The sequence below is a fragment of the Mus caroli genome, unplaced genomic scaffold, assembly GCF_978045245.1.
Source record: "Mus caroli unplaced genomic scaffold, Mus_caroli_1 scaffold_11, whole genome shotgun sequence".
NCBI lineage: Eukaryota > Metazoa > Chordata > Mammalia > Rodentia > Muridae > Mus > Mus caroli.
The window spans coordinates 98,026,329-98,152,440 of record NW_028227266.1 but is presented as its reverse complement, the minus strand read 5'-3'; the positions used below and the strand labels follow the sequence as shown (position 1 = coordinate 98,152,440).

The window sequence follows — 126,112 nt, the reverse complement described above, 5'->3', positions numbered from 1 at the left end:
AAGGAGAGACAAGTTGAGTGCGTGTAGTTGTGCTTGCCTGGAGTCCCAGCTACTCAGGTACCTGAGGCAGGAGGATGTCTTAAATCCAGGAGTTTTAGGCAGCCTGGGCTATATATAGTCAAACCCCATATCAAAACACAAAACAGGGTATCAGGGATGTCTGGACACACAGTACTGTATGAATGAACTCTAAACTAACCAAAACAAGACAGTCACAGGAGAAATCATGCACTGTGTGGCTGCTGACCCAATGAGAATCCTAAAGACAGAGAGTGCCTAACACCAGGAGCTGGCCAAGGGGCTAGATGAGGATTCATATTTATAATGGGTATAAAGTTTTAGGTTTGCAAGATAAAGTGATGGTGGAGATTGGATGCTGCTTATGACTGTACCATAGCACAAATGCCCTGCACACCAGGTAAAGCCATGTAAAGGCTGAGGCTGAGGCTGAGGGTCTCGCACACACAGGCCTAGGTTTGACGCCCACTGCCCCCCTCCCACAAGCACAGCATATGCTGATTGTGGTGGTGCACTCCTGTAATCTGGCCATTGGAGGCAGAAGTGAGAGGATCAGGAATTCAAATTCATCTTCAGCCGCAAGGGACGTTTAAGGTCGGACAGAGAGCTGCAGAAAACTATCTCAAAGAAAACAGGCAAAAATGGTTAAATGGGGAAATATTGTATTTTGTGCACTTTAACTCAATTGAAAACTTGTGAAATTTGTGCACAAATGCATTCCTGTTTTAAAATCAAATAATACACACAAAGGGAAATCTCCCCCTGGCACCTTGCTCAGCTGGGCCGGAACACTGAGTGTGCCTTACATACGGCGTGGCTGACTCGTCCCACACAGCCACCCGATGAGTCAGGCCTTCTAATAATTTCCATCTTAAGGATGTGGAAGTGGAACGGCCAAGAATCACAGATCCTTTCTGCAGTCCCAGAGTCCAGAAGTGCCTGAGCTTTGATTTGACCCTTCAAGTGCAGACTTCATCTCCAGCCCGCTCCAGAGTCAAACTGGTACCCTAGCGTGACTGAGACATGAAGGTGTGTGACACTCAGGTCTGACAGTGAGGTAGGCCACATGTGGAATGCAAAGCTAATGACATGTACCTAACAGTGAATATTTATCTTTGTGTCCAAAGGAGAGATGATTTGAGGGTTTTAGAATGGTAGAATTGTGTGTGCGTGTTTACTCATCTTTTGTATTTAATGCTCAACTCAAATCCCAGCTCCAAGAGGAACCATTTCCGTGTCACGCTGGCTGAAGCAGTCTCTGCTGCTGCTTGTCTATCTTACACCACGGGCCTTGCTGTCCTTTTCCTTGCCCACCTTTACCGAGGGTCATCTGTTAGAGACAGCATCTTCTCCATCCTGTTCATTTAGTCTTTCCCATGCCTGGACCAGTCCCTGGCAGTTGGTAACTGGCTGTGCACTTTTCAGAGGACCATGTTACAAAGTTACACAATTTAGGCCTCTACATATTGTTTTAAGACCCTGGTAGCCTGAAACCAGAGCCTCTTTCTTTGATTTTTCTTATCTTCTGCTGGCTGCCAGCATCCATCCCTTGGTTTGTAGCTACATCAGTCCAGTTCCTACTTTAGTCTTTACATAGCTTCCCTTTTATCATTTCCTCTGTATCTCTATGCACAGATTTCCTGTGTGTGTGTGTGTGTGTTTAGTGTGTGGTGTGTAATTGTTTGTTTGTGTGCATGTGTGTAGTGTGTAGTTGTTTGTGTGAGTGTGTATGTGCCGGTGCATCTGTCTGTCTGTCTGTCTGTCTGTCTGTCTCTATGTCTGTGGAAGCAAAAGGTCCAGTTTGGTTGTTTTCCTTCATGAATTTGCATCTTTCTTATATAGTATGTTTGTATGTATGTATGTATGTATAGGGTCCTGATGTGTCTCTCTGCTGGTTCAGAACTCACTGTACAAATCAGGAGTGCTACCTTACCCTGCACTTTCACTGTATTTTATTTATTTGTTTTTTTGATTTTTTAAAAAAAAATTATTTTAGACAGGTTCTCTTGATGAACCTGAAACATGATTTTGGCTAGGCTGGCTGTACTTACCTGTGTCTGCCCACCCCCAACAGTGGGGTTATAGATATTTGCTGCTTATGCCCAGGTTTTTACATAAATTCTGTGAATCTAAACTCAGGTCCTTATGCCTATACAGTGGATACTTTACTGACTGAGTCTTTTCCCACCCACAAACTCCCCTTTCATTAAAAGGGCACTAATCATTGGGTTTAGAGTTCGCCATGTTCTGGCATGATTTTGACTCGATTTCACATGTAATGGCTATTTCCAAGCAGGAGCATTTTCCCTCAACAAGGCTTAGGACTTTAGCCCCTAGGAGGTTGTGGTTCAAGTGTGACAGTAGCCAGTCACCATTGAAGCTGCTGTTCTCTGCAGAGCAGATGTGTGGTGTGATGATCTCTCGAATGAGTGCAGCACAAGCCCTGGAAGGCAGGCTTCTCCCTGGAGTGTGCTGCAGTCATCCCCAGAAAGCCTTCATGGAATATTGTAACTAGATCCTGGTGAGGAGAAGGGATAGCAGCTACATTCTCAGCTCAAACATGACCTCATGTGTGTGTGTGTGTGTGTGTAAGATTTTAATGCCATATTCTCAATAGTCTCTTACAGTTAACTTAGGAAAGCAGTTTGTTGTTATAAACAGGGTTTGGTAGAATGGAAAACATCGAGTTCATCCTCACCTCTAATGTACTCTATGGAAGACTAAGGAGGGGGCCATTCTGCAGAGAGGAACCTGAAAGCTTTGATGTTGAATGAACTTGGTGTGTCTGGGAACAGAGAGAACAATCCCGCTGGGGCAGTAAAGTCCCAAAGGATGTCACGGTTCTCACGTTGGACATTAGACATTGCACTCACAGCCAGCCACTGTCTTTGCAACTCTCCCTCACATGTGCATCTTTCACACTCTGTGCAAATACATTGAGTCAGGTGGTAAGGAGGTGTGGGCCTGTGAGCACGAAAGACAAAGGGATGGCCTCTCCCCCGGAGCTTGGCAGTCTAACCAGGACCTGTTCCTTCAGGGCTGCACACTGGTGGGAAGGGACAGCATTCTACAGGTAATATCTCGATCTGTGTATCCCAAGTGTTCCTTCTGCCTTGCCTTGCTAGAGATAGCTCTGGGTCCCTGACACATAGCCTCATGTTAGCTTCTGTTGAGCTGCGCCGATCAAGAGAGAAGTGTCTTGAGGAGTGGGTTCCGTAGGAAATCATTAGAGAAACATAGGGTTAAATTCTGTTTACCAGCCTTTGTCTGTAGGACTTTTCAGAAACTTTAATAAGATTTGAATGCAGCTGACTCTTCAAAGGCACTGGAAGGAGGGGCTTTGTGGTTGATATCCCAGGGTACCCTGAGAAGAAGAAGACTGCGAGCAGAGGAAGGAGATTCAGGTATTCTGACCTCCGGGAACATTCCCATTGTTGTAAAACCTTACTCTGACAGATAAGTTTTTGGAGATTTATTCTTAATTTAAAATTATATGTATGAGTGTGGTATCCAAGACCATCCCCTGGAGCTGGAGTTATTTGAACTTGGTGAGCCTCTTGTACGTGCTGAGACCTGAATTAGTGTCCTCTGCTTGAGCAGTAAGAGTTCTAACCGAGGAGCCATCTTTCCAACCCCTTGCAGCAAGTAATTTTATCCAGAGGGAAGGAGGAAGAGACGGGAAGTGGGGAAGGGTGCGAGAAAGAGAACGCACTCATCTTTTGATTGTTCATGGGGCTAAGCCTTTCAACGATTGTGGAAAGAGAATGAAATTACTCCAAATCATGCCTGTTCTCCTCTTGACCCTGTCTCACCATCTAGCCATTTCTGAGATCCCCTGTCTAGGCGCCTACAATCTGTGCTATCCGCAAGGTGAGTCACTATCTGAATTTACGGAGCCGTGCTTCTCTTGGTCTGATCATTCAGCCTGGGCGACACGAAAGCAGAAGGCTCATAGATTCCGAAGCACCTCAAGGCTGGCTTCCCCTTTCTTTTTCCATTCGCAGGTCGCTTGCCCTCTCTGGGCGCACCAAGAGAGAGTAAATGACTATGAGTGAAGATCACTGGTCTCCTGGAAGCTCCCAGTCCCGGAAAGGAAAGGCACTGACCAACTCCCCTACAGACAGGGTTTTAAAAATGACGCTGAGGATGGGAGTGGGGGTGGGGTAGAGAAGGGTCCCTAAGCTCAGTTTGACTGTGCTGGGGGCTGGGTCCAGATGGCTTAAGTAATAAATAGTTTAGAAGGGAAAAGCAAGGCTTTAAGGACCAGCTGGGAGTGGTCCCAGACTTTGGGTCAGATCCAACCCAGTGCTGGCCTAGGACTCCCCTCAAAAAGTCCAGATGATACTGTGTATAAGGAACAGGTTTTAGGTGACGTTTATCAGTGTTGGGTTGATGTGAAGAGTAACGCTTAGCTCACCCCAAATGACAACTGCACCCCTTCTGTTGACATTTATGCCAGACAGTGGGATCCCAGGATGCCCTCAAGGCCTCATCGGGTTGACCCCGCCCCTTTTCACCTGGGCACGCCCCTGGTGGCGGAGACTTCCGGCTTTCCCTGCCTGCCAGAGCTCCACCCCTCTGGCCTTAAGCCCAGACTCTGCAGTCCCGAGCTGGTAGAACCCGAGCTCAGACCTTGGAGAGGCTGGCGGAGCAGGAGCTGCGCGGCTGCGGAGTCCTCGTGCCTTGAGGACAGATGTGCGCAGGCATAGGGGGTGCTCCAACCTGAGCTGGGGTGAAGCTTCTGGAGAGGACAAGCCGGTGACAGCGAGATGCAGCCGGAGGAGACCTGCGCCCGGGGCGCGCCCGGCGGTCCTGGCGGTCCTGGCGGTCCTGGCGGTCCCGGCGGTCCCGGAGATCCCGACGTCCCGGAGAGAGGCCAGCGCTCGCGGGACCCCGGACCGCGCCTGTCGGGCCAGCTACTGCCCGAGCTCTACAGCTTCGTGGCGCGCGTCCTCTTCTACCTGGCACCGGTCTACCTGGCGGGCTACCTGGGGCTCAGCGTCACCTGGCTGCTGCTTGGCGCCCTGCTCTGGATGTGGTGGCGCCGGAACCGCCGCGGGAAGCTGGGGCGCCTGGAGGCTGCCTTCGAATTCCTGGAGCACGAGCGCGAGTTCATCAGCCGCGAGCTGCGGGGCCAGCATTTGCCAGCCTGGGTAAGCCTGGCCGGGCGGAGGGCTGTGGGTTTCCGAGGGGGGAGCTGGGGCGTACTCCTGGGTCTTCACGTAAGGGCCGGGCTTTAGAGAAGAGTCGGAGGTGGGACACACCCAGGATCAAAACTGGGCGTCTAGGACTCCGCAAAGTTGCTCGCGTAGGAAACAGAGGGCGCTTCTTCCACCCGCCTGTTGATTTAAGAACTAGCGAAGGGCGTGACACGTATATAGACACATACAGCAGTGACAGGAGCACAGGGCTCTGGTCGCCTTCAGCCCGAGAGCTGGCAGGAGTGCCCCGCAGAGCAAGCCGGGATACTGCGTGGACCACTGTCCTCTCCCTTCTTATGCCATGGGCTTGAGCGGGCCGTGTGCACACTCGTAGTCCAGGGACAAACCCGCTTCCTGGTGGCGGTTGGCATGGCTATGGTTTCTCAAATGCATCTAGTCCTGAGAACCCCACCTGGTTCACGTAAAAAACAAAATCTGTACCCCCAGTTTAATTTCCTTGGGTGGGGAACAAGAACGTTTAGGATTGGATGTTTCGCAAACATTGACCAAAGGAGTCCGTTTCAGAGGGTTAGTGTGTGACAGACCTGCCCCCTGGAGCTGGAGGCTTCTGCTTGGAGGCTTCTGCTTCCCTGAGTATCTTTTATCTCAGACTCCCAGGGGAGATATGCGGAGGCCCCCCTCCTAATTTCAGCTGGCTTGAATGTTTTGCGTGTGGCCTGAACTCTAAAACGCAGCTGAATCTAAGAGCATCACACCTGTCTGTGACTGAGAAGAAAACGTTAGCATGGCTTATTAATCTCATTTGGAAATTACGTCTTGCCTGTATCTAGTTTGTTAAGGCCATTGCAGCAAAAAGTACCACAGATGTGGTGGTTTGGACAACCGAAACTTAGTATCCTGTAGGTGATTAGTTCAAGATCACCATATCTAGGGGTCCATTCTGAGTCTGCTCTCTCTCTCTCTCTTCTGCCCGTGGCTGACTTCTGACTTCCCTCTGTGTACCTGTGCCCAAGTGTTTATTTTGCATACAAGGGCATCATGGCATTCAAATCCATTCTAATGAGCTTATTTAAACTTAATTAGATCTGTCAAGATGTTCTCTAAATGCAGTCACATTCTGGGGTACTGGGACACAGAACACGTGCATTTTGGGAGAGAAGGTTCAGTTTATCCCATAGCACTAATGTGTCACGAAAGCTTTGTAGACAGGAGTATATGTATTTGGGTCGAGGGGGCCAACCGCTTGTGGATAAGGATACACACGGTGGAACTTTAGTGGGTACTGTTCCTAGAGTAGAAGCGATGGGAACAGGTCTGATCCAGCTGGCCATGGAACACACAGGAGGACGGTATCTCTCAGGGATGCCAGCCTCAGGTGGGAGAAGTGTGCATGATTGGTAATTGTCATGGAGGTCCTGAGGAAATTAGAACCAGGAACTTGCTTAGGTTCTAATCAGGGGGTCAGAGGCTTACAGTGGACACCTTACTGATTTTCACATCTGGGCCACAGTCATCTGCCCTCAAGAGGGTCTTACCTCAGCCTAGGTTTTCCAGACTCTTAGCTGCTGCGGTTGCTGACTCTGAGGGCCAGATCCTAAGTAAGCTTTGGGATTAAGGTGGTGATGCTAGGCCAGGCTCTGTGGACCTAGAGAGGCTTGTGAACACAGCCAAGAGGAATGGACTGGGAACTCTGGGACGTGGTGTGTGCTTAGCCTGTCTGACATGGTCAGGGTTGATGGCCAGGGCAGAGAGAGGGCAAGCACTGGGGAGACGGGGCAGACTCTGAAGGCCGAGGCCGGTGCAAGATTTTGAAAGACCCCACAGAAGGGGAGGAGCTGGGAATGAAAGGGGTGGAGAACCCAGCTGAGAAAATTACTGAACCTGGCAGCAGTGGGCGTGGCAGGAGGAGATGAGCGGCTGGAGAGGGATTATAGCTGCCTGTGGCCTGCAGAGTGAGGGCGGAGCCTAGGGGTCTTCTAGGGGACTTCCTGGTGTAGAGAGCTGACTGACAGAATGCCTGGGCCTCCTCAGAAACAAATCTAGAGAGGTTACTTTCCCATGAACCCTTGGGAAGGATGCACGGCTTGGTGCAAATGTGGCCTTTGGACCAGTCTCAAGCAGGATGAGGTAGGAAAGCTGGGGCACTCGTGGTTGAATGTTCTGCTCACTGCTCACTTCCTCTCTGTTCCTACCTCTGAGTAGGAACACATAGGACTAACAAACCCAAGGAGTGAGGGAGTCCTGCCTGCAGTGTGGAGGTTAACACGAAAAGGAGAGAGCCCTTGACACGATTGGCTTAGCCCTGAAGCCCTGCTTTCACGTGCTGGCTGTAATGTGTCGGATATCTGAAAATACCAAGTTCAGAGTGAGACAATGCCTGTAAGAGTTTGAGCGTTCTAGAAATAGAGGCAAAAGGATCAGGAGTTTGAGGCCAGCTTTAACTACACAGGAAATTTGAGGCCATACTAGGACACATGAGACCCTATCTTAACAAAAAGAACAAACCAAAACCAACAAACCAAAGCACTTGTTCAGAGCCAATCACCAGTGGGTGTCCAGTAAAAGTTGTTGCTTTATGATCTTCAGTTTTCTAAGCCTCCTGAGGACCTTTTCCCAGTGTTAAACTAATGAACAAGTGTCCCAGTAGCACACGTATCTTTCTGGAGCTGGTTGACCATGGAGAGCAGAGCAGGTGGGAGAGGTGCACAGAGAGCCTCTGGGAAACCTCATTCCCGCCTGGCTCTTGCAGGGCTTGCTCTGTGGTTTCCGGGATGCTGGCGGGATGCTGGCTTCAGAATCATAGTGAGTATTCACCTCCTGGCTGTCAGAGTGGGACCTTCTTGCTCTGACTTTGAGACTGTCCATGGGGTCAGCATCTGTTGCATCCCTGCCCCAGCCACCTCCTTTGCATAGGTGTGGGCCTTCACCGGTCTGCCCATTTCCAGGACATCCAGTGAGCCATTCATTGATGATAATAATACCCTATTTATCCAGGTGTTTACTTTGGCTCTGCCTTGGTGAAGAGTGAAGACTGGTGACTGCCTTCCCTGGCTCCTGATCTGATGAGGAGTATGAGGGATGAGAGCCAGTTGGTAGGCAAATAGCTGGAGGCAGGGTAGATGGTGGAAAGAACTGTGGGAGACATTGGCAGTCTGTCTGCCTGTGGTTCTGAGCCTAGCCCAGCATGTTACTGCCAGCTGATAGCAATCAACTGGCAGCCTCGTTGGGGACAGTTAACCCTTGGGGAACTGCTGGAGGGTGGTGCTGATGAGAAGAGGTATACAGGAGCATCCCTGAGCATTTGCCAGGGTAGACCAGGTTCAGGGCTTCTGAACCTCTCTGAAAATAATGAATTGGTGGGGGAAGCTCATCTGGAGAATCCTTTTAGCCATGAACCAACCCTAAGTTGGCTTTTCTCTGCTTTTACCCTACCCCACTCAAGATATATTCCCTAACCTTTCTTTTTTACTCTCCACGTGACTGGGGATGCCGACATAAGAGCCAGGGAGGTGACCCACTCACTCAAAATGATAGCTATGTGGAGGCCTGGATTGTCCCTAGTCCTCATCCCTGCTAGCCGTTCTTACTGTGGGAGGACACAGCAGCCCTTCTAGAACCCACGACTCCTGGTCTGTCCTCACTGATGGTTCTGTTAATTAGAGCAAGTTAATGCAGTGAGCCTGCCCACTCTCAAATGAGTTCACAAAGCTTGATGCTGGACCATCAAAGCAGTTGATGGCCATGTGGGACCAAGGAGAATTTCATATCTTGAGGTGCTCTCAGCTCTAAGTGTCATACAAGTCCATTTGGAGGTGAGCCTAGCCTCAGGAAAGAAGAGGAGGCTAAGCCACGTCCTCTGTGTTTCGGTCCCATGTCTTGGTGATGCTTCATGGACTTACAGTGTTCTAGAACTGGGTTGGGCAATAAGTATGACAGAGCGTAGGTGTCCTTTTCCTCCAAGCCCAGCACAGGGATTTTAGGCATCTGTGTGTTCATCCTCTGCTCAGTCACCAAACATTTATAGAGGGCTTGCAATGCGTGAGGCACGGTTCTGCAGGATGAGCCACAGACATGAGTGTCCCATGGTCTCTGCCCTCGAGGAACCATGGAGCAGAGTGGGCACAAAGGCCCGAGAGAACAGTCTCTTCCAAGACATGTCAGAGGTCCAAGATATTGCGCAGCTTCTGGGTGGGATCTAAAGCAGACAGCAGCCCAGGAAACCTTCCTAGAAGCAGAGGTACTATGACGTTGAAGTTGAGGACTCTGGGAAGGATGGGAGACTTGACCCAAAACTTCCCACTGGTTTGGTAAGTGATGCGGATTCTAGAACAATATCTCACAAAATTCAAATTCACCCGAGATTGCCTGTGGTTTCATTTAGAAGTTCTGATTCACGCTTAGGAGTATTTGGAGCAACCTCTCCTGTAAGCGAAGGCCTGAGTGACCTGGAGGTCACGTGGTAGATGCAGATTAGTATTGTGGGTGGGGACAAGCACTGCCCTCCTGTATTGTAGGCCCCTCCCCGCTGGACAGAAAGGAATGAAGCCAATTGCTAGCTAGCTTCCTCTTGTTGAGCACCTCAGAAGCAAGCAGAGGTGGCACTTCTGTGGCAATGTCCCTGGTAACTTAGGAAGGTATGAGCGTCCTCGTGAAGAATTGTTAAGGGTCACAACATGAGGATCACAATCTAACTGTATTGGTTGGTGAACAGGGGCTGGGGACCCTAGCCTGCCTTTCTGTGATAGTTTTAACACTTTGACAAATACCTTTAGAGGAACAGTTTCTAGAGGAAAGATTGATTGATTTGTCTCACTAGCCCAGTGATTTCTGGCCAAAGTTGGCCAGATCCACAAAATTCAGGCTAAAGGTTAGGGAGTCCATTTTGGCAGTGTGAGCGTGAGTGTGACATAGACTATGCACGTGGAGAGGAAGGGGTGGGACAATACATAAGCTTCAACGCATGCCTCCAGTGATCTGTTTCCTCCAGCCAGGTCCCACTTCCTCATGTTTCCCTCATCTCCCAGCAATGTCACTGAGCTGTGACTCTACCAGGGACTAATCGGTTCATGATGTCAGAGCCCTGGTGATCCAGCCACTTCCTCAAAGCTCCGCCTCTGAACGCAGCCACACTGGAGACTAAGCCTTTTTGGGGGACACTTCATATCCAAACTCTAGCATCTTCCTTCTCCCCACTGAGCCCCAGGGCTTCCTATCTCTGGGAACATAGAGTCTCAGTACAGAGCTGCTCATAGGTACTGGAAGCAGGACTTCCTTTTCTCCCTCCTCCTTGATAAATACCGAGGCAGGTTGTCCCATCCTGCACCCCAATGCGACCTGTTATAGGGACAAAGCAACATTTTTGACACACCCTGTGCTCCAACTGACTATATGAGACTTGACTCTCTCTAGTCTCACAGGTCTTACACACTCTGCAGGAAGACAAGGCCACTCCTACCCTACTTATAACTATGTGTCATGTGTCCTTGAAACCAAGGAACTGCTCTGGACCATTTCAAAATCCCACAATCTGCCACCTGTCCCTTTGCATGCATTTATTTTTAATTAAAAAAATTCCCCTTCAAATTTTTAATTTTTTCAAAATGTCAAGGTTAGAATACTGTCTTAGTCGGGGTTTCTTTTCCTGCACAAACATCATGACCAAGAAGCACTTGGGGAGGAAAGGGTTTATTCAGCTTACACTTCCATACTGCTGTTCATCACCAAAGAAAGTTAGGACTGGAACTCAAGCAGGTCTGGAAGCAGGAGCTGATGCAGAGGCCATAGAGGGATGTTACTTATTGGCTTGCTTCCCCTGGCTTGCTCAGCCTGCTCTCTTATAGAACCAAGACTACCAGTTCAGAGACGGCACCACCCACAAGGGGACCTCCCCCCTTGATCACTAATTGAGAAAATGCCTTAACAGCTGGATCTTATGGAGGCATTTCCCCAACTGAAGCTCCTTTCTCTGTGATAACTCCAGCCTGTGTCAAGTTGACACACAAAACTAGCCAGTACAAATACATTGTGGCCTTCTCATATATGTATGCCATTATACTTTATTCTCATCGTCCCCCCCCCTACTGCCCCTCTCCCTCTCTGATCCCCCCACACACTGCTGCCCCACCCCTTGGTGTCCTACTCCCCTCTCATTGGTTCCCTTACCTCCCCTGGTACCCCTTTCTTCATATCACGTGTATTCATATTACCCACCTCTTTTCTCCTTCCAAAACCCTACCAACTCCCTTTATGTCCCTCCCCCCGCTCCCACGATCCCCTTTCTGGTTTCATGACTACATATGCAAATCCATACGTGTACATATGCCCTATGTGTAATTTTAAGTCTAGACCGCACATGTGAAGGAAGCCGTGGTAGCTGTCTGTTTCTGGCTTGTTTCACGTAGCACAGTGCTTTCCAGTATTTTCCTGCAAAGGCCTTGATTTTGTCTGTCTTTATGGCTGTGCATACACATTTGGACCACGTTTTTGCTGTCTGTTCTTCTTGCTAATTCCAGTTCCCAGCTGTTGTGAACAGTGCAGCAGTAAACAGATGTGCAAAGGGTTTCTGGGTCTGCCAACTTGGAGTCCTTGTGGTGTAGGCCAAAGAGAGGTACAGGTGCCTCACATCACTAGAAATCCTCCCGCCACCACACAGGTTTCCATAGTAGCTGCACAAGTTTACATCAGCAGCGAATAAGGTTTCCTCTTTCCCCACATCCTCCTGTGCCAGCATTTGTCACTTGTTTTCTTGATGACAGTCATCTCAACTGAAGTAGCTTTAATTTGCCTTTCCCAGTGGCTAAGGACGTTGAACACCTTTTAGAATATTCCCTCGCCATTTGTTATTGTTGGTTTTTTTTTAAATATATGGTTATAAACTAGTTCAAAACCTGCCTCTCTGATCTATGAATGTAGATGTATCCCCCTTGGACAGAAGGTACAAAAGTAGACTTGGAAGGCCCACAGGTCCTCCACACAGGGTTCTATTTGAGGACGCTTCTGTGCACGGACTGTATGTGAAAGTTAAAAGCCAAATGAACTCATTACTGTTCCTTAATTTTTAATATTCTTTTAAAAGAAGATTCACTTCTATTTTATGGGCATGAATGTTTGCTTGCATGTATGTGTGCGCATCATATGCATGCCTGATGATGCCCTTGGAGACCAGAGAGTGTGTTGGATCCCCTGGTACTACAGCTATAGTAGTTGTGGCCACCATGTGGGTTCTCCGCAAGCGCAACCAGTGCTCTTAACTGCAAAGCCACCTCTCCAGCATCATCATTGTTTGTATAGTCTTAGCCTACTAAAACGTTCTCTGAGAACACTAGTAAAAGCTTTCTATGATATAACTATACGGTCAGTTACTTGACTGTTTCTTTACTACTGACGGTGTATTTTCATAGTTTCCCTATAAGGCCAGCTAAGGTTCCTAGGTCTGCCTGGAGTTTCTCCCTCTGATCTACCAGTCTGAGTCTCCTACATCTTACCCTCAGAGCAGCTCCTTGGGCTCAGGCTCCTGCAGAGCACTTATGCTCCTGAGCTGACTTGTACTGTGCATCTGACTTTCCTCCAGATGGAATGCTCTCCCAAGGCAAGGCTGCTGCTGCATTTCTGTCCTCTCTGCTCCTGGCTCGGGGGCTCAGCGCTCAGCAGCCCTCAGTTAAAAACCTGTTGGGCTGGAGAGATGGCTCAGCAGTTAAGAGCACTGGCTGCTCTTCCACAACACCTGGGTTCAATTCCCAGCACCGACATATCAGCTCACAGTTGTCTGTAACTCCAGTTTCAGGGACTTTAATTCCCTCTTTCAACTCTGAAGGCACCAGACACACACATGATGCACAGACATACTTGCATGTAAAACACACATAAAATTTAAAAATCTGGAAACACAATAGTAGATAAAAAATAAAAGTCCTCTGATCTAATGACACTATAACTGCTGTATAGACCTTAGTCACTTTTCCTCAATTCCCTAGTGTAGACTCCTATCAAAGCTTGTGATCATTGATCATTTTAAACACATATTTTTACTTGTTATTTTGAGAATTTCCTACATATGAACAATATATTTTCTCGTATCGCCTTCCGACTTTAACTCCTCCCTGACCAGCTTCTGCCAACATGCACCTCTCCCAACTGGATGGTTGTTTTTATTTGATGACTTTAAAATCACACTGTATTTTGCATTTTTTTCCATCCCTTTTCTTTCCCCATTCAACTCCTCCCATGTCTCCCTCCACTCAACACCTCCTCTTGAATGCATAACGTCTTTGTCTATATTTATTTTTGTTATACACACATATCCTACGAGTCCAGTTAATATTGCCCTTATTTGCGTGTGTTTAAGGCTAACACCTTGGGATTGGGATATCATTCTTAAAAAAAGGAATACCACAAAACTGCCTCTCCCTTCCTTGGCGGCCATTGACTGCCTCTACCTCTCCATCTGAGGTTGGGGCCTTGTTAACTTGTTCTGCATCCATGTTTGCTTGTCAAGTGGTAGAGTCTTTGTGATTCTTGGGCAGGTAGCCGTGTTTCTGAGAATGTGGGAACAACATTCCTGTCCTGACCAGAAGAAACGGTCATGAAGCAGTCCTTGTCCCTAGGCTCTTCCAGTCTTTCTGGCCCACCTTTTACAGTGTTTCCTGAACCTTGGGTGTGAGGTTGTGTTACAGATGTCCCATGATCATCCCATAGGTACCCCATGGGCACCTATCCTCTGCATTTGACTGGCTGTGGGTCCTGCTTGTAGTCTAGTGCAAGAAGAAGGTTCTTTGATATGATGTGAGTGCCATGCTGGTGCCGCCTGTATGTGCCTGGTTGTAGGACCATCCCCTGGTAGAGCATGGCTTTAGGACCATCCCCTGGTAGAGCATGGCTGCACTCTGAAACAAACTAACGGCCTATTCCAGCAGCTTTCAGCTACCGGTAGCTCCTCAGCTAGGGGTGGGATTTGTGACCACTTCCCCGTCCATGCTGAAGCTTTGACTGGCTTGATCTTGCGCAGGTCTTAATCAGGCAACCGCAGGGGCTCCACATTCACGAGGGCAATGGTTCTGTCAGGCCCCAAAGACCCTGTTTTGCAGCAGGTTCTCTGCAACTGCAGACTCGTATGATCTTCTTGCCCCTTCTTCTGTGATGTTCCCTGATCTTGGGAGCGTGGATGGCCCACTTAAGGTCCACTTACTCTCGGCACTCGGACCAGTCGTGAGTCTCTGCCCTTTAACTGCTCTTCACTGCAAGAAGTTTCTCTGATGAGGGTTGAGAGTCTTACTAATGTACGGGTAGAAAGGTAAATATGTAGAAGAAAGTTTGACACTAGCTCTCCTTCAAGCTTACAAACATTTAAGGAGACATTTGTCCAGGTCATTGTCCACTCACCAGCCTCAGTGGCTATTATTTTCAGGCCTTTATTAGTCTGATGAGCAAGAAGATAATGATTTTAACCTCTAGGTATTGTCAAACCTGTCTAGCTCACCGACCTTTCTGGCAGCTTACACTATCACTGAGGGCTCCTGGAATACCCGCTCAGGGGCTGGGGAGATGGCCCAGTGGTTAGTGCTTCCTTTGCAAGCATGAGAACCTGAACTCAGACCCACATAAAAACTGAGTGTGGCCACTCGTCTGTCTGTTACCTCATTGCTGGGGTATAGAACGGTAGACCTCTGAAACTCACTGGGTAGCCAGGCTTGTCAAATGGTGAGCCCCAGGTCGAGTGAGAGACCTTGCCTCAGAAAATAAGGTGGGGGCTAGAGAGATGGCTCAGTGGTTAAGAGTACTGACTGCTCTTGAAGAAGACCTTAATTTGGTGACCAGCACACACATGGCAGCGCACTCCATCTGCAACTCTAGTTCCAAGGGACTCAATGCCTCGTCTGACCTCCATTGGTGCCTGCTGCACACTTTGTACATATATGCATTTAGGCATGCATGTGCACGCACGCACACACACACACACACACACACACTTTAATGCACATAAATTAAATACTAAAAACCAAAAAGGTTTTAAAAAATAGGGTAGGCACCCAGTGTTGATTTCTGGTTCACATACATATGCACATATACCCACGCACACACATGCACAAGCGTAACACGTGCACATCACATCTGAGAAAACCTACTTTGTGGACAGTTCTGAGTCCTTATCCTTAGCAGGCTGCTGGGCATCGATCAGGTCATTGATGGCCACTATTGGAGTTCCAGCTGATCTTTCTGTTCAGTTCCAGCTGGTTTAGACCAGTTTGCTAGCTGGGTGTGTTATTAAGAGCTTGCGGATTACAGGATAGGGCCAGACAGGTTGGCAGAGCAATTATTTTTCTGAGAGCATGTTTAGCAGGGTAATTTAAAGCAGAAAGGGGTCAATTTAAAAGTAGTTGTCAGCCAGGTGTGTCACACGCCTGCAGTCTCCAGATTCAAGAGGGTGAGGAGGGAGGGCAGCAAGTTTGAGTCTAGCCTGGATTGTTTAATGAGATCTGTCTCAAAACGAAAAGTAAAAATGGGAGTTTTCATGACTAAATATTTGCCTCCTGGTAACAAAAAGGGGGAAAGTTAGGGGCCGTGCCTCCCCCTGAGAAAAGTGAGGGAAATCGGGGGACTGATCTCCCAAAAAAGCTCTGGATCAGCCCCTGCTGTGTGGTCTCCAGTCCCAGTCGCAGCAGCATGAGGACCAGTGGCTAGCTTTTGCAAAACGTCTCTGCATAGTACCCAAAATGGTACTACCCAAGGTCTCATCTGACCTTGAGATGCGGATAGCAGCATTGGTTTGAGCCAGCAAGCAAGTAAGTGTGTGTGTGTGTGTGTGTGTGCATGTGCATGCATGCGCACACGCGCGCACATGTGCATGCATGTGCATGCATGCCTAGACCTATCTATACTGTTTCATAGAAGGAGTTATCAACCCTATGAGAGGAAGGAAGCAGAATCCACCTAGAGACAGGAAGACTCTTTAAGTGATGCCTCATCCAGCATCCTGCCTCCTCCTGAGAAGGTCCAGTGGTCCAAGCCTCCATAGAGACTCAGACACTCAAACCAGACCCTTCAAGATGAGACTTTATAGTCACTCTGGGCTCTATTTCCTCACTGCTTTGGAATCACTGTCCCCAAAGGTTGTATTAAGTAGGTTTTAGACATCTCCACCTAAAGATGGGTACAGTGTCTAAGACAGACTCTGTCTGCTTGAGGATTTGACTTGAATCTGAGCTTGCTCAGGTTTTCCTCCTCAAACTCTCATTACCTCTAGTCAACTGTCATTGGTAAAATTATCAGCATGAATTTGATTCCCAGGACTCATATGTTGGAGAGAACTGGCTCCCCCAAGTTGTCCTCTGACTTTCTGGCTTCTCCATGCACCCCAGGGATGGCCCTGGGAGTTGGGCCATGTACCAGGCCTGTTTTGAAAGACACAGTCTTGTCTGTGGTGCATGGTTTGGGATAGTGTACAAGTTTCTTTGGGAATGAAGCTGGCCAGAGCCCTAACACACTTAGAGGTAGCCTTACTTCCTGTATCCCTGGACCATGTATATGAGCAGAGCAGAAATTAATCTGAGGCCAAAGACCATTGGCTACACTCTCCATTGCAGAGGCAGGTCTGGTAGGGCAAGCAAAGTCACAGCAATCATACCCAGAGTTTGCCTTCCAGCTCTTCCTAGAAGGGCCCTGTAAAGGAAGAGCTAAGACCCAGAGGGCAAACATTTAGTGACTGCTATGTCACCCAGGAGAGCTGACATCCAGGCACTGACTTTGGAAGCAAGGCCAGAGGCCAAAGAGGAACTGCCTCCTCCTCAGTCTGAGAAGACTCCCCCAACACCCTCAATCAGGAAAGCATGGCCTCCTTGTTCTTCCCCACCCACCACCAAGATCAGAACCATGCCTGGGGCGTGCTTGGGCGTGTGGAGGCCAGCCTTCTGGAATCAGAACCCCTGAGGGCCTAAGAGAAAGCCCCCAGCTTACAGAACATCCCCGGAGGTTTCCTGCTTTGATTTTCTGTAAATGTCTGAGAACCACTTCCAGAAAGATCCCAGAGACTCCTCTTCCTGGAGCACTGGAACAGAAGCTCTGTGGTCGAGGGTCTCTGTCCCGTGTTGAGCCACCCTCTATCTTCCTTTGCTGCCCTCTCTGCTCCTCCGAAACTTGGGAATTTTATGTGAGTGTAACAGAAAGATAATACATGTTATCATTTCTCTGTGGTTTCATAGGCTCATGAGCACACACACACACACAGTTAGATAAGGATGAAAACTAAAGCCCCATGTCTCTTCAGACTATCCTGGTGCTTCAGCAACTCAGGGGAGATGCCAATCAAACCCTTGCTGTGAAAAGGCCCCAGGTAAGGGATGTTTTCCTGTTAGGTTCTGCTGCCTCTAAATGCTGCAAGAGTATGCTCAATGGCTCTTAAGCTTGGGCTATGGCTCCCTGCTTTCTGTTTCCATGGTGACCCAAGCACTCAGGCTGGTAGTGCTCCACTTCCTGGCTAGCCCGCCTCCATCAGCTCTGTAGGCATCTTGCCATCAGCTGCCTAGGAGAGCCAGCTTTACGATGGCTGATCACAACTGGGTTGGTTCAAAGTCTCCTCCATCTGGGGAACCCTGATCTTGCCCACATTCCAGGTCAGTCCTGCTGACCCAGGCTTAGAGCTCGGTCCTATCTTTAGTCTAATGGGTTTCTGGCAGGAGAGAGCTGAGTCTGTCTTCTGGTGAAGGAACTCTACTTAGGAAACGCCAGAGAGCCATCAGCTGCAAGTACCATGCCAAGCATGTACACTATGCACACACATATGCAGGTAACTTACATGTATGCACACTATGTACACACACATGCAGGCAAATTCATGTAGAATAAAATGAATAAATCTAAAAATTAAGAAAGCATACACTGGGGGGGAAAGGAGAGTGTATTCAACAAATATGCAGGGATGCTGGATAGCCAACCAGCATCTCACACGATGCTCAAAATCAACCAAAGACGCAGCAGAGACTTAAAAAAAAAAAAAAAAAAAAAAAAAAAACCCAAACTCTGAAACTGCTAGAGGAGAACAAAGGGATTACAAGTGGAAGAAGTTGTAGGTCTAGGCAAGAACTTTCTGCATGAGACTCCTAACAGCACAAGAAGCAACAAATGTAACCACTCAAAGTTAAAATGTTTCTGCACAGCAAGAGTAAGTAGCAGCAGGGGAAACAGCCCACAGAATGGGTGAAGTCTGTGCCAGCTAATACCCCAGGCAGGATTGATAACCTATCATAGGTAAGGAACTGCAAAAGTTCATCAAAAACATAAAACTGCCAGTTAATATTCAGGCTAATGAAATGAACAGATCGTTCCCGAGAGAAGAAACACAAAAAGGCCAGTGAATATGTTCAGCATCCTTAGTCATCAGGGAAATGCAAATCAAAACCATTTTGAGATTCCATCTTACCCTAGTCAGAATGGCTATGATCACAAAAACAAATAGCAAATGCTGACCAGCGTGTAGGATATGGGCCTCATTATCTACTGCTGGCAGGAGTATACTCTAGTGTGGAGTATACACTAGGGAAATCGGGGAGCTTCCTCCAAAACTTAAGACTAGAACAACCATCTGACCCAGTTACACTGCTCCTTGGTGGATACCCAGAGGGTCTGTGTGCCACCATAGACACAGCTGCACATCCCAGTTATTGCTGCAGTATTCACAGTAGCGAAGGAATGGACCCAGCCTCGACGTCTAGCCTATGACAGATGGATAATAACATAACAGTGGTGTATATACACAGTGGGATTTTACTCTGCTATTAAGAAAAATTGAATTGTAATAATTTCAGGAAAATAGGTGGGACTGGAAGGTATTAAATAAGGTGACCAAGTCTTAGACAAAAATCACATGCTCTCTGGTGAGTGGATCCTAACACTTAGTGTTTCTGTTTATGCAAACAAAGAGATGTGAGCATGGCTGCAGACTATGGAACTCAACAGGAGACTGTGAGAGAGGAGCAGGAGGGTTAAGAAAGGGGCGAGGCATAAAAGCTGTACAAGACATGAGAGTGGAAAGGAGGTTCTCGGGGGTGGGGGTGAGAGCACAGGGGAGGAGGGGGCATGGGGGAAGGAGGGACGGGAAGAAGCAGGGAGAGAGTTAAGGGCAGTTTAAAATATCATAATGGGACCTGGTTGGTTTGTAAAGACTCTAAACTTCCTATTTTATTTTCTTATTTTTGTGCTGTCTTTCTGTCTATCTGTATGTCTGTCTCTCTCTGTCTCTCTGTCTCTGTCTCTGTCTGTCTCTGTCTCTGTCTCTCTCTCTCTCTCTGTGTGTGTGTGTGTGTGTGTGTGTGTGTGTGTGTGTGTGTGTGTGTGTAAACAAGTGGAAACAAAAGATAACTCGGGAGGGTTGGCTCTCTCCTTCTACCATGAGTTTTAGGGAATGAATTCAGATCATCAGGCCTTAGCAGCAGGTGTCTTTACCAACTGCCATCGCCAACCAGTCCCAAATCTAATTTTTTTCATAAACTAATAAAAGGAAAACTTATGAAAACCAAACTGTTGAGGGCAGGAGAGAGGGTCCCACAGTTAAGAGAAGTTACTGTTTATGCAGAGGCCCTGAGCTCAGCTCCCAGCATCCGTGTTGAATGCCCACAACATGGGCCTGTACCCACAGCTCTCTTCTGGCCTCCTCAGACTCTGCACTTAGGTATACCTATTCCATATGCACACACACACACACACACACACACACACACGATTCAAAATCATTTTTAAAAAATGTTGAAAATGGCATAGAAAAAGCCACAACTGAGCAACCTGGCAACGAGAAAAGACTTAACTTAGCAGCTGTCACATTAGACAACATGGAGTTTAACACAAGTCTGAAGGCCGTAAAGGGTGATGCATGCTCGCACAGGGTGCTAATTAGATGCCATCACCGGCAAATGGATTTCACAATACAAACCTGAAGTCCAAGCTGGCAACGGCCATGGGGAAGTGAATGGGCTTGGAAATCCTTCCCTGTCCCTCTCTGAGAACAGCTGATCAAGCAACAAATAACACAATGCAGAACATATTAGTAAGACATAATTAACAAATCACCTTTGGAGCGGTCACAGAAGTTACTTGTGTACCAGCCCACTGAAGAATTATCAATAGATTCCGTCTTGGTTCACACCATAAAGAAATAATATTAAACAGCAGTAGAGAGCTATAGAAATCTTAAAAATCTATGCATTTTTTCTTACTAGGTTTATTCATTTTATTTCGTGTGTGTTTTGTCAACACATGTGTATGCACACCATGTGTGTGCTTGGTGCCCAGGGAGGTCAGAAGAGGGCATCAGATTCCCTAGAACTGGAGTTAGGGACGATTGTGAGCCACTGTGTGGGTGCTGGGAACAGAACCCATGATCTAGCTGAACTGGTGAGCTTCAGGTTCAATGAGAGACCCCATCTTGAAATTTAAGATGGAGCATGACTGAGGAATACTCCAGGTATTGGCCTCTGGCTTCTACATGAATGTACACACACACACACACACACACACACACACACACACACACACACGGGTGGGGTGGGATGGGCTTTGATCCTCTGACTGTTACTGTCTGTCCCTGCTCCCTCTTCTGCAAATGGCCCCAGAGCCTTAGGTGCAGGGGTTGTTTTGTAGCTGTATCTGTTGGCTGCTTGTACTCTCCTGTAATGGTCTCCATCTGTGGTGGAGAGAAGTTTCCTTGATAAAGGGTAAGGACTACACTTTCCTGTGGGTATCGGGACAAATATTTAGAATGTAGTTAAGGTTTATGCTGGTTTAGTTAAGTCACAGTTACTGGTTCTCCTCCAAGATCCAGGACTTCACAGTCCTGGGTAGATGGCTAGGTTTCCAGCATCATGCACGGTCCCCTCTTGTTGAGTGAGAGCCGGCTCTGTTTAAAACACATGGCCACTTTAGCGGAGACGCTCATGGGGTAACTATGAAAGGTCAAGGTTATCTCAGTAGACAATAGACACTGTTAGGATATCCTAAATGCCCTTGTGTAATGAAAGCACACAGGAGATTGGGAGAGCTCTCCCCTACTTTGACACGAGCTGACCCGAGAGCCTTTCCTTGAACCCAGGCAGAGACACTAGATTTTTTTTTTCCCCCCACTGCTGCTTATCAAAGGTAGGCGCTGGCTGATAAGGTAAAGCCCAGGAAATGTGGAAGGCACGGGCAGCTAGAAAGGAAGATAAGGATTGTTACTGGGGATGGAAATGAGAGAAAGCTTGTATCTGTATCCCGGCCTGTGAGGGCAGAAGTGGGAGGCTCAGGAACTGAAAGCCAGCCTTAGCTATGTAGCAACTTTGGAGCCTCATAAGGCCCTGCCTAAAAGAAATAAATACATGACTAAAATCCAATAAATAACCTAGGAAAACCAAGAAACAATTAGAACTATTAATTTTTAGCAAAGTTTCTCAGACAGTAAAACGCTGACTTTTTTTTTTTTTTTTTTTTTAAATAACTGCAAGAAAATGTTATCTGACCAGTATTCCTGTGGGGGAACAAATACTTTCTACAATGGACTAATCTGGAAGGAAGTTAGTACATTGTGGGTGTTCTCTGATGGGATCCTGGGGCTTGGGGAGCTGAGGTAAACCTTTCCTTCCTTATAATCTGATTGCCTCAGGTGTTTTATCACAGCAATGCCTCTAACGCTGGTGCCACTATCTAAGTTTGGAAAACAAAAAGTGAGGATCTCTCTGCCCCAGGTCATTTTGAGAAGATGGTAACTGAAAGTGTGAAGAGGCAAACCCACCAGTGGGGTTGAAGCTTGACTAGAGATGCACTCCAGACCATGCAGGAAGGGTGTGCGCACCCAGCTTTGTTGTATGGTGGTCAAGACTGCCTTAGGTAAAGTGAGACAGAGACATAAAATTATATCCTTAACCTTATCCCATTAAAAAAATTCCAGGGAGAGTATGGTTTTTTTTAAAAATTTATTTGTTAATTATATGTAAGTACACTGTAGTTGTCTTCAGACACACCAGAAGAGGGCATCTGATCTCATTACAGATGGTTGTAAGCCATCACGCGGTTTCTGGTATTTGAACTCAGGACCTCTGCAAGAGCAGTCAGTGCTCTTAATCACTGAGCCATCTCACCAGCCCAGGAGAGTAAGTTCTGAATATACAAGCCACAGACAAAAACTTAGGGTAGCCTTGAGAATTTGGCATGGGGAGAGGCTTCTTCAGAAAGATGGAAAAAGACCAGTTCTCATGGGAAAGAGGCTGACGGCCTTTCCACACCAGAGCCTGCTAACGTCAGGCTTCTGTCTCTGGTCCACTGGGTGCAGAGGATTGGCTCCTGTGTGCCCACTCACCAGGCTGAAGATGGGTGCTGAGATCCCGGCTGAGGGAGCACCCCCAGCCCCTGGAGTATGCACCAGAGTGGATGCATTAGCCGTCTTGTATTGTAAGATGGAATTGCTGTCCAGGGGCCACCTGTGAATGGCCTTTTGGTAAAGAGCTTGGAAGGCAGGTTTGGTAAGCCAAGAGAGGGACCATGGCAACTTCAGGAATGTGAGTGTGATCGTTTTGTTGCTCCCACACTCTCGGGTGTGGGTCACCATAACACAAGGCGTGGGCTGTTCCTTGATATCTCAGAGCCAGCCCCGACTGAGCTCTGGAATCACTGCAGAAGCTTGTTAAAAATAAGTCAGAGGGCCCCACCCCAGTGCACTCTGATTCAGGCGGTGCCGGGCGGTTTAGGAATCTACTCTTGGGCAGCTCCCGTGGGTGGCCATCATTAGACCTGCCAGGCTGGATCAACCTCCAGGGTCCAGACACAGGACAACTCAGCTCCCAAGGATGTAGAACTACCTGGGTAGGGAATGTGGAAGGATCCACACCCACTGTGTGCCAGAGCAGGAATTATGGCAGGCTTTGGATGGAGAGCAAATGGTCCAGCAAAAAAAATCAATTGTGCCAGTAAGGGCTGGGTTGAAGGACCCCTCCTGACCTTTCATTCTGTCTCTATCTTGCCCTGTGCTCAGCTGGTCTGTTCTCTGCATACTGTTTCCCTCACAGCCCTGAGTACTCTTTGAGAGCAAGAGTCTTACCTTCATGCCTGCATGTATCCATTCAACGTTCATTCATGTTCCTTCATCCCACAAGTGTTTATTAGGACATTCTATGATAGGGGAAGGTTGCAGCCGGGAGCTACGCATTTCCAGACTGGTGGGGAGAGGGTGTGAGACCAATACTCAATAAAGTGTACTGAATTTTACAACGGAAAGCCATCAGACACCCAAGAGGGACATCTGTTCTCTACTTGGGGAACCCAGAAGTGAAGTGTGGGACAAATAGTGACAAACAGCAGTCCCAGAAAACAGGGAAGGTTGAGTGAGGGTGACTGTTTGACACCCCAGAAACGAGCATGTGCAGGACCTTGGTGGGTGGTTGGACTAAGAGGCCCAGAGGATATCACAGGGTTAAGGCAAGTCATGTGGAGGTGAATTTGCATCCTGGGACCCCACCAGGAGCAGGAAGAGTGGCTGGGAGCTAGAGGAAGCTAAGTGGCTATGTGACAAGGCCCGTGGGTCCTCTTTGCTGGAGACAGGGGCATGGGTGGGGACTCCCGAGAGTAAAGAGAAGGATAGTAGGTACTTTATGGCCACACACCACCCCCTAGTGGCTATGAAAATGGCACCCTATTGAAGATGGCTGTCAAGGAGTGGTGACATTTCCTGATAAAATTCTGAATTTCTTTTTTGTTTAGCTAAGTTTTGTATTTGCTGGGTGGTGTTGTTGTGGACATAAAATATATCGCTTGCCTCCTTGAAATGAATAAATAAAATTTGTGAGGTGCAAACTTGCTTATTGACCAGGAGGAGTGGCAGTGAGGGGTGGGGTGTATAGCGCATGAGCAAAGGAGCGGTCTCCAGTGTGCCTTACCATAGGTGGACTGGAGACCAAGGGGAAAGAGAAATTCCCAGAGTCTTCCTCCGGCCTAGAAGGCACTTCTGTGAAATCAAAGCAGAGTTAGAGAAAACTGGCTGTGAAGTGCCTGGGCCAGTTGTGTGGTGGATACTGAGGGCATCCGTGTGACCTCTGCAGAGGGAGGAGCCCAGACATAGGCAAGGGGTGGGAACTCACAGAGCCACCTACCTTCCAGGCAGCAGGACCCGACTTTACCAGGCCTCTTGCTAGGGGCATGTGGCTCTTGCCTAAATTCCTCTTGGGGTTTCTCTTTTCTAGATACATTTCCCAGATGTGGAGCGTGTGGAGTGGGCCAATAAGGTAAGGCTGTGGGTGGGCAGGGATGGGGGGCAGACAGGGATGGGGGCAGACAGGGCAGCTGGAGTCCTTGCAGGCCTGGGCATCCCCACTGCAGCCCTTCAGTTACTCACCATTGGAGTCCCTGAGCAATGCTGGTGGAATCGCTATGCAGACCCAAACCTCAGACAGTACTTCTCCTGTAAGGGATGGACAGAGAGGCCCCTTCACTGCCCAGCTTGAGTGACAGGTTGAGCTTGGGTGACAGGCTCCTCTACTATGGAGCCTGAGTGGTAGTCTCCTCCACTGCTCAGCTTGAGTGACAGGCCCTTCTATGCAGAGCTTGAGTGACAGGTGTCCCCCATTGGTTCATTCACAGAAAAATCTTCCTCCCTTTCCTCCTCCTGCCACCCCTTTTAATCAGTTTTTAATTAATATCTGAACTGAGGGGAAAGAGCTAAAAAAAAAAAAAAGTAGAGAAAATTTATAGAGAAAAGTACAATCCTTATTTCCCTCCCCTTGAGACCATTAAGTAAAGGACCATGCCAATTAGACACGGCATCTGGATTCCATGTGGCTCCTAGCCCAGCTGTAAAACCACTGCTGTGAAACCTTGGACAGTTTGCCCAACCTCTCTGAGCCAGTTTCCTTCTCTGTGAAATGGAAGTGATTCTGATCCCTGCCTAGGCCCGGGGTGAGTATGGGTCACTGGCAGAAGGCCACCTAAGGGAACTCCGCCTTGTTAGCCATAACTGCTCCATGTCCTGCCTCTGACCCATGTGCATCAGGAACCCTGACTTTCCAGATGAGCAACCTGAGTCCCATGCCCCTGGCATGACCTGTGAGGGCTCCCCTGCAGCCTGTTCCTGTAGACTCCTGACTCTCAGACTCTCCTTAACCCTGGAGGAGACTTGGACCACAGCAGCACTCACTTAGGTCAGGTACTAGCCAACACTCCTTACGGTTGTTAAGCTAAGGTTGAGAACCTCACATTCCTGGAAATCTCATTTCCAAGTGCATCAGAAACTGCCCCCAGCCTCCAGGAAGAGTTTAGAGGAAATGGCTCCCTGCTATAGGAGTGACCTGGGTTCTATGGTGAATAGCTGGGTACCAGGCTTCTAGGATGCCCTCTGCAGGGCCCTTCCTGTGCATGCCAGCTAGGTCATGGTCACTGCAAAGCCTGCGTTGACACTGAATGCTGTGTGGCCCTGGAGGCAGCTGTGGATGTGAACTTCGTATGAGGGTGTGTGCCAGAAGCTCTGGAGAACACAGGGAGATGGCATGGGAGAGGCCTCTGAGAAAGTGGGCAGATGAGCCCCAGGTCCTATAACTTCAGGCTCTGCTGTGATCATGTGAAGGAACACAGTGGGGGAGGGGCACCTTTATACTGAAGCCTAAAGCCTGCACTCCTACTGTCACTTGCCCCTGTGACCCAACATCTTCACTTCACATCTGCTAAAATAGAAAATGTCCATGACTGCTAAAAAAGGAAATGGAGAGAATCTATAGGTCAGTTAAAAACACTGTGCCTTGATAGTGCAATAGCCCAGTGGGTAAAGAGGCTTGGCCACCCCTGTAACGCACATGGTTGGGGAGAACAGACTCTTTGACCTCATATGAGTGCTATGGTGCAAGTACACACACACGCATGCACACACGCACACACGCACATAAACACATGTACACACACATGATTTAAAAAATTAAAAACATTGTGGCAATATCATTTTGGGAAAATATGATCATTGTATAGCCGTGTCTGCACGACATCATTTTTTGTCGACAATGAACCAAAACACTGTAGTGGTCCCATTGATTGTAATGGCGCTGAGCATTTCCTGCCTAGTGTTTCAGCCATGTCTTTTCTAGGCTCGGCTCTGTTTACAAACACTTCCTCTGTGTAGACCTATGACTACAGGTGACCTGTAGTATTCGTTCACCTCAGTAACTTGATGGGCAGGTTCATAGGAGCCATAGGCTGTACCAACCAGTTGGGTGTGTAGCATGCTAGACTATCTGGGTTTATATAAGTACACTTGATATTTGCATAGGGACTAGAGCAAGGGTACAGGTGGCCCTTGTATCAGAAGGAACTTGGTCCCAAAAGTGGCTCTCAGACCAGCCCTGTGACTCATCCTGGTGCAGCAATGGACCAAAGGCCACCTTTGCTGGCTTTTAGAAATTATACCCACCGGAAACAATTCATCAGTCTCCTCTGTCACTGTTTTTTTTTTTTTTTTTCCTTAAACCCTTCACATCTGTTACTCTGTATATCAGCTACAATGCAAGAGGAAGGATGTGGTTTAGCTCAAATCTAATGTCTTTGTATTACTGAATTAAATGGAAGTGTGTTTCCATGGTACCCTGCAAAGTGCACCTCAGCCTCTGCCTGGCAGTGGGACCTGCTGCTGACCTTGGGTGTTTGCAGAATGGATTGATGGCTATGTGGGAGTCTAGTGGGCAGGCAACATGAGGGCTGTGGACTCTACCCATGGGGCCAGGCTGCAGAGGATCTGCAGTCTGCAGCACGGGTCTGACCCTCCAAGGGCTTCTGTCCTTCCCTGCAGATCATCATACAGATCTGGCCCTACCTAAGCATGATCATGGAGAACAAGGTCCGGGAGAAGCTGGAGCCCAAGATCCGGGAGAAGAGCATCCACCTCAGAACCTTCACCTTCACCAAGCTCTACTTTGGGCAGAAGGTTGGTACTGCCCCATTGAGGTCAGCCTGGACTTGCAGGGCAGTCTTTTCTCCATCCTTACTTCCCAGTTCTTCCCAGACCAGGTCAGCCACTTGATTACAAGGATCCCTCTGGGCCCCAGAGAGCCATAGCCCCTGCCTGTCAGCCTCAGTGCACAGTCCTCCCCTCCTGTCCTCCTACCCAACTTCCTAGGTTCCATGGAAACCAGGGCCAGAGAGCAGAAAGAAGCTGAGGGAAATAGCTCCTCTTTCTCGAAATTGTGGGAGGCAGCTCGACATAAAGATGGGCAGGTGATCACTGCAAACCTCAGTGCCTGCTGGGATCACCTCTTGTCTAGTGGTTTGTGACAGGCCCACAAGGAAGGTCAGGGTCTTAGGACATCATGCCCATCTCCTCTCCGTTCCTCATCCCCCCCCCCCATTTCCCCTCTTTCCACTGACTATGGCGTTATCCCAGGTTGCCCCTGAGCATTTGTCCTATCCCGTCTTTCATATCTGCCAATATCTCTAGCATTCCCCGTGCTTGAGTTAGCTTGGGTCAGTGACCTACCTTCTCTAAGCTCCAGTTGCCTACCATATAAAAGGAAAGGACCCGCTTCTAAGGGCTGCTGTGGGGCATGAACAACAGGCCTGACCTCTGAAGGGAAGTGAGCAATGTCCCATGTGTGGAAGCCACAATCTAGCCTGCTGCCCTTGTCCACCTGTGAGCCTGGGCCAGGGCTGTCCTGCCTGACATAGAATGTGTGCCCTAAGTGTGTCCCTGAACATCCGAGGTGCTCAGCAATTCTCTGCTCCCAGCAGGCACTGAGAGGCGGTGACAGAGCATAGTGCCCCTCCCCGGCCCATGCCTCCAGTGAGGCCAGGGCAGAGCCAGGCTGTGCAAGCTTTTTACCATTCTGGGGAGTCCAAGAGAACACTAATATAAAATTAAAAGTTGCTTAGCACGTGGAAGGTCTTGGGTTCAATTTCAGGTACCACAAAGAGTTTAAAACTGAACATACCAAGTAAATATGAAATAAATGTGAGAAAACTAGTCACAGATAGGGTAAACATTTTGTTCATAATGAACTCCTGGACATATCCTTCTAATACATTTTTCTGTATTTATGCTTCATGCTCTGAGAACCTAGTCAGAGGTTAATACATTTTTAGATTTTACATAGGTGTGTGTGCCTGAGTGAGTTTATGGGCGCCATGTGTGTGCCAGAGGCTCCCAGAGAAAGGACTGGGGAGGAGGGAAGGGTGGCCTCTGTGTGAGGTTCTGGGGATCAAACCCTGGTCTCCTAGAACAGCAAGCGCTCTTAACCACGGAGCCATCTCTCCAACACCAATAATTTATTTTAAAAGGACACTTTCTGTGGGGTGGATAGAAATGTAATGGAATCCTTCCTTGTGTGACTGATTTTTTTCCCCAATTATTACCAATTTTTCCAAACATTTAAAATTTTAATGGATTTTTCAATGACATCTAAACTGTACAGATGTTACTCTCTTGCGGTGTTTAATTTAAATAGATCCTTGTACCTGTCTTTATACTCCTCTTTCTCTGAAGAGCTAAACAGATCAGTGAACTTTCCCCTCAGCACTGTGGCATGCATATTACTAATTCAGGTGCAAATGAAATGTAGTTTTTACTGATTAGTCTTAACCAGAGTACCTGAGAGAACAGTGAGCAGAGGCGGAAGGGGAGATGGAAACAGAAAGGATTGCGTCCCTCAGGCAGTGACCCGGCCCTCCTCAGGCCCATGTGGGGCCAGCTCCTACCTGCCTGAGCCACACTCAGGTTAAACTCTCTTCAGGAGACCTTGCTATCTTCCCCTGAAGTCCCACCCTTGGGGGTGAGGGCAGAGTGACTGGTCTCTCTCTCTCTCTCTCTCTCTCTCTGTCTCTCTCTCTCTCTCTCTCTCTCTTTCTCTTTCTCTCTCTCTTTCTAATTTACATCCCAAACACCGCCCTTCTTCCAGTTCCCCTCACATAGCCCCTCCCCTTTGCTTCTGAGAGGGTGAAGCCCCCCCATCCCCAGTATCCCCCAACCCTGGCGTATCAAGTCTCTGCAGGATGAAGCACATCCTATCCCACAGAGGCAGGACAAGGCAGTCCTCTGCTACATATGTGCCAGGGATCTTGGTCCAACTCATTCATGTATGCTCTTTGGTTGGTAGCTCAGTCTCTGAGAGTTCACAGGGGTCCAGGTTAGAAGACACTATTGGTCTTCCTATGGGGTTCCTATCCCCTTCAGAGCCTTCAGTTCTTCCTCCAACTCTTCCATAAGGATCCCCAACCTCCATCCAATGTTTGGCTGTGGGTATCTGAATCTGTTTCAGTCAGCTGCTGGGTAGAGCCTCTCAGAGGACAGTTATGCTAGGCTCCTGTCTGTAAGCATAGTGGCGTATCATTAATAGTGTTGGGTTGATGCTTGCCCATGGGATGGATCTCAAGTTGGACCGGTTATCAGTTGCCCGACCATTCCTTCAGTCTTTGCTCCATCTTTGTCCCTGCACTTATTTTATTTTTTTATTTTTTATTTTTTGGACAGGACAAATTTGGCATCCAAAGTTTGTGGGTGGGTTTGAGTCTTTACCCCTCCACTGGGGGTCCCGCCTGGCTATAGGAGGTGGTTTCTTCAGGTTCCATATCCCCATTGTTAGGCATCTTGGCTAAGGTCACCCATGTTGGAGCCTCCTAACCCCAGGTCTCAGGGACTGCCTTGAGATTCCGCCCACCCTCCCACCCCCAGCAATTGCAGATTTCCATTCTCTCTCCTGACCTTCTGGGCCTCTCTCCTGTCTCTTTCCACACCTGATTCTTCACCCCTATTCCCCCACCCTCTCCCACCCAAACCCCTCCCTTCCTCTGCTTCCATGACTATTTTGTTCTCCAATCTACGTGGGATTCAAGCATATTTACTTGGGTTTTCCTTCTTGTTTAACTGCTTTGGGTCTGTGGGGTGTATCATGGGTATTCTGTACTTTATGGCTAATATCCAGTTATCGGTAAGAACATACTTCTTTATTTGACTCCTCTCATTCCATTGCTGTCTGGGGCTGAGCTGTGGGCATATGAGGCCAACCTAGGACCCTACTGTTCCTTGGTGGCTTCTCCAGGTCAAGGCCTCACAGAGCACTGGTAAATAGCTATGGCAGGAAGGGAAAGCAGGGAGGGGACCCATAGCCCTTCTGTCATCTTTTCCAGTGTCCCAAGGTGAACGGCGTCAAGGTACACACGGACAAACGCAACCGGAGGAAAGTGACCCTGGACCTGCAGATCTGGTGAGTCCTGGTTGTCTTGGGACATGTAGGCAAGGTAGCTCTAGACAGCAGCGTGGAGACCGAGTGGATTGTGTGCACACAGCTGTGGGGTATGAAAGCCTTCCTAGGACCACAGCCACCTCCAGGCTGGTACCCAAGTCTTTGTAAAGGGTTGGGTGTAGAAAAGAGGATGGGCAGATGACTATCCCTAAATAGCCAACTCTGGCTCACTCTGTAGCCTTAGCCTGGCTTCTTGCCCCCCACCCCCCCACACACAGTAGCTCTGTGTAACACAGCCAGGTAGTAGAGCTTTCTTGCAGGCTGGGCTTACCTGGAGGGTCTGAGCAGCCTCTGTGGAGGAGGTGGCCAAAGGGAACAGGCATGACAAGAGAAGAACAGATTTGTGCTGAGGCCAGGGAACTTTAAGCACAGAGATGAGAGGCTGCCCTCTGACATATCAGGGAAACTAAAGGGTCAACTCTTAGTAGTGACTGTTCAGTGGGCAGTGTACTGCGCTGGCCGTGGGCATCTTTCATGTGAGGCTCACGATGGCCTTGGGGTCAGGAAGGGAGATTCAAGCAGTAAGTCTGTCTGGAGGTGTGCTAAGAGGACAGAACCTAGCCCCCGTGGCTGCCATTCCTTCTCAGAGTTTCGTATTCCTTGGCCTTGGCCAGACACAGAAGTGTAGTGTTCCCGGGTTCACACAACCTGTGTCCCCATGGTCAGGGACCCAGAAGTGTTAGAGGGACAGTGTGTTTACCAGAAGTCCCTTCTTCTCATCCATGGGTGCCCTGGGGCTAGGAGTATCTCAGGACACTGTTGTCACAGACAAAGGTGGGGGTATGCCTAAGCTGTCAGGTTCAGGAGTCTGGGAGGGGCCAAGAAAGTCTGAGGCTATGGTATGAGTGACATGCTGGGTGATAACTGGGACTTGATGGCCAGCAACAAGGACTGTGGCTGTGGGGCACTGGGTAAGTGTCCTGCCTGCTGTTCCCTCTCCTGCCTTCACTCTTTCTGTTTCAGCTACATCGGGGACTGTGAGATCAGCGTGGAACTTCAGAAGATCCGTGGCGGTGTGAGTGGCGTCCAGGTGAGCGAGGAGGCTCGACTGCCGCAGCCCCCACAGTGGGCTCTGGGAAGTGGAAACAGCTCACCCTGGAACAGGGCTGGGAAGGACATGATGGTACCAGACATGGATGGGTTGGTGACATCCTGGGAGCAGCTATGAGGTCACATAGCCAGCAAGTGGCCCTGGGCTTCACTAACCTTACTGTTCCTTGGGCTCAGGAACCACCTGTCAAGTCTCCAAAGGCTTTGGATGCCTAGGGAAGTGAGGGAGAGCCATCGCTGAGATCCAGGTAGTCTGGGAGGTGGAAATGTCCCTCACCAGAATCCATGACAAGATTTGGAAGTCACGTCAGTGTCCCAGCCACCCCAGCTGCCTACATAATTAGTTCGTGGCTCTTGGTGGCCAGCAGCAGGGTCATAGCTATGTACAGGCCCCTGAACATAAGCTATGGGCCTTTCAGTGACAGTACATGGCCCAGGTGGCCTTGACAGTGGCATTGGCATGGGTGATAATGAGGTCTCATGAACTGAGTGGCAGGTATGAGAAGAAAGGAGGTCTGGTCCCTCACAGCTCTCTGTGCCTTTCAGTTGCAGGGGACCCTGCGTGTCATTCTGGAGCCCCTGCTGGTGGACAAGCCTTTCATAGGAGCTGTGACTATGTTCTTCCTTCAAAAGCCGGTGAGCTCAAAGCCTAGGAACAGGCCTGATACTCCCCATGAGGGGGCATTGGACCTCATATATTGGTATTTAGCCTGAGAGTGGACATTACTGTAACCACCACTGCTGGGCACCTATGCCCCAAACCTATTTGGTCCATAAGGCAACCTCAAGGAGTTTCGTTCAGCTCTGCCCACGCTGAGGAGACTGAGCTGAAAGACAGCCACAAAGTCTCAGAAGGTGGAGCCTGAGACAAACGTGGGCTCTGGAGTCCAGATCAACCTGGCTGTATGGCACAGCCCCCTTCTGTAGTGGTCCTTGCATGAAGCAGCAGCCTAAACTAAGGCCTGGAGCCTCATACTAGTCTCTTTCTACTGTTGTGTTTGAACACTGATCAGAGGCAATTAAGGAGAGGAATCAGTTTATTTCAGCTCACAGTCCTTCCCTGAGGGAAGCTGGAATTCAAGCAGATGCGCAAAGCAGAAACCACAGAGGAAACTGCTTGCTAGCTTACTTAGTCTCTTGCTTACCCAGCTTTCTTCTACAGGCCAAGACCACCACCTGCCAAGGGAATAGTGTCGCCCACAGTGGGCGGGCCCTTCTATATCAATTAACAATCAAGACACACTCCTATAGACATACACATAGGCCAGTGTGATCTGAGCAGTCCCTCAATTGAGGCTTCTCAGGTGGCCCTAAATTGTGTCAAGTTGATAATTATAGCTAGGACACACCTCCATATCCCAGGATAGGTTTGGCAGGCTGAGAGTCATCCTTTCTACCTCACTCCTACTGAGGGTGGACCCCAGCAGGTAGGGTTCTCCCTTCTGGGTGTATGAAGAGTTTGGGAGAAGGTATGAGCCCTGGGTACCCAGCTCTTTGAGCCTAATAGCTTTCCTCTGCCCTGCAGCACCTGCAGATTAACTGGACAGGCTTGACCAACCTGCTGGACATGCCGGGTATCAAGTAAGTGCCTGGGGCTGGTGGGGGGCTCTGCTAGCAGTGCTGTGAGCTGAAGAAGCTGTACCCTACATATGCACGCTCTGCATAAGGAGTGGACAAAAGGGGCAAGCACCAGGAGATATGCGTGAGTGAGCCTGTGTGCTTGTGTGTGCTCATGTGTGGTTGGAGGGGGCTAACAGATGGACAGTGCAAACAGTCCTGCTGAGAGCTGTGCTCAGCTCTAGACGGAGAGACCAGGCTTTTCTGTGGTGAGGTTCCGAGCGCATGCACGTATGTATGGTAGAATCACACTGTGATTGTCTATCTTCTCACTCTCCACCTTTCCCTACCCCTGGTGTACTAAGTTAAGGCCCAAGTGGCTTCCGTGACCATGGGGGAGGGGAAGATATACCCAGAGCAGGGCCAGCACACAGTAGGTGCTCAAAAAGTCCTTTTTGAATAATAGTGCTTAATTGCTTAAATGTGACATCGTTATCAGCCCCCTTTGCCAAAGTTCAGGGACTATGATGGAGGAGGAGGTGGGAAGAATTGTAGGAGCCAGAGGAAAGGGAGAAGTTAAACGCCAGCTTCTACCCATGACACGGCCATCACGCTGGGGAACTTAGTGCAGCTGTGGGTACCTGTACAGGACATGCATAAGATCAAGCCAGCCAAAATTCCAGCTCTCAAGACCTCCCTGATAACAGACTCTATTAGCAGTGGACAGCTGCTGATGGAGGGATTGTTTATGAGGGTGCAGGCACTGGAAGATTTCTCATGCTTCAGTGGATGGACCCACACTCATGCACATATAGGCAACATTAATTGGACATTGGGTTATTTAAAATAAAAATGAAAAAGAAGACATGAAGTCCGCAGGAGGATTTAGGGGGACTAGGGAACGTTAGAGGGGAAAGTGGATGATGGATACAGGATGGTGGATTTCATTGTACGCATGTATGAATCTTCAAAGACTGGAAGAAAAGCTGCATGCCTGGATTCTCTCCATTTAGATCAGACGAGACATCCCAGGGAGCATCCCCAGGGAAACAGCTGATAGCCTTCTTGGCCAGTCCAGCTGACCCTGCTTCCTGGGGAGCCAAATCCAATGATGCTGGCGCCCTCCTCTGTTCCTTGAAAGATGCCTGGTTTCAGAAGGGTGCCTGCACCTGGCCTGAGGAGGAGAGAGCTCCTAGCCCTGCCCTTTCTCTCTGGCCTCTGCTGGGAAATGTGCCTTCCCATCTCTGTGAAGCTGAGCCAAGGCATAACGAATGCCACCAGGGTCAAGGAAGAAAGAGACTTCAGTGGCCAGCGCTCAGGTCATTTTCCTGTGTCCTCAAGAGCTGTTCTCAGTGCTGTACCCACCACTCCCTTCACACCGTTAGCAGCCCTGTGTCAGGTCACCGAGGTCAAGGGAGGGGGGATATCCGTCTGAGGCAGGGCAGCTAGGGAGTATGAATGGGAGTCTTGTTCCTGTTCCTGGGACCAGTTCTTAAGGTGTTCCGTGTTGCCTGCGAACAAAGCCAGGCCTTTGAGGGTGGGGTGCAAGCAGGATGCTGCTCTTTGGCTCGGTATGTCTAGGTGTCAGAATGTAAATCCACGTCACACCCAGCCTCTGGGCAGGAGGGGGTCAGTGTTACCTGGAGTGGAGCCTTCTGAGTGTCAGCACTGAGGATGGGTACAGGGGCAGGTGGCCCAGGGGAGGCAATGTCACCCCTCCACAGCCAGTCAATGTCGCTTTCAGTGAGTTATCAGACAGCCTGCTGGAGGACCTCATTGCTGCCCACCTGGTGCTGCCCAACCGTGTCACTGTGCCTGTGAAGAAGGGGCTCGATGTAACCAACCTGCGCGTCCCTCTCCCCTGTGTGAGTACCGGGAGCTAGCTCCAGAGCCTCAGGCTAGGGAGGAGGGACGCTGGCCAAGGCTGGGTTCTGAACAGTGCTCATTGGTGGGAATCTTCATGCTCCTTTTGAGGACATGGCAACCAGTTTCACAGGGTGCCGCTGAGTCTGGGAGGGTATGTGACTTGCCCAAAGTCACCATCTGGGAAAGATCTGCTCTGCCCTTACTCTGCTCCTGTCCCCAGTGTAGCTTGCAGTTGGAGCTATAGTAGACAAACTGTGTGCCATCTGAGGTTCCCCTTCCTCCCTAGGGAAGCTCCGTTGTCTTGGTGCAGTGGTGGAAAGGACCTTCGCATCTACAGAGTAGGAAGGTTCTTGGTTAAAGCAGGACTGGGAGTTCTTTGGGTTCTGTGTCCATTTCCCCCCAATTTCCTGGGGCCCACACATGAGGCCCTGGTTTCTCTGTGGCTGCCCTACAAAAAGCAGCATTGGCTAAGGACCTGCAGTTGGGGGCCACTGAAGAGGAAAACATACCCATGTCACTGTCTGCCAGGCGAAAAGTCTTAGGCCTTCTGTTTATGCTCACCCTGACACATACTGTAGTGCACACACTAAGTTCAAGGGCAAGAGCTAGCTAGGGAGGCAGCATGGATGTCCCCAGTCTTCCCATGGTAGCTCATTGGCTTTCACCCACATGACATATGCAGCAGTCCTGTCACATTGTAAGCATTGGCTCACCCCACCTGTGTAAGAATCCCCCAAAACATTTTATTCTCCAAGTGAGTGTATTCCACTGGGAATGTATTGCCAATTTGCCACATTTGAAACTCTTCAGTCGTAGCTTCTGTGTTTCTGGCAACCGGCCATGAATATATTTACATTGATTTCATTATGTCCTCTGTATTCACGCTTTACTTTTTAATTTTCTTTACAATTACATAAAGCAGCTGTATGTTTCTCAAGGTTAATATCCAATCCCTGCCCCCACCCCCCCCACCTAAGTAGTGTCTTCTTTCCATTGTATTTGAGCATCAGTAAATGTGGACATACACATGGTCATATGTGTATGTCTTTGTTTATCTTTATAGTCCTCATTTCTTTTGTTATATTTTGATTAGGGTTGGGTTTTTTTTGTTTGTTTTTTGTTTTTTTCTGAGACAGGGTTTCTCTGTGTAGCCCTGGCTGTCCTAGAACTCAGTCTGTAGACCAGGCTGGCCTCAAACTCAGAAATCCGCCTGCCTCTGATATCAACATCTTTCTACTTCCTCTTCTACACTGATCCCCGAGCTTTGGGAGGAGGGGCTGGGATACAGATGTTCTGTTTAGGGCTGAGTATTCTAGTCTTCATTGTCTGTGTTAATCAGCATCTGCTGCAAAGGGAAAGTTCTCTGATGAGGGCTGAGAGACTCACTAATGTATCTAAGAAGTCGTTGGGAGTTGGTTTAAATACAGTTGGTTGCTATAGTAGAACAACAGTGGAATCTAGCTATAGATGCTTGAAAACAGGAATAGTCCCAGGTCTTTTCATCTCGAGGAGTGGACTGACTCTAAGTCCAGTCAGAAAGTGGCTGTGCACCGCCGTGATATGCCCACTGTTGCACCCGTGGACATGTGTTACCAACCCGGTCATTACTGGAGCTTTTAGGGTTCACAGCTGGGTACGGTTGATTACTCTCCCAGCCCCTAATAACATGTCGAGCTCTATGAAAGTTAGCCAGCAGGAAATGAAGCTTCCCGGGCAGTACCAGCCTGATTGCTCCATGTTCTATGACTCAAGTGTATGGTATCTTCAGCAACAGACTTTTACCATCAAGTTCTGGAGGATAGCCAAGACAGTGGCCTAGACCATTTGGGGGTCTGTGGGACCAACAGTTCCAATAGAGGTATCCCACCCCTGGCGATTGGATTTTTTTTTAATTTTTATTTATTTTTTATTTATTTTTTTTTATTAGGTATTTTCCTCGTTTACATTTTCAATGCTATCCCAAAAGTCCCCCATACCCACCCCACCAATCCCCTACCCACCCACTCCCCCTTTTTGGCCCTGGGGTTCCCCTGTACTGGGGCATATAAAGTTTGCAAGTCCAATGGGCCTCTCTTTCCAGTGATGGCCGACTAGGCCATCTTTTGATACATATGCAGCTAGAGACAAGAGCTCCGAGGTACTGGTTAGTTCATATTGTTGTTCCACCTATAGGGTTGCAGTTCCCTTTAGCTCCTTGGGTAATTTCTCTAGCTCCTCCATTGGGGGCCGTGTGATCCATCCAATAGCTGACTGTGAGCATCCACTTCTGTGTTTGCTAGGCCCCGGGGTGATTGGATTTTTGATAGCCTATGAAGTCTAGCAGGGCATATCCACCCTACTGTTATAGGATGATACTATGTGTATATATGTGTGTTAGGAAGATTCTACAATAGAAAGGGCCTTCCTTAAGTGGTATTTATCATGGTCTCCACCTCTGATAAATGTTTGTATTTCTCTTCCTCGATGTTATCACTACATTTATCACAGAGCCCTGCTTCCACAGTACAGATAGAACCTTCCACATTTCTGTTGATGGCACAGAGTGCTTCACTGTGGAAATTACAGTCACCACACACCAGCTCTGCTGACGGACAGTCAGGTTGTGTCTGGACTTCGGCTGCTACAAACACTGGTGCAATCAATGAGCAGCCTGAGTGCAGCTGGCCTTTTTATGTTTTTGCCAGTGTGCCCATGGATAGATCCTCAAAGAAGTTTTGTAGATCAAAGAAACTGTGCATCTGATTTACTGATATCTTAAAAGTATTGTTCCAGGAAAGAGTGCCAGGAAAGAACTGTGACTTTCCAAGTTGAGATTTGCATTTCTTTTGAACAGTGGTAGTGTGTGCAAAGGGTCTTCCCTGAGTGGGTGATACTTCGGCGGCTCTTGTGCATACAGGGATCCTCCACCAGTGCAGGCAGGACCAGGGTTAGGGTTGGGTGTGCTGCCTGGAGAATCGTAGTATTCAGTTGATGTACAAGTTCCACAGCGGCGCTGAGGAAAGGAGGAACAGACCGCCTCAGCTGAGCCAGCTGTTCACACCAAGTCTGCAGAAGAGTGGGTGGGACGACCAGAGCCTTGGATAGAGCACTGGGCCCTGCCACCAGGTGCTATGTGGCCTTGGCTAGGTCACAGTTCTCTCTGGTTGCCATCTCTATCCAGACTTTGGAAGGGGGCAGCAGTGATCTCTGGTGGTTTGGGCCCCAGTATCCTGGACTTAAGGCTGGTATGTCAAGGCAGCACCTGTGAACCAGTGCTTGCGTGTTTCCCAGGGTGTGATCAGAGTCCATTTGCTGGAGGCCAAGAAGCTGGCCCAGAAGGACAACTTCCTAGGGCTTGGAGGCAAGTCAGACCCCTACGCCAAGGTGAGCATTGGCTTGCAGCACTGCCGGAGCAGAACCATCTACAAGAACCTGAACCCCACCTGGAATGAAGTATTTGAGGTAAGGTTCTCTTCAACCTCCCTCAGAAGTCCTGGTGTCTGCAGGCTTCACTCTGGGCTGTGACAGGCACAGTGGCTCTCATGGCCCCACAGAGAAGCCATAGTCAGGGTGAACGGCTTGTTAATGGGCGGGTAGGTCTGGGTAACTCTAGCTCCCTGTCTAGCAGGCTCTCTAGTAAGCTATTCTGACCCCATTTTCTGTGCCTCTTCTTCAGAATCAGCTGTTGAATGTTTTCAATGAAAGGAAAAGAATACTGCATAGACAGTTATATCCAAGTCCTCAGCCTTCTCTGCTACCGCATGGGTGGGACTCATAGCCTGGCAGTCATGTGTCAGGGTCACCACCTAGCTGCCACCTTTCCTTAGAACTATCTCCGCGCTCTGTTACATCCGATCCCAGGCAATGAAAGCAGGCTGAGACAGGGCAGCTTAGTTTCCTAATGTTCCACAGTCCCCACGTGAAGAGAGAGTGACAGCCTAAGGCAGAGCAGATGGCAGCCAGTCTCCTCTGGGCACCATGCTATGGAGTGCTTGTGATGTCTCTGGTCCCCTCTGCTTCCCTCCAGGGAGGCCCTAAGCTGGGCTTTGGCAGTCTGTGGGTTGTAAGTTCTGATTCAGCAGTCAAGACCTGCAGGGCAAGATGCGTCTCTGTCCTTGCAGTTCATGGTGTACGAGGTACCTGGGCAGGACCTGGAGGTGGACCTGTATGATGAGGATACTGACAAGGATGACTTCCTGGGCAGGTGAGGAGTCAGGATCTGGGCTTTGGAGCTTCTTCCACGCTTAGGATACAAGGCTGGGACTTAGGGCATTTAGAAAGGACAGGCCCTCACTGCTCAATGACCTGCAACCCCCTGTGACAACAGCCACTGTAACGGGAGTGAGTGTACCAGACAGTCTGCCACAGCCCTGTTACCAACCTCCCTAGATGTTTCTAGCCCTGACACAGGCCCTGGAGGAGTTATCACACAGAGAAGCACAGAGAGGAGGACCCCCGGGCCTGTGTCCCCGCTAAGAATCTACCCAGAGTCCCTTTCAGAACAGTGAGCAAGGTGCTCAACTCCAAGGAGCCTTGGTCATTCCCTGTGTGCTGATACCCAGAACTTGAGGCTACAGGTGGACTGAGTGACCCCTGTGGGGCTGATGCGCAAACTCGGACCTACCTGCAGTCTAGGCCAGTTCCACCTACTGTGGCCACAGAACACCCTCCCTTGGAAGATGCTCGATGAGTGTTTGAATATATTTGCCTTTCTGTACAAAAAGCTCAGTGCTGAGCTTGGGTGGTGACTTTGGCCATTGTGGTTTTCTACCAAGGGAAGGGTACAGTGCAGCTGGATCCAGCCTCCCAGGAGAGGACCGAGGAGCAAGGGGGGGGGGGGGTGACATAGATGTTTATTTCTCAGGACAGGAGGCAGGAGCAGAAGGGACTCAAATCTTAGGCCCTTGTAGTATGCAGCTTGTTTCCCCGAGTATGGAGTTCTAACAAGTAGAGACATGACCAAGGAAATAGAAGGCACGGCTCCCGCATGGTGCTGCTGCTCATTCTAGAGTCTTCATGGTCGCGGAGACTGCAGTTTGTAGTGTTGCAGGTGGAGGGTACGGCTTGTGATACTTCTTCCAGGGCTGAGTTCAGGTACATGCCAATGCGTACATACTTCTGAGTCACACAGGAACTGTATCCTCCCTTTGGCTGGCAGGACCTGCTACAGGTTGAATTTGGCTTGAGATAGGCTAGGGGAACACTGATATGGGACTTCCTGGCTTTCTCACACACATGTCGTCTGTTATTGACGCCTACGTGACACTGGTACCACTTATTGCCACTTACTGTGCACTGGAACCAGTTTTCAAGTTAGAGGGGCATCTGACTATTAAATTGCCTCTGGCATTTAGAGGGAACGGGTGCAGCCAGGAAGGCAAATTCCTGCGATGCATGAACAGTTTTGCACAATGAAGAATTACCCCACTCAAAATGCCAGCCACGGTATTGTGGAAAACCCAGGGGGGATGTAGCCAGACCTCTGCTTGTCCCTACTGGGGCCAGAAGCTACTTCCTCCCTTACAGCATAGGCCCAGTAGAGTAACCCTGGAGGTTACTCAGCCCTTCCTTCTCCCCAGCTGCAATTGGTCTCCCACTGTTTACCTGGGATGACAGAGGCCACTGTCACAGTGGCCACACCCAGTCATTTGAGAACAGAGGCCACTGTGGGCCCCCGAGGCCTGCTCTGGACACTGTGGTCCTTACTCTCGGTCTTCCAGCCTGCAGATCTGCCTTGGAGATGTCATGAAGAACAGAGTGGTGGATGAGGTAGAGATGGCACACCCAGCCCCGGGGTTTCCAGGGATACCCCTCTCAGTGTACCGCTCTAGCAAGTCACTTCAGCCATCTGGCCCTGGACTGCACACATGTCCATTCCCAGGGATGAGAGTTGGGTGAGGCCAGTTTGGCTCTGGGGAGCCCCCTCTGGCTGGAGTTAGACGTTTCCCTGGGAAATACCTGTAGAATAAAGGCAACTCAGCAAGGGAGTCACGTAATAAGGAAGGTAGGCTGGAGCTGATGTACAATCCCAAAGTGTAGGACTTTTCCCCAACACCTGCCAGTCCCTCTGACTGCTGGGCTTTCTCTGGGTTGGCTAACCTTTCCCCTTAGTCTTGAAACTCCAGCCCCCACAGCAGCCCATCTCCATCTTTGAGCTTGCCTTTCCTTTCCCCAACCACAGTGGTTTGCCCTGAATGACACGACCAGTGGGCGGCTGCACCTGCGGCTGGAGTGGCTCTCACTACTCACTGACCAGGAAGCGCTGATGGAGGTGAGCGGGTGTCACTGGCTCCCTAGCAGACAGGATTGTCAGGCGAGGAGCCTCAGGTGGAGGAGGAGAAGGAAGAGAGTCCATTTTTGCCTCATGGTTCAAACAGAGACAGGAAAGGAGATATCCCCACATTTCTACCTATTGTATGCAGGTAGAGGCAAGAAGGGAAGGGCCCCCATTTGTTGCTGTCTGTTAGAGAACATGTCACGCCAGGCTTTTCTCTGCCAAGGCATCTCCTCCCTCAGTAAACAGCCTCTGAACTTTAGTCAATAATTTTTAGCAAACATGGGGTCCTTGGAGCTCTGTGCCATGGCCCCTCACCCGATTTCCTAGGGACATCTACTTTTGTTTACCTTGAACCTATCCTGCTGCAGAAGTGTTCTCGGACAATATAAAGCTGGTGGTTAGCATGGCACGGGCTGTCTGCCTTCTGTTCTGAGTAGACTTCTCCAACCCTCCCTGTCTCCTGATTCTGGGTGTATTTAGTGAGGGCTTTGTCTATTTGCAGAATGATAGTGGCCTCTCCACTGCCATCCTCGTGGTCTTCTTAGAGAATGCCTGCAACCTGCCGGTGAGTCTTGGTGGGCATCTGCCTTACATTCTGCACTGTCAAATGCCCCTGTGTTGCTTTAACCCCAATTCTTGTGCTGCAGAGAAACCCTTTTGACTATCTGAATGGTGAATATCGAGCCAAAAAACTCTCCAGGTTTGTCAAAGTAAGTGAATGTGACTCTTTCTCTGAAGTGACTGTAGCCTGGGCCTGTCTGTCACCCAGCCCCTGCTCACGGGGTCTACTGGGCAAGGTCCTAGGCTTGGCACTGTTCTCAGTCATTACCCTGGAGTTCCAGAGTAACAGATTCCAGGTTTTCTTGTTGTCTGGGGCAAGAGTGGTTGCTATTTTATAAAAGGGATCCAGAGGGTGGAGGGCCTGGGCCTGGGCCCAGGCATGGCGGTAGGTGGAACAGGACATTTCCACCAGTTGCTCCAGTTCTGGCCTCTGGTCTGCAGCTTGGGGTTCCTACTCGGGGCAGTCTTGCAGTGTCCATGCCATAGTGCAGCCCTTGATGCCCGGAAGCTTCTTCCCCAACAGGAGACACTGGCTACCCTACAGTCTACTGATATGCCTGGGGGCGGAGGGAGAGGGAGAGGATGGAGAGGGATGGGCTGTCTTGGGCCCACCCTGAAACGTTGTGGGTTGCCCCTTACAGAATAAGGCCAGCAGAGATCCTTCTTCATACGTCAAGCTCACTGTAGGCAAGAAGACCTTTACAAGTAAGGTAAGACGGTTACCATGGAGACCAGAGAGAAGAAAATGGAGCTCCTACCCCTTTCAAGGAGAGATGAAATAAAGGGAATTTTCTCATGCTGAATGCTTAAAAAGCCTTTGGAATCCCCTTCCTTATGTGGCAAGTGAGTCCACCAAGAACACACCAACAGAATTAGGGCTTACCTTGGAGCACTGTCTGAAGCCATGCCTTTCCACTACACTGACTGTCCCTAGGTTCCTAGGGCAGCTGGTGGCCACCTGGCATGCTCAGATGATCTCTCCCTTCTCTGTTCTCAGACTTGTCCCCACAGCAAGGACCCTGTGTGGAGCCAGGTGTTCTCCTTCTTTGTTCACAACGTGGCAGCCGAGCAGCTCTGCCTGAAGGTTTGCTTGAAGCTGGGCTCTGCAGACAGTTGGGAGATTTCTAGGCCAAGGACAGGAGAGAGTTTTCTGTGTACCGTGGGCAGTTCTAGTAGTCAGCCCCATAGTGTGTGGGAGGGCATGAGGCCCTCAGTCCCTTGAGGCTGGTGAGGTCACCACATAGGAGACTATGGGAAGACAAACGGTTGTTTCAGTCCCTTAGTTCCTTCAGTACAGATGATCTTTAATAGCCTCACAGTACTGGGGTCCTGTGCTAGACTCTTAATATTTACAAAAGATCTGCAGAAGAATTACCTTTTTCACAGGAGCAAATAGAGGCTAAAGCAATGATCCTACCACCACCCAGCAGTACAAAAGCCCCACTGGTCCTGGGTGTAGGCCAGACTAGCCTCATGCAGACCATCATCACCTCTGCTCTGAGTCACTCTCTGCCCCAGATTCTCAGCAGGTACAAGGTCTGGCCCATTTCCATTCCTGCCAGATGCTAATTGCTCCACAGTGCATACTTCCTGGAGGAAGCCCAGACTCAGCAGGACCAGCTAGCAGGGGCAGCAGAGTGGGCTGAGCTCTCCCCTGAGTCTGTAACTGCCCCCTGCCCAGGTGCTGGATGATGAGCTAGAGTGTGCTCTGGGAGTGCTGGAGTTCCCCCTGTGCCGGATCCTCCCCTGTGCTGACCTCACCCTCGAACAGTGCTTCCAGCTGGATCACTCAGGCCTGGACAGCCTCATCTCCATGAGGCTGGTGCTTCGGGTAAGTATCGACTGTCTTGGTAGGTGGGGCTGGGGTGGAACAGGTCCCAGCACTGAGCATCTGTTGAATGCAGAAGCCAGGAGAGAGGTTTATGTCTTCATCTACTCACCGAGTCAGTACATCAAAGATAACCTCTGAGAGTCCCTTCCTTGACGGTGTATTAAGGAGGGAAAACGTAACAGGCTAAGTACAGTCTTAAATAACCTCAAGGGTATTATCAGCTTTGCTGTGAGTGAGGTCTTCGGAAAGATAGGACTCATTGGGGCCAGGAGATGTTTCCATAGAGATGTATCCGCCGTCAGCTCTTGTTGTTTCAAATACTGCCTCTCCCACTCATTTCATCCCTCCTCCTAGAACCTCCACGCTCATCTTTCTTCTGTCCTTGGTCCATGCGGCCACACTGACTGACCCCTGGCTCTCCCTGCTCCAGACCTTCCTTTCCATTCCCGGCTAATTTCCTCAGAACCATCAATCTAATCACTGTTCGCCATACTAACTTTCAGTGTGGTTTTTATTTCAACAGTGAGTTTCTTTTTGTCTTAATTTCACCCCTTCCAAATCCACCTGGTCTTTTTCACGTCTACCTTCCCATAAGCCTTTAGTCATTTCAAATGTTTACATTGTACTCCATTCATTCTCCTGTCTGAAGATCTTGGGGGTCTGGGAGTAAATTTTCTCCCACAGTGGATGGATATGATCGTAAAAAGGTTTGAGGGAGGCACATGCTATGCACCCACAATACCCAGTCTTCACACTATGACCCACAAAGGGGATTGGGAATAAATCTTGCTCCTTAGCTTGTCTGTGTTCTCGGGGTGACTATTCTGCGGCTGCTGTGAATGTATTCAGTGTTTCTTGGTGGTGTAGATGAAGGCTGTTCTCTGCTGGAGAGGGTTAGCTTTTGCTCCAGCAGAACAGAGCACCACACAACATTAGAGACCTAGATGCATTGTTATGTTAATTTTAGTGATTTTTAAAACCCATGGCAAGTCTGAATAGGAACTGGGAACTTGTGAGGACAGAAAGGCCTATCAGATGATATGTTTGGGGTGGACTTTTCCCTTATAAACAACCTTCTCATCTGCCACCAGTTCCTACGTGTGGAGGGACGCGAGCTGGGAAGCCCATACACTGGACCCGACGCTCTAAAGAAAGGTCCTCTGTTCATCAAGAAGGTGGCCACCAACCAGGGTTGTAAAGCCCCACCCCTAAACGAAGGCCTTGCAGATGTGACAAGCACCTCGAACCCTGCCTCTTACATCAAAGGAGCCTCCAAGAGCATTGACAATATCAACGCAGCCACCACAGACCCTGAACCTATGCCTGAGCCCCAGGGGCCAGGCCTGGAGCCCAAAGGCAAGGACAGTGCCAGAGGGCTCTGTGAGTCCCCCGGAAAGAAGAAGAACCCAGCTACCACCTTCCTGACTGTCCCAGGTCTCCACTCTCCAGGGCCCATCAAGTCACCCAGACCCATGAGCCGCCCTGCCTTCCCATTTGCATGGCCACTCACGAGGGTGGCTCCCAGCATGTCCTCACTCAACTCCCTGGCCTCTTCCTGCTTTGACCTGACAGATGTCAGCCTCAACACTGAGTATGCATCTCTCTGCTTGAACTTGCCTAAAATAACTTGCATGAAAATTAGATAGGAATGTGCAGACCTGCTCACGTTCAAGGTTCTCCCAAAATGGGTTTACAGGAGGCAGCCTGGACTAATAGGAGGAACACAGGACGAGGGGGAGAGGTCTAATGTTGGCTATGGCTCTGGCTACATAGACTTCAGTTGTTACGGTCCCTTCCATAGAAGCATTTCCTGGATTCTAGGTATAGAGGGCTAACATGAACAGTTGAGAATATGAACTTGCATGATAAGTGGCTGCCATGTATTTATTATGTGCTTCCTGTGGGCTTAGCATGTTATCTGATCTAACTCAATCTTCTGAATAACCCTACAAGACAGAAGAGACCATTGTAAAATCCCAAGTCCCAAAGGACATAAGGGCCTCCGGGGTCGGTGGTGCTTTCTGCGGAGAATTAGGGTAATTATGCTGGGTGGAATGCTGGGAGGAACCCTGGAGAGAATTATTGACTCAGATGAGTCTGTGTTCCTCACATAGGACATTCTTCGCTGACTTCAGGTGTCGGGAGGAGGGTCAGTTCTGACAGTAACAAGACCCTTTTTTTCACAGAGCTGGGGATTCCAGACAGGGACGGCTGGGTGAGATTCAGCTCACAGTGCGCTATGTGTGTCTCCGACACTGTCTCAGAGTGCTGGTCAACGGCTGCAGGTAAAGAGGTTCTGGGCTCAGGGAGGTCCTTTGGAAGGATCAGGTGACCACATAGCAGGAGTGCTTAGGGTGATGGCAGGAGCATGTCCTCCTAAGTGACACAGGAGGACCCATAGGCCATGGGTGGCAAAAACCCTCCAAGGGGCGTGCTGAGTGGCCCTTCTGTGTGGGTGCTGATGGGGTCAAAGGGACTTTGCTCAGACACCTCTGAACTACTATCTTGAGGTGTCCTTCCTTAGGTACAAAGTACTTGGCTACATCCTAGATAGCACAAAATGTGTGTTCAAAACCACAGCTAGTATCCTGGTCCTTTAACCTTGCATTTGTCTAGAGTATAGAGGATTTTAGTCCCCAGTGGTTGATCCAGCCTCCTCCCAAATGAGTACTTTGTATATATAAGAACCAGGGACTCCTTTTCTCTACATTAGAAACTTAACACCATGCACCAGCAGTGGAGCTGACCCCTACGTCCGCATCTACCTGCTGCCAGAGAGAAGATGGGCAAGTCGGAAGAAGACCTCAGTAAAACAGAAGACCCTGGAGCCCCTATTCGATGAGACGTGAGTAGGACAGCACTTAGCAAACCCCAGCCATTTACACAGTACCTAGTCTCATGTGACATGTTGGAGCTTGCTGGATATGGGGGGAGGGGAGGACACAAGCTGAGTGACTTCATGAAGCCCCTGTATACTTTTTAGTGGGAGAAAGGGCCGCTAGGGCAACTTACCCAAAAATGTGATCAAGGCTGCTCACATTTGCTGTCCTTAGAGGATAAAATGTTTCCAGTGGTGGATAGTACATATTCTTTCTCTCGGTTCTCTGGCTTGTCTTCCCTCCCACAACATAACCAAAGTTGGCAGGTGAAAGACATCCTTTCTATCGGTCCAGTGTCTTTGAGGACATACCTGATAGGCAGGCTGTAAGCACATTTCTTGCTTTTGTTAAGAGTCCAGTTGAAGCAAGTCCTTTAAAAAAATGTTTATGTGTATGTGTGTATTCCACATGTACAGTAGTGCCTTCCAAGTCCAGGAGAGGGTGTTGGTAACTGCATCCGGAGCTGCAGTTACAGATGGCCTTGAGCCGCCTGATGTGGGTGCTGAGCTGCAATCCTCTTGACCACAGAGCCATTGCATCCTCCTCTGCTTTGCAGCCAGGTTGGGCACATGATTTTTTTTTTTTTTAAAGATTTATTTTACATATTGATTATATGTAAGTACACTGTAGCTGTCTTCAGACACTCCAGAAGAGGGCGCCAGATCTCGTTACGGATGGTTGTGAGGCACCATGTGGTTGCTGGGATTTGAACTCTGGACCTTCGGAAGAGCAGTCGGGTGCTCTTACCCACTGAGCCATCTCACCAGCCCTAATGTTTTGACTTTTAAAGGTTTGAGTTTTTTGTCCCCATGGGAGAAGTGCAGAAGAGATCACTGGATGTCGCAGTGAAAAACAGCAGGCCTCTCGGCTCACACAGAAGGAAGGAGTTGGGGAAAGTGAGTAGCCCACAGTTCCCTCTGTCCTAACGCCTGATGGGATCGTTCTGGCTCTTGCTAGGAGGGACAGCCTCCTTGAACGGATGCTTTGTTTTCATATTCTTCAGACCTAATGGAGAAATACAACTTAGTTGAGAATATCCAAATTCAATATTCCATAAGTATGTGGCACCTACTCCAGTATTACCTATTGTTTTTTATAAATAGATCATTAAGTGAAACTTGGGTTGCATTAGGCCAAGGTTTCTATGTTACCAGAATGTTACCTAGAAGTAGAGGAACTGTAATCCCAGGCGTTGCCGAGAGAGAGGACCCTCCATGGCACTCATTTAGTACCGCAGTTCTGTTTTTAACGGTGACCATCTGTGCTCATCTCTGCAATGCCTACATCTATGCAACTGACAGCAAACATCAAAGTTAAAATACCTGTAATTCTTGAAGGTGGTCTTTGAATATCTTAAATTCATGTTCCAAACAGGAACAGCTTTTGTGTTGTTTTTGAGACAGGGTCTCGCTATGCAGCTTTGGCTGGCCTAGAACTCAGTATGTAGACCAGGCTGGCCTCAGACTTAGAACTCCACCTGCCACTGCCTCCCACGTGCTGGATATGGAATAGTTTTAAAACACTGAGGCCATTGTCTTCACTCTGTCTGGAAAGGCTCCACAGGGACGGAAACACTGGGATGGATAGATGGGGAAGACCTCCATTCACAACTGCTGGGGGAGGGAGACTCATTCTCTCAGAGCATGGCCATTGGTAGGCTGCCATACTCTGCACACATGAACAACACTAAGTGGATTTAGTGGGTTATTAACAGCAGAGACATGAAGTTGGCATGTGGACATACTGCAGTACTGGGGGGGGGGAGCTGGGGGAGGGGCATGACATGTGTAGATACAATTATATTTATTTGTATGTGTGTATACAATTCTCAAAGAATAATTAAACAAAATAAAATACCGTGCTGGAAACTGAAACCTTCCCGCTCAGCCCACTTGCCCCAGAGCTCCGTGGAAAGCACTAACTGTTTGTCATTGTTTAGGTGCTGATTGACTTATCAAAGCAAGATCTGATTAAGGGCTTCTCACAGTGGTGAGTGTGCCTTGCCCTTTATCACCAGCTCAGACAGCTGCCCTGCTCCCCAGAGTGCTTCAGTATCCTTCCTCAGATGGTGTTACTTCCGTGTTGCTGACTGGAGGTCTGCCTGCAGCCCTCTGTGACTGTAGCGTTCTCCCTGGCCAGAGACTCCCAGACAGTTGGCTTCCACTGTCTCCACAGAGGCATGTTGTGTTGCTTGTCTTGTTGCAGCCCCAGATCCTCATTACTAACATACTCCAAACCCGTGTCTTACAGGTATGAACTGACTGCAGATGGACAGCCCAGAAGCTGACGATGAGCTCCAGTGTTACACTGTATGAACTCTTCACTACATGGATAGTAGAAGAAGGTCATGTAAAAGCAGGGACTGTTTCTGTTAATTTGGATTAATTCAAATCCACAGAGAAACTGTGGTATTTGTATCTCTAATGAGGCTCCAAAACCTCAGTGGTGACTTTTCACTTTGTAATTGTTCACATCAGTGCCCTGTCCCCAGCACGGGGATGTGGGGGAGGGAGCCTGTTTAGAGTAACTCCTGGGTAGTTACTGAGCACAGGAGAGCACTCTTGTGGAGATAAAAAGCATCCAAAGTCAAAACCACCCAGAGCTAATATTGCCTGCCAAAGCCCTTCTGGTTGCTTGTAAGCCTACATTTGCCCCAGGTTCTGACTTGGAGCTACAGTGTGAAGAGTTAAATGCTCTGGGAAAGCCTAGGGGACAAACCTCTGGTATGTGGCGTTATTTCCATAGGAAATTTTGAGCCCAGCCCCAAACCAAGGTCTACGTCTGAACTCTAGGTTCAGGAGGCTGCAAAACAGTCACTTCCTAGGAGGAAACGGGGCCTTTTATATTTCTGTTAGGCAAGTGTGAGACAAAGTCCTGCTGTTCTAAGAAATGGACAGTTCGCCCAAGGACATGTTAAGAGGAAAATATGTACATTATGTATTCAAACAAGTGCCTTTTACACATTTCAGTTTGTAAGAGCAGATAGACTTGTGTTCTGTTTCTAGGGTAAAGCCACCCATTCAGACAATGCTCCCTGCTATGTTCCTGTTGTCTTCAATGACGCTTTTCCTATTTATTATTATTATTCTGTGTAGGATGTGAGCAGCACACGTGGGCATCAAACACTTCGGGGCAGGCTTGTGCATCAGATGACCTCTGCCCACTGAGCCAGCCAGCCCTGATGCTCTGTGAAAGAATGCAACAGAGTGGTTATGGCAGCAAATGTCTTTAGTCCCAGCCCTGGGAGGCTGAGGCAGGTAGTCTCTGTGAGTTCAGGCCAGATGATGCTACAAAGTATGTATGACTGAGTCTCAACAACAAAAATGGCAATGTTCTGTCTGGGCCTGGTGGTTCACGCCTGAAATTCCAGAACTTGGGAGGCTGAGGCTGGCCTGCCTCAGCAACACAATAGTGTTCACTCTGACTTGTAGGTTATGTGTTATTTATTATAGACTGTAATATTCATAGTTCCAACTCCCCTATCAAGTGTGAGATGTGGTTTCTGCTACTGTATTCTTGCGCAGATGTGTGTTCATTCAGCAGCACCCTGAGGACACAGAACAGTCCAGATACTGTGCCTTTCCAATGGCCAGTCCATACTGAAATGGTCTCTTCCTGTGTAGCACTGTCCATTTTAACAATTCTCGGTGTAGGCAGGTGGATCTCTGAGTTTGAGGCCAGCCAAGGCTACATAGAGAAACCCTGTTTCCCCAAAAAAACCAAAACCAATTCTTAGTGTTGTGACATTAATTTTTTAATGTTTACAAGCTCTGTACTTGGTTACATACTAAGCAACTACACTACTTTGATAAATGTTTTAGAGTATATCCCAATTGAACCACAGACTACTTGGTGCATAATAAAAGTTTTGTAAATATTTCTACTTGTGTGTGTATATTTCTATTTGTGTGTGGAGAGAGAAAGAGACTGAAGGGTCCCCTCCCCCTTTTTTCTTTGCGCTAGGACCTCTTGCTGGCCAGTGAATCCTAGGCATCCAAATCCACCTTCCCCAGGTTGGGGAATACAAGATGCACCACCACCATACCTAATTATTAATGTAAGTTCTGGGACTCAGACCCTTCTATTTGCAAGACACATACTTTTTTGACTGAGCCAACAATTCCTCAGCCTGACAAGATTCTTAAAATTTTACAATAAAATATGGCAGTTGACACCCACCTTACCTAATGATGACACTGTAATTTTCCCCTGAATAGACAAGTATCATGAAAGTGGAAACACAAAGAGAATGGACTGTATCACATAATTATTAGCCACAGACGGGAAAACCTGCCACTCCTCAAAACACACAAAGAACGCGTATATTACCTTTCTGTTGCTCAAACAAAACATCACAGCCAAAGCACCTTTCAGAAGAATTCACTTCACCCAATGGTTCTAGAGAGTTCCACAATGACAGGGTGCAGCATGGCTGCAGGCAGCAGGTATGGTGGCAGGAACAGGAGGCTAAGAGTTCGAATCTTATGCTGAAAGCACAAACCACGAATGACAAGTAGGGTGAGGCCTTAAGCTTTCAAATCTGGATCCCAGTGAAGCACTTCCTTTAACAAGGCCACCAAGTGGTGACCAAGCCTTTAAACAGCTAAGGCTATGTGGAACATTCTCATTCAAGCAATTACACCTAGTTAAACAATGGACATGGTCAATGTAAAAGTATCCCAGGTGAAGTTTCTAGTGATGATATCAAGACAAAGCCTAGAGCAGCGTACAGGAGTTAAAGGAGATTACAGCATGGAGACCAAATTGTTAGCATACACCTGAGGACGGGTATCACATGAGGACAAGGACCACTTAGCAGTAGCATAGAGAACAGCAACTCTCTGCTATTGGAGTGTAGAGTCTGACAGTATACATAGTCAAGCTGGTGTAATAATACACCCAAACTACAAAACTGGTCTTGAACCTGGAACCCTGTAGAGCCTTGATAGCCAAGCACAAAGCTCACACTTATGACACTTAGGGAGGTATCAGCAAGAAGAAAAACAAGAAAATTGGGCTGACATCTTAAAAGTATTCAAGTCTTCATGGGAAAAAAAAAACAAACCAGAAACAATAAAACTTCAATATAGCCAGGCATGATGGCATACACTTTTAATCCCAGAACTTGGGAGACAGACGCTGACAGATCTCTTGAGTTTAAAGACAGACTAGTCTACAAAGCAAGTTCTGGGATAGACAGGGCTACACAGAGAAATCTTGTCTCAAAAAGGAAAACAAAAGAACCAAAAATATAAAACTAGGGCTGCAGAGATGGTTCAGCAGTCAGAGCCCATGATGAGTGATTTGCAACCACCTATCAGCTCTAGAGCAGCAGTTCTCAATCAGTGGGTCTCGACCCCCTTTGAGGTCCAACGAGCCTCAAAGTTTCACAGGGGTCACTTAAAACCACCAGAACTCAGATATTTGCATTACAATTCATAGCAAAATTACAAGTATGAAGTAGCAACAAACATAATTTTGTGGTTGGGGGAACTGTAGTAAAGGGTCACAGCGTGAGGAAGGTTGAGAGCCACTGCTATAGATGATCTCCACGAGCGCCTGCACGCACAGACGCACACACCTGCCCCCATGTATACAATCAGAAATGCATCTTAAAAACACACATCTACATGGATATATGGCATGACCTAGAGGGCCATGGCTGTGGTAGCAGAACCTGAGAGCATGAGCTCTCAACACGAGGAAGGCCAGTTACTTGTACCTTAAGCTGCAGATCACATCTCTGAAGTAGGATCGATGCGGGCTTTGACAACAGAGGACAATGGAGGGCTACTGCGAGGAGAAAGATGACAGCTTTTCTTCTGATGAGCAGTTTCTTTAGCCGAATGGTTTATGGGCAGTTCATAGTAACTTACACTCTCAGGCTCTGCCAGCACAGCCCTGGCCTTCTGTGTTAGCAGCAGTCCACCATCTTAAGTTGCTCAGCTAAGTGGACTGAGGATTCCTGTACCAGCACCTGAGGTCCGATTCAGCACAGCACAGGTGCTTAGCTATGTTTCTAAGCTCATTTCTTGCCTGCTGCCCCTTAGCTCTTGGAGGTAGTATACGTTTCCTCAAGTTACAGCAAGGACCTGTAAGAGTCTTCTTCGCCACTTCCCTTTTAGTGGCCAACCACCTTTTATTAGTTAGAAATTCCTATATTAATCTTTCATGTTTACTTACAAGAAACAGTGTGGCTTCTGCCTACTGGGTGACAAAGTATATATTCAGAATTTTATGATGATCAGCAAAATCAACAAAAAAAGACAACTGAAGTATGAAACTTTCAAGTCAGTAGTGGAGAAGATATTATAAAGAAAAATGAACCATTTCCCAATGAGGAGATAGGGGTATAAAGAAAAACAATACAAAATACAAAGAGGATGGTCAAAAGACCTCATTCATAACACAAAAAAGCATACTGAAATATCTAGACTAGCAACTAACAGTTTGAAATAAAGCACAGCAGTGCACATTGCTTCAAAGAGGACCACTTAAAAGACAATGCAACGAAAAGGATATACCCAAGAACACATTCAACTCTGTTTATATGAATGGTAGCGAACATGTTAAGAAGAGACTGCCTCTACTCAACCCCACAACGCAGCCCATGTTGTGTGGCAAAAAAAAGAAGCAAGAGTGTCTAAAACCAACCACTTTTATAGTTAATGTTCCTACCTCAAAAAAATCACTGAGAATTCTCCATTCACATCGTTAGCCAAATAATCAGTATTGCCCAAGCTGCACAGTATGTAGTCACGTGATGTCACACAGCACCTTCCTCTTAAAACTGGACGCTTTCATTTTGAATATATACATATATATATATATATATATAGAGAGAGAGAGAGAGAGAGAGAGAGAGAGAGTCTAGAAAACTTGTACACAAATGCAGAGGACGTCATGCATGCAAAATCTAAAATAATCTAAAGGTAAGTCATGTGAATTGACCAGAATGCTTTTTAGCAAGATTGCTGAGTAGAAGTAGATTTTAAAGTCGATTGTAGCTCTGAGCAATTAGGAAATGAAATCAGAATTGCAAAGGTAATTTCTAAGTGAAGGCAGGCAGAGCCAAGGGATCTGCTTACATTACCCCTGGCCTCAGGCTCAAGTACAGGACATGTTAGGGTTAACCAAATCTATTCAACATCCGAACTTGTATCAGTGACATAAAAACTACAAAAAGAAGAGTTTCTACTGCTGTGATGAAACACCATGGCCAAAAGCCAGCTGAGGGGAAAAGGGTTTATTCAGCTTCGACTTCCATACTGCTGGTCATCACTGAAGAAAGTCAGGACAGGAACTCAAAAGGGGCAGGAAGCTGGAGGCTGCCGCTTACTGGTTTGCTCCCCAGGACCACCAGTCCATGGATGGCAACACCCACAATGAGCTGGGCCCTCCCGCACTGATCACTAATTGAGAAAATGCCTTACAGCTGGATCTCAAGGAGGCATTTCCTCACCTGAGGCTCCTTCCTCTCTGCTGACTCTAGCTTGGGTCAAGTTGACACAGAACCACCCAGTACAAACACCCTTCTAGAAATAGGCACATTAGAGCTTTCATTTCAGGACTAATGGGACTTGCTGCCTCAAATGGCACTCTGGTCGTAAGTACATACAGACCGCACAGGACCAAGTCATGGCCTCCAAGCAGTCCAAGATTCACAGAGGTGAGAATGCAGATCAGAGAGAGGCATGATCAGCAGAAGAGTCAGGAGTAGACGAGATCTCTTAAGAGAATGACGCTGAGTAGAGTACCAGGAGGATGGGAACACCTTTTTTTTTTTTTTTTTTTTTTTTAATTTCCACTCCATCTGTTTATAGCTGCCGTGGAACCCTGAAAGCCTTCCTTCTGAGAAGCTCTTCCAGCAATGTTTGCCCTCATGTTGCTCAAGCCCGTGGGAAGATGAAGGGTTGGAGGTACTTCTGAAACTCCCATGATTTTATTTTCACATGTCTAGTAGAAACTGCTTCAGAGAACAGAGTTACCACTTTCCATCCAAGGATACATAGGAGTAAAGACATGGACATCTTAGGTTCTGGTTTGACACCAGCTAGGCTGAAAACCAAATCAGGCAGCTAAGGGCAGAGGCCTTGGGATGTGGGAAGCATGAGGAATTGTGTCAGCATGGACAGAGAGGTGTCAGGTGATCATATTAGGTATGTGCATATGCATGAAGCTGAAAGGCTTTTTCTGACTTTCAGCAAGGGTCTAGGACATGGCACCTGAGCAGCTGGACCTACATGATATTCCAACTTCTGAACAATAACTTACTACGGGGCAAGGCTACTCACCCATTTTCTGCTCCTGCCTCTGATTCTCTTTTTGGGGTGGTCTATAGTTCAGTTGGTGGTTTCTGGTGGGATGGACTGACTAGTTAGGCGGTTTCTGGTGGGATGGACTGACTAGTTAGGCGGTTTCTGGTGGGATGGACTGACTAGTTAGGTGGTTTCTGGTGGGATGGACTGACTAGTTAGGTGGTTTCTGGTGGGATGGACTGACTAGTTAGGTGGTTTCTGGTAGGATGGACTGACTAGTTAGGTGGTTTCTGGTGGGATGGACTGACTAGTTAGGCGGTTTCTGGTGGGATGGACTGACTAGTTAGGCTGGACTCTTCAGCCCTGCAGCATTGCTGAACTCTGCAGAGAGACAGCAAGCTATGAGTTCAGTGTGGTTGGCTGAAGTTGCTCTGGATCAAGTAGAAGACTAATCAGCAGGGTGATGCCCATATAAGCTAGTGGGTGCTCTTGCTAGCCCACTAGAAGACTAAATGGTTTCATTCTTGATCATGGCTGGGGTTCCTGAGGATGAACACTCTTCCTGTGCTGGGGACTGACGCTATCGCACCAAATACCAAACTAAAGGAGGCCTATCGGCAGCTGGCAGTGACAGCTCATCCTGGTAAAACTCATCCTGGACCTCGGAGCTTGTCAGGGTTTTGTGGGCAGCTTAGGGACACTGACAGCTGCCTAAAAGGCAGAAAGTCTGAGATGAAATGAATGGTAGAGAATGTGCTGGAATGGTCAGTGAATGAATCGAGGTGTAAGAGGAACTCAAGGCGGCCGTGACTTCTGTGATAAATAGCTGGTATCAAGGAAAGCTCTGGAGGTTTGAAACGCACCAGGCACTTAAGAATGCTGGGCACTCCATTGGACTTGCAAACTTTATATGCCCCAATATAGGGGAATGCCAGGGCCAAAAGAATGGGAATGGGTGGGTAGGGAAGTGGGGGGCGCTATGGGGGACTTTTGGGATAGCATTGGAAATGTAATTGAGGAAAATATGTAATAAAAATATTAAAAATTAAAAAAAAAAAAAAGAATGCTGGGCACTGTGCTAAGCCTAATAGACTGTACCCTAATGGGGCAGGGGACTTGGGGGTAGTAAACCATGTTAGGCCTCAAGATCACCTACTGTGTACTGATGGTGGGAAGGTCTGTGACATCAGAGTAGGATAGATGACAGCATGAGAATCTCCCAGGATACCCAGAGTTCCATACTACATCACATTTGGTCCTGGGTTACTGGGGACCAGTGGTCCGAAGAGAGCCATCCCAGATGTCTCTCCTGCTGATCTTCAGGATTTCTAGAGCCCCTTTCTTCAATTAGTCCCTGGCCAGATGTCCACTGGGAACTTTTGTGCTGTCCTTCAGCCTGGCTCTGGGGTCACTGCAGCCTCCAAGGCCAACACAGTACACAAAAGAAGCCAGATCATAACTGTGGAAGTGTGAGGAGGCCCTCCTCCATGGCCGGCATCCCTGCTCGCTCTTCTCAGAAGAGGGCCGGGGTGAGTCAACAGGGCTGGGTCACACAGTACAGTACTTGATTTGTCTCAAGTATTTGTTCAAGGGAATTTTAAAATGGAAACCACTCACTCAGTACTCACAGGAAGCTCCCCAGCCACTCCCTCCCTCTCAGCACTCAGAAACAGAATCTTGTTTTCTGATGACATGAACGAGGAGGAGGCTGGTTAGTCTGAAGGGCAAAGGGCCTGGGCCTAGGATACAGCAAGTTCCCTTATGGCAAAAGCACTAGGCGTTTCTCTGAGTATGTGTGCCTTTGTCTTACCATTGGCTTTTAAAGCAAACAACATATATACCTCTCCTTTAAAACTGCATGTATCTCATTGATTCATCCAGTTCAGGGGGTTCCCCTCTTCACATTGACAAGAACAAGCAGACAGAATGAGCAAGCATGCATGCAGTCCTGATTGTGGAGCTGTGTAGAGCAGACACTGGTTTGCTTTCTATGTACACAGACACAATTGCCTCTGAGGTCTAGCAGTTTTGGTTTGGGATACATATGCTAGAAGCCTTGCACACGTGTATAGGGATATATGCCGACAGCAGCACAGTTCACCACAGCCACAATCTGGAAAGCACTCGACAGCCAATCCTCAGCACAGCAAGGGGACAACACTCCACGGCAATGACGACAAAAGGGCCTAGACTGAGCATGCACGGATGTATAGCTCAACCACAACACTGAACGAAAGGGAGACTACAATTATATTTTTTTATAAAACAGGCAAATATATTGGTTCAGGCATGCTCATGAAATCAGAGGAAGTGACTGACATAAAAGGATGCTAGTAACCTCTGGGAGCTTAGGAAGTATGAGACAGCCAAGCCTGGGCTAGAGTACAGCTTGGTTGTTACATGGGTGTTTACTTTATAACCATTTAATTACACCTGGTATTTATAATTTACACACATTTTAAAAGTTAGTACAATAAAATAAATAGTTGCTATTAAGATAAAATCAGGCAGCAAGATGGCTCAGTTGGTTAATGGCTGAGTTCAGTCCCCAGAGCCCACACAGGGGATGGAGAGAACTGACTCCAGCGAGTTGTCCTCTGACCTCCACAAGCATGTTGTGGCACATGTGTGTGCACACACACATATACATAACACAAACTTAAAAGTAATTTAAAAATGAACAAAGCCGCCGGGCATGGTGGCACACACCTTTAAATCCCAGCACTTGGGAAGCAGAGGCAGGTGGATTTCTGAGTTCGAGGCCAGCCTGGTCTACAAAGTGAGTTCCAGGACAGCCAGGGCTACAGAGAAACCCTGTCTTGAAAAACCAAAAACGAAAAAAAAAAAAAAATAAAATAAAGTCAGGAAGGGTAGTGCACGCCTTTAATCCCAGCTCTCAAGAGACAGCTGCAGGTGGATCTCTACGAGTTGCAAACCAGCCAGGGCTACATAGTAATGTCCTGCCTCAAACAAAACTGAAATAATAATAATGATGATGATGATAATAATAATACTATAATGAAAGAACAAAATTACATTCAAGACAGTGAACATGAGTAGCAATAAAGAAGGATATTAAGATAATACATAAATTAGATTTATATGTGCTTAGAAAATGGGCTCAAAATAAATAGAATAAAATTCAGCAAACATATAGATTTTAGTATCTCCTGGAAACTGACAAATCAAGTAGACAAAAAATGGCAGGAATATAGGTATCAACAACACAATAGCAAAATGTACCAACTTTTAAAATATATGAAATATATTAAAATTAATTTAAAATCATAAAGTCTGAACAAATCTAAAATCTCCATAGGAATATAGCATATTCTGTTGCTGTGATAAAAACCCATAACCAAGGCAACCTATAGAGAAAGTTTATTTGGGCTTACGGTTCCAACACAGAGTCCTCACGGTGGAGAAGCCCAGCAGCAAGCAGCAGGCATGGAGGCAGGAAGCAGGTTGTTGTGAGATCATATCATAAAATGCAAACACAAGCAGAGAGAATGATTATAAATACTCCAAGCCTGCTAGTGATGTACTTCCTGCAGTAAGGTTCCACCTCTCAAAGGCTCCATAGCCTCCCCAGCTACACCAATGTGGGCAGGGGTGGAGAGTGTCAAGTGTTCAAATAGCTAAGCCTATGGCGGACATTCTCAATTCAAACCACACAGCACTGCAAACATAGATATGCACCAGCACTTGTTAAATTTTACACTTCATGTATAGTTATTATATTAATTATACATCAAAAATTGTTTTCAAATGTGTTTTCAAATGCTTAGATTTACATAGTTCTATATATAAGTCAGAAACAACTGCAAGACTTTTATAGTTTTAAACAACTAAAATTAGATAAAAGTAGACATATCATGTCTTCTATCAGCAAGAGTCTAAAAACTAGCTGGGCAGTGGTGGTGCACACCTTTAATCCCAGCACTTGGGAGGCAGAGGCAGGCGTATTTCTGAGTTCGAGGCCAGCCTGGCCTACAAAGTGAGTTCCAGGACAGCCAGGGCTATACAGAGAAACCCTGTCTTCGAAAAAAACAAAAACAAACAAACAAACAAAAAGAGTCTAAAAAGGATTTCTATTATTGTGACAGTCTTTAATCGCCTTTGAGGCATCTCTAAAACACTCCTGTCCTCTGGAAAAGGATTTGAAATCTGTCTTAAACTAAGAGTTACCTATGAGATTAAAACTTGTTGCTAAAATTTAGGTTAATAAAATCTTTTAAGAGATTTTATTATGTGAGTACAGGTGCCTATAGAGGCCTGAGGTAGGAGGCATTGGACCTCCTTAGAGCTGGAGGTACAGGCAGTTGTGAATCACCCAACATGGGAACTCACACAGGCACTGAAGTAGGATGCTCTGCAAGAATGAACATTCTTAACTGCTGAGCCTTCTCTCTAACCCCTATTATAATCTTTTAGTTGCATTTCTTTTTTTCTCAAATATTGTTAAGGCCAGATGTGGGGGCACATGCCTCTAATATTATCACTTGAGGGTGGTGCAGAGTTCAAAGTTAGCTTTGGCAATAGTGAGTTCAAAAGCCAACCTGGAATATGGGACAACCCATCTTAAACACGTGCCTGTACTCACTCACTCTCTCTCTCTCTCTCTCTCTCTCTCTCTCTCTCTCTCTCTCTGCACATTGTCAAGACTTCCAACCTTTAGGCCAGCGAGTTACATGAGTGCCCAGTGCTCTGGCAGAGGACCAGAGTTCAGTTCAGTTCCTAGTACCCACATTGGGTTGGTCACAGCTGCAGGTAACTCCAGCTCCAGGGGATCCAGCACCCTTTTCTGGACTCCATGGGTACCTACAATCACACATGATGTGCATGCACACACACACACACACACACACAGAGAGAGAGAGAGAGAGAGAGAGAGAGAGAGAGATACAGACACACACACTTAAAAATAATAAAATTAAATCATATACAAAGTTTTAGAAAGACTTCTAATCCTCACAAAATTTTCTTGAGAGTAATTCAATCAATTCAGAATAAATAACCAAATGTTTTTAAAAACAACTTCATCAAAACATTCTACAGATTATGGGTTAGTTATAGCAGTTTCTCAATCTATGGGTCACAACCCCTTTGGGGTCTTGAACAACCCTTTCACAGGGGTCACCTAAGATTATCAGAAACACAGATATTTACATTACAATTCATAACAGCAGCAAAGCTACAGTTGTGAAATAGCAATGAAAATAATTCCATGGTTGGGTTCACCACAGCATGAGGAAGTGAAGTAAAGGGTCAGAGTGAGTACTGAGACTAGAGATCAAGGAGAGCGCAGTAAGAACAGGACTGTTCAGTGACTGCAGGAAGGATAACGCCCAAGGAGTCAGTCCAGGGAGAGAACACGACTCTATTGTTAGCGAGACAAATAAGTCACTAAAAACACTTACGTTTGGAAACTCTTTAGGAAAACTTTATTTGTGATCTTATTTCTTTATAAAAGTACATTACATAGTATTGCAAATAAAGACACAGAAACACTTCTACGTGATCATCTATTTCACTCCATGACTCACTTCCTATCTTAATACAAAGATGAAACCTTTTCTTCTTGCTCTGACAGGGCAATGGCTCTAAGTCTTTCTGAATAGAAGATGCCCACTAAGCCTTGCCTGGAGAACAGAGGCTTCCTATCGGTTGGGCTTAGAAAGCAACTGGCATTCTTTTTTCTCTGACCAAAGGGTCATTAAACCTTGAAGTTAACTGCCACTTTCTGCTTTGCAATGTCTCCATGAGTCTCTTTTGTTACCCACAATCTCTTCCTTACATTTTACAGCACTCAAGCATTGCTTAGGAAACGATTAAGGAATCTAAAGTTAACTCACTATTTTAATAACTTAACAGCTACATTTTATTAAATAATCAAAAATAAAAATTATATGGGTTGAGCAGACCCAGGGGTGAGAGGACGAATTCTGAGAGCTGATCTGTGTAGAGCCTTGTTTCAGGATCAGACCTTTACAAATGCTTAGAATGTTAAGAATGCAGTTTACACAGTGAAGTTGACCTGATTTGTTTTCAGTATGAAAGGATCTTTAATTTTTTTACTGCAGGTACGATGGCATCCAAGTCATCAATCTCTGTAACAGAAAAAGGAGGAATTAGAAAGGGAGCGGCGCTTCCAGTGCAAAGCTCATAGACGGGAGACGGGAGACGCTCTCCACAGAAGCCGCCTTCACACACAGGGGCAGCAGTAGCTGCGTGCTCTTGTGCACAGGGTTCTCTCCCAGGTTGGCTGCAGACTACCACTGCCTCCCACAGGGGATTCACAGGGAATCTGCAGCGCCCCCGTTGACTGGCATGTATCTTACCAGACACAGGCTTAGTAACACATCCAGTTGGCTGTGTTTATGATACCTTTGTCTCTCTTTAAATCTCTGTACAGCTACATGGGCAAGCCAACATGGGTCCCAGCATGGGTCTCATTATACACTGAAAACATGCATCTCTTTTGCAGGTCTCCACAGACAGTGCTCCTTCCTGGCTCTTTTAGTCTCATAGTAGAGTGTTCTCAGCCTTCTTTGGGGAGATTTGTCCAGTGAGAGGTGTGTGACACCTCAGAACAAGCCTCAGGGACACAGCCTATCCTGTATGGACTTCCGGACATAGCAGTTCAGGTTCTTTCGGAGATTGATTTTTCTCCTAAGGTATCAGACTTCACTCTCTAAAGCTCTTGTTCTCAGAGGAAGCAAGTACTTTCCCTTAGCCAGACAGCATCCCTTGGAAGGTTCCAAGCAGCGGGCTCTACATTTTTCTAGCTTATTTTGCTTGGTCATGTTTTAATAAACAATGATAGAACCCAGAGTCTCACAAAATAATGCCATTTCTCATGAGAAGTTACCAAAACAAGATAGTCCCAGAGGGCTGAAGAGATGACTCAGCACCTGCTGCTCTTATAAGAGGGCCTGGGGCCCGCCCGTTCCCAGCACCAACAGTAGCTAGCTGACTATAAGTCTAGTTCCAGAGCATCAGACCATCTCTTCTGGCCTCCATTCATACATGCAGGCAAATACCCAGACACATAAGAAAAGAAAAAGATAGCTTTTATTTCTTTATAGGCTGTTTTTCTATTCTGTAAATTAATCCTAACCAAGTCTTCCTGCAAAGCAGTTATTACTTTCCAAACACCTAAAGTAAGACATGAACCTAATTTCTAAGAAATTCCCCTTCAAATCCACCAACACCTTCCAAGAAAGAGTCAGCCACCATCAACAGACATCTCACCTAAGATTTCAAGAAGATCATTAGCAAAAGCTTGAAACGCTGGAAAAAATTCCTCATGCTCTTCCAATTTCTTGATAATACTGTTTAAAACATACACAGTTTACAAAAAAGCACCGCCTTTAGAACATTTGCTAGAAATAGGCTTCTTTACCCAATATGCAACTGAACAGTAAGTACCAGTGGTCAGTAAAACAATGGAAGGAGCGGAGAGGCCTGAGAGACCGTATGAAAAACTCAACTGCCAGATTATATAAGGGTTCTTACTGGAAAACATGCAGAATATATAGATGATACATGTGTGTGTGTTTATATATACATATATGTCTTATATGTTTATATATATAAACACAATACATACACACACATACACACACAAACATATTCCCATAATATACTTTTTAAAATATCAGTTTTTACATTGGTGGTACATAGTCTTTTAAAAATCCTTAATATTTCTCTTCTAAACAAAAAAATATGACTAGTAATTATTAGTTTTGGTAGTGTCCTAGAAATAAATTATATGTTATAATCCAACTCAAGAATTGGTTATAAAGATTTTAATTTCACCATATATAACTTGCCCCAAGGGTGAGTTCTGCTAGACTTCCCAACAGCCCTATGTGAGCTTACAACCCCAACAGTTTTTATCTTGAGTACATGTGACACATCTTTGGTGGCAGCACTCTGGAGGCAGAGGCAGGCAGCTCTTTTTTGGTTCAGGGCCACACTGATCTACATAGAGTTCAAGGACCCCTGGGCCCTGTCACTGCCAACATGGACAGTCAGGGGCTGGGAGAGCGTGGAGCCTTTACTCTGGATGCGTTTCTAACAAATACCTTTGTAGGTCCTCAGGTCCTAACACTTGCTTAACCTGCTCACTCACATCCTTGTTAATTATCTCACACAGCTTCCCAACTGTGCTGACCACCACACACAATGACGACGAACTGTCTGCAAAAGAGAAATGAAAGCATAAGATATATTTTTAAAGAATTTCCAAAATCACCCCCTGGTTCAGTTGTACTCACTTTATTTTTGTGGCAGAGGGATTAAGATTTCTATTAGTTTGCCCTCTACCACCCTTCGCCATTTCTTTAAGGTACACTATCTCCTTGAGCCTGGAGTCCACATTTTCTTGGCTAGGCTCAATAATAGTGTTTCCATTCTCCACAGAGCGAGGTAACAGACACTTGTGAGCTAGCCAGCTTGGGATGCTACTTCTGGTACGCATGACTGCAGAGAGTGTGTTCTTACCCGCTTAACCATCTCCCAGCCAGGGAGGGTTTGTTTTAGCAGCGTCTCATGATTCCTAGGCTGGCCTACACTAGTTGTTATGTATCAAAAAATGATCCTGAACTGAACTTTAAAAAAAGGATTTATTTGCAAGTGTGTATGAGTGTGCACATGTATACATGTGCACACAAATGTGTTTGCACACATGGAAACCAGAAAAGAGTGCTGGAGTCCTTGGAGCTGGAGTTATGGAGATTTAGGCATGTCTGCATTGTTATATGGGTGCTGGGACATGAACTCCAGTCCTTACAAGTTCCCAGCAAGGGCTCATAACCAGTGAGGCAGCTCTACAGCCCGTGACCTTGAACTTCTAATCCTCCTGCCTCCATCTCCTGAGGATGTTCACCACCTTGGATTCTATATGTGCACCACCACACCCTGTTTATTCAGTACTGAGAATCAAACCTAGAGTTCATGCATGCTAGGCAAGCATCTTCCAACTAAGCTAAATCCCTCCCCCTGGTTTTGTTTTTTGGAGTTGTATGTCTTTGTGTGTAATTAATAGGAGTTTTGTGAGTTCTGGTGGTACCCACAAGCAATCTGAGCACTTGGAAGGTGAAAGACAAAGACCAGGAGTTGAAGGCCAGCTTTGGCTACAGTGAGAGCAAGGCAACATTGTCACCAAACACAACAAATCCAACCCAAACCCAACCCCAAGCCCCCAAACCACCCAAAACAGCCAAATCCCAGAATAACCCTAAACCCTAAACGACCCAAAACCCAAACCAAGCCCCAAACTTGTTAATTTATTCAGAATAATTCTTGACTTGATTCCCCAAATGACAAAGGGTCATCACCTAATTCTAAGAGCTCCTGAAGGTTCCTTACAGCGTTGTTCATTTCTCCAAGCCTGGTGTACACTTCATTCATCCGGGGATAGACTCCATTTAAAGATTGCACATCAAATAGCTTTTGGAAGTGAGAAACAATAGCTTGCAAAGTTTGAGAGTTGGGCGTGCTGCTGGTCTATATAAAGAAGGTGAAAGGGTAGTTTACAATTTGAAATAATATTAAATGTTAACATAAGCCTTGAAAATGAGAACAATTATATAAGTATCAAACGTTACCTCTTTCTGGTTTTCAACTTCTTCCAACATGGTATCCACCATAAACAACAGATCTCCTACTTTGACACCTTCCTTTTCATCCAGTTTCTTTAAGCTATGCCAAGGCACCAGTTCTGCAGACAGTATTTTCAAGGACTTATACAAATCCTTAACAAAAGAAACGACATGGCATTACTGGTTATAGAATAGTTTATATAGTAACACTAACAGCACAGTAATCATGGGGGCCTAAAAACACATAGCTATATAACCACCATTAGTATTTTTAATACCATTGCCAATTTAAAACAAGTCTGGATGTTCTAAGTAATAATGCTATTTAAGTAGTTATATTGTTTTTTAAAATTATTTTATCAGTGCTGGAGATAGCCCAGGCTCTCCATCACATATACACAGCAAATATTTTACCATGGAGCCATATTTCTAGCCTACATTTTAAATATTTTTGTAGCAATTTTGGAATGAGATTTACATACCAAAATATTAACCTTTACTAAGTACACAGTTTGATGGTTTTCATCTTTTCACAGTGGTACAAAACAGACCACTGTGTAAGCTCAGAATTCATCCGTCTTCTCAGAAGAACTCCCACACCCAGAGCTGGAGACATACTTAGCAGTCAGAGCACTTGTCTTACAAGAAGAGCCAGGTTCAGTTCCTGACACCCACATGATGGTTCACAACCATTCATAACCCTAATTCCAGAGGATCGAATGCCCTCTTCTGACCTTCTCAAGAACCAGGCTATCATATGGTGCACAAACATACACACACGGAGGCAAAATGTCCATACATATAAGAAATGTAAAGAATAAAGATTAAAAAAGAGATCCCCCCCACTCACAGTCCTTTCTACTCTCCTCCAGCCTCTATAACTACTGATCCTCTTCCTGATGCTGTGAATTTGCCTATGCCTGGCATTTTGTGTAAATGAAATAGTAAAAGTGGCCATGTATGACTGACTTCTTTTGAAAATCCTCTGCATTTATTATTGATTACAATTTAAATTAGTACAGGCATCATATAAAACAGTATAAAGAGCTTCCTCCAAAAACTAAAAATAAAGCTACCACATAGCCTAACAATCCCCACCCACGTGTACACATCCAAATGAGATGAAACAATATCAAAGAGATGCTAGCTTGTACACGCTCACTGAAGAACTATTAAGAATTGCCAAGATATGGGCTCAGTGTAGGTATCCAATGATAGATGAACGGCTATGGCTGAAAAAATATGTGTGCATAAATACATGCATACTCATACAGCGGGATATCAGCCACAAACATGATGGCATTTGTCATCTACTACAACATGGACTAGAACTAGAAGACATTATGTTAAGTGAAATAAAACACACAAATACTCATGGTAAATGTTTTAAACGTTAATCTTATAGTAGTTACCGAAGGCTGAGTAGGGTGTGAGTGAGAAGGAATGGAGAGAGGATGGTTAACAGACACAGAGGTGCAGCTGGGTAAGAGGAACAGTTTGCAATGTTCTATACCACACTAAGGTAACTAAGGCTCACAAAAATTAACTCTTTAAAACGTCTGAGAATGCTGATGTTCTCAACACAGATCGCTACTCACTGTATTAGAATGTCAACCTGTCCCTGACATACATGAATGGTGTATGTTAATTAGAATACAACATACAAGGCCAGGCTTAGTGACATATGCCTTTAATCCCAGCACTGGGAGGCAGAAGCAGATGGCCCTCTGTGAATTCAAGGCCAGCTTCGTCTGCATAGGAGTTCCAGGCTGGCCAGGCTTGCATAGTAAGGCCTGTCTCAAAAAATAAATATGCAAATCTAGAGGAGTCTATACCACACACTGCTACATTTCTCCTTTCTACTCATCTCTCAAATGCATCCTTCTCTTTTAGGTCACATCAGACCCTAAGGAAAAACAGTATCTTGGGAGATGTCCGTCCCAAACTAGAAAGTTGCTACATTATAATGAACTCTCCATATGAGGCCTCAAAGGCCCTCTACTGGTCTAGGACTACAGATATTCTGGATACTATATACAAATATTAATTGAGCACTCATGTATCATGAAGAGCTCTGAGGCATATAAGAACAAATATACCTTTTTGTTTCCCAAGGATGTCACAGAGTCTTAACAAGTGACTGGGTAATAGGGCCAAATACTGAACTCTCCATATGAGGGCTCGTCCAACTTCATGTGCTAAGCTGGATCTGGAATCTGTACCATAAATGTTAGAAGCACTACTAAAGGCCATGAGCTACTTCAGTGGCACAAGTAACTAATTCTAGCCAATTGCCTCAGGTGTCCTGACAATACTCTTAACTGTAAAGGTAATTTCTTGCCTCCTATTCAGAAAACTACACAGTAGCCAGAAGGCAGCATTCTTGCCACGCCTTGCTTGGGTGATGCTCAGAGTAATGCCCTCTCTACCAGACTCTGGAGTACAAATCGCCCACATCATTCCCCTGCACTGCACCAGGGTGGCCATCTTTACTGTATTTGTTATGTCTAATAATATACTGCAGAGTTATTTAAAAGCTCATGGTTTAGCGTGTTTTGTCTGTCTAGTTAGTCTGAGTTTTATGTTCATAGTTTTGTAGTACTTTTCCATCTCACACATAGAAAAATAATGGTATCTGTAAATTTGGTTCCTCCCTTTGTCTCCTTTCTCTAGTTTTTCTTTTCTGTTGTAAAGGCAAGGGCTGTTTCTATTCTAACTCTTCTGAAAAGGAGGAAGGCAGTTAGCAGTGTTGTCCCTACAGTGAGCTCTGGGCCAAGCACTGAGTGGGACATGCAGTGTCCAGAAGCCATCTCCACTCCACCCTTTTCTGGGAAACAAATTAGAGAAACTCAGCATATAAAGTAGTGTATTAATCCAGCACTGTCATTCGACCAAATGCTTAGATATTGTATGGCTCTGTCTAAACCCTAAGAGGGAAAAAAAGGAAATAAATTTAGGTTGAGTGCCAAGACTCTTTCATAGATTGTGCACAGATATGATTTTAAAAGTTAAAAAACTCAAGCCAGGTGTGGTGGTGCATGCCTTTAATTCCAACATTAGGCAGATGGATCTCTGTGAATGAAGCCAGCCTGGTCTACTAAGCAAGTTCCAGGACAGCCAGGGCTATACAGAGAAACCCAGTCTCAGAAAACAAAAACAAGGGCTAGAGAGATGGCTCAGTGGTTAAGAACACTGGCCGCTCCTCCAGAGGTCCTGAGTTCAATTCCCAGTAACCACATGGTGGCTCACAACCATCTGTAATGAGATCTGATGTCCTCTTCTGGTGTGTCTGAAGACAGAGACAGTGTATCCACATACATGAAATAAATAAATCTTTAAAAAACATACAAAAAACAAAGACAAAAAGCAAGCAAGAAAACAAACAAACAAAAAATCCCTCTAGTGGTCTGGAACTATAATTATTCTGGATAATACGGATTAATTTGTATCATGAAGAGCTTTGAGGCATATAAGAACAAATACAACTTTTTGTTCCTAAAGAGGTCACATACTCTTCGCAAGTGTCTTCGGGTAAGAAGACAAAATGCTGACAAATGTTGTCAGTGAATCTTATCTTTATTAACCATAGTAGAATTGTATATATTATAGGTTACTGAAAAACTCCAAGGCATAAATACATTACTATTAACTTTATAACAAATCACTTCTCAATAAACTAATAAAAAAATGGAATAAGCTCAAGTTACACAATAAATATAAAATGATCTATAAATCAAATGTGAATATATCTAATTTCCTAGTTGCTTCTTAACAATCAACTTCTCTAGAGATTAAACAAACAGAAATAAACCCAGTTCTGACAAAGAAAAATAAAATGTTAAGATTGTAAAAATATTCCCCATTAAGATGAAAGTGAGGCTAAGTAAGACATTGATCCGAGCATGTGCAAAGGTCAGGAAATGTGCAGCACAGATCTCAGCAGGAGGAAGATACAGGGTATGGAAGAACTCAGAAGTGCAAAGATGAATCCACTACAAATTCTCAATGAGAGAAACTCCAAACATTTTCTGTGGTAGAATTTTGGAGGAGGCAAGCTTATCAAAACAAGCAATTTACAGGATTAGAAATATGTAAGGCCAAGCATGGTTGATCATGCCCACAATTATAGCACTCAGGAGTCAGGAGCAGGTGGTTATCTGTGAGCTCAAGGCCAAACATGTCTATATAAAGAGTTCCAGGCCAGCCAGGACTATACAATTATACTCTGTCTCAAAAACAAAACAGAGCAAAATATGAAAGCAACAATATTCCAATTTTAGAAAAGTGGGGTTTTTTAGCTTTATAAAGAACAACAAAAACCAAGCCCAACAGATTTTCCAAGCATATAGAGAATATTCAACTACTTACCTTTAAGGATGTCAGTTCATCTACCCACATTTCTATTATAGGAACAAGATGTTCAAATCCACAATCTTGACCAATATCTTTATTGCCGTTTGGGGCTCTTCCTTTGCTCTGTTTATAAATAATCACTGGAGCTCGTGGGTTGTGAACAATTGAATTGATGCTGCACAGCACCTGTAAGCATAGGCAGTATTTGTAGCTATGAGAGTTGTCAGTGTCTGACACAGTGAGTGCAACAAAGGTGTGTGTCAGGTGCCCACAAATCATTTCCAGACACCTGGGACAGAAGCAATGCAGTCTCCACAGGAATACATACATTCTAAGGAAAACTAAATAATTTTTAATTAATAATTAATTGGGTTTGAAAGCTGTCATTGACTGTTATAATCCACACAGAATAATAACCATCTAGACATCCTTACCTAAGTCTCCATGTTTCTGTGTTTCTGTCTTCTCATATTTAAGCTAAGTATGATATTAAAGGGTCTTTTTTATTTGCTTCACAATTTCAGTTAAAATTTCAGGTAAAGAGAGTTACTAACAAAGCCCCACACATTCACTCTATAGAAAAGTCCTGGCCAGCCAGCCCAATAATTCTTAATAAATGCTGTAAGTCCTCCCTAAGACAGGATTCTCCAAGAATGCCTGTACAGGGTTTCTAGAGCTCGTAGGAAATACTGGTAGTTGTCTGTCCAGGAAAAGCTACAGCAAACAGATGCTGAGAACCTGACTTCTAAGGCTTGTTCATAAGTTTTTGTTTTGTGTTCATTGATAAGTATTTCAACATTCTAATTCTATTATAAACTCATCTATAAGTAATTAATTAAAAATATTCTCCAAGTTATGAACCAAAGCAGGAAGATAATCCTCTTTTCTCTGACACCAACCACGAGGAATGTGGTGGGTGAACTAACTGAGGAGAGTGGAACAGACGACAGAAGTTAGAAATAAAGGTGTGCGTTAACAGAGTGTCATGTCAGTAAATTAGGGGGAACATGGTCAATTTTAAGGGTACAAACTCCAGTGTGCACAGAGGGAGGCAGTACAAGCATAGCAGATGCGAATGTAGCTTCTCAAGGGCACAAGCTCAGCCCTCACAAGGGAAACACAATTCTCCTCTCATAACTGACATGAAACATTACAAGACTTTAAAAATACAACCTGTTCATAACCAATTAATTCAAAATGGAAAGTCCTATGGCTGGTTGGTGGCGCACACCTTTAATTCCATCACTCAAGAGGCAGAGGCAGGTAGATTTCTGTGAGTTTGAGGCCAGCCTAGTCAAAGGAAGGAAGGAAGGAAGGAAGGAAGGAAGGAAGGAAGGAAGGAAGGAAGGAAGGAAGGAAGGAAGGAAGGAAGGAAGGAAAGGGAGGGTGGGGTAGGAGGGATGGAGGAAAAGAAAAGAAAAGAAAAGAAAAGAAGAACAAAATGGAAAGAAAGAAGAGAGAAAAAGAGGGGAAGAGAGGGGGAAAGAATGAAAAAAGGCATGAGAAAGAAGAGAAAATAGAGAAGAGAGACAAAAATCTATAGGGAACAAAAAATGTTTCAGTGTAAGCCCACTTCATTCAATAAACTACTAGATTTAATTATTTATTCAATAAACAGTAAAGTTAATTTTCACATTACATAGTTTGAGTTAAATGAAAGCCAAAGATCTGAAAGTTTACTTATATAATAATAACAATACAACAACCAGAACAATAAAAGGGTAAATAGCTTGAATGGTGAGAGTAAAAACTATAAAAATCTTAAACGATAGAGTTATACAGTGTTTACACTGTAGTAGATATTATAAAGACGATTGGTTACAGGAAAATACTATGTGTCTTAGTTTTCTGTTGCTGTGGTGTTTACCCTGAAAAAAGCAACTTCAGGGAGAAAGGGTTTATTCTTGGCTCACAGGTGTAGAAAGATATATTCCATCCTAGCAGGAAAGACATAGCAGAAGCAGAAAAGACATAGCAGAAGGCATGGAAGGCATGGTGGCATGGTGGCAAGAGCTGGAGACTAGCAGATGACACAGCATCCACATTCAGAAGTAAAGAGTAAACAAGAAACGAGGACAAGCTATCCAACAGGGCCTGATCCCAGTGACTCTCTTCCTCAGCATGGCTCCACCTCCCAAGGGTTCTACCACCTTTCTAAATGGATGGATATCAAATGGTCAAACACATGAACCTCTAAGGGACATTTCACATTCAAGTCACGACACAATGCCATTATATGAGGGATTTTGCAGACTTGGGCATCTGTAAGTACCACTCACAGATACCAAGCAGCACAGCATTCCTTATAAAGGGGTGATGTATCACACTGCAACCAATCAAGGGGCACCACACATACCAGCCTTTCATCAGCCAGCCAATACCTGAAAGTAGCTCTGCTCAATGAGAGCCTGCTGATGGCTGTCTTTGCTGGGCTCATCTTTTTTCTCTGTGTCATCAGACTTTTTTTGACCAATAAGATCTTGTAATCTAAAGAAGAAAAAAAATATCAAGGTAAAAAAAATGCTTCCTTAGCCTTTTAGTAAACTAAAATGATTAAGCCAGTGAGGCAGCTGGCCTCCCCAAAACCTCTTATCTTTTTACTTTTATGTGTGCAAACTTTACATATGCATGGGTGTAAAATATAAGCCATACTGTCACTGGGAAAGTTCCTTCCAATAGGTCACAAGTTAGAAGTAATCTCTAAAGACACGAGGGATCTCCTAGACCAGAGACAGCCCTCAAGGCACAGGGCAGAGGAGACGGAGAGAAGGTGGCTCTCTTTGTGGAATGCTCCTATTGCTGTTGTTTTAAGATAGATTTGATCTGTCCAAGATCACATCAAATTCTACCCTGCTGTGCCTCTTACAAAACTGGAGTAAGATTGATGGTCAGAGCCTTAAGGAGAAGATTCCCCACCCTACACCCTACCAGACCTGGCCAGTATACCCACTAAGTGACTGGGAATCCTGGCCTCCTGGCAGTTTAAATTACAAACCATCACTCCACTCAAGACAGAAAATGGGCTAAGATGCCATATTGTTCTTTTACATGAAGGATCACCCTGAATTGGCCCAATCAAGTAAAATATGGACCCCTATACTTCATAATAAAATATTAAGGAAACAGGGATCATTAATTCAATGATCAAATCCATTTAAGAACCCTATGTTGAGAGTAAGGAAGGGAATCCAGCAAGTGGAAATAAGTCCAGCTCTTAGACGCATGGATGAAGCAGTCCCTCTTTACTCCATAACTCCAATCCCTCTCCCTCCTGATTCAGATTCTTTCCTGCACCATTCACAACTCTGTGTTAGTAATGATGTTTCACTTTGCCTTCCCATGCACACCAGCGGCCAACCTCCTTATGTCTTTGAGGACTTACTCAAAGGGCTAGACAGGTCACATGGACTGTGCTCCTGCAAAGGTTTCAAGATAGTCCATTCTTTTTTGGGTCAGCCCTCCTCCCAAGATTTAATGGAATGGGGACATCCTGGACCATTCCAATATTGTATTCTAATACACAGATGGTCTTCTTTACGGCTTCTCCGAGGAGATTTTCTACTGGACCACAAAACCTCTCCTTAACCCTTTTGCTGACGGGGATAAAGGGTGACATAGGATAAGGTACAAGTAAACCAGACCAGAGTTGCTTATCCTGGTCACATCTAACAGGAGGAATAAAAGTCCTAGGGCTAGAACACAGCCAACCAACTCTGTCCTTCCCATTCCCCAAGACTCTAAAATAATTGAAGGCCTTCCTAGGAGTCAGAAGATATTATGTTTGGATCTCAGGGTATGGTGAATTGGCCACCCAACTCAACTTTCCACCCTATATAATATGAGAGAGAGAGAGAGAGAGAGAGAGAGAGAGAGAGAGAGAGAGAGAGAGAGAGAGAGCGAGCTCTGGCTGCCAGCTCTGGCTGCCAGAGCAATTGGTGAGATATGCTGATGCTGGGACAAAGAATGATGCTGACTGTGATCCTGCCGAGTGCCCTGACTATGACAACAGGGAAGCTGTATTGGACACATGTTCCTGACCCATCTTTGTTACATCCTTTGGTATGGTCAAGGCTAAAAGTACTTGTGACCTCTAATAATTCTCTCTCTCTCATTACATAGAGGGAAAGCTGAGTTGAGTGAGCAGTCCCAGTGCTAGTGCTCCGCAGTTAAGGCCTTCTTTATGTTCAAAAGCTGCCTTGGATTCAGAGATCCATTCAATCTAAGCATAGGCTTGGGTTTGAGTTTTCTTGAAACTCTCTGAAAAAGAGACATGGTCAATTGGAATTGCTCATGCTTTCTGTTGCTTAAAGACAGTGAGAAAATATACTAACTGCTGGCATGGTATTAGCCTGCACCTCTCCATACCTGTCTCTTATATCTTCTTTCTGTCTTTTCTATAACCACTCTTTACTCCCTCAGTTGCAGTTTTCATGTTGGCTCTGGGAAATACACTTTTAAAAAGGCATTTAAAAAGGCTCATCCAGGAAACCAGATCTCTTTAGACTAAATTACCCTTACACCTCTAATCAGGCTTATAAGCACCCCTATTAGGGCCTAATCCTCTTTGAGGTACTACATAGCAGGCCATTTCTTACTGATGATATGGCGTTGGACCCAGAACTGTAATTTCCCATGTTTTCCAATTAGCAAAATTCTAGCAACTACTGTCAAGAACCTCAAGTTGGGTTTTCTCAAGAATAGCAGCAGAGATAGCTAGCACTTCTTCTACTCTGGGGACTTAGTTAAAACTCCTCATTAAAATGAATATCTCACTCACCCACTGTGGGAGGGCCCATATCCTATTACTCTATCCTTATTACAGCAGCATGAGCAGCAAAACTGGATGCATGAATTCACCATACTAGTCTCAAACCTAAATTACTTTCCCTGATTCTCCTAAGCTATCAATGGGTCCTGAGACCAAGGCCAACTCATTCCAGTTACTCTCTGCGGACCTTAAGCTGCTCTTTAAACAACTGTCTTCCAACAAAAGATAAGTTCATAAGTGTGCGAAGCAGCAGCATGTGTAGGCACCACTGTTGCTGTAGCTTTCAGTCTATCTCTCACTTGTCCTGTGCCTACCTTACTTTGTGGTGCAACTTTTCCCATAATTCGGGATGACCCTTAAATCACACTGCTTTACTCCCAGATGATTTTTTTGACTACTCCAATACCCACCCTCCCCATATTCCATGTCCTACCCAGGAACCTAATTTATTTGACCCAAGTTCACAGACCTTGGAAAATATAGGGCTTTCATCTTCCTCCAAAAATGGACGTTTCTTCATTATCGAATTTGAATCAAATTCAGGACTGCCCCAATTTTTAGAGTGGGAGGGAATTACTCTAGATCTTTAGAAAGGGGACCATTTTTCAGGGATATCTGGAACTTCAATCAATAAAGCAATACCTTTTAGGAATCCCTTTAACATAACCAAAATAAAATATCTGGTCTTTTCTCTTCAGCTATGGGAGAAACAAGAGACAATACTTATTAGACAGCAGTCTCATTACTGTGTTGCTATTAATAACATTCCACCAGAGGTCTCTAAAGATAGGGCAAACGTATGCAAGGTCCACTGTTATACCACTGTTATCCCCTCCCCCGCCCCAAATTCCCTACCTGGTAGCTGATGATGGATTATTGAATCCCCAGTAACTAAAAGCTCTAAACTTATTGGAATGATATGGTGGACCGACATCCCAGTGAGTACTAGTACCATCCTTAGGCCTGGAAAACTCTGGAACTGTTATGGCACACTCAGACTTCATCCTACACAGGAGTTATTTTTACTGGATCAACCCTACACTGGGACATTTTTATATTTGGGGCCCATTCTCATTACCCTAACTGTACTCAAACACTTCAATGGAGCCAATATTCTGGGTAGATTTCTCAGAACTGACTGACAATCCAAAAGAAAGCAGATCTTTTTTGATAAACTAGGCACTAGATTCATGGGACAAACTGAATGAGCCACAACAGAGAGGAGACATTCTCTAGAAAAAGAATAGGACATGGAGTAGAGTTACTATCACAGGAGGAAAGTGGAGTACGGGAGATACTCCCAGAAGAAAATTCTAACCCAATAGATTGGCTAAGTTAAACTAGGCAGGCCTTACAAAATTACTTTCTAACCCAAAACTGTGAAGGGCCTGTACCCTAACTCAACAGTGACTATGAACTATGCTGATGCAGATGGAATCATAATTAGCTATGGGACAATGGCCAACCATCCTTAATGCAGAGCCACATGCCAAGAAACTATAGAAAAAACATGGGTAACTATGCTCTAGAAAATAATTACTACTAAATTCAACACAAGTCATTGTGCTCTAACTGCCCAGGTTCCTAGATTAAATAAATCTGCAAAATCTCCTATTGTACAACTAACTGGACTAATGGGAAACTGAAGAGGCCATTTACATCATGCCCACTGGACAGAGATGGACAATCCGCCAAAATGAGCTTCAGTGGGACTTTATCTCTAACTGTGAACAAAAAGGTGGTGTCTGGCTATGTCCCTAAAAGAAATGGAATTCTGATTGCTCCCATGTCTGGCCCTTAGTCTCTGTTCCAACTAGGAATTATGTTTGGTACATGGGTAATGCTTGCTGGGAGGGTGTAACCCATAAGGAAACTGTAACATGATAAGACTTCTCCTGTAGACAACAAAGCACACACTCCCTCACACTGGAATTTGGTGCAATACCAACGAAATTAAACAGACCTACTTATGGTCCACTTATAACCTATGATAACCTTGATGTTAAAGAAAAATCATCCCTAGAGCTAACTGTAAATACACCCTGCGACATTAAAATCATGAATGTACAATGGCCTGAGACTCAGTTAGATTTGGCAAATAATAAGGCAATCAAATTTCTCAGAAAAGTCAACAGAACACTCAATAAGATACACTTAACAGTGGACAAGGGAGGAAATGACATCCTTAGCTTGTTATCACCTATGCCCAACCATGCCAAGGTTCTGTGGCTGGCTATCATGCACATTTCCCTCATCAATGACCTTTCCTGAGATGCAACAGACGCTCCTAACCACCTCCATTATAATGCCCTTAATCTCATTTAATATATGTTTTAGATGTTGCCACAAATACCAACAATATAGGACAATGAAAGAAAGCTATCACTGTGTGGAACTAAAATGACAGGCCAACCCACCACCACATAGACCATTCTGCTATGGGCTCCTAAACAGGCCCTTCTGGAGGGACCCTGACTACTGTTCTGTCAGCTGACGAATCATTGACCCAATCCCCTGACCGCAGTTAGGGTTACCTCCTGAGAGGGGTTGATGAAAGAAAGTAGGAGTTAGGTAGTTCACTTGTTAGGTAGAGAGTGAGAGAAAAGGAGACCAGGATAATGTTAACTCCACATATCCTAAAGTGGATATTGAATATCGTAAAGGAGGGGCCAGGGCCAAAAAACGAACCTTCTATTCCAGCATGGCCTACATCAGAGAATGGGTACTTGTAGAGAGAGACATGTATAGAAGAAAGTGCAAGGCATGTGGACAATGTCCTGCTACCTCGTGGATCCAGAGCCCCAACTAATCAAAATAACTTCCCTGCCTGAGTACTGAAGCCCACCACCTAATCCCTGAGCTGGAAAAAAACCCCATCATATCAGAGAGTTCCAGTTAAACTGGTAATGAAGGTACTGACTGAATCAATATAAAAAACTCCACCAAAGATACCTTGCGAACTCCAGGACCTATCCTTTCAGAGGACTCTGTTCTTACCTGCTATTTTTGCTTTGATTTAAACATTACCTGTGCTACACTTTGGATCCTTTATTGCCCTTTATTTAATTGGTGGAAAAAGAATTTGACAGCCACACACCATGTAATGCTTGTGGTGCCTCTGCCGACCACACTATCCTGCTTGCCGTTATCAAAACCACTATTAATATAGTATTCATGTTCTATCGAAATTGCCTTTTTTATTCCTTCATGATCCTTCTCCCTATGTCATCTCAATGAGGTCTATTTTGCAACCCCAGTGTTTAGAATGCCACATCGATACAAGGAAGGACTACTGTGCAGACAAAGCACAGCAACAATAGGGATATTCACTGACTAAATGCAACCTTTCCAAACCTTTCCCTAGAATTCTGTGTAGTTTTTCTCCCCAAACTTACGTAGATAGACAATAAATCCCTCCTTATTTTTGTTTGCCTTTTCAGTTGTGACAGTAGTGTTTTCACAGGGAGGAGAAAGAGCAGCTATCACTGGAAAACTGAAATATGTATACCAACAACACAAATGAATTGATCTATATTTAATGCATATACTAACAAATTTCAAAAGAATCAATCCCAAAGCTTCACAAATGTCTCAAGTCCTCGTCGTTTGAATCAATGAATATACTAGATAACCTTATGGACGCACCGTCACTTCTTAAGATCATCGCTTTTAAATGCCTCAGACCTTACTTTGTAAAGCAGGAGGAGGAGCTAGAGGTGTTAGATAGGATTGGTTCACTATGTGCTTTCTGGTACTTTTAGTTTTTAAATGACAAAACTTACTAAACGTTTTTAGATCATGCTGAGAGCCACCTCAGTGCTAGAGGCTTTACCTTGCCGTGCTTAAGGCCCTGGGTTCAATCTCTAATACAAAAATTAACATAAAACTTCAGATTGTAACTTAGGTACAATAAAAATATAGGATCTGCTACCCATAATTTCTGTTTCTCCTATAATTTTCCCATTTCTAAAGGTAATTTTTATCAAAATCATTTTTTTCTTTTCTTCCTATATTTTTTTTCACTCAATTGAGGTAGAAATAAGACCAAGTCCAGGCCTAGAAAAATCAAATATTATACACTTTGTCTCATATGCAGTTCCTAACGTCAAATATGTTGTGTATTAAACTTGGAAACTAAGTGAAGCCAGCAAGCTAGAAAGGGTTTTTGAAGGCGACACAGTAAGGGCAGAGGATAATAGGTCTTAGGTGAAATGCCAGTGGTATGGTGGGTGAGAACGGCATACAGGCTTAACCAGGAAGGGGTGCACAGTATGGGGTACCTAGGAGGTAGACAAGAGGGCTGACCCAAGGAAGGGATACATGAAAAACCATATGGAGGTCTACTATCTTACAACTCAATTTTTAAAATTGAAGGGACAGAAAAATATATGTGAAATAAAAGAAGAGGGGAATTACTGGTTGTTAAAGGGTTAAGTAAGCATGGGGGCTAGGGGGTTAAAGAGAAAACAAGTTAACCAAAACTAAAGATATAAGAAAAAGCCTATGGAAGTCCACTAGCTAAGTAGCTGGTTTGAAATTACAACTTTTAAAAAATACCTCTTTAATGGAAATAACCTGCTTTGGTGAACAGTGCCATTCCCAGAATACATGGGTAAGACATGGACACTTCCTAGGAATTAATGGTCAGGGAGGCCCAAGAGCTCTCCAAGTCAACACAGGCTGTTCTCATTGCCCCTGGCTACCCACCACACAATAGTACAAGACTCTAAAGACATTATTGCTGAAGGCACCATACAGAAATAAATCTCAAACCAACCGGGAAACTTCCTAATGCTGGCTAGCTTTCAGAGTGCCCGGAGGTGCAATGCAGGTTGCTGGAAAGGAATCAATGGCCCTAACCAGCTGGGCCTTAATGCTGCAGCACTGACCTACCACGCAAGAGACGCCTGCTGGTCTAACAGTGGCCTGGGATAACAGCTTTCTGGTTGGATTCGAGGCCTGTTCCACAAGAGGGAACAGGATGCCTGGTGCTTAACCCTTGTCAAACGTTCATGACTCAGGAGCTCAGAGGCCTTAGGATAGAAGCTGCCACTACTATTCTGATAAATGATCTTGCTGTCAAAATGCTGCCTAAGTACCTATGTATATGATCATATATGCATGAAATTCTCAAGAATATATAAAAACGAAGTCAAATCCAATTTGCTTTTAAACTGTTAGAATCAGAAATATCTCCTTTTCCATTGTTTACTTTGGGTTTGTTTTTTGTTTTGTTTTTGTTTTGAAACTGAGCTTTGCTATATAGACCAGGCTAGTCTCTTATTTGTGATCTTCCTGCCCGTACTTCACAGTGCTGGGATTTATAGATTGATGCTAGCATGTTTAGTTCAAAATTACTTCTAATGTCACATCCCCACTCAGCCTGGCAAGCCCAAGCCAAGGATAAAGCACAGCGGTTGATAAATATAAAAGCAAAAATAAAACATACGACCCAACTATAAGCAGAAAGTCTGAGAAAATGTAATTACTTTATGTTTTTCTTCAGGGTTTTTTCCAGTTTCTTCACTTGTTGTTTATAAAGTCTTAATTCGTGTTCTGTGGGCCTGTAGAGGAGACATCATGATGAATACATTAAATGTATCAAAGAGAGAAAAACACATACTAAACAATAAATAAAAAATTATTATATTATCAATAAACATTAAATTATTTTAATTACACTTTATGTGTATGGGTATTTTGCCTGCAAATCTATCTGTGTATCACTTGTGTGCCTGGTGCCTGTGAATGCCAGAGGCAGCACTGAATCCTATGGGAATGGAGTCCAGATGCTTGTGAGTCACAATGTGAGTTCTGGGAATCAAACTTCAGTCCTCTGGAAAATAGACCGTGCTCTCATCTGCTGAGCCATGTCTCCAGCCCCTTATTAAATCTTTAACTCTTAGGTGTTCACTAGGCATTTTGATTTCATTCTGTATAATTCCTTAAAGTTACTACTCACTTTTGAGGTGATTTGTATCTTGTCTATGGTATACCCATCTATCACCTAGTTTGTTTATATTTGGATATTAACAAAGGATATTAAATCCTTTTTACACTAAAACTTGTTTTCTTCTGTGCTGGTTGGCTTTTGTCAACTTGACACAAACCTAGACATATCTGGGAAGATGAAATCTTTTTGTTTCTTTGAGACAGGGTTTCTCTGTGTAGCCCTGGCTGCTCTAGAACGTGCTCTGTAGACCAGGCTGACCTTGAACTCAGAGATCCACCTGTCTCTGCCTAGACTAAAGGCAGTGTACCACTGCACTGGAAAAACAAACAAGCAAAGAGCACCTAAGTAAAACTGACCCGCAAGCAAGACTTTGCAGATGATGATTATGTGGGAGGGCCCAGCCCACGCCTGAGCCTGAATGTGTTATAGAAAGCAGTCTGAGCAAGCCACGAGGAACAAAGCAGTAACCACGTAATTCCATGGCCTCTGCTTTAGTTCCCGCCCGAAGGCTCTTACCCTGCCTTTCTTGGATGGTGGACTCTAACCTGTAAGGTGAAATCAACCCTTCCCTCCCCAGCTTGCTTTTGGCCATGCATGTGTTTTATCCCGGCCAGAGAAACCCTAGCTCTGACACCCTAGCTATAGCGTCACTCCTGTCTCTCACACAACAGGTTACTGCTGTCCTGAACCTAACAGTTCATGATTCCCACACGTGCTTGAAGTTCTTACTCCATCTTCCTGTGGTGCACAGGAAGTTTTCAGACTTTATGCTATGAGGCCGCCACATAACCTTTTATCTTTAAATTATAAGTCTTTCAGAGCAGGGGGGTTTGTTTTGGTCATTGTTTTATCCCAAAACTTGGGATAATTTCTGACTTACAATAAAAGGTATTGAGTAAAATTAAAGTTTTATCAATGCTCATTCCAGGTAACATACCACCACCAAGTAGTATTTTCTTTTTATAATTATGCTGCCTATTTTCTGTAACAGAAACAACTGACTTTTTTGCTCCTATAACCACAGGGCTAAGAAAAAACAGCCAAAAAAATTTTGGAATGAGAAACCCACTGAAATTGAATGTGTTATAGAAAGTAACCATAGAGTATACATTTCAAAATCAGTAAGTTACTAAAATTCAAGTGTTTTCACCTGAAAAATAGTAAGCATTTGAAGTAACTGATGTTAATTAGTTTGATGTAAGTATTCCACACTATGTTCCTAAATCACATACCTTTGTATCCTGTGACAACTACAACTATAATTTGTCAATTTTTAATTTTAAAAATTAAAATTAAAAATGTTATGTGAAGTTGTAAAGACAAACAAGAAACACTGTAATTCATCTATACAATATCTAAGAAAGACAAAACACACCAGAGATTGTCTGAGGTAAAGATAAGTATGTGAGGACAAAACTACATAAACACAAAATCCGGGGGAGAATTTTCTCAGTGGTGACCGTTCACAGGGGTCAATATATATCAACACTTTCAAACTGTGTATAATATATTGTGCATCAACCATACATGACTGTAGCTAGCTGTGACTGTATGTATGTGTGTGGATGTGAGTAGGTGCATGTTTGCATACAAGCACACATGCACATGTGTGTGAATATGTGTGAAGACCAGAGATGGCATCGGGGATCATTTTCATTGCTGTCTTAGTTTTGAGATATGTTTTTTCACTGGACATAGTGTCCATCAACTGGCTAGGCTGGCTGGCCAGCCAGTGAGCTCCAGGAATCTGCCAGTCTTCACTCCTGCATCCAATGCTGCAATTATAGGTACACGCTGCTACAGTTTGCCTTTTCACAATAGTGCTAAAGATCTGACCTCAAGCTCTCACATGCTTGCACAGCAGACAGTTTTCCAAGTGAGAAACCCTCCAGCCCTCACTACAGCTAATTTTAAAAGAAAAACTAAACACAGACTGAACCTGGACTTGGAGAGAGAGCGAAGTCTGGTAGAGTGGCATGCAAACATGGAGACCAGAGTTCAAACCCAAGAATCTACTAAAAAGGCACGAGGGCACACACTTGTAGTCCCAGCACTGGGAATGAGGTGATCCCACAGGCAGATCCCCAGGGCTCATTAGCAAGGCAGCCTCGTCTAATTAACAAGCTCCCAGCAGGTCTTAAGGAGTGATCCTGTCTCATAAAGCAAGGTAGGCAGCTCAGGAGCACAGATGTGCACACTCATGCACACCCACATATGAACACAAACAAAGAACACAAAACCCTGAATCTCCTCAAAGGTCTTAGCCAATTTTATCCTAACATGGATTCCTGTTTTCTCGCTCCCCTTGCTTCCCTACGGATTCTTTTTTTTTTTTTTTTTTTTTTTTTTTTTTGGTTTTTCGAGACAGGGTTTCTCTGTGTAGCCCTGGCTGTCCTGGAACTCACTTTGTAGACCAGGCTGGCCTCGAACTCAGAAATCTGCCTGCCTCTGCCTCCTGAGGGCTGGGATTAAAGGCGCGCGCCACCACGCCCGGCTCCCTACGGATTCTTACTGCGGTCACCATTTGCCATGACATACAACCAGTCAAAGGGAACACAGGAGGTCAGGTGCTCGGGTTCAGTTCTGGAGAAAGGGGGCAGGAATGACTCTTCTGACATTCTAAGAGTTTCTCCCACCTGTTTTCCAGATCTTTCTGGAGGCTCAGCTTCTCACCTACCAGCACGTCGATCCTGGATTTGGATTCCTTGAGTTGCTTCTGTAACGACTGCAATGCATGTCACAGTAAAATAAGGAACTCTCTTAGGGGATTATTTTGCTTTATGAAAAGGTATTTGTCAGTGCTCTGGTCTCCATACCATCAGAACGCCTTTATAATTTGGTGAGGCACCCAGGTTTGTGAAGTCTTTTTCTTCTGACTGACTGTCTTCCTCAAACTGCCTGTGGGAAGACAAACACACTACATCTTGTGGGACTTTCTCCTTAAAGAGAACATGTAGCTAGCAAAACTGAAGCCAATTCAAGGGCTTAATAACTTAAACATGGAAATCCCAGGTTCCCACTTGTTCTACAAAGAATAGTATCACATCACAGTAGCTATCTAATCTTAGAGCAGTATGTTTACTAACTCTTAGAATGTGTGAGGACCAGAAAACTTTGTCACGGGACACAAGAGTGGGTGAAAAATACTTGAATGAACAAACAAAATACAAATGGAACATTTCCTGGCCTTTTTAAAAACACCCTGGACACATACTGTTGATTCCTAATACTGCTTTCAAGTCTTAATAAAAAGCCTGAAGAAAAACTGTAGCGCGTAAGTGGCTAACAGTGCAGTGCACAGCACCTCATTTACCCTGCGCTTCAAACTTCTGAGATTACTACAGAAACAATGTATAAATATAAAAATAAAATTATATTATTTATACCTTTGTATATGAAGTTTTCTAAGTTTACACTCATAGTAATCAATTAGGCACAGCAATCTAGAAAACAAAAACTATGTTCAGTCAGTTTCAAAAGGTAGTGTTTACTGTACTTCCTGCATAATTTCAAATCACAAAGATAAAAATACAGACTGGGGGTGGAGAGATGGCTTAGCAGTTAAAAGAGCATACTGCAGGGCTAGAGAGACTTGCTGCTTTCAGAGGACACAGGTTTGATTTCTAACCTACACAGTGGCTCACAATCATCCCTAACTCCAGTTCTAAGGGATCCAATGCTTGCTTCTGGACTCCACAGGCACAGGCTCACATGTGGTACATACATATAGGCAAAACACTCATACACAGAAAATACATTTTAATTTTTTTCTTTAAGACTTATTTATGTGTGTATGTACAACTTGTGTTCAAGTGCCCAGGGAGGACCAGGAGGAGGCATCTAATCCCCCGGAGCTAGAGATACAGGCAACTGTGAGACACCACGTGGGTACTGGGACTAGAAGCCTGGTTCTCTGCAAGAGTACCGAGTACTCCCAACCTCTGAGCCACCCCTCCAGGCCTAAACACTTTTTAAAGTGTATACTACTCTTGCAGAAGGCCCAAGTTCAGTTCTCAGTACACACAGGGTAGTGCAAAGTCACTGTAACTTCAGCCCTGGAGCTTTCTTTCCAATGGCTCTGGAAGCACATATACCCACATACATGCATACATACACATTACTCGAAATCAAATCTTTAGCACAGATTGTCTGGCAAACTTAAATTTTTTCAGTAATTCTTGCCAGAAACAAGTATTGCACTGATCTATATCTATATACCTTCTATTACTATATTTATAAGCATGTTTCACTTTATTAAATACATAGTCTTCCTGTCCCAACAATCCTACCTCTGGCAATCTCCCTCAGAGATATCTGCCCAAGGCTCAGTGGTTAAGGGCACTTGCTTCTCTTACTTGGGACCTGGGTTTGATTCCAGCACATCATATGGCAGCTCACAACTGTCTGGAATTCTAGTTCCAGGGGACCCAACACCTTCTACTAATCTCTGCATACATATATGTGTGTATACGTATGTGTGTGTGTGTATGTATATATATGTGTGTGTACGTATGTATATGTATGTATATATACACACACATATATATGTATGTGTATGTGTGTACACACACACACACACACACACACACACTCAGGCATGTGCACATACTTGCACACACACAAAACTGGTAAGCATTTTTTGTTTATTTTGGGTTTTCTTTTTTGAGATAGATTCTCACTGTATGGCCCTGGCAGGCCTAGAACTCAGAGATCTATCTACCTGCTTCTCCCTCCCAAGTGCTGGAATTAAAGGCATGTGCCACTATACCCACCCATCCATAGTTAATATTTTAAAAATAAATGTCTAAACCCATTCCTCAAGGAGTTGGAGAGATGGTTCAGAGGCTAAGAGCACTGGTTGCTCTTTCAGAGGACACAGGTTTTATTCCCAGCACCCACAAGATAGCCTACAACTAACTGTCTATAACTCCAGTTCCAGGGGTGTCTGACATCCTTTTCTGGTCATTGCAGGCATGTGGTGCATATAAATACATGCAGGCACAACACCTGTACATATAAAGTTTAATTAATTAATTAATTCCTCAAAATACTCTTAAAAATCATATTCACAGACACATGCATGCACAATACAAATGTGCGCATGCGCGCGCACACACACACACACACACACACACACACACACACACACACACAAAATGATGAACTAGAAAAATTGGGGGGAAAGGAGATTTCTATAGCAAAAAATCTAACCTCCCTCAATAAAAAAGTTAGCTGAAAACAATCCACCTAGCTCCATTATCGTCTTATGTACTAGGCATTACTGTTTATCCAAGACTGAGTGAGGAACTCTTCTGCAGAGATGGGCAAACACTCTGTTCTGAGTGAGGATGCGCTCTTCCTCCTCTTTGGCAAGTCTGTGGATCTCCTTTTGCAAAGAAGCAATGGTCCCCTCTTGCTCCATTCGGTTTTTCTTATAGTGCTGGCATTTCATCTGTAAAAACATTGTAAAAGCACGATTATGATCAGACATGTAGGACATGCTGTCTCCTTATACCTGTGTCGCCATCTCCACTGAGCTGTTTCATTCAGCAAGTAGCATCAAGCCTGTTTAAAATTGATGCAAGGAATATTACTATGTCACAAACGTGAAAACGTATAAAATAAGGGAACTACGTTGACTTCATGCATTCAGGGTTAAATAATCAGTAAGGGTTTTAAGAATCCATATGAAGGGGCTGGAGAGATGGCTCAGCAGTTAAGAGCACTGGCTGCTTTTCCAGAGGTCCTAAGTTCAATTCCCAGCAGCCACATGGTGGCTCACAACCATCTGTAATGGGATCTGATGCCCTCTATTGGTGTGTCTGAAGATATCTACAATGTACTCATATACAAAAATAAGTTTTTAAAAAAATCTATATGAAGCCAATATAATTTATTTTAATAGATTTATGAGATTTATGTAGTCCAGGCTGGCTTCCATCTTGTATACTAATATATCAGCCTCTAATTGCTAGGGTTTTGTGTGCACTATTCTGCCTAACTTATATCTAGGTTTAGATAAAACAATAATCAGGAAGAGACATATATTAAAAATATTTTTAAAGACCCCCCAAAAGAAAATTTAAAAATCAAAAATGATCTGTAGATCACAAATGATGTAGTCAGTTGAGACATCCAGGAAAAGGGGGAAGACTATAAATCCAGAATAGGTCCATAACCAGGAATAATCAGTATGTGCCTTAGATTTATATAAAAAAATATCACTTTTAAAAGAAAACACTCATGGCCAAGTACATGGTCATTTGTCCAAGGCATCAAATTTACTGAAAATTAGCAACCTTCAAAGGGGTAACAGTCTTAGTTGCTGGCCAATATACCCTCTCCTAGTGACCATGAAATATACAGTCATCCATTCTTCACCTTGGCTCTCCACGAAACCGGGCATGACCTCAATAGCTAAGTGGTGAAGATGCCAGTGTGTAAGTCAGCCAAAACCTAGAAGTAATCATTGAGATGGATTGTGTTCTTGGCATATATTCATTAAACAGTGATGAGATTCATAGCATTTTTGTGTATCATGTATTCTGACAATGCTCACCTCTGTATCTCCGTATCTTTCCTTTTCTTCTTCCCCACTGCTTTTCATTCCCCCAGTCTGGCTTCAACTTTCAAGACATGCATGCATACATGCACGCATGTACACTGCAGTAAGCATAGATGTGCAAGTGTCTGTGGTACGTTAACCTACAGTCTTTGGAGTGCACCCAGGAAGAGTAGACTGGTAGTATAACTGGATCATATGGTAGTTTAAGTTTGTTGAGGAACCTCCACACTAATTTCTATTCCTTTGGGTAAGGGTTCTCGTTTTTTCAAATCCTCATCATCACTTGTTGTTACTTGCTTTCTTAATTACTGGCATTCTGACTAGAGTAAAATACAATCTCAATGTAGTTTTAATTTGCATTTCCTTGGGGGCTAAGAGTGCTGACCATTATTTGTCTATTTATGGGTCACTGGTACATCAATCTTTTGAGAAAAGTCTGCTCATTAATTAGGCTATTTATCCACTGACTGTATTTTGTTTTGTTTGTTGTTGTTGCTGTTGCGGCAGGGTTTCTCTGTATAGTCCTGGCTGACCTAGAGCTCACTCTGTAGACCAGGCTAGCCTGGAATTCAGAGATCCGCCTGCCTCTGCCTCCTGAATGCTGGGATTAAAGGTGTGCGCCACCACGCCTGCCTGCATCTTTATATATTCACAGCTAGTACAGTTTTCTCCCCTTCTCCTGGTTGTCTTTTTACCCTGTTGCTTGGTTCCTTTCCTGTGGAGAGGCTTTTAAATTCTTGATATTATTTCATGAGCTATTGGAGTCCTTTTCAGAAAGTCCCTGCCTATGTCCATATTTTAAGAGGTTTCTCTGTTTTTTTTTCCCCTAAAAATTTCAATTTCAAGTATTACATCTTGAATTGATTTTTGTATGGGGTAAGAGATAAGGATCTAGTCTCATTTGTCTACATATGGATATTCATGTCTCCCTGTACTGTGTTGAGATGCTGTCTCTTTCTCAAATGTAGTATTTGGCATCTTTGCCCAAAATTCAACTGGCTGTAAGTGTTTAATTCTCGGTTGTGTATTCTATTTCACTGATACATTTTATACCAGCAACACCAAACTGGTGTGTTTTTTTTAAAGAATTATTTATTTTATGTATATGAATACACTGTAGCTGTCTTCAGACACACCAAAACAGGGCATCAGATCCCAGTACAGATGGTTGTGAGGCACCATGTGGTTGCTGGGAATTTAACGCAGAACCTCTGGAAGAGCAGTCAGTGCTCTTAACCGCTGAGCCATCTCTGCAGCCCACCAAACTGTTTTTGTTACTATAGCTCTGTGGTTATAACTTGAAACCAGAATAGTACTATCTCCAGCATTATTACTTGCAGCCAGAACTGCTCTCGCCATCAAGGGCCTTAACTGTTACCTTATTCATACTGGGGCTGTTTATTCCATATCTGTGAAAACTGTCATTTGAATTTTGATAGTTGTTAAAGAAATTGCTTTTGGTAATAAAACCACTTTCTAATTCTGTCAATCCATAAACTGTGAACAGGAAGACTTTCATCATATAGTGTCTTTTTCAATTTATTATTTTTATTTCAATGTTTCATTTTTCATTCATGAGCTGAGAGCTCAGTGGGTAAAGTACTTGCCAAGAAAGCAGGGGGACCTGCACTTTGAGTCTCCAAACCCACATAAAGCCAGATGCAGTAGCATCCATCTGTATTACCGCCATACATATGGCAAAATGGGAACAAAGGCAGAAAAATCCCCAGAAGCTCACAGTCCAGGTAATTATGCTCTGTACAAAATTCACTATGATCTGCTCACAGGGCTTTATTGTACATGGTTCAAGGTAATATAACTATAGAAAGAGAAATATGATATCTATACTGGCCACTAAAACCTCTATATAGGGTAGTAAGATTCATAATGGGAACTATGACCTCTAGTAGGGCATAATGAAATAAATACATTTCCAATATGAGTGTTTAACAGGTAGAAATGGATCTCTACTCGTGAGCATTACGACTCCATATAAGACATTATGAGCTCTGTAAGGAGGACACTGTGAGCTGTAAACAGCACAGGGAACTGTAATCTACATATAAGACATCATGACTTTTATTAAAGAGGCCCTTATGACATCTATAAAGTGCCCTAAGAGATGAACATACATGCAATATGAGATCCCTGCCAGGACTGTGTGCTGCATATAAGTGTACAAGGAGATATACAGAGGAGACTGTGACATCTATACAGAACCTTGTAAGCTTATATAAAGATGCGGTGTGATCTACATACTCCAGGATGAGCTCTAAATCACACGCACTGTGAACTCTATTCAGGGCACTAGCTCTATACTAGGCACTAAGAGCTCTGTACAGGGCACTTGGGGTCCATCAAGGATACTATGAGCTCACAGATATAATATGTCCTCTAATCAAGAGCATCTTGAACTATTCAGGGGTACACTATGAGTTTATAAAGGACACTATGAGTTATATAGATACATTATAAGTTCAATACAAATCAGACACACACACAAAAGGATAGGTGAGTGTGTGTGTGCACTGTAAGATGTGTACTTGGGATTATAAAGTCTAAACAGATACATGATGAGCTTTAGTCATACATGATATAAACTCAGTGGAGATGTATTGAATTCTACACAGGTCACTATCATGGCCATGAACTCCATACAGGTTCACTATGAGAAATCCACAAGGCACTATGAGACTTGAACAAGGCTGTCTTAGCTCCATGCAGAGTACTCTGAAATCTTTAATAGTCTTTATGGGCTACAAAAAGAATACTACAAATTCTTCATGTACAAGATGAAGTCTGACCTGGGAGCTCTATATAAGTGGACTATGAGTTCTACAGAGAATTCCAGGAGCTTTCCACATGGCCTATGACCTCTAAATATGGTAGTATGGATACTAAAAAAGGTGTACTCTGAACTTCATGCAGTTGAAATGAGCTCAACCGGTGGCACACAATATACTCACCAGAGGTGCACTACAGGTTTTACATAACGCCATGCACTTTATTATATAGGTGTATTTATATATTAAGCTCCATCGGGTAAATTGTGAGATCTATTCATGTTTCCAATACCTAAGACAACTCTGTTACCATTGTGATCCAACATGATGACCAAGAACACCTTGGGGGAGGAAAGGGTTTATTTGACTTATATTTCTACATCATAGTCAATCACAGAGGGAAGTCAGGACAGGAAATCCAACAGGCAGGAATCTGGAGTTAGGAGCTAATGCAGAGGCCATGAAGGAGAGTTGCTTACTAGTTTGCTTCTATGGCTGGCTCAGCCTGGTTTCTTACCCAGGCCCTCCAGCCCATAGGTGGCCTCACCCACCCATCATGGGCTGGGGCCTCCCACATCAATCACCAATTAAGAAACTGCCCCCACATAGAGGTGCACTATAAGATCTACACAGGACACCATAAACTCTAAACAAAGCATTATGGGCTATATGAAGGCACTGTGTGCTGTGTACCGGGCAATATATGCTCAATACAGAGCAAGCGTTGTATTCTGGGTATTATGACATTATTATGTATACACTGTAAGGATTTCTTTGCAGATAACTGACTTCTATAATATTCATTATGGGATATACATACAGTATTATAAAGCATTTACAGAGAAATCTGAGCTCATTGCAGGCCAATTTGAGATCTATTTCAGGCACTGTTACCTATATACAGGACACGGCAGCTCTAAACATGGTACTATGTTTGCTATAAAGTAGACTTAGGTTTACAAGTGCAGGAAGAATTCCTGTGCAGATATAATGAGCTATGCAATAGTGCAGTGTGAGATGCTGAAAGGCTCAATGGTTTAGGAGCACTTCCTAATCTTCTACAGGAGCTGAATTCAGTTTCCAGCATCCATAAGCTCCTGTAACTCCAGTTCCAGGAGACCTAACACCCTCTTCTGGCCTCCAAAGGCACCCATACATTCATGGCATACACTCACATAGACACATACGTGAATCTTTTAGGAATCCTCGTGAAACTACAACATGCAGCCACACAGATGAATCTCAAAATGGGGTACTAAATAGAAAAGATCACCTATTAACATTCCTGGCCTATGCCAATGTTAACTGTTTTCTTCTAACACCTCTCTACATACTTCAAAGCATTTGGATTCCCTTGACCTCTTTGCCACAGACATACAGCATGGAAGGCACATGGAAACTGGGACTAGGATGAACTGTTTCAACACTAACCATCAGATAACAATTATACCTATATAATTCAATACAGTACCTGTAACATTTTATATTCCTTTTGAAGGTCTTTTATTCTATTTTGTTGCTGGCAAACCCTGTTTAGGGATTCATCTTCCAATTCACCAATTTTGGATTTCACACTGTCCATAATCTGCTGCAGGTCATTGGCTCGCTGTTCCTGGTGTGCTGCTCGGTTCTGTTCTAGCTGAAGTTCACTTCTAATTAACAGACACAATTTCTTCCCTCAGTGTCAAAATAAACCAGATCATACATGCCATATAATAGCTTACTTTCCAAAAAGTCTTCACATTCTTAATATTTCTTATTTTGCTTTGGTGCCAAGAATCAAAAATTAGCATTATTAGCACTGAACTACAGCCCAGCCTCTACACTTCTAGATCTTCTAATAGTTCTGCAGTCATGCCCATGACATAGCCAGTCTTGTCCACCTTATAGGAGAGAGTAACAGAAGAAACAGAGGGTGCCATTACATATCAATGCTAAATGCTACCTAAAGTCATATCTACTCAATGTTTGCCCATTTATCTGTAAAACTATTGTTTTACATTTAATACAAATGAAATTTCAGGGTGTTGGAGAGATGGTTCAGTGGTTAAGAGCACTGGATACTCTTCCAGAGGACCCAAACTCAGTTCCCAGCATGCATAGTGGTTCACAATCATTCATAACTCTAGTTCCAGAGGATCTCATATCCTCTTCTGAACACTGAGGGTTCAGGCACCCATATGGTACACTTACATACATTCTAACAGAAACACTCATACACATAAGATGAAAAAAAAAAACCCCAAAGTATAATGACATTTCAGGCTCCTCTTCAGACTGTGTTTAGCGTGCATGCAGTCAATTCCGGGGCGCTCCCCACTGTCTTACTTAAGTTGCTGGTTGGTCTCTATAAGCTCCCGTATCATGCTCTGCTGACGTGTTGTTTCTTCCATCAACGTTTTCAAAATCTGCCTCATTTTTTGTGATGATTGTTTGTCAAAAACAATGAAATCTGCATTGTATAAAGAATTATATAAACTTACATATATATGCTTATACACACACACACACACAAAAGAGAGAGAAAGAGAGAGAGAGAGATGGTAAAACCATTTTAAGATTTAAAAAAAACTTCTTAAAACTACATTTTTGTACCCAACAAATCAGCAGGATGTAGTTACCTCTGAGATCTGCTCCTTTGACTAGACATAAAGGTTTGAAGCCATGCGTCATCAGTAGCCCATTGATGCTTTCCCATTCTGCTTCCTCCTGCTACAAGCACAGCAGAGAAAAAAAGGAATCACTTTAAGATGTGAAGAAAAATCTTGTATATGATTTCCTATGTTTTCAGAAAACATTGGACCTCTAGGACTTTGGATTTGTAGATGTCCATGTGCGTCTCTGCACGTAGGTAGGTACGACGAGCACATTAAGTTCACTGCCTGTACATACTGGACAAGCGTCAGCCTCTTGAGCTTGAGGTGGTTGTGAGCCACATGGCATGGCTGCTGTGTTCTTGGGAGACCAGTGAGCCATCCTTCCAGCACTCAGAAGGTTTTATAAATGTTTTTCCTCCAGATAGGGTCTCACTGTAACCCTGGCTGGAGTCAAACTGGCAATGTTAGACCAGGTCAGCTTTGAACTTAAAGAGATGTGACTGGCTCTGCTTCTCAAGTTCTAGAATGAAAGACTTGTGTGTCATGCCTGGTTTTAATATAAAATTGTATGTATTAAATTAAATTTAGTGGGTTTTTTTTACTATAATTAGCAACATAATAGAAATATGCAAATGAGTAAATTGTTACATTATACAAAATAATCACATGTAGGCCTTAGTGGGAAATTAAAACAAAAACAACTTGTAATTTCAATGAAAAAGAGAAGTCTAATTAAATAAGATCAAATTAGGCCATACTGAGAGGATACAACTGAAAACTAAAACCAGGCACTCTGAAACAAGTATCCCTTTAACAATGATGAAAAAGAAATCAAGGGTTGTGTGAGGCCTGACTAGGGAAACGACCACTTCTGAAGGGGCAGGCTCAGGGCAGGTTGCTTTTATGACCTTCAACAGTAAGGTTAAACAAGAAGAAGAGAGGTTAAGTTCTACATACAAAAACCAGATTGCAAGATTGATCTGTCCAGGTTCCTCTGTAATGTGAACTCATTTGAGATTGTTCAGCTACTCCTGAAGTGACAGATAGAGAAGTAATATTGGTGTCCTGACAAAAATCAAGACAATGTTCGAGCACAGAAGGCTTTTGGAGCTATGGGAAGAGCTCACAAGCTGCTCTTATATCAGGAACAGAAGAGTGCCCTGATGGAATTCAGGCAGAAAAACCACACTGTGAAGGGACGGGGCATTAAAGGAAGGAAAGCCTACAGATGTGGAGAGTGATCCTGAACTGTTCAAACAAGCACCATACAAACAAATCATGAAATGGTTTGCTGAGCCGCACATTAAAAGAGAGAGAAGCCAAAGACACACATGGAGGAAGTGACAAAGTGGGGCTGAAGCTCAAGGAAACGCCAATGAGAAAAGTCAAGATGGTCAAGTGGATAGCAAATGAAATCTACAGGCAAACACCAATGAAGAGTCAGACCTTCCCAAGACCACACAAGGTCAAAATAGCACGAGTGGCCAGCTGGGTCACGGCGACAGAACGGAGGGCTCGTTCTTTCCTCCCAATTCCACCAACATAGAGAAACAATAACTTTCTAAGTTCATCTTTTCACCACAATTTAATACCAGAGTCATCCTTTTGTGCATTGACAGGAGGGGCTCAGCTGATCTACCTACCTACCTACCTACCCCCAGATTTTGCCAGCTGAACAAGTAGAAGGAGCCACTGTTGGTGCTTATAAGTCTATAGCTTTTTTTTTAATTAATCGTTTTATTTGTTCACATTTCAAAACCTATATCTTAATGTTCTGTACTGGGTTTTGATGGTTAGAAACTTCATGGATAGTTCCTGGAAATCGTCTTGCTCACTGTGAGTTCAGACAAGCTTGGGCTACCTCAGAAATCTCTTTGCTTGCTTCTGAAGGTGCCAGCCTCAAAGTCCAAGAACAGGCAAAGAAGGCATTTGTGAACACACTGTGCAGTCACTCAATGTGGGAAGCCATTCCGGACTCCCTGGCCAGCCGGACAGAAATCTATGCCAGGCAGTAAACAAGCCCATATTTGGTGGATGGCTCACCCTTAATCCCTGATTGGCTGAGCAAGCCTGCCTGGTGAGGTGATGTGACCTGTGGTGATTGGTTGAGGCGTGGTTGTGGCTTAGCTGCCTGAGTAAACTGCTTTAAGAAGAACCAGTGGTTGCGTTTTCCTTGTTGGTCGAGTTGGACACAACAACTCAATGCTCCCAAGCCCTGTGATGTTTGATGTGTTTCTGCTATTGACTGACCAACCATTTTGATCTATAACCATAAGCCAGGGAGATGTCTAAGCAGCCACAGCTAGCCTCCAGTCTCCCGACCATCACTGCTCGTCAACCCCCAAAGGAGCCACAGCTGCCAAAGCCTACCCCAATCACCATCAACTCAAAAATAAACAGCAAGACAGAGACTCAGCAGCCACCCTTCCTCCATACCCCCAGACACCAAGCTAGGCTCCATAGGTAACTACGCATGCAGCAGCAGGGGACAAGAGAGGCACTAGGATCCTAAATTAGTTCACTATAAGAAATGGATATGGTTTTATCAACAGAAATGACACCAAAGATGATGGATGCACCCAAGAGATTGACATAAAGAAAAAGTCCAAGAAGAACCTTTTGGAAGGAGAGACTCAAATTTGATATTGTTTAAAAAAGGGTGGGGAAGAAGCAAATGTTACAGGCCCTGTGGAGTTCCAGTTTAAGACAGGAAGTACAATTATACATGATGATATATATCCACCTCACAGGGGTTCTCTGTGCAATTACCCCAACAGTGAGAACAGGGTAAAGAAGGAAGGATCAGAGAACCCAGCAACTCAGGCCCTACCCCAGGTAAAGTTCCCCACTTTACCACACAAGAAGATCCTATGGGTATCAACCATAGTATTTCAAATCCTCCTGTGGAGAGAAGTGGGGGAGGTTGTTAATACTCAGGGTGCAGGAGAGCAAGCCAGAGCAGTAAGACGGACTATTCATGGTGTTATAGACCATGATTCTACAGGGCTCTCTTCACCAAAGACAGCATGGAGAAGAAGGCAACAAAGGCAAGGAAAATCAAAGAGATGAGACCCAATGTCAACAGTCACCCCACATAGGTATCACACCCAGCAACACCAATTATCCATGGGGATGCCCAAAGAACTCTAAGCCACAAGATGGCAGAGATAAAAGTAGCTGAGTCATCAGCTGAGAATCTGTCCACTCTTGAGGCTGGGCAGGGCAGGGCAGGGCAGAGCAAATGCTGGCTTACCATCTCTATCAGCTTCTGGCTTAGCCACCCAACAAGAATAAATGAATAGGAAATCTTTCTTTTCTTTTCTTTTTTTTTTTTTTTTTTTGGTTTTTTGAGACAGGGTTTCTCTGTATAGCCCTGGCTGTCCTGGAATTCACTTTGTAGACCAGGCTGGCCTCGAACTCAGAAATCCACCTGCCTCTGCCTCCCAAGTGCTGGGATTAAAGGCATGCGCCACCACCGCCAGGTGGAACTGAAGATCTTAATTGCTTACTTTTTGTCAACAAACCAGGTATCCTGCTGGGGGCCAGCCCCAACTGTTCTTCTGCCTTCTCCAGGCAGTGGAGGGGGAAGGGCATTGGGGGAATTAAGACTTGATCTTAGGAGATATTTAGGGTTGCTGTATAATAAAACGTTTACCTGTCTAAGTCACTTTGCTACAATAGCTGACCTGCCTGAGTCCTTTTAAGGTCAGAAACTGCAAGTCTCTGGCATTTAACACCTCATCAGGAAACAGCAGGGTACTAAGTAAAGGATTAACTGCTAGAGCCTTCTCCCTCTTGTCCAGATGCCTTTAGCTTGTCAGGCTAGGGGGAAGTTTGGAGCAATAAACTTGTATTGAACCAGGAGAAGAGAATCACACTCACAGAAGGAAAAACTTTAATACAAGCAAATATGGATTAAACTCACATAATTCATATAAAGATTCATGCTTATAAACATTCATAAATCTCCATTCCTACCAGTTGGGCCCAGTTTTCATACTGTCCCATAATTGCATACTTCACACACACACACACACACACCCATACTTACTTATGTATATGGAGAAAAAGACAAAACCCCAGTGCAGAACTCACTCATTCTGGAGGAAAAATGTGCTCCAATCTTTATTGCATTGAGAAAGAAAAAGCTTCTACCCTTTTATTGCTAAATGAATAAACCCAAGTCTGTAAGAAGAAATCTTTGTACTCTTTAGTAAGACTAAGCCTGCTTTGCTATTAAGAAAAGACCTGTTCTGTCCCATGGTAAGGAGAAGCCTGCTTGCTCCTTCCACTTTCTCTGCAGCTTCTTTTTTTCCTCTTTCCCTCTGCATTTTGCAGATCACTCTTTTAATTTTTTAAGTTGCCTTATATTTTCTAAGTTATTCCACTTTGCATTCTTCTTCTAATCTTGCACTCTCCTCCTGCTCTGATGTAACAATGCTCTTACTCCCAGTGCCTTTACTTCCAAGTTCCTGTGTTTACTTCTGTCTCCTCTCTTTGTCCTCAGTACTTATACATCTTTCAGAATACATGATCACATGGTAAAAAGTTCACTACAAGTTTACACATAAATTCAAATTAACATCGAATAAGTTTACAACAGAGGATGTTTACATGCATATCCATTAGGAGTATACCACCTGTCACCAGCTCTGCAGGTTCATGGACTATAACTTTTGTTACCAAGATATTAGTGAAGTCTTGTATAGATAAACTCAGTCAATATTTTATCTTCTGTCCTAGCACCTATAGCAAATCACTAGTTCCCTTTTTATGACCATTGGTTAATGGTCTTACAACCTATTGGAATGTGACTGAGTAGTAGATGCCTGCTAGCCATCTCAGAAGCAATCAACAGGTGACACTAAAGACTGGTAGAGTTCTCACTGCAGTTTTGACTATTAGGAAGGATTTAATAGCAGTGTTATTATAAAAGTGCTTAATAATTACTATAATTTTAGGAATTCTTATAGGATCATCATTAAGGATTAAGAAATCATCTATTTGTCTATATAGCATATATACAAGGCAGTATATCTTCATTGTTCTACAGAGATCTGCTCAAAAGGGTAGGCTAATACGTAGGGAATTGTTATTTATAATAACAGGAAAAGCATATAAGTAGCAGGAATCTTTCATAAAATGAATTTATTCTGGGCCTTGCCTATTGTAGACTTTAATACAAGGTGAACCCATCTCAGGAAGATCACCTGCTAGTTTTTAGCTTCTACTCATTGGCTCCTAACAGTACCCAAGAGCTATTCTGTGCCAATACAATATGGAGTTTTATTATTTTAACATAGAGACATCTTTTTGGTATGTATATGAGTGTTTTGCCTTCATGTATGTCTGTACCTGGTGCCTGGTGCCTGAGGAGATCAGAAGAGAGTGTCAAGTCCCCTAGAACTAGAGTTGCAGACAGTTGTGAGCCACCATATGGGTGATAATAACTATATTAAAGCCTGGCTTTACTCCATACATCTTTAAATTTTTTTAAAGGCTTAATTATTATTTTTACTTTGTATATGTGTGTGTTTGAGTAAGTTTTATATAAAGCACATTTGTGAGAAGCTAAGATAGCATTGAATCTCCTAGATCTGGAGTGACAGACAGTGATGTGCCACCTGATACAGGTGCTGGGAGCTGAACCAGAGTCTTCTCCAGGAGCAGCAAGCACTTCTGAGTGCTGAGTCATCTCTCCAGCTCTACCTTTAAAGGTTTTTAAGTTGTTTCATTTTTGGTCACATTGAAAATTTTAAGAATTTCATCTTTTTTAGCTGGGCATAGTGGCACATGCCTTTAATTTCAACATTAGGAAGGCATAGGAAAGTGGATCTCTGTTAATTCAAAGCCTTACTGGTGGAGAGAGCCAAGTTCCACGCCTTTAATCCCAGTACTCGGGAGGCAGAGGCAGGCAGATTTCTGAGTTCCAGGACAGCCAGGCTGCACAGAGAAACCCTGTCTTGAAAAACCAAAATAATTTTTTTTCTACAATAAATAAAAAGTACAGACTACAAACACCTATGAAGGGGGTGATTCTGATGCTAAGGTCCTGTTTTCCAATGGTTCTTGATCGATCGATCAATACAGATACTACAACCAATAGCTGAGGATGGGGTGGGACACTTAAAAAGAGTTTTGCAGGAGAATGCAGAGAGAATGGAGAGAATGAAAGAAGAGGAGGGTGGAGGAGCGACAGGAGAAAAGCTAGCCAGCCATGTGAGTTTTCGGTTGGAGTGTCCAATGGCCACTCTATTCGATTATGTCTAGGGTTGCAGGGGCAGTTCAGGAGTGCCCAGTCATTATGTTAGCAAAGGCATTTTAAGGCTAACTGGTGTGAGGGAACCTAGGTGGGGGCTGGTATAATTAAAAAACAAAAAAAACTCAGCAAGTGCTGTGCATGGTAGCATATACCTTTGATACAAGCACTCAGGAGGCAAGAAGCAGACCTCATTGAGTTGAAAGCCAGCATGGACTATACAGTCAGATCCTATCTCAAAAGGGGGGGCAGGGGTAAGAGAGCCTGGAGAGATTGCTTAGATTTAAAAGCATTTACTGCTGCTGCGGAGGACCCAGGTTCAGTTCCCAATACCCACATGGCAGCCCATAACCATCTGTAATTTGGGTTCCAAGAGATCCAATGCCTCCTCTGGCCTTATCTCTACAGGCTCCTGCACACACATATGTTCTGTCCACTAAAATTATTAAAAACAAAATGTTTTTGCTTATGGTCACATTTCATATGAACAAATAGTCCATGCTGTTATCTGATGCCTCTTGTATATTGTATAACATGAATGTGTACACATGTGATGTTATCTGATGCCTCTTGTATATTGTATAACATGAATGTGTACACATGTGATGTTATCTGATGCCTCTTGTATACTGTATAACATGAATGTGTACACATGTGAAGGCCAGTGGTGGTGGTGGTGGGGCATTAAATGTCTTGGTCTGTCACTTTCTACTATAGTGTCTTTCACTAAACCTTGAACAAGACTGGTGGCTGGCAAACTGTGGTAATCCTGAGTCTATAACCCATCTGCCCACCTACCATCCCTGATGGCACTACAGAAATGACCATGACCACACTGCAGAGTTCTGGGGACTTAAAATGCAGGTTTCATGCTTATACACCTTTCTCACTGAGCCATCTTTCCAGGCTATATCTTAAGAGAAAAAAAATACAACTGTTGTTTACAGATACTAAAAATAGACCTGAAGAGATGGCTCGGGGTTAAGAGCGCATTACTCCTCTGCTCTTAAAAATGGACCCAAGTTCTGTATCCAGGACCCATGTCAGCTCCCAACTGCCTGAACTCCAGCTTCAGAGGGGATTCGATGCCTCCAGCCTCTATAGGAACCATATGCATACCTCCCCTCCACACACACATAATCTGAAACAATAAAAATATGACAGTCCTTACTCTGGAGTTTAACCAATCTTTTTAGAAAGGATTTTTAATTACATGTACTTGTGTAAGTGTTTGGGGATAGGGTGGAGGGAGGGACAATATGTTCAAGTGAGTGTAGTGCCCAGAAGAGAGTGTTGGATTCCCTAGAGCTGGAGTTACAAGTGATTGGGAGCTGCACAATGTAGGTGCTGGGAATTGAACTTGGGTTCTCTAGGAAAACAGTATACCCTCTTAACCAATGAGCCATCTCCCCAACCCCACCAATCTTTTTAAAGTCATAATTTTCATACTTGCACACCTAGCAGTCTTTTGAACATACTTTGAAAAATAGTGACCTAAAATATTTTGAGTTTACCTGTTTTTCAATCATGAGTCTGTTTGATAAAAGGCTAGAATCCTGGGCTTTAGAAGCTGCTGGAGACAGCGGTTCTTTTGTAGAATCTGAAGTAGAGATCGGCAATAAAAATATTTGACCTCCCTGGATGAAAAAAGAAAAAGTGCAACAGAAGTTACAAAGGTCCGGGGCTGCAGCGCAGTAGGCAGAATGCCTGTCTATCACATGGACGGTGCTGGGTTTGATCTCTGTCTGCATAAAACTAGTGTGGTGGTGCTCGCCTATACTCCAAGGTCTCAGGAGGAGTGGGCAGGAGGAACAGAACTGCAAAGTCATTCTCAGCCACAAAGAAAACTCTATGTAGGGTTACCCTTGCTGAGACAAACCAACGCCCACGCTCTCAAGCGTGGTTTACTTTCTTGCCGAGTGCCTGTTTCCTTCTTAATCCTCAAGCTTACACTCTACTTCCGCTGAGCGTGGTGGCACAGGGTTAATCCCAGCACTTAGGAAGCAGAAGCAGGTGGATTTGAGTTCAAGGCCTGCCTCATCAAAACAAACAAAATCTGTCTTTAAAAGGTCTTTTAATAATTTGCCCCCCAAATACATATATTTAAAAGAATATACCAATCATCTGGCAGTGGTGGTGCACACCTTTGTTCTCAGCACTTGGGAAGCGAAGGCAGGTGGATCTCTGTGAGCTTGAGGCCAGACTGATCTACAGAGCAAGCTCTAGGGCAGCCAGGAAATCTTGTCTCAGAAAACAAAAGAACAAAAACAAAACAAAACAAAAACACCCCAAAACAAAACAAAAATGAAAAAAAAATCCACTTCCACTATTCCTACAGAAAAAATCAGATTACCCTTATATAAATATTTACTTCCTAGATAACATGCCTGTACAAGATGTATATGAATAAATCCTATCTTATACTGTTCTATAGAATAAAAAATTCATACAAAAAAAAGAGAAATAGCTGTTTAAAAGAATATATATATATACATATATATATACATATATATATATATATATATATATATATATATACAAATACAGATACAGATACACACACACACACACACACATCACATCACATGAATCACAGGAGGTTTTCTGCATGTTGCCCTGGCTGTCTGGAATTTACTATGTGTAGACCAGGCTGGCCTTGAACTCAGAGATCATCTGCCTCTGCCTCTAGGTGCTAGAATTTACAGGTATGTGCCAACATGCCTAGCCCACGATATTTTGAAAAGATTGTGAGGCTACTGAACTGTTAACATTAAGGAATTTCTATTCAAAAATCTAAAAGGGCTTTGTCTAATCCACAGTTTCTAATCAGTTCACTGGACTACAAGGCGAGACACCAAAAACGTTGCTACACAATCTTTACTTCTAAGTATATCAAAAGTCAGGAACAAGAATTTCTGTTTGGCCCACAAAAAATAAATAAAATAAGATTACTATTCTGGGGGAAAATAATTACTTGATTTCTTTTGATATGTAGATAAAACTTTCCAGGGGCAAAAGAATTTCATATTCATTAGCATCATAGAATCTGAAAATTACTTAAAACTAACTCCCTTGCTAGCAGGACCATGTGAAGGAGAGTTGACTACGTCAGGAAAGATCCCTGAGCAGGAGCAGCAGTTACACAGAGCAGCCATTCAACCACACGCGTCAGGGAGGGAGAAGGGAGTGATGCTGTCGCTACTGGGAAGAACTGTTCCAGGTTCCCAGCTAGTATATAAACCAGACACTGTAAATCTGCTGAGAAATCTGTCATTGAAAAGAAGTGGGCTAGAAGTGTAGCTAGCTCTGCTCTGACCTTTGAGGATTGAGGCTTGGAAACCTGGGTAGTGGTGGTGAGGAAATAAAGGACAGACAGAGCTCCACATGCAATGCAGCTGGAATCTGGTGGGTTCTCTAGCACCACCACTACAACCTGGAGCCTCGGAGCTCGGATTAGGTACAGCACAGGGGAGGCCTTAGCTCTATGTAAGCAGTCTCAGGCTGTAAGGGTACTGGAGAAAGCCCCAGTTGCTAGTCATTGTACAAACTGGCCAATCTTTCCTGAACAGGCATTGTGACTCCTGACTCCTGAGGAAAACTTCAGCCTGACCCACACAGTTAACATCGCCATCTATTTCCTATGGGTCAACTGGTCTCTAAATCCTCAACAGACCTTGCTCATATCAAAACACACATTCACGCAGAATTTCCTCCTCTCCCTAGGACAGACGAAGCCCTGGGTTGTGTCCTTAGCACTGTATAAGTGGGGTGTAGCATGGTAAATGCCTATAATCCCAGCACTCAGGGAGTACAGGTAGGAGAAACAGAGTCTAGGATTACCTTACATAGCAAAGTCTAAGGTCAGCTTTGGGCAACAAGAGAACCAGTCTAAAATAGAGATTACAATAAGATAAAGGTTTAAAACTTCTTCTCTTCTACAGACATTTAATAAAACTCAAGTTGAGAAAATGAATACAAAATACAAAAGCATTCCAACTTAAAGTTGTGCCTTAGACTCAAGGTGTGGATAAGAAGAGAAACAGGTTCTCCACTAACCTAGATTCTGGCTTCACTCTTCTAGACTATTCCACCCCTCTACTAATAAATAGAACGTCCAAGCACTTGGCGGAAGCAAGTGAGAGCCTCTCTGAGGGCCTGGAACTGTTAACATTAAAAAAAAAAAAAATGTTTCACCTCATTTAGCAGACTGTCCAAGATAACCAAAGCATACAAGGAGTAAGATACAAAAGAGCCTCTAGGCTCAAAGCTGAAATCCCAGCACTCAGAAGACTGAGGCAGGAGGATCTCCACAAGTTTGAGATCTCCCTGGGCTTAGCAAAGGTTTCTATTGCTGTGATCAACACCTTGACCAAAAGCAACTGGTGGAGGAAAGGATTTCCTTCATCTCAGAGCTCCCCACACTGCATGATTGCAGAAAGTCAGGGCAGCCTCTTGGAGGGCTTGCTCTTTCCAGCTAGCTCAACCTACCTGCTTATGCACTCCAGGACCACAGGGTTGGCCCCACCCACAATGGCCTGGGCCCTTCCACCTCAATCATTAAGAAAATGGCCCCACAGGCCAGACGACAGGCCAAATGTAAATGAAAAAAATCTAATTAAAAAATTGTAAAAAATAAAAAAATAAATATAAAATTGGGATAAAATTTTAAAAAAAGAAAAAAAATTTTAAATGGCATTTGAGTAAAATTTTTTTTTTAAAAAAAGAAGGCTTTCTCAACTACAGCTTCCTCTTCTCAGGTAACTCTAACTTTTGTCAAGTTAACAAAAACTAAGCAAACAAACAAACAAAACCCAAACACTCAAGCAGGACAGGTATATAACGAGCTCCAGAACCAGCCTGGACTGAAGATAAATATCTAAAAAAAAAAATTAAAAAGGAAAAGAAAGAAAAGAAAAAAGCATAAGAAGTCACAAAGAAAACAAACAAAAGTTATCTTCTAAAAGGCTTCTGATGGAGTAATTATTAGGTATATATAATGAAAACAACAATGTCCACAATGTTCAAGGTCTAATCATTTTTCTTCGAGGCAGACACTCCTCAGCATTGGGTTGATAGGCAAGTACCACTTAGTAATTTACTTTATGCTGGCATACTTCCTCATGAAGGGAGTCAACTAGAGAGGTACAGGATATTGCCAATGACACCTGAGAATTGAGTACACTTATGAATTAAAATTTATTTAAAAGATTTTTCTTTGTTGATAGAGGTATAGTCCGTGGTAGAGTGCTTGCTTAATATTCATGAATCCTGAGTTCAATCTACACACACTAGGGGGTGGGGGACGGAGATCCAAGTCTAAAAAATTGGTGACAAATGATAGATTAGCTCCTTGCCTTGTTACTATGAAAAGAGCTGGCAAATGAAACGTAAGGATGAAGTGTAGGGATGAAGTGTAAGGATGAAGTGTAGGGATGAAATGTATGCTTGCTTTGGCTCACAGTTCAAGGGTACAAACCACAGTGATCACGGCAGCAGCAGCCTGAGGACAGGAAACCTGTTATTTAGTCCGGGATCCCAGCCCACAGAAATGTACCAACCATAGCAAAACGAATCTAGTAGAGGCAATTCCCCACACTTTACCCACAGGCTTGTCTGCTAAGCAATTCTAGTGCCTGTTGAGTTGATAATATCAACCATCACAATGGTGATAGCTTTTTGTAATTGTAATGCAAAAATAAAGAATCAGAACATAAGAAATGGAGAACTTCAAAGCTGAAGGAACCATGCTGATTTTATTCAGGGATCCTACAAATACTCAATGTGGGGTTGGCCCATTCCTCAATGTGCTCACTGAAGAACTACATTGCTGGGGCTAGAGACATGGCTCACCAGACAAAAGCACGTGCTCTTCCAGAGGCCCTGAGCTTGGCTCGCAGCACCCTTGCTAGGCAGCTTGCAGCTGCCTGTAACCCCACCCGCAAGGAATCCTACTTTGGGCCTACAGAACGAACTCAGCGGCTAACAGGATTGGTTGCTCTTCCAAAGGACCCAAGTTCAGATTCCAGAAACCTCATATCTCAGCACACAGCTGCCTGTAACTCCAGCTTGAGGAGGCACACTATCCTTTTCTGGTCTCCTCTGACACCCACAGTTCTATGTACATACATACATACATACATATACACACATACATATACATATATGTACACACAAATAAAAATAAAACAAATTGGACTGGAGAGATGGCTCAGTGGTTAAGAGCACTGACTGCTTTTCCAGAGGTTCTGAGTTCAAATCCCAGCAACCACATGGCGGCTCATAGCCATCTGTAATGAGATCTGATGCCCTCTTCTGGTGTGTCTGAAGACAACTACAGTGTACACAAATAAAATAAATCTTTTTTAAAAAAACAAAAATAAAACAAATCTTGCCTGTGATGGTAGCACACTCCTTTAATACGAGAAGCCAGGAAACAGAGGCAGAGGCAGGTGGATCTCTGTGAGTTTGAGGTTAGCCTAGTCTATATAGTGAGTTTCAGTACTACATAATCAAACTCTATATTTACAAAAAAAAAAAAAAAAAAAAAAAAAAAAAAATCCAGCAGTGCTGGCGCACACCTTTAGACCCAGCACTTGGGAGGCAGAAACTGGCAAATTTCTGAGTTGGAGGCCAACATGGTCTACAGAGCGAGTTCCAGGACAGCCAAGGATACGCAAGGATATGCAAGACTTACTGAGTAGATAGATCCCCACTAGCCAAAATAAGTTTTAACAATGATGACCACTGTAATCAACTAAAACCCAGCAAATAACTGCATCTATGATAATGTGAAAACAAATGTCTTCAGAAGATCAAGAACAGCACTGGGAATGTAGCTCAGAGGCACAGGTACTTTCCTAGATGTGCAAGACTCTGGGTGTGATTGCAAAATAACTGGTAAAAAACAAAACCAACTCTTCATTGTGAAATCAGTAAATAAATAAAATCAAGGTCTAGCCTGACTTTCCCATATGAAATGTACAGATGCATGCCTGTAAACCCAGCATACAAAGTAGAAGCAGGAAGATCAGAGGTTCAAGGTCATCCTCAGCTACATAGTGAGTTCAAGGCCAGCTGGGCTACAGAAGACCCTGTCTGAAAGAAGAGAAGAGAAAGGAAATAAGGAAGAAAGAAAAAGGGAGGAAAGAAAAGAAAGGAAAAGAAAAGAAAAAAGAAGTTGGCCAGGGCAATGGTGGTGCATCCTTTAATCCCAGCATGTGGGAGGCTGGGATTAATTTGATGCCTAGCTGCCTTGAGTTAAGGAGTTACTATTCATCAATCAAGTGCTTCAATGAGAGCTGTCTCAGGACAGTCTTGCTCTTGGGAGTGCTCCATAATCACGAGGAAGAACGAACTGCTCCAGGTGCAAAGACCGCGATAACACTACAATCACCAATGCTGTCAAGAGCTTCAACCCAGGCATCTGAGGCCTTTCTAGACCACAGCAGCTTCAGAAGGCATCTGAGACTAAGAGCTCCAGGCAAGGGGGCATGGCCAACTCTAGCTGATTCTGATCTCCCTGCAGCTATTCTCACTCAGAATGTAAGGGGGAACAACTCCCCAGAGGCTGCCAAGGAGCTGTGGTTGGCATAACATTTGTTCATGAATGGTTCCCAATCGAGGAAGATGGTTGGTACATATGTCATCAATGGAACTAGATACCATGAAGCTGTGGGTATAATTGGTCTCTTAGTTTCTTTTCCTGTGGCTGTGATAAAATACTTTGACAAAAGCAATCTTAAGGAACTGACAAGATGGTTCAGTGAGTTAAGCCACTTGAGGCCAAGCCTGACGACCCTAGTTCATGAACGCAGGACACAGAAGGTTGGAGTCCTCTGAGCTCCACATGTGCAGTAGCATAAGCATATTGGCACACACAGCCAATAAACAAGTAAATGTATTTCTATCTAACTGCTTTTTAAATATTGGTTTTGTGGTTTTGAGACAGAGTCTTACTATGTAACCCCGGCCTGACTTTGCCTCCTGAGTCCTGGGATTATAGGTGTGCAACGCCTGTGGTATGTTTTGAGAAGCAATTTATCAATGGGTGTGATGGTGCACACATTTAATCCCAGGATCTGGGAGACAGGAGCAGGCAGCTCTCTGTGAGGTTAGCCTGTTATTTGTTACTTAGCAAGTTCTAGGGCAGCTAAGGATACACAGACCCTTTCTCAAAAACAAACAACTTGAGAAAGGGGTTATTTTAACCCACAGTTCATGGTATAATCCATTATGTCAGAAAGTCAAAGGCAGCAGAAGGTTCCATCAAACCCATAACCAGAAACTCAGAATGAACGCAAAGATGCTACTCAGCTCCCTTCTCCACTTGCATTGTGCAGCATCCTATCCAGGGAGTGGTACCACCCAGCTCCTGCTCTTCCCTCCTCAACGTAATTCAGAGAGTTCCCCACAGACATGCCAGAAGCCAGTCTCCCAGGTGATTCTAGATGTGCCAAGTTAACAGCACTAACCATCATAACTGGTAAAATTAGAGTTCATGCCCCAACAGCCCCCTCTTCTGGCCACACAGGAAGCCGCTTTCCACCGTCTCCAGGTTATTCGGGAGCTTCTCTCCTATGCGCTAACCTCACTCCCAAGACCCAGGGTGCAATATTAGGCTCAATAAAGTCTTCTCCCAAATGATCTCTTGCCTACTTGTAGACTTCATTAACCTGGTTGCACAAAGATGAGACAAACTCTCCAAACTTCTAGCCCTGGCAGAGTCAGCCAAAACATCTCTGAAAGCCACCAGGAGCTAAGACAACAGGAGTCAGTGAAAAAAATGCAAAGATTCCTCTCACACTGAACTATCACTGAAAGCCAGGGCGTGATACAAAGAACTATCAATCTAGGAAGAGGCTCAAGAGCTCCAGAGAACCACCCAGAGCAGAAAGATCGAGATGCTGAAACCACAAAAAGACAGTGGTGTACTGCAAAAGCCATCGTGTCAAAGTTGAGGATCTATGAAGAATCGAAGGCAGGCGCTGAGGCCAGGAGGACTGCAAGTCCCAGGAGCTGGGAGAGTTCAAGATCACAGTTAAGGAGCCACTGCTCAAGAGCTTAACTGTAGCTGCTCTGCTCGGTGTTGGCGTTCCAAAGGTGGAGTCTTCAGCCTTTAGTCCCTAAGGCTGAGGGGCCAGGCTTCAATGCTAAGGAAAGTGCTACTTACCTATCCAAGATTTCTATAAACGCTAAAGAGCTCACAGACAGCACCTGGAATCAGGCTTGCCAAATCTTAACAGCAAACAAATCAACACTAAGCAAAAGAGAGCTAGTATATATTCTATAATTAGACTGCTGAGAGATTCTGACATAAAATCAGGGAATACTAATGCTTCTGTGCTTTGGTTTCATGAAGAAAAAAAAAAAAAAAAGGAGTAATAGTACTTACCTCCCAGAAGCACTGCAGAGACTAGAAGACTCGATACACAAAGAGCATAGAGTGGTGCATACCTCACAGGACAGAGGTGCCATCTATTTAACTTCGTTAAAATTCAGTTTTCTTACTGAGTTTAAACTATTAATATTATTTGAGAATTATCAGGTAGGCAAGAAGCATGTAACACCATTTATCACAATAACCAATAATTTTTTTATGATCTTTCCTCAATTGGAAAAAAACATGTCATCTAGTATATTGGACATACCTCAGTCATAGTGATGCCTTTGTTGTTTACACCTGTCGTTCAAGTTAATCTCAATAAAATGATCACCCAATCAGTCTCATGTCCGGAACTGGATCTTGATCTAGGTTTCAAAAAGATACAAGCCAAAGCCTTGAAATGTTCAGCCTGTCACAGAAATGGTCGAGTTATTCTCAAGGCAGGTATCTATGGTACCGATAACTACAGCCTGAAAACTGCAACAAGAACGGTTTTTTCCACAGATGCCCCCCTTTCTTTTCCCCTTGTCCTTCCTCCTATTGCTTTATTGAAACATGTGCTGGATATTCACATCTATCATTCTGATATGTGGCCTTCAAGGGTAGTTATACACTTGCAAGTGTATTCAAGTAAAAGCAGGAAGCAGAGAACTTATTTACACCTGTGATCAAGCCCCCACCCCCTGTAACTCCCAAGGTTTTCTGAGTTCTGAAAGTGTTCTTTAAAAAGTCATAGTAGCCGGGCGTGGTGGCGCACGCCTTTAATCCCAGCACTCGGGAGGCAGAGGCAGGTGGATTTCTGAGTTCAAGGCCAGCCTGGTCTACAAAGTGAGTTCCAGGACAGCCAAGGCTACACAGAGAAACCCTGTCTCGAAAAAATCAAAAAAAAAAAAAAAAAAAAGTCATAGTAAAAATCTGTAAGCTTTTTCAAGAGCACACTTCCAATTATTACAAATTGACACAAAGTATTACCTATTAATGCAAACATGCTAATCGTCTGTAGTAGTCTTTTCCCCATTCAGACTATTAACAAGACACGGGTTTGGAACCTTGAAAGCCACAGGAAAAAAAATAAAGGCATCCTAGGGCCAAGGCAGAACCTTTACAGAGTGTTATTAACACACAGGACTCCTAGAGTAGGAAGTAGAGGATGGACGTTGTTTAGCCACGTGGCAAATAAAGCCAAGTGTTACAAAAAGGAGAAAAAAAAAATCACATACCCATGATTCCCAGCTTTGGGTCTTAGGAAGGATATGAGAGAGCCCAGGCTACATAGTAAAACCCTATCTCAAGAAAAGAAAGAAGCCAAACACGGTGGTAGACACCTTTAATCTTACCACTCGGGAGACAAAGGCAGGCAGATCTTGTGAGTTCGAGGCCAGCCTGGTCTACACAGTGAGTTCCAGGACTATATATAGAGACCCTGTCTCAAAACAAAAAACAAAAACAAACAGAAATGAAACCGCACAGTGCTAAGAGCATGTTCTCTCTTACAGGGGACCACAGTTCAATCCCCTTCACCCACGCCTGGCAGCTCACAACCACCTATGACTCCAGCTCCAGGAGACCCAACTCCTCGGCCCCCACGGGTACCTGTACACATGAACACGCACATAATTAAAAGTGGTAAAAATGTTTAGTGGCGGATGGTGGTGCATGCCTTTATTCCCAGCACTCAGGAAGCAAATCCTAGTGGACTCCTTAAGTTCAAAGCCAAACTGGTCTACATAGTGACTTCCAAGACAACCTGGACAACATGGCAAGATCTTGTCTCAAGAAAAGAAAAGGAAGGTGGGGAAAAAGAAAAGAGAGAAAAGGAAAATAAGAGAAAAAGAAGATAAGAGAAAAACAAAATGAGAAAAAGATGAAACTGGAGATGTTTGAAACAGAACCTTGGCTGACCTAGAACTAGCCTAGGCAACCCATGCCTCTCAGCCTCCGGAGTGTGAGTACAAGTGACAGCCATCATGGGGGGGTGGGGGGAGTGGATATTTTGACACAGTCCATCCATGTTTCCCAACAGTTCACTAATTGCCCTGCAGGTATCTGAGGATCTGTTAAAATACAACACATACTAAAGTTTTATAGCCAGGCGGTGGTGGTGTGCACTCAGGAGGCAGAGGCAGGAGGATCTCTGTGAGTTCTAGGTGAGCTTGGTCTAGAGAGCTAGTTCCAGGACAGCCAAGGCTACATAAAGAAATCCTGCCTCAAAAAACAAACAAACAAACAAAAAACAAAAAACAAAAAACAAAAACAAAAACAAAAAACCCTATATATATAATAGCTGGGTGTGGTGGTGTTTAGCAGTAACCCCAGCATTTCAGAGGTTGGAGGATCAGGAATTCAAGGCCGGCCTCAGACGGCCTGCATGAAACCTTGCCTAAACGTGAATCAACAATTCAATACCAACAACATTGCAACTTACTCTTCACAGTTTACCATTTACTAGCTATTTACTATTTACAAAAATCCATGCAATGCACAAGATTGAAACCGATGCCTGCAGCGCTGATATGATTACAAAATAAAGTGGCAGGCTAGAGAGACAGCTCAGTGGGTAAAGGCACTTGTCGCAAGAAAGCTTGAGATGCAATCCTCAGAATCCACAGGAGGCGAGAATTCTGTAACCTCGGGCCTCCTGTAGGGAAATCAGACACTGCAGCTCTCCCCTCTAGTCCCTACAGTATGCAGAAAAACAAAAGACCTTGTCTCAAACAAGATAGAGGAAAGGACCGACACCCAAGGTTGTCCTCTTTCTCTACGCCTGCACCGTGGCGTGAACAATTATTGATTAGTTGATAATAGTGGGAACCTTGATTAGGCTTTGCTGTATTTTTCACATTAATCAACGTGAACCCACATAAAGACGGAGTTCTCAACCCCTGAATTTGTAATGAGTCTGACAGGAGGGGTACTCGCCTCCGCGATCTCCCACTTGGCTCCAAATCGCTATCACCTGACAGCGCCGCAAAGAGAGCTGGAGCTAGCCCGGAATCCAGCCGATTCCATGTAGGAGTCTAAGCTCAGTTTCCTGCTTCCTCTACCAGGTCGCTCACCTTCAACACTCAGCTGAGAGCGGAGGCTGGGTGAGGAGCGAGGGACACAAAGCGACAGGCGGGCTCCCCGCAGGGAGGTCCACGCCCACACCTGCACGCGCGTTTCCTAGCTAGCGCGTAGGAGCCGGGGCGACTCCATCCTGGGGGCCCTGGCTGGTGAGTGGGACGCTCCCGACTCCGGAGAAGCCACCTTTGGGCGTGCACCTGAAGGGGGCCCACGTAAAATCCTCGGCGACCCCAAGCACCACTCACCTCGGTCACAGCCTCTGGCTACCACCGCGCCCGCCCCGCGGCCTAAGCCCCGCCTACGCGACCGTTAGCGCAGCCAGGCTGACCAATCGAACTGACGCAGTCGATGGCCTCCCAGCGGGGCGGGACACCACCACCTGGCGCGCCGGGAAGGCGGGCCCAAGCCGTGCTCTATCGTTAGCTCCGCCCACGGGGCTGGGCTTCTTCCCGCCTCCACTCCCACCTGACCCGGACTTGCGGCGGCTACTCTGTAGCAGGCGCTGTGACACTTCCTGGAAGCTCCGCCTGATAGTAGCTCAGTCACCAGTCTAGAGTTTCTTTGATCCCCAAAAAGCTAGAAATACACACATTTGCGGTCGCAAGTGAAAGTGAGGCCGGGGCTGCCTTATTATCACTGGATGCGTGCGCTCCCTACAGCTGCCCCTCACACCATGACTGCGAGCCTTTTTCAGGAACTGTCTGCACGGGGCAACCCCAATAAGCATTTCTTGATAACATTTCACTTTCTCCTTGAATATTTTCAAATGTCTACGAAGAACTGAGATGCCTGCCTGACGAAGCTCAGTCTAGATAGGCAGTTTGGGCTCCTGTTAGACACTGATAAGCCTGGTTAATAAAGGGTTTGTGGCTACAGAGATAAAAGATTACATAAGGACGGTGAGGCACAACTCATGCTTCAACTTTGGATAGGCTGAGAAGCCTTGAAAACGATCTGTGGGCCTCCAGGTTAATTAAATCAAAATCTCTAAAGTGGGGCCCACGCGTCCAGAGTTTATATGGTTCCCCCCAAGTGATTCTAATGTATAGCCAGGAGGGAAAACTGTCCACTGAGAAATAATTAAGACTGATTCTAAACCTGGTGGGGAAGAGGGACTGGGGATGTAGATCAGTTGGTAGAACTCAGCGTCCCGGAAGCCCTTGGGTTTCATTCTTCAACATGGCCTAAGACAGGCGAGCTGACACGTGCCTGTAATTCCAGAATTTAGGAGGTACAGGCAGATCAGGACTTCAAGGTCATCCCTGGCTTCATAGCAAAAGTCAAGACCACCAGAAGCTACAGGAGGCCTTGGCTCAAGGAAAAAAATAAAACGAAGGTCCTTCTCCACTCTTTTCAAAAGCCAAAAGCGGGTTAAGAAATCCAAAATATGTAAGGGAAAAAAATCACGTTCACAGCCTGAAGGAAGACCTCGAGTTTTCAGGAATCTACCATCGTTGTCCTTGCAACTTACAGCCACACGGTGGCGGTATTGACAACAGGCATTTCCAGAAGGACTTGGGAAATGCAAGTCCCATCAGGGTCTTAGTGACCCTAATACATCAACTAAAGTGACTCTCTCTGGGAGGTCCAAGGGCACATCTCTTAAGAGAGTACTGCTCTCAAGCCCACGTTCAGGCACACAGTGAGTGTGAACTGTATGTGTTCCCTGCAAACACATCCCAATCCCTCTATTCCCCCTCATGGCCCCTTCCCTTTCTATATCTGGATATTTACACTAAGGAGCTGGCAGATTTTCATTTTCAGCCACCTAAGACAATCTAACTGCTTACCTTTTCCGGAACAATAGGGTGACTTTCCCAATCTTCTGAGCCAAACCCATAGGCCTGAGTTAGAATTACTTTTGATGTGAGTAATAAAAATCAAACAAACAAACAAACAAACAAAAAACCAACTAATTCAAACTGCCTTAAACAATAAAGCAATTGATTAGGTCACATAACACAAATCCTAGAGGAGGGAGACTTTAAGACTGATTAATTCAAACCACTCTCTCTTTTTGTTTTTGTTTGTTTGTTTGTTTGTTTTGTTTTTTGGTTTGGTTTGGTTTGGTTTTGGTTTTAGTTTTGGTTTTTGGTTTTTTGAGATGGGGTTTCTTTGTGTAGCCCTAGCTGTCCTGGAACTCACTTTGTAGACCAGGCTGGCCTCAAACTCAGAAATCTGCCTGCCTCTGCCTACCAAGTGCTGGGATTAAAGGCATGTGCCACCATGCCCGGCTTCAAACCAATCTCAATGGTTAAGTGGGCCCAGCTGCTATTAGTCTGTGCTGTTGAAAACATGATAAATTCATACATATTTTCCAGCTGCCTACTTGGAGCAACCAAGACCACATACTTTCTTTTCCTATAGAAACTTCTCCAGTTTTGTGTTTTGTTTTTGTTTGTTTTATTGAGCCAGTTGGACCTGCCAGATATACCCTACCTCCTGATCAGTAATTGCCAGGGAGATGAAGAGGTGGCTCAAGCCTAAATCCCAGAAAGTAAAAAGGAGGCGCCACATTTTTAAATGGTTTCCAAAGTGCTAGTGCTTCTTCCATTATTACAAAGCCAATGCTGGGAAGGTAACATTAAATTTTATCTCTGGGTATCTGATATAGTTATTTTCCTTTTGTTTCAGTCTTCATTGTTGTTTAAAAACTAAATTTAGCTGAGCAGTGGTGGCACACACCTTTAATCCCAGCACTAGGGAAACAGAGATAGTGGATCTCTGAGTTCTGGCCAGTCTGGTCTACAGAATACATTCCAAGACAGCCAGGGGTATACAAAGAAACACTGCCTTGAAAAAAATAGATATTTAGGTAGATAGATAGATAGACAGATAGATAATACCAAATTTGGAAAATCAGCCAACCCATTTAAAAAAGAGACCCAAAACAAAGCATAAACATATGACCTGTCTCACGTTTTGTTTTGTGGTGGATGCATCTCCAGCTGCTCTCTTAAAGCGATAGTGCCTGTGGTCAAAATGATGAGAAGCAGCTTATGAAGCTAACCATCATTCAGATACTTCCTGAAAAACCAGGAAAGCAATCTGAGACTTAGAACAAAGCCACAAGCTCAGTCAGCCAGAACAAGAATGTTTCGTGTTTAAGTTCAAGACCTTTTGCGGTGCCTTGTTCAGACATGATTTCCTGCCATGTAGTCCTGGTAGGTAGATAATAAATGACTCTTCTTCCCACGGGTGTTCTGCCTCTGTGAAATAGTTACAAAACCAAGCCCAAACTGTCTCTCAAGTCCAGCATACCAGAGACTAGAGAGAGAGGAACTAGCTGGCTGAACAATCACAGGTCACCTTGTCCAATTCCAGTGTAGATTTCACTGTAGCTTGGAGTGTGAGCCCCAAATATTAAATGCAATTCTTTTCTTCAAGCATAATATTTTTCAAATTATTATCTCTTAACATAAACCTTTCTTCTCTGTGCCTGAATCCAAATATAAACCCCATAACTTCTGAAGGGTTTTTGGGTCCCTGTGTAAAATAGAATAAATATAATCACTGGACTGTTGTGAGAACTGGAGTCACATAGCAAGAACTTGATAGATTATGCCTTATTAGTCTTATAAAAATAGCTAGATTCCTTGAATTTTATGAGAAAATATTATCCTTTGATAAGCTGTGAGCTGCAACCCCACTAGGCTTTCCTGCTCCTCCCATTCTGAGTTGTTTCTCAGAATTAAGTATTGATAATAAGAAATCCAGAAGGGGGGCAACTAAGGATTAGGGAGGAAACCAGCCAACCTTGTGTCACCTCTGGAGACGTCCACTCTATACCACCACCGCCTTCACAAATAAAAACAAGTAACGAAGAGAAAGCTACTAGGAAGTCTTCTTCTGGAGAACTGTAGAGGGATTTTAATTTGGCAACCTGGCTGCTCTGGCACACACCTTTAATCCCAAACAATGATGGTAAAGTCAGCTTGTCGAAGAAAGCATTCATGTTTGAAAATGATGTCTAATTGAGTGGCAGACAAAGTGACGACTCGGAGAAAGATTTGACAGAATAGGATCTGCCCAACACACAAGAACAGAGAGAGGAAAGGGAAGCTACTTTGAGGGGCAATACAGAAAGACAGAGAGGCAGTTTTGCTGGGACAGTTGTACAGAGACAGGGTGCAGACAGAGAACAAGCTAGACACAGGTAAAGGCAGAATGAGACAGAAAAGGAGAAGGAGACACATTAGAATACAATAGAACATATTGCCAAAGTTAGTATGAGGCCAACCAAAACAGGTCAGGAGAAGGTGGGAGAAGCCAGATTGAATCAGTGTGGAGAGGAGCCCTGAGTGAGAACAGCTGAGTCAACTAGCCAGCCAGAGTTCAGAAAGAGCTAGAAAGGGTGAGCTTATTCAGCAGTAAGTCTCTGAGGCTGAAAACCTTCCAGGCCTGGAAAGGCTTGTAGAGAGACTACAAGCTTTCAGGACTGGGCACAGGTTAGCAGATGGAGGCCACCAGCCTAGGAGATGACAACCACGTCCGTCAAATAGAAGTTACTTTTACAGGAAATCTTCCATTTCAAGGTCAGGGACAAAGCTCTCTCAGCAGAACTGCTGAGGCACAATCTGCTCTGGCATTCAGTCATATCATTTGCAAGATCTATTAACCTAATCAATAGGTTGTTTCCTCTTGTCAACGCTTGTCTCCTCTCCCAGACTGCACTTGCTTAGTGCCTAGACACCTTATCCACAATACTAATCCCAAAGTTGGAACAACCTTTCCTTACATGGCCATCGAGCTACAGAAATGAGCTGTAAGATGGGGCCACGCAGACTCCTATAACAAAAATGCTTTTGACTGCATAATCTCTAAACCACGAAATTTGTTGCTTTCTGTCCTGGCTGAGAAGTCCGAGATCAAGGTGTCAGAAGATTAAGAATCCAGAGAGGGATTGTTTTGCCTGTCTAAAATGACGCCTTTTTCCTGCCTTCTTATGAAACCAAGGAAAACCTGAACAAATTCTTCACACTTAACCTGTCTTACCTGCTCTTAATTCCAGACTAAACCCTCCAGACTTAACCTACTTCATGTCCTCCTAGTCGCTTGCTTTTAGCTGGTTTTTAGAACCACCCATTTCAGCGCTGACATTGGGGTCGTCGTAATTGTTAAAGTTTGGTCATGAACACTTAAACCAATTACTTCCTACTCCTTAATCACTTTTCTCCATTCTCCAGTCTGTAAAATTCCTAAATCCTGTCTTCTCTGGGTTGGCTAATCTTCTCTGTCAGCTTGACTGGATTGAGAAATGCCTAGCGATTTAGTGAGGCAATCTGCAGTGCGATGATGTTTCCAGGGTAGATCGTGAGGACTCTGACCTAATAAATGGGATAATAATTCCTTGATGATTCACAGTATAGCATGGTTTTATCAGTAGGGGGGAAAGGTCATAAATGGAGCCTAGTCAGAGGAAGTAGGTTACTGGGAGCATGTTCTTGGATGCTGTCTTGCTCTGGCCTCTTCCTGTACCCTCTTTCCTCTGCCTCCGGTCAGTCACGCCTGCTCTGCTTTCTGGGACCATGGTATGAAGTGGCCCATCCAGCATGCTGACCCTGCCACAGGCAGACTGGCACCTCTGGAATTCTGAGCCCAAATTAACAGTCCCTCCTGTAAGTTGTTCGAATCATTTTAGTCACTAATACATGCCCAAAATATTACTATAGGAGACTATGACATTCTGGCATATTTTGAACTGATTTTTGTGTATCTGGGTTTTTTTTTTTTAATTAACCAACATAGCCACCTTACAAGAGCAATGAGTGGTCCCCAGAGAGTAGGCCCAACAACAGAATAGACACAGGCGAAGGGATTGGGGGCTTCTGGGGGCCCAGCAGGTTTGAAGGCCCAGCAGATTTGAAGACTGTGATCTGAATGCTGGGGTTCTTTCAAGTTTTTTTTTATGTTGAAACCTGACTTCCAACACAAGTGTTACGAGGTGGAGCCTTTAGGAGGTAATTAGGTCACAGAGGATCTGCCTTCATGAACGGAATCAGTGTCTTTATCAAAGAGATGTGACAGGGTCCATTTGCCTCTTCCACTGTGTGGAGGTTTTGGAACAAGCGCCTGTTCTGTGTGGCTCAAAATATGCCCATCATTGAAATGAGTTTTGCCAAAGAGAAGATTCTCAAGGCAACCATGTATGAGGATGGGAGAGCACATGTTAGTTACATCTGCCTCCCGAGTGTATCAGAGTCCACCCGAAGGAGTTTGGGTCTTAAGAGAAGTAAAGAATGAGTCTGGAGAATTGCAAGTTTGAGGTCTGTCTGGGTTACAGCGTGAACTTAAGGCCAATTTGAGCAATTAATGAGACATCGAACATCTCAGCCCAGTCTCCAGTATCACAAGACAGAGAAGAGGAAAGGGATGCCTGAAAGTGGTTTTAGAGAACCAACGTCACGAGCAGATTTACCTTCCACAGGCTTCAGAGCAGCAGGGGTCCTGGGGTTGTGTCCACCAAGTTCACCCCAGCCACGGAGCCAGGCACCCAAGAGGACGGCTCTTAGTAACGTTTGTTGTTGTGCGTTGCTCACAGGGTGGGACTTATGATGTCCCGGTACAGGCTGAGGAAGGCCTGTTTGGAGAACAAAGGCGTCAGGTTAGACAGCTACATGGGTAGGGCCAGGAACACAGGACCGCAGATCACAGTCTGTACTGTTCAACGCGCATGCTCCCAGTGCTTCCGGTCCCCAAGCTTGCTGCAGGAGCAAAACTTTGCAGTCTAAGGAATCAGATCCAACACGGTGCTTTGCTAGGTGTCCATAGGCCATAATTTCACAGGTGAGACCACAGCCCAGGTTGGGGAGCAGGGCTCAGCCTGAAGCCAGCCATCTATGGTAGCCGCGCCCAGATGTCAGTCGTATCTGACCAGGCAACTTGCCTCTCTGTGTTTTCATGTTATGCTACCTAAGAGACTCTAGCAGTGGACATTAATGCTTTGACTATCCCTCCCTACAATACACCCGCCGACGGGCGCCATTCTTAGCTTCTGCTGGTCTGCTTCCTTTTCCCAAACAGTCCCTACTTTCATGCCTTGTTTGTGGTGGTGGTGGTGGTGGTGGTGGTGGTGATGATGATGGCAGTGGTCTTGTTGGTGGGTTGTATTTTTTTTTTAGGTGCAACATGAAAGACAACAGGTAACATTGGTGTTTCTGGGTGGGCTTTCTTTGCCTCCACATGTTGGTTTTCAGTTCTGTCCATTGTCCAGCAAACGGCACGATTGCATCCTTCTTCATGGATAAATAATACTCCATTGTGTTTATATTGCCTTCATTTTCTTTATCCATTTACGCGTTAGTGGGGACTTAGGCATATTCCATATCTTGACTATTGTATAAACAAACCCAGGCTTGCATCATAAGTTGAAGCCAGCCTGGAATACATAGCACCCTATCTTTAAAAACAAAACTGACTATTTTCATCTTGGGAGGATTAATTGGTTATTCGGTTACCGTTTTGGCCCATTTTAATGGCTTCGTTTCTGTCCCCTTTGCCCCCTGTGTAGCCTGGGGAAAATGAAAGTTGCAGCTATCTGGGATGTTATTTTAAGTGATGGAGTCCACAAGATTGAATTTGAACATGGGACCACATCAGGCAAACGAGTTGTGTACGTGGATGGGAAGGTAGGAAAACGTAATGTGACTTTGTAAAATAAGCTACAGAGAAGTGCTCACTTGGCCTCATGCCCCTCCCCTCGCCACCTTTCTCCCCCTCTGTAGCACTAGCTGTCCTGTAACTTGCTATATATAGACAGGGCTGGCCTCAAACTCGCAGAGATCCTTCTGCCTCTGCCTCTGCCTCTGCCTCTGCCTCTGCCTCTGCCTCTGCCTCTGCCTCTGCCTCTGCCTCTGCCTCTGCCTCTGCCTCTGCCTCTGCCTCTGCCTCTGCCTCTGCCTCTGCCTCTGCCTCTGCCTCTGCCTCTGCCTCTGCCTCTGCCTCTGCCTCTGCCTCCCCTGGGACTGGAACTAAAAGTGTGTGCCACCACACCCAGTGAAGCTCACTTTCTTAAGCTTTTATTATTTACATTTTATTTCTTTTTTTTTTCGAGACAAGGTTTCTCTTTAGCCCTGGCAGTCCTGGAACTCACTTTGTAGACCAGGCTGGCCTCGAACTCAGAAATCCGCCTGCCTCTGCCTCCCTAGTGCTGAGATTAAAGGCATGCGCCACCACGCCCGGCTATTTACATTTTATGTGTAAAGATGTTTCACCTATGTGTGCAGGCCCACCGCATGTGTGCTTGGTACCCTCTGAAGACAGACTAAGGCATCAGATCCCCTGAGTCTGCAGTGACAGCCAGTTGTGAGCTTTCATATGGGTCCTGGGAATTGAACCTGGGTCCTTTGGAAGAACAGCAAGTGCTCATAACCACTGAGCTATCTCTCCATCTCTGAAACTTGGTTTTTTTTTTTTTTTTTTTTTTTTGGTTTTGTTTTGTTTTGTTTTCTTATCAGTGTAGTTTCTTCATATGCCGGGTCAGAGCGTTTTGTCTGTAAATGCTTAGGTTTTCTCACCTATTTATTTTCCTGTATAAAGCAATCTAATGGCAGTTACAGAGTACAAGACTATGGAACCTGGTATTTAAACTAAAAATGACTTTTTCGTTTCAGACAGGATTCAGACCTGGCTGGTCTGGAACTATGTAGACAAGCTGGCCTTAAACTCATCTTTCTCCCCAAGTGCTGGATTAAAGCCGTGTGCCACCACTCCCTGCAAATGATTTTTTTTAACCTTTATATTATGAATTCATAAAGTACAAATAACACTGGCTCTTAATCACTGTTTTATTCTTTGTTCTATTGCTGTGAAGAGACACCATGACCAAGGCAACTCTTTTTTTATAAAAGAGAGCATTTAGCTAGAGCTTGCTTACAGTTTCTCAAGTTTAGTCTATTATCAGCATGATGGGTAGCCTGGCAACAGGCATGGCAGAAGTGGTGCTAGAGATGTAGCTGAGAGTCAGATCCTGATCTGTAGGCAGCAGGAAGACTGGGCCTGGTGTGGGCTTTTTCTTTTTTTTTTAAGATTTATTTAATGTATGACGACACTGTACCTGTCTTCAGACACACCTGAAGAGGGCATCAGATCCCATTATAGATGGTTGTGAGCCACCATGTGATTGCTGGGAACCGAACTCAGGACCTCTGGAAGAGCAATCAGTGCTCTTAACTTCTGAGCCATCGCTTCAGCTCCATGGTGTTTTTGAAACCTTAAAGCCCGCCTCTAGTGACACACTTTCTCCAACAAGGCCACACCTACTCCAAAAGGCCACACCTCCTAGTCCTTACAATCTTTTCAAATAGTTCATTCCCTGGTGACTAAGCGTTCAAACATAGGAGCCTGTGAGAGTCATTCTGAAGAGACCACCTCAATCATCTTGAAGGCTTTTTTTGTTTTGTTTTGTTTTGTTTTGTTTTGTTTTTGTTTTTGTTTTTGTTTTTGTTTTTTGTTTTTTGTGTTTTTGAGACAGGGTTTCTCTGTGTTGCCCTGGTTGTCCTGGAACTCACTCTGTAGACCAGGCTGGCCTCAAACTCAGAAATCCACCTGCCTCTGCCTCCCAAGTGCTGGGATTAACCTGGCTAACCTTGAAGGCTTTATCATTTCTTAAATGTTAAATATTAAAATTCCCTTCATTTGCATGTTTTAATCTGTTCTATTCCATCATCTAGGAAGTGATCAGAAAAGAGTGGATGTTCCCTTTAGTGGGCAAAGAAACCTTCTGTGTTGGAGCTGCAAAAAACAAAGCCACCATCCGTATACTTTCTGGCAAAGGCTGTGGTTTTAGTTACACTCTGGAAATTGATGGGAAAAGCTTCAGGAAGTTCGTGGAGAACAGATCAAAAACGACCCACACCTGGGTGTTGCACTTGGACCACAAGGACTTTAGAATTGTTTTGGGTAAGTTGGGGCTGTACCTGTGGAATGATTTAGATTTTTTTTTAACATATTGAACATCCATATGCTATATTCTGCAGTATATTCGGATTGTGGCCTCCCCTCCCCCATCTTCTCCCAGATCCTCCCCCAAGGCCCTACCCATCCAAACTCCATGCTTTCTTTCTCCATCTCTTTAGAAAACAGAATTTAAAATGTGGAAGGATCACAAGAAACACACAGAGAGATATACACATCAACACAGTCAATAAGCACACAAAATTGGAAATGACAACATATAAGCAAAAGACCAGTAAGATTTTTTTTTAAAGCCTAGAAAAATCAATACAAGAAAAAAATAATAATCTACAAAACACCACTGAGTGTGTTTTATGTCGGTCATCTGCTGGGTGTGAGGCTACCCTTAGTGTGGTTTGTATACCCAGGGAGACTCCTTTGGAGAAAACTGGTATTTTTCTTTGCAAGCAGCTGTCGGTGGGAGATTGTTTCTTGATTAGGGATGGGAGACTGTATTCCACTTGCCCCTCTGTAACCCCATCTAGCTTGAGCGTGTGCAGGCCATATTAGAGTTTATAGTGGCTATTTAATGATTCCCTCCATAGAGGTAAGTGAAAGATTTGAAAAGGACAGAGATCGCAAGCACCGTCTGTTTCTCACGCAGCTCTGTGAGCAGGCCGTCACTCACCACTCAAGACTTTTGGTTGGCTTTGTTTGTCAGGAGAACAATAAACACGAAAGGTTTTATTTCACTCATTGTTTAACAAGGAAGGATATTAAGGACCAGTTCAAAGGGGAATTTCAAAACAAAGCATAGAGTTGAAGATGTACCCAGGGGTACAGCACCTGGCAGGCATATGCAAGGTGCAAGGCCCTGGGTTTGTTCCCAGGACCAGATGAAAGCAAAAGCAATGCCCACTCCCCCCCAAAAAACCAACCCCCAAAGTATACACATAGGCAATTATACCTACATACATATGTGCACATGCACCCAAGTATACATATTTGTACATGTATACTTGGGTGCCCAAAAATGCTGAAGTGGATTTGCAAATCGATAGAAAACTATTTGATGTCAGCAGAGACTTAACCTACCTCCAAATGAGATTCACTGATTTCCATTTCTACGGACAAGAGCTAGTTTCAGTCATTATAATACAATTGTGAACCATCTCAAAGCTACAAGGCAGGGGCAGCAGGCAAGGGAACAAGAGCACAGCGGGAATAGGGGCTGGAGAGATGGCTCATCAGTTCAGAGCACACACTGCTCTTTCAGAGCACAGATCCCGGCACCCACAGCTGGCAGCTCACAACCACCTGTATGTACCTCTAGCTCTAGAGACCTGCCAGCCTCAGCTGGCTTCCTTGGGTACACTTGCAGTATGTGCACATACTCACAAATAGATGCAGACAAATATGCATAATAAAAGTTTTTTATTAAATCTTTTTTTTAAAGGCATGCTTTAATCCCAGCACTCAGGAGGCAGAGGCAGGAGGATCTCTGTCAGTTGGAGGCCAGCCTGGTCTACATAGGGGATTCTAGGACTGCCAAGGCCTGTCTCAAGCCATCCTCCAGCTTCTGCCTCCTGAGTGGTGGAGTTACAGGTATGTGGCATCATGCCCAGGTTTTTCTTATTTGATGTTGTTCCAGGGGAATCTGGCACCCTCTTCTGGCCTCTGTGGGCACCTGGCACACACGTAGTACACAGACATATATGCAAGCAAAACACTCTGACACATACAAATTAAAACACACATAAAATGTTAACTTTGAATATAGAATTATAATGCTTCAATATTGTTGCTTTTACAGAAAAACCCACTATGGATGTATGGTGTAATGGTAAAATGGTAGAGACAGCGGTAAGCTATTTATTGTTATTCCTGTCATTCATAATTCCTAGTGCGGCGCGTGTATAAGTGACTGAATGTTACTGCATTTCCTTATTTTAGTACTTTCTCTTTTTTTGGAGCTAACCTCAAACTCGATCCTCTTACCTCAACCTCCTCAACATTGGGGTTGCAAGTGTTGAACTACCACAACCAAGTTCTAATTCTGTCGACTTTAAAAGTTAACCAAGGGGATCAGAGCAAAACCAAAAGGCATAGCAATAATATTTTTTTAAAGATTTATTTATTTATTTATTTATTTATCTAATGTATATGAGTACACTGTAACTATCTTCAGACACCAGAAGAGGGCATCGGATCCCATTACAGATGGTTGTGAGCCACCATGTGGTTGCTGGGAATTGAACTCAGGACCTCTGGAAGAGGTCTCTTAAACACTGAGCCATCTCTCCAGCCCCAGTAATAATTTTTTTACACCAAGTTCTGAAAATCTTCACCAGACAGTCCCTGGGGCGGTGAAAGTTTGCAATCAATCTGCAGGCTGAGCTGGCACAGCCACATACTCTACCTTGCCTCTTCCTGCTAGGCTTTCATACTGAGAAGTGCTCACATTTAACAGTTCCTCCTCCAATCCTGTTTGTTCCTCTAGAAATCTCATGTCCCACCCCCACCCCACCCCACCCCATTCTGACGATATGCAAATTATAGCTTCCATCCTCTAAGCTGCAATGCTGTTAACCTCAGGTCACATGTAGGTAGAAAGGTGTGGCTCCCATTCTCAAAGCACATGGTGCGATCCTAAAAATGGGATGGTTTTGTTTTTATTTTTTTATTATTATTATTTTTGTTTGTTTGTTTTTGAGGCGAGGTATCTCTGTGTAGGTCCAGCTGATCTAGAACTCATTCTGTAGACCAGGCTGGCCTCAAACTCACAGATTTGAGTAGCACTCTCTCGCTCTTTCTCTCTTTCTCTTTCTTTTTTGTTAAAGAAGTAGTAATGAACCCAGAGTCAGATGACTTGAAGGTAGACACACAGGCCAGAAGACTAATGGAATTTGTAGAGCAGTGTTGTCAAGGTAGGAGAAAGGAGGCCCCTCACTCATGGAAGCCAGCAAGGCTCCACTGTCCTCAGCTCAGCTGGCATCCATGTGGCCTGGAGCGAAATGTCTATAGGAGTGACTAAAGCTGCCGCTCATAGACGCTCTGTTCCTGCCGAGGTCCACAGAGTTCTTCAGGCCCACATGGCCAGTGTAGAAGAGCAATTTGTACCATGCATGTGGTCAGGTACCTGTGGGCCTAGCGCCAGGCATAGTGGTCCTTCTCCCCCATGCTTCCCCTGGAAGCATCTCGGTTTTCTTGTTTTCTGACATAGTTTTTTCCCTACCCTCTAAGGCCTTTTCAATCTTCCTAATTTTGTGACCCTTTAATACAGTTCCTTATGTCATGGTGACCCCCTAACCATAAAATTGGTTTTGTTGCTGCTCCACCACTGTAATATTGCTGCGGTTGTGAGTAATAATGTAAGTGTTTGTGCTTTCTGATGGATTTAGGTGACCCCTATGAAAGGTTGTTCAACCTCCAAAGGGGGTCGAGACCCACAGGTTGAGAACCTCTGACCAAGGCTCTTCTTCCTCTGGGATTTTCCGTTTTCATTTTCTTTCTGTAAATGAGTGCTGTTCAGCAGAAATAGAATGTGAACCATGCTAAAAAATTAAAGTTTATTCATTTTAATATGCTTAATTTAAATCAGTTTATCAAGACTGTTAAGCCAAGGAGGGAGGCTCATATCTCCAATCCCAACATTTGGTTGGGAGAATACTGGAGTACTTGGAGCAGGGGGATTACTGCCTGGGCTACAGCATAAGACCCTATTTCAAAAAATCAGAAGGAAGGAGGTATAGTTTATCATGCCATCAATAGTGGAAGTTAACAGTGAGTTATGTACATTATTAGCAGGTCCACACTAGGTTGCAGATCAGATGTTTTAAACATAGGATGTAAATTTCATTTCTAAGGAGACACATATCAAGGGCTCGATAGAGCTAGTGGTGTCTAGTTTTAGTTGCTAAGTGTATGTTATTATAAACTACTTTATGGCCAGGCATGGTGGCACACGACTTTATTCCCAGCACTTGGGAGGCAGAGGCAGGCAGATTTCTGAGTTCGAGGCCAGCCTGGTCTACAGAGTGAGTTCTAGGACAGCCAGGGCTATACAGAGAAACCCTGTCTTGAAAAACCAAAAAAAAAAAAAACAAAAAACAAAAAACTTCTACCATGGTCATTGTAAAGATGAAATTAAAAAAGCAGAGGTGTACCTGAACAGATGGCTCACTGGTTAAGAGAAACTGCCTGCTCTTCAGAGGTCCTGAGTTCAATTCCCAGCATTGATATGGTGGCTCATAACCATCTATAATGTGATCTAATGCCCTCTTCTGGCATGAGGTATATATGCAGATAGAGCACTCATATACAATAGATAAATAAACCATTAAGAATGGTAAATAAGTTAAAAAAAAAAAAGTAAATAAGAAAGAAAGCAGAGGCGAGAGGATCAGAGATGAAGGTCAGCCTGTGCTACACGGCAAGTTCTGGCTTACCCTAAGCTTGGCTACAGAGGAAAACCCTGTTTCAAAAATCAAAACAATTAGTGAGCATGAGGAAAGAAACTTTTAATTTGTAAGGAAGCATGAAAGCATGTGTACACAAACTTTAAACTCTGAGTCTGCAGTGCTTCGCATTTTACCCATGGACTATTGCATTAAACCACTAGTGCATAAGATGACGTCACTGCTCGGACAAAGAGCTTTCTGCACCCTGACAACTTCCTTCTTCGCTGTCCTAGGGCAAGTTTGTAGATGACGGGACTGAGACACACTTCAACGTTGGGGACCATGGCTGTTACATAAAAGCCATGAGCAGTGGGAAGAAGAGAGAAGGGATTATCCATACCCTCATTGTGGATAACAGGGAAATCCTAGAGCTCACTCAGTGACACCTTCTTACTGAGTTCTGAGCTGAGGAGGTGACCTCAGAACTTGCTGATGACTGTGGCAATTAAATGTGCTCAATGTGTGCTTATCAGTAGATTTAGTCTGCAATGTTTTTATTTTTATCTTTTGTTACTTGAAACTGTAATATTCCAATGGGCTGGGGGGAAATCATGTGGAATCTTAAAAGTTACACTTTAAATTTTTCTATTTATATCTTATTTCTGTACACTCTTGCATGCCACAATGAATACAGAGAAGTCAGAGAGCAGCATTCTGGAGTTGGCTCTCTCCTCCACCACTGCAGGGTCTGAGGACTGAATTTAAGTTGTCAGGCTTGGCAGCAAGCTCCCACTGAGCCAGCTTGCTTGCCCCATAATTCATTTTTTAAAGGATGTAAAAATGTTTTAAATTTAAATTGAAAAATAATATTATAGAGACCAAATCAAGAACGTGGCAGAACCATACACTCCACTGCAGTACATACGCAAAATAAAATGTCTGCTGTTTCTCGGTGTTTCTACAATTGATCACGTCTTCGTACTTATTCTGTTTTCCTCCTGTGCAGATACATTGCCTCTACGTTGAAGCAGGTGGTTCATAATGATAGCAAACATTTTTTTCCCTGTCTGAAAACATCAAATAGTGTCACATAACAATGTAATTAAAATGCATTTCTAAAGCTGCCTTTATTTTATTCAATCTAATACCACGATGACAAAAAAAACAAGAAGGAAAAATGGCAAACCTGTTTACACCATTAAGTTACCTTTCCTGGGGGAAAGCAAAGAGAGAGCTGTTTCCCTGAGGGAGCCGTTTGCCTGAGGGAACCGTTTGCCTGAGGTAGCACACCAACAGACCAAGGGAATGATTCTATCGTACCAAGCTCTGCCTGATAAGCCTAAGAGTTTACTGATGGTATCTGCAGGATGGGGTGACTCCAAAATCTCATAGCTGGCATCCTGCCTCCTTAGCAAACCTGCCACTTCCTCTGCTCTCTCACCTGAGAGCACAGGAAAGCCAAAGCCAAACATGGCTGAAATGTCAGCTGAGGGTCTTCTGAGGGTCAACCACCCCAATACCGCTGCCATAGACCCAGCTCTCACCGTTTGTATCAACTTCATCACCATGACTTCCAGCCAAGAGATTCTGTTGGTGACCACAGCCACTTGGCTTCACAATTGCCATGCCATGCCATACATAATGAAAGTAGCTTTACTGTGAAAACCCCAGACTGCAACAGTACAGATGCATCTTCAGGTGGGGTGACAAACCTTATGGGTGTCCCTGTGACAGAGTGGAGTGCCCCCCCCACCCGAGGCAAACTCATGAAGAGGCAGCATGGTAAGTGCCCCAATGTGGTCTGTTACCCTACTGATCCTTGCAAGTCTTTC

General features: G+C 44.8%; 3 protein-coding genes across 8 annotated transcripts; 2 read left to right on the top strand and 1 right to left on the bottom strand.

Annotated features, from left to right (window-relative positions):
• The first annotated feature begins 4,670 nt into the window (after nucleotides 1-4,670).
• On the top strand, nucleotides 4,671-48,754 carry Esyt3 (extended synaptotagmin 3). Its single transcript, XM_085827939.1, has 23 exons — nucleotides 4,671-5,171; nucleotides 24,371-24,412; nucleotides 26,956-27,090; nucleotides 30,282-30,358; nucleotides 31,361-31,427; nucleotides 31,994-32,083; nucleotides 32,973-33,028; nucleotides 34,749-34,869; nucleotides 38,141-38,311; nucleotides 38,971-39,053; nucleotides 40,570-40,618; nucleotides 41,031-41,120; nucleotides 41,629-41,691; nucleotides 41,774-41,836; nucleotides 42,329-42,397; nucleotides 42,685-42,771; nucleotides 43,369-43,518; nucleotides 44,610-45,109; nucleotides 45,705-45,803; nucleotides 46,232-46,363; nucleotides 47,188-47,293; nucleotides 48,337-48,386; nucleotides 48,648-48,754. Exons 1-23 carry the CDS (start codon nucleotides 4,788-4,790, stop codon nucleotides 48,682-48,684), a joined length of 2,721 nt encoding a protein of 906 aa, XP_085684065.1. The 5' UTR covers nucleotides 4,671-4,787; the 3' UTR covers nucleotides 48,685-48,754.
• Nucleotides 48,755-59,910: 11,156 nt separating this feature from the next.
• Nucleotides 59,911-116,428, bottom strand: Cep70 (centrosomal protein 70). Of its 6 annotated transcripts, none has more exons than XM_085827938.1 (18): nucleotides 116,405-116,428; nucleotides 107,189-107,288; nucleotides 99,056-99,178; nucleotides 91,307-91,397; nucleotides 91,014-91,137; nucleotides 90,157-90,337; nucleotides 84,620-84,789; nucleotides 82,724-82,780; nucleotides 82,154-82,235; nucleotides 81,974-82,062; nucleotides 78,874-78,948; nucleotides 70,998-71,103; nucleotides 68,632-68,802; nucleotides 64,270-64,416; nucleotides 64,000-64,168; nucleotides 62,746-62,860; nucleotides 61,910-61,989; nucleotides 59,912-60,765 (listed from the first exon to the last, which is right to left on the bottom strand). In XM_085827938.1, exons 2-18 carry the CDS (start codon nucleotides 107,195-107,197, stop codon nucleotides 60,704-60,706), a joined length of 1,851 nt encoding a protein of 616 aa, XP_085684064.1. In that variant the 5' UTR covers nucleotides 107,198-107,288; nucleotides 116,405-116,428; the 3' UTR covers nucleotides 59,912-60,703. The 6 variants fall into 6 exon arrangements, with proteins under 6 accessions (XP_021028443.1, XP_029337573.1, XP_085684064.1 ...); XM_021172782.3 differs by lacking the exon at nucleotides 116,405-116,428 and adding an exon at nucleotides 110,232-110,557; XM_085827937.1 differs by lacking the exon at nucleotides 116,405-116,428 and adding an exon at nucleotides 109,980-110,221.
• A 192-nt stretch (nucleotides 116,429-116,620) lies between these two features.
• On the top strand, nucleotides 116,621-124,799 carry LOC110302247 (fas apoptotic inhibitory molecule 1-like). The gene is made up of 5 exons (XM_021173084.2): nucleotides 116,621-116,772; nucleotides 117,497-117,614; nucleotides 119,658-119,886; nucleotides 121,694-121,743; nucleotides 124,574-124,799. The coding sequence occupies exons 2-5, from the start codon at nucleotides 117,507-117,509 to the stop codon at nucleotides 124,721-124,723; spliced, it is 537 nt and encodes a 178-aa protein (XP_021028743.1). The 5' UTR covers nucleotides 116,621-116,772; nucleotides 117,497-117,506; the 3' UTR covers nucleotides 124,724-124,799.
• Nucleotides 124,800-126,112: the final 1,313 nt, after the last annotated feature.

Bases quoted from the DNA above. Each gene is read 5' to 3' on its own strand.
- Cep70 (XM_085827938.1), bottom strand. The intron at 71,104-78,873 runs GTAATTACATTT...TTTCTTCTTTAG, and splicing joins ACCCTGAAGAAAAACATAAA to ATTACAAGATCTTATTGGTC. The intron at 62,861-63,999 runs GTGATGACCCTT...TCTCTTTTGCAG, and splicing joins TCAGGAGCTCTTAGAATTAG to ACAGTTCGTCGTCATTGTGT.
- LOC110302247 (XM_021173084.2), top strand. From the start codon at position 117,507: ATGAAAGTTGCAGCTATCTGGGATGTTATTTTAAGTGATGGAGTCCAC. The intron at 117,615-119,657 runs GTAGGAAAACGT...TCCATCATCTAG, and splicing joins TTGTGTACGTGGATGGGAAG to GAAGTGATCAGAAAAGAGTG. The intron at 119,887-121,693 runs GTAAGTTGGGGC...TTGCTTTTACAG, and splicing joins GGACTTTAGAATTGTTTTGG to AAAAACCCACTATGGATGTA.
- Esyt3 (XM_085827939.1), top strand. From the start codon at position 4,788: ATGCAGCCGGAGGAGACCTGCGCCCGGGGCGCGCCCGGCGGTCCTGGC. The intron at 32,084-32,972 runs GTGAGCTCAAAG...TCTGCCCTGCAG, and splicing joins TGTTCTTCCTTCAAAAGCCG to CACCTGCAGATTAACTGGAC. The intron at 40,619-41,030 runs GTAGAGATGGCA...CCCCAACCACAG, and splicing joins AGAACAGAGTGGTGGATGAG to TGGTTTGCCCTGAATGACAC.